General features: G+C 46.5%; 1 protein-coding gene across 2 annotated transcripts; it reads right to left on the bottom strand.

Annotated features, from left to right (window-relative positions):
• Positions 1-52,458: 52,458 nt before the first annotated feature.
• On the bottom strand, positions 52,459-100,780 carry LOC140398221 (zinc finger and BTB domain-containing protein 44-like). 2 transcript variants are annotated; one of them, XM_072486619.1, is made up of 6 exons: positions 100,661-100,780; positions 97,641-98,700; positions 96,538-96,622; positions 93,532-93,695; positions 88,513-88,813; positions 52,459-56,354 (listed from the first exon to the last, which is right to left on the bottom strand). In XM_072486619.1, exons 2-6 carry the CDS (start codon positions 98,653-98,655, stop codon positions 56,048-56,050), a joined length of 1,872 nt encoding a protein of 623 aa, XP_072342720.1. In that variant the 5' UTR covers positions 98,656-98,700; positions 100,661-100,780; the 3' UTR covers positions 52,459-56,047. The 2 variants fall into 2 exon arrangements, with proteins under 2 accessions (XP_072342720.1, XP_072342721.1); XM_072486620.1 differs by lacking the exon at positions 100,661-100,780 and adding an exon at positions 100,384-100,617.
• Positions 100,781-144,179: the final 43,399 nt, after the last annotated feature.

Raw genomic sequence — 144,179 nt, 5'->3', positions numbered from 1 at the left:
CTACTCCCCTAGCCCTCGTCCCGTAGCATGAGTGGTATGTCTGTTCCACCCAGCCTTTCCTTACCAGCCATCAGTCCTTCTCCCTCAGGTGCGTCTCTTGTAGGTAGATTATGTCTGCTTTCAGGCTTCTTAGGTGGGTGAAGACTCTGGATCTATTGACCGGGCTGTTGAGTCCCCTTACGTTCCAGGTAACAATCCTGGTGGGGTTTTTTTGACCACCCGGTCCTGCGGGGTCACCCATACTTACCTGGTGGATGCGCCCCTGCCCTCCGGGGTTTCCTTCCTTAGGGGGCCGTACAAAATGGCCGTGGTCACCGCTCTCACCATGAGGTCGCGCCCCAGGGCTCCGGGGTTTCCTTTTGTCCAGGGGGCACCCACCATGGCCGCCAGCTGTGTGTACGCCACGAGGCTGCGCTCCTGCACTCCAGGGTCTTCCTTCGTCCTGAAGCCCTCCCGAGTGGCTGTTTGTGGCACCGTAGAGGCATGGACTATTTTCTAAACGGTGACAAAATTCATAATGCTGAAGTGCAAAGGGACTTGGGAGTCCTAGTCCAGGATTCTCTAAAGGTAAACTTGCAGGTTGAGTCCGTAATTAAGAAAGCAAATGCAATGTTGTCATTTATCTCAAGAGGCTTGGAATATAAAAGCAGGGATGTACTTCTGAAGCTTTATAAAGCGTTAGTTAGGCCCCATTTAGAATACTGTGAGCGATTTTGGGCCCCACACCTCAGGAAGGACAGACTGGCACTGGAGCGGGTCCAGCGGAGATTCACACGGATGATCCCAGGAATGGTAGGCCTAACATACGATGAACGTCTGAGGATCCTGGGATTATATACATTGGAGTTTAGGAGGTTGAGGGGAGATCTCATAGAAACTTACAAGATAATGAATGGCTTAGATAGGGTGGACGTAGGGAAGTTGTTTCCATTAGCAGGGGAGACTAGGACCCGGGGGCACAGCCTTAGAATAAAAGGGAGTCACTTTAGAACAGAGATGAGGAGAAATTTCTTCAGCCAGAGAGTGGTGGGTCTGTGGAATTCATTGCCACAGATGGCGGTGGAGGCTGGGATGTTGAGTGTCTTTAAGACAGAAGTTGATAAATTCTTGATTTCTCGAGGAATTAAGGGCTATGGAGAGAGAGCGGGTAAATGGAGCTGAAATCAGCCATGATTGAATGGTGGAGTGGACTCGATGGGCCGAATGGCCTTATTTCGGTCCTATGTCTTATGGTCTTGGTTCCTCGCCCTGCTCCATGCCTGCCGAGGCCTGTGTTCGTGCTGCTTATCTACCTCACCCTTCCCTTTGCTTCTCTTTTGTTCTGCGCTCTCGCCCCGACTCCTCTCCCCCCCCTTAGTCCTTGTTCCTCTGTCCCCCCCCCCCACTGTGTTCTTCCCCCCCTTCTGCCCTGCCCACCCCTTCTCTTTGTGCTAGGCGCTCCCTCTCCCCTGAGAAGCGTGCCGTGGCCCTCCTTTCTTCCTGCCCTCCCGTGTTAGCCCTCCTCGCTAGCACGGTGGTCCCCCTCCCAGCTCTTGCCCTGTTCTGGTCCTGTTTTACCTTCCTTTTGCTAGCCCTTGTCTCGCCCTCCTGTCCGCCTTTTTCACCCTCATTCACCTTGCTTCGCTCCCCCCCAGTGCATTGAGAGGTGGAACGAGCCCGGGAACGAGTTAGCACAGTCCCGCACAGTGCACCAAACACGTGTGTGCAGTTCGTGATCTTATTGTCTCTGTTTGCGGTCTGCCCGCTGCTCTTTGTTCCGATTCTTCCTTTCTTTTCCATCCCCGTCGCTTTCATGATGGCCATTGTAGCTGTCCCTCCCCCAGTTTGTTTGCTCTAACAAACTCCTCCGCTGCCGCTGGGGTGTTAAAAAACAGCTCCTTCCCCTCAAATGTTACCCAGAGTTTGGCCGGGAATAACATCCCAAATTTCACATTACTTTTGTAGAGTGCTGATTTGGCCCTGTTGAATTCAGCCCTTCTTTTGGCCAGGTGCGCCCCAATGTCCTGGTACACCCTTATGGTCTTCCCTTCCCACGTGCTCGCTTTCGTCTGCCGGGCCCACTTTAGGATTTCTTCCCTGTCTTGGAACCTGTGCAGCTTCACGATAATCGCTCTGGGCTGCTCCCCGGCTTTGGGCCTGGGTCGGAGCGACCTGTGCGCCCTGTCGATTTTTGGGGGGTTTGGAACTTCTCCCTTCCCACTAGCTTGCCCAGCATTTGGGTGGCGTAGCCTGTTGGATCTCTGCCCTCCATCCCCTCTGGCAGACCCACTATTTTAACATTCTGACGTCTGTACCTATTTTCCTGGTCCTCCACTTTCCCTCTTAGGCTCCCCTGGGTCGTTACCAACCTTTTCACCTCAGTTTCCTGAGTTACCATCCTGTCGCTCTGGTCCGAGGCGGCCCTCTCCAACTGCTGAATAGTTTTCTCCTGCACCTCCACCTTCCTTTCCAGGCCGTTGATGGTTTGCTGCATTTTTTCTGTTGTCTCCGCCAGCATCTCCTTCATCATTGTGTGGAGCTCCGTCCTGAGTGCCTCCCTCATGGCGTTTATCTCCGTTTTTATCTCCTCCTTTATGGCGTTTATTTCCGTTTTCAGCACGCTTCTCCATTCCTCCCCCTGTGTGGGGGGGGGGGGGGGGATGGTCGCCGCATCCTGTTCCTGCTCAGCTGCTCGGCTCGCCAGCTTTTCCGCTTCCTGATTAGCCTGAACCTCCGCCTCGCCCCAGGGGGTCATCTGCCTGCGTGGCCGCAGCTCCTACTTTTTTCCTTCGCTGCTGATCCTTCTTACATTTCGCCGTCCCCTCAATTTATTATTTGGAGGCGTATTTCCGTCTGTGCCTTCCTTTTAAAATCGATTTTTTTTTCTAAAAAGGGATTCATTTTTTTTTTGGAAAGTTTTTCTTTTTAAAAAAAAAATTTGCAGGAGAGGAACAAGGAAGGTTGAATTTAAAAATTCTTATTTTGTCCTTGTGATCCTCTCCGTGCTCCCACTTTCAGGCCGTTTCTGAGCGATCCCCACTCCTCCTCCACGTGCAGCTCACCGGGATCAGTCTCTCTTTTTTTTCCCCTCTCCCTCTCCAGCTCCGTGGATCGGAGCTTTGACGCCTGGGCAAGGCCGAATTTGCAAGGCCTAAGGAATTTTTTTTTTTTTGAAAATTCCCCGGGAAAAACCCCCCAAAAAAGCCGTGATTTCGTGGCTGTGCGGGAGCGTCTTTGCTGCGGCCACTCCGTTCGCGATCCGAGATAGGTTTTTTGACCTAGATAATCTGTGCCAGAGCCTGGTACTCCATGAGCTCCTCTGACCCTACTTCACCTCACCGCATCCACAACCCAAAGATGTGCAGGGAAGGTGGATTGGCTATGCTAAATTGCCCCTTAATTGGAAAAGAAAATCCATCAAAAAAATGTCAGCCAGTGTATTCAATTTAATGCCATCAAAAGTGAAATAAAGTGAGGGAAAGGAGATAGGAAGAGAAAGTTAAAAAATGTATATTTTTAAAACCTTCAATAATCAAAGGTTAAAGGAAGAAGACATTGTTTTTGCAAAAGCTTTTAAAAAATAAATTTAGAGTACCCAATTCTTTTTTTTTCAATTAAGGGACAATTTAGCGTGGCGAATCGACCTACGCTGCACATCTTTGGGTTGTGGGGGTGAGACCCACGCAAACACAAGGAGAATGTGCCAACTCTACACAGACTGTGACCCGGGGCTGGGATAAAACCTGGGTCCTCAATGCTGTAGGCAGCAGTGCTAACCACTGCGCCACCGTGCCACTCGTGTTAGTAAAAGTTAATTTTCAGTGCCAGAGAAGTTGTTCCAAATTATTAAGGTTCAGAAAAATCCATTACCATCAAATAAATTCCATTTACTTAAGTGCAGTAATTCCACGGGTGGGGTTTTCAGACCCCACCCACCGGGACTGTTGGTTCCCGCAGAAACTCACTGGACCTTTAACTGGTCCACCGAGTCTCCCTTGGTGGGTCCCGTTCGGAAAATCCTGGCTCATGTGTCTCAATGTCAGGTGCCTTGGGGAGATACCACTGCAGCAAAGCTTCTGACACTCACAGAATACCTTTCAGTCATTGTCTTAGATTCCATCACCATCCCTGAGGGTGTCCTGCCCTACAGGACAAGCCCACCAGAGATAGTTAGTGGCACATTGGTGTACAGTCAAAAGGAACAGCCCTGAGAGAAATATTATTGATACCTACCACCCTTCCCATTTTAAACAGGAAAATCATTCCTTTGTCATCTTCCACCCATTGTAGTCAGCAAGATAATCAATCTGCAGGTCTTTCCAAAAGCAACTCTGTTTGAAGCAAGAAAATCAAACCTTGAGCATCAGATCACCATTGATGAGAAAAAAGACCGAAGCACTGGCCCTCTTCAACTGAGCAGTAACCTAGTCCTGGGATCTTGCCTTCTCCACTGAATAAGAAAATCATGCCACTATTTCTTCCTCTCTGCCGTCAACTCGTCCCTTTCGTCCACCTCCCATTTTCACACTTCTCTTCTGTATTGCACCTCTCTCTCTCTCACTGTCTGGGTACTATTAGTCCCGCTGATCTCTAACTCTTAGCCTGAATAACAAATTTAGTCTCAAGAATTGGCAATTGGGCGTTAGATGTTGGTTTAAAATGAATGATATACACCAGCCACCCTTTATACATCAGCACAAAAGGACCTGGGAGTCCTTGTTCACAATTCTCTTAAGGTTAACGTGCAGGTTCAGTCAGCAGTTAGGAATGCAAATCCAATGTTAGCATTCATGTCGAGAGGGCTGGAATACGAGACCAGGGATGTACTTCTGAGGTTATGTAGGCTCTGGTCAGACCCTATTTAGAATATTGTGAGCAGTTTGGGTCCCGTATCTAAGGAAGGATATGCTGTCCTTGGAAAAGGTCCAGAGGAGGGTCACAAGAATGATCCCTGGAATGAAGAGCTTGTCATATGAGGAACAGTTGAGGACTCTGAGTCTGTACTCGTTGGAGTTTAGAAGGATGAGGGAGGATCTTATTGATGCTTGCAGGATACTGTGAGGCCTTGATAGAGTGGATGTGGAGAGGATGTTTCCACTTGTAGGAAAAACTAGAAGCAGAGGACACAATCTCAGACTAAAGGAACAATCCTTTAAAACAGAGATGAGGAGGAATTTCTTCAGCCAGAGGGTGGTGAATCTGTGGAACTCTTTGCCGCAGAAGGCTGTGGAGGCCAAATCACTGAGTGTCTTTTAGACAGAAATAAGGGGGTCAGGGGTTATGGGGAGAAGTCAGGAGACTGGGGATGAGAAAAATATCAGCCATGATTGAATGGCGGAGCAGACCCGATGGGCCGAGTGGCCTCATTCTGCTCCTGTATCTTATGGTCCTCCTATTTTCATTTCCATTGCCACACTCAAGGCAGAAAGTAAAATACTGACTTGATCCTTTGGAAGAACAGTAGTTCTGTACTGAAATATTAATAAATCAGTAAATAGAAATCACCACAAACCCAAAATTTGATAGGAAACTTGGAGAAGACAATGCATTGGGAAGAGTTAGTTGCACTTCTCAGAAAAATTCCAATGGCAAAGCGATTCATCGATTCAGGTAGCGAATCCTCTACACAGACAAAGATTTGTGATCTACAATGAATGAGACGTCTTTGGAATTCTGCTGCAAGTAGTTATTTTTAGAATTTTCCTGTAAAGAAACACTGTGAGAAAATCTACAAAAGGCCACATATTTGTGAATATGAAATGAAACTAGTAGAAGTACAATAACATATATAGTCCACATTAATTAATGGCGTAATTACTTGTTCCAGTACATTAATGTGTTTAGCCACGTGTGCATTGCCTTGTGTATTATTGGAAAATGCTCATTTGAAATGAGCTGTTGAGAAGTTTCAGCTCATTTGGAAAGTTTGGATCAAAATAACCATTGGTGTAATCACAAGGAAAGTTTTTCGGGTTGTTACTATCTGGAAAAGTTGATGGCAATACATGAAGAAGCAGAAAAAAGGAAATCATGCCTAAATGATGTGATGGAACTGGTAGGAGCTGATACTATCCAACAAAAATTGACACCAAGCCAAAGAAGGATATATTCGAATGAATGGCTAAAAACTTGGTCGCACAGGCAGGTATTGGTGAGCTTGTTGAAAGAGGAAATAGGTGGTTCAGCAGCAGATACATTGAAGTAGGGGCAGAGACTCGTAACATGTGAGAGGTGGAAGTACAGAGTTATTGTGTTGCAGAGGATGTAGGGTCAGAATGCCAGCACAGTGTTAAGTAGGATTCCAAGGTTGCAAACAGCTGAGTTCAGCTCAAGATAGTGGCCAGGCAGGGGGACATGAAACCAATGACAAAGTAACGCAATCTGTGACAAGGGTCAAAAGCCTTTGAGATTTCCTGCTTTTAATTTGAGAAAAATTTAACTGACAATCTGACATCAAGGTGTGCATGTTGTCGACAATTAGTAACATGCAGATGCAAAATAGGAGAGCGGAAAAGATGGGTTATTGAGGAACTCCAAAGGTAATGGTGCAGGAGCATTGCTGCAGATTCACTGGCGGTGATTGTACAGGTTAAGAGTGGAACCAGGATCCACTCTTGGTTCCTTTCTTGTACAGAAGTGATATGAAGTACGTCTTGCCTTTTCTATGGTGGTTGAAAGATTATAAAGCAGCTCTAACAATATAACAAAATCTACTTCTATTGAAATGTTTCTTAATTATCACCTTCATGGAGATACCAGTCCATAACAATTAACTGTTAACAGCCCAGCAACAACTCTGACTTTGAACCTTGATCAATATCAATTGTGTCTAAAAATCATATTAAAAGTTCCAATGGTAGTCATTGTGACTCATTATCCTTTACAGTAGTATTTGATTTATTTTTCCCCGTTTCTAGTTTTACATTACTATGTTTGTGCAGATGGAAAATGACTAGGTCAACAAGTCTGTTGTTTTTCTCCAACATCGCATTGTACCAGATGTTAAATTTGTTACAACACTCAAGGCAGGCTACCCAGTGCCAAGAAGACAACTCATTTTTTTTCTAGGCTGTATTGCCATTATGCGGTTTATACGATTATGATGTTTTGGGCAGTGTCTTTAATTTTAAGTTAAAATTAAAGGAGTTGTGCGTCCTGTTCGGAGGTTTACCTGACTGTAGTTTGATTGCTAGAGATCAAAAGAAGGCTTAGATTGTTTTATGGGCAAGAAGATGTAAGGTATTTATGCTCAGAGACAGAAGGCAGCAGTCTGAGTTCACAATGGGTAGACTCCGAATCACCCAATGCTCCAGAAAGACGTTGTAAACAGACGTTGGGCTGTAAACAGTTGTGCTGTAAACTCTCTATTTACTTATAAGATGAGAGGGAATTGGGGTCATCTGGATGCAATGTGAAAGCGTTTCAGATTTCCATGGGAAAGAGGGCAGAAGAAGCCATGTTTGAGATCAGGTTACAGGCTTCCCTTGAAATCATTAAATATCGGACAGATGAAAGTTCTGTGTGACCAGGCAGAGAGAAGAGGCTGTTTTGCTTTGCTGGTTACAGAAGTGGGATGGTCTACTGTTGAAGACACATATCTTGTTGTCCCAGGAGATTTGTCCTGGAATGACGAGCGGGAAGAATCATCGAGTAAGGCTTTACTGCTGGTGGTGGGTTCAGGAAACTCTCTGAAAACTGAGGACAACTCCTGGAGACTCTCGCTCAAAGTTACCATCAGGCGAAATGAGGATATTTGCACCCACTGGAAGTTGGGAGCAGTTGTCAACTGTTTTCTCTCATGACTATAATTCCGTGGAGAATGCGATATATGATCAGCATAAAAGGGGAATGTTGGTCTCTTGTAGTTTAATGCACAGGTCTCTTACAAAAAAAAATTGATTAGCCAAAAGTACTTTTAAGTCAATTGTTACAGTGGGAGTTTCAAAACATGAAGTCTTGTGTCATTCTTTAAGCTGGGAATCCAAATCTATTTTTAAATGTTATAGGTCTCTACGGCGATCTTAACAATTGATAGGTATAATGTTTGTTAATTGCTGATTGAACAATGTGAGTAAAAAATCTAATTGGGGTTCCTATGATACACTAATGCCATTTGCTCGTGATAAGGCAACAACATGTAAATCACTAGTTGCTCAAAAGTGTTGTGCTGTGAAATTTTTTTTATTGTACGAACTTTTCACTTTGAGTAAAATGACCTGAAGACAGGCAGCTAAGACTTCAGTCCACGGGGTTATCTTGTTACATTTGACGATCAACACAATATCACATTTGTGCAATGCTCTTTGTATTTCAGAGATTAAAACAGAATTAACAATCAAAATGGAGCCTTTATTAATAAGGTGCTAGAGCGGTTTCTTCATGTTAACAAATCAAATGATAAGTAGCAAAACTAATTTGCTGTGAACTGCCGTTCCGTTTCCGGTACTGAATAGAGGAGATCATTGCTCAAAAGAGCAAGAAGCTCATGCTTCTTGTACACAGTAAGCATAAGCCACTCATGATAGTACCTCATATAATTGTGAAACAGGCTGCATGCAAATTCCTGTTTCCTCTGAAATGGTAAGTTTATTCAGTAATAATTAATAATTCCCATAATCTAACTGTACTCTGTAACACAATTATAAGAAATTGTTGATGACTGTTACTGCAGCCCACTGGTATAACAAAATAAATGCAACACTAATAAATAAAAAAAACAGAAAATTCTTTGTTAAAAAATTAGCATCTGGACTTCCGGGTGCGGCTATGCAGAGCTAGGTCGCATATTCGGCAGCTCCTGCTTGGAACGGACTTTTGGGCTCTTTTACAGGGCCCCCACGGCATTTGTTTGACATTTCCCGGTGTGGGAAGAAGGCGGCAATATTCCCCCGACAGTGTCCCCCAGGAAGGGTATGTCTCTTGGTTGCCAGACACACGCAGAAACAGTGAAAGATTTGGCTGCAACTACAGGATAAACAGGGCCTCTTCCAGCATGCAGGCGGGGGAAGGGCAAGCTTAAAGCTGCAAGCTGACCTGAGGGCCTGTATCAAAGGTGAATTCTAGCAGCAGAGGGAACAACTGTGAAAAGACCTCATCAAGGCCACTGAAGGGACTTCCGGTTGCGGTGATGCCTAGCTAGCCGCACGCTTCGGCGGCTCCAGCTCCGACGGACCTTCGGGCTCTTTTAAGAGCCTCAACGGGGAATTTTTCGACGACGCAACCCGGTGTGGGGCGTGTGAGAAGGGAGTCCCCCCCAAACGAAGGAGGAAAAAACCGGCGGCGGCGGCTGCAGCGCGAGGAATCGTCGACCAAAGGGTCAGAAAGAGAGAAGTACAAGATGGCGGCGGAGAAAGCGCAGGCGACATGGGGGCCTGAGCATGAAATTGTGAGACGGTGCGTGGAGCTGCTGAAGAGGGAGGTGCTGACCCCGTTGCTACAGGCAATTGAGGGGCTCAAGGAGACATTAAAGACCCAGGAGACAGAGCTCCGTGTGGTGGAGCAGAAGGTGACAGATATTGAGGACGAGATCCTGGGCCTGGCGGTTAAGACACAGACGCACGAGGCACTTCATAAAAAGTGTACTGAAAGGATCGAAGCCCTAGAAAATGGAGCGCGAAGGAAGAACCTTCGGATACTGGGTCTCCCTGAGGGTGTGGAAGGAGTGGACTGTGGAGCGTACGCAAGTACGATGCTGAGCTCACTGATGGGTGCTGAGGCCCCTACAGGCCCCTTGGAGGTGGAGTGGGCAAATCGGATTCCGGCGAGAAGACCAAAAGCGGGAGAACCACCCAGGGCGATAATCGTGCGATTTTACCGCCTTAAGGATAGAGAAGAGGTCCTGAGATGGGCTAAAAAGGTGCGGAGTAGCAGATGGGAGAATGCAGTGGTACGGGTATACCAGGATTGGAGTGCGGAGGTGGCGAGAAGGAGGGCGAGCTTCAACCGAGCCAAAGAGGTGTTGCATAAAAGGAAGGTGAAGTTCGGGATGCTGCAGCCGGCAAGACTATGGGTCACGTATCAGGAGAGACACCATTATTTCGAGACGGCGGAGGAAGCATGGACCTTCATCAAAGAAGAGAAATTGGATCGGAACTGAGGGACTGATGCTGCAGGAAATGTTATTGTTAATGTTACGGTGGAAGTTAATTGAGAAGTAAACAGGGAAGGGGGGAGACATTGGGGAAATGTGGGCGCCGGTGAGGGGGGAAAGACGGGACATAGTTGGAGAATGGGGAAGGGGAGGGGGAGGGGAAAGGGAGCTGCGCCATAAGAGGCGGGTCAGGTAAAGGGATGTTCCCGCACCAGAAAGAATAAGGCGGGAAGACAGGCGCAAGGCGGATGGGAGTTCCCCACATGGGGAGGTCGAGGAGTGAGCAGGAGTAGCCGGGGTCAGTTGAAGTCAGCTGACTTACGGAAGTAATATGGGGGGAGCAATCAAGCTAGAAAGAGATCTAGCGGGGAGGGGAGGAGGGAGGGAGAAGGGGGGGGGGGACAACTGGGTTGCTGCTGCGGAAATCCAAAAGGAAATGGCTAAAGAGTGGGTGGGCGGGGATGGTGTGCGACGCTGGGGGAGCGAGCGGGAGCGCGGAGGCGGGATATGGGACTGGCCTAGAGAAGGTAATGGCTAGTCGACACGGGAAGGGGGCAGGTAGCCCCCTAGTGAGGCTGATCACGTGGAACGTGAGAGGCCTGAACGGACCGATAAAAAGGGCCCGAGTGCTCGCGCATTTGAAAGGACTAAGGGCAGACGTGGTTATGCTCCAAGAGACGCACCTAAAGGTGGCGGACCAAGTTAGGCTAAGGAAAGGATGGGTGGGACAGGTGTTCCACTCAGGACTGGACGCAAAGAATAGAGGGGTGGCCATTTTGGTGGGGAAACAGGTTGCATTTGAAGCAAAGAACATCGTAGTAGATAGCGGAGGTAGATATGTAATGGTGAGTGGCAGGCTGGAGGGAATGGAGGTCGTGTTGGTTAACGTGTATGCCCCAAACTGGGACGATGCGGGATTTATGAGACGGATGCTGGGGCGTATACCGGACCTGGAGGTAGGAAACTTGATTTTAGGAGGGGACTTTAATACGGTGCTGGACCCGGGGCTAGATAGATCCAGCTCAAGGACCGGAAGAAGGCCGGCAGCGGCCAAGGTACTTCAGGGGTTTATGGACCAAATGGGGGGAGTGGATCCATGGCGATTTCTTAGACCTAGGGCTAGGGAGTATTCCTTCTTCTCCCATGTCCATAAAGTGTACTCCCGGATAGATTTTTTTGTTTTGGGAAGGTCGTTGATCTCTAGGGTGGAAGAAGCTGAGTACTCAGCCATAGCGGTTTCGGATCATGCCCCACATTGGGTGGACCTGGAATTAGGAGAGGAAAGGGAGCAGAGAACACTCTGGCGATTAGATGTGGGACTGATGGCGGATGAGGGAGTGTGTGCAAGAGTGCGGGGGTGTATTGAGAGATACCTGGAGGTCAATGACGACGGCGAGGTCCCTGTGGGAGTGGTATGGGAAGCACTAAAAGCGGTGGTCAGAGGAGAGCTGATCTCCATTGGGGCCCACAAAAGGAAAACAGAGGCCAAGGAAAGGGAAAGATTACTGGGGGAGATTTTAAGGGTGGATAGGGAATTTGCAGAGACCCCGGAGGAGGAATTGTACAGGGAGAGGAGACGACTCCAGACGGAATTTGACCTTCTGACCACCAGAAAGGCGGAGGTACTGTGGAGGAAGGCACAGGGGAGGAGGTATGAATATGGGGAAAAGGCGAGTCGCCTGTTGGCTCATCAATTGCGAAAGAGGGCAGCAGCGAGGGAAATAGGAGGAATTAGAGACGAAAGGGGAGACACGGTGCGAAGGGCAGGAAAGATAAATGAGGTGTTCAAGACCTTCTATGAGGAACTGTATAGGTCTCAACCCCCAGAGGGAGAGGAGGGGATGCGGCAGTTCCTGGACCAATTGAGGTTCCCGAAAGTGGAGGAGCGGGGGGTGGTAGGCCTGGGGGCACCGATTGGGGTGGACGAGGTTATTAAGGGACTGGGAAGCATGCAAGCAGGGAAGGCCCCAGGACCAGACGGGTTCCCGGTGGAGTATTACAGAAAATATGTGGACTTGTTGGCCCCGTTGATGGTGAGGACGTTCAATGAGGCCAGGAAAGGGGGGACTCTACCCCCGACGATGTGGGAGGCGACGATATCGTTAATTTTGAAGAGGGATAAAGATCCGTTGCAGTGCGGGTCTTATAGACCCATTTCATTGTTGAACGTGGACGCCAAATTGTTGGCAAAGGTACTGGCATCGAGGATAGAGGACTGTGTCCCGGGGGTGGTGCACGAAGACCAGACAGGGTTCGTAAAAGGGAGACAACTGAATGTTAACGTGCGACGACTATTAGGGGTGATAATGATGCCCCCAGTGGAGGGGGAGGCAGAGATAGTGGCGGCAATGGACGCAGAGAAGGCATTTGATAGGGTGGAGTGGGAGTATTTATGGGAAGTGTTAAGGAGGTTTGGGTTTGGGAACGGGTTTATTAGCTGGGTTAGACTTCTTTATGGGGCTCCAACGGCAAGCGTAGTTACAGGTCGACATAGATCGGAGTATTTCCGACTATATAGGGGAACAAGACAGGGATGCCCGCTGTCTCCATTGTTGTTCGCGTTGGCAATTGAACCTCTGGCCATGGCGTTGAGAGACTCCAGGAAATGGAGAGGGGTGATTAGAGGGGGAGAAGAACACCGAGTCTCGTTATATGCGGATGACCTATTGTTATACGTGTCGGACCCAGCGGGGGGAATGATAGAGGTTATGCGAATTTTGAGGGGGTTCGGGGATTTCTCGGGGTATAGGCTAAACATGGGAAAGAGTGAATTATTTGTGATACATCCAGGGGACCAGAGTAGAGAGATAGAAGGCTTGCCTCTAAGGAAAGTGGAAAGAAACTTCCGATACCTGGGGATTCAGATCGCTAGGAGCTGGGGAACCTTGCACAGACTTAATCTGACACGGTTGGTAGAACAAATGGAGGAGGACTTCAAGAGGTGGGACATGCAGCCTCTATCGCTGGCGGGCAGGGTGCAAGCAATTAAGATGATGGTCCTCCCGAGGTTCTTATTTGTATTTCAATGTCTCCCTATACTAATCACTAAGACCTTTTTTAATAAAATAGACAGGAGCATCACGAGCTTCGTGTGGGCAGGGAAAGTTCCGAGAGTAAGGAGGGGGTTCCTTCAGCGTAGTAGGGACAGAGGAGGATTGGCACTACCGAACTTGGGCGATTACTATTGGGCCGCCAATGTGGCAATGATACGTAAATGGATGATGGAGGGTGAGGGAGCGGCGTGGGAAAGACTGGAGAGAAAGTCCTGTAAAGGGACGAGTTTAGAGGCGCTGGTGACGGCGCCGCTACCGATCTCACCTAAAAAGTTTACCACGAACCCGGTGGTGGCGGCAACATTGAATATCTGGGGACAGTGGAGGCGACAGAGAGGGGTGCGGGGAGCCCTGGTGGGGTCCCCAATCAGGAACAACCATAGGTTCGCCCCAGGAAGAATGGATGGAGGATTTCAGAGCTGGTTCCAGTTGGGAATTAGGAGGGTGGGAGATTTATTTATAGATGGGACTTTTGCGAGCTTGGGAGCATTGGAGGAAAAGTATAAGTTGCCCCGGGGAAATTTCTTGAGATATATGCAGGTGAGGGCATTTACTAGACAACAGGTGAGGGAATTTCCATTGCTCCCGACACAGGGGATACAGGACAGGGTGCTTTCAGGGGTGTGGGTCGGAGAGGGCAAGGTGTCAGAGATTTACCGAGAGATGAGGGAAGAGGGGGAGGAGTCGGTGGGCGAACTAAAAGGAAAGTGGGAAGAAGAACTAGGGGAGGAGATAGAGGAGGGTATGTGGGCTGATGCCCTAAGCAGGGTAAATTCCTCTTCCTCATGCGCCAGGCTTAGCCTGATTCAATTTAAGGTGCTACATAGAGCACACATAACGGGAGCAAGATTGAGCAGGTTCTTTGGAGTGGAGGACAAATGTGGGAGGTGTGGCGGGAGCCCGGCAAACCACACACATATGTTTTGGGCATGCCCGGCACTGGAAGGGTATTGGAAGGGAGTGACGGGAGTGATTTCGCGGGTGGTGAAGGCCCGGGTCAAACCAGGCTGGGGGTTAGCTCTATTTGGAGTTGCGGAAGAGCCGGGAGTGCAGGAGGCGAAAGAGGCCGACGTTGTGGCCTTTGCGTCCCTAGTAGCCCGGCGCAGGATCCTACTCATGTGGAAGGAGGCGAAACCCCCCGGACTGGAGGCCTGGGTAAATGATATGGCGGGGTTCATTAAACTGGAGCAGATAAAGTTTGCCCTGAGAGGATCGGCTCAAGGGTTCACCAGGCGGTGGCAGCCATTTCTCGACTACCTAGGGGAACGTTAGAGGGAAGACAGATGACCAGCAGCAGCAACCCAGGGGGAGGGGGGGGGGGGGTGGGGTTTAGTTTAGGTCAAAGATAAAGGGGTTTTGTTACTTGTGTATTGTTTAAAATTTCTGTATTGTTATTGTTGCGTTTGCTTTGTAAGAGGGGAAAAATTGTTGTTTGGGAAAAAATTTTCAATAAAACATTTATAAAAAAAAAAAAAAAAAAAAAAAAAAAAAAAAAAATTAGCATCTATGGAGAAAAATACTGAGCCATCATTTCTGGTCTATGGCCTGTTTAGTTTTTCCAGCATTTTCTGTTTTTATATCCGATTTCCAGCATGTGCAATATTCTGCTGTTGAGACACACTGGGCTGTATTCTCCATTTCCACGGCTAAGTGCCGGCACCAGGGGAGCATTTGTGGTCTTTTACAAACGAAAAATTGGCATACAACCGTCACCGATTCCAGCAATGGTGAGGGGCTAGCACTGGCGCCGACTGAAACACCCGCCTCCCGTACCGAAAACGGCCGGGTCCCGGGCCTCGCATGCGCATGGCTGACAACATGCAGCGGTCGTGCCGTAGAACATGGGACTTGCCGTGCGCGGACCCACCCGCCATCCGCGACTGCATTCCTGGCCATCCCCAACCAGTCTCCCCAGCCCTCGCAGAAGCCCCCCCGGCAAGCGGCACGGGTCCCAGCCGAGTGTGGCAGTGCTGAAGAGTCCGTAGCCAGCACGCCGGGTCCACGAACGCTGGGACCACACATGCCTGCACTGTTGGGAACTCGGCCTATTGGGGCGAAGCATCGTGGGTGGGCCTGCCGATGAGGCGCCAACGGCATTGCGACTGCGCGCAGAGCGCATCACGATGATGCAATTTCTGAGGGGACGGAGCATTGCGGACCGGCACTGGTCCCGATTTCGGCATCGAAGCCCATTCTCCTTCCAATCGCCGAACACAATTTTGCCGTCGGGCTACGGAGAATCCCGCCCACTAACTTTGGGTTTTGAAAGTATTGCTGGATGGGTTGTCCTTGGTTATAGGGGATAATAAACAGCTCAACAATTGTGATCATTAGAGATATGAAACATCTCTACTGAATGAATAACTCATGATCAATAAATAATCAGTTTAAGAATAGAATATTATGGTTCGATTATGGTCATAATATGTTCTATTTAAACACTTTACCTTTTTCCTCCCGTCAATTACCTAATGCAATGTGTAATTTTGAGCTACTTTTAATGCTAAGAAAATCAGAGGTAATACCAGCAAAAAATGATATTTGTTTCAAAATGGTTCTTCTGAGATTCTGTTATAAAGCGGAGATTAGCTAATACCAAAGTCAAATTGTGGCATGGTGACTTTCGACAGCAACACTGATGTATCGTTGCACTAGCCTTGTTTCTGCTACAACAATCCTGACTGAGGTGATGAAAGTTAACATTAAATTATAACTTCTACAAATCAAAGACCCGAGTTTAAAGAAGTGACTGTGTGAGAAAACACCATCTGTAATAGACGTTGGTGGTGGTTTAGGACTGGTATTCCATCAGAACTTTTTGGATTGAAACAAATAACTGTGAAGCAGCTGCAACAGCTCTTTTGTTCCTAGTACAAATAGAGGTCTGGCTTATGTTCTAGCAACTTTCGTGGCGTTCTTTAGGCCAGGGTTGCCATGTGGTGAACGCACATCTTAATTTCTGACATTGGAGTATTAACTCAAGCAAGCTCACTGGTCCTGGACTGGAAAGTATACCATCAAGGGATTATATTCAGAACATTATTATTTTTAATGGGATTCAGCCATTTAGATTATTGGCACCTAAAGATCCCTTTGCACAGAACATTGTTAACTCTTACCTGACTATGAAATGTCTACTTTTCGTCGGTTATTGACGTTGCCATCATACTACATTAAAACCATGTGTGCCCAAGCCACATTGTAAATACATGAACCAGTTTACAACGCTGCTACATTCAGATTATGTTTTCTCCCTTCTGTTTTAAATTTAAAAGTTATTTTTAAGCCAGCTGCACCGACTGCGTTTAACCACCTCATCATGTAGTGGCTGCAGAACTGGTGGAAAACCGACTTTTGATAAACTGGAACTGCTTGATGTGAAAGATTACCCTGTACCAAAATATAACACGAGGATGGGTCCCTGAAGATGGTTGCTGCTTCAAATTAATGGTAGTAATCTTTATTGTCACAAGTAGGCTTAGATTAACACTGCAATGAAGTTACTGTGAAAAGCCACTGGTCGCCACATAATAATAATAATAACCTTTTATTGTCACAAGTATGAAGTTACTGTGAAAAGTCGCCACATTCCGGCGCCTGTTCGGGTAAGCTGGTGTCGGAATTGAACCCGCACTGCTGGCCTTCTTCTGCATCACAAACCAATTGTCTAGCCCACTGAGCTAAGCCAGCCCTTCTGGCGCCTGTTTGGGTACACGGAGGGAGAATGCAAAATGTCCAAATTACCTAACAGCATGGCTTTTGGGACTTGCGGGAGGAAACCGGAGCACCCGGAGGAAACCCTCGCAGACACAGGGAGAACGTGTCGACTCCGCACAGACAGTGACCCAAGCCGGAATCGAAACTGGGACCCTGGCACTGTGAAGCAACACATTATAAAACTACATCAGGATTGTTGATGGTTACACAGCTCGTTCAAGTAAATTGGAGTTTTTTGACCATCAACAAGTTAGTCAAGATTGAGGATTTCTCTCCAAATTTATGTTCCATTGAAATGGACTGGAAACTGTAGCGGGTTCCTTCTCGCTTTACTCCACTACTGGGCCAATATCTGGGGTTTGTATATGTGTGTGTGTCTCTCTCCAGCTGGCACTGAAACTTCAGAGACCAGGGGATGCCGCACTGGGACACCTCCGCGGGAGAGAGCACTGAATCAAGCCTGCCGTTTATTCCTAACCGGAAGCCTGAGGCTTATATCGCAGATATCCAGACCCCCACCAATGCCCAGGTAATTCTCTCTCTTGCCGGTGGTAAAACACCCACCCGGTTCCTACTTCGCTGGAGTAGCTTTCCCAAGAGAGAGAATAGGACACTGCTGTTTATTACCTAACCAGCAGCCTGTCCTGAGTGAACGGGTTCGAATCGTTCCAAGATTACCCTAGGTTCTCGACCCCGGAATTAGGGTGAGGAGCGTTTAAATGTGACTTGGTCAGAGATCGCTGGTGAGAGATCGAAGAATTGAAACGGACTCCAATTACAAACAAATCGAGGTTTATTGAAAAACCCAGGTCAAAATCACCAAAACAGAAGAAAATACAATAAAACCCTTAAACTCTACCAAAACTATGTCTATCAAGAAATTGCTATGACGGACACAACGTAAAAGCTTACTGTTTCTTAGCAATGTTTCAAAACAATTAATAAACAAGTCAAACCCCCTTTCCCCAGATTCTCAACACCTATGAATCTCTCGGGAAACTTCGCAAGCTGCTTGAGGTACTCACAGTTTAAAAGGTCCGATTTCTCAGCAGACTGTGGACACAAAAACGGCAGGAGCATAAAATCAGGAGCATTTAGAGCTGAACTGTTAGCTCAACTGCACTTGAGTTACCTAGCTGAACTGCTGATCTTGAGTCCCTGGAACCACTTGATTGAACTCCCCCCTGGCTGTCCTGGCCCCTTACTTTATAATATGATTTCAAAGCTCCCGCAGTCTCCGCCCACTCTCCAACAGGCAAAGTTCCTATGACAAAAGCCACTATCTCTTTATCTGCAAGATAAAAGGACTTCTTAACAGTCGTTCCTTGTTTCTCCGGAGATTCTGAACTTACTTCCCCATCAGGGTAATGGGTATCTCCTTACCCTGAGATAAGGCCATTAGCACCTGTATTGAAGTCCAGTTTCTGTGCTCTGACCTCCTGCTGGTTGAGTCTGGTGACATCATTCACTCCATTGTTCTGTTGGTTGAACTAATCAGTGGCTGTCTGGCACCTTGCAGTTTGTCAATTCAAAGGCTGGGGTTTCTGACACACACACACCCACCCACCGGCATGCTGAGCCTACTGGGAGATTTGGTCAGGTTTTGCAGCCAAACATGGCCAACTTTCACAGTTCCTTGATTTCAATCCTCTCCCAGCTCAGAGAAAAGCCTGGGTTGCCCGAAAAACTTACAAAACACATCTTTTTAACATGTGATTTCAAAGTTAGTGTTAAGTGTTCTGGACAGAATTTCCTGAATGCTGAAAGTATATATTTTTTTTATCCCAACAGGATCCTATCCATAAGCTAGCCTGATTGAGATGGCCTCCAGTCGGGCAGAGGAGGTTAGCTTGGAGGACAACAAGGAGGAAGAACTTCCACTCCTCCAGGCCCAGAAATTGGGGTGGAAAGACAGTTATCTCTTTTTTGCAGCAGTCCTTACCTCCCTTTATCCATCAGGTTAAATGTAAAATTAAGCTAATAAGTTCAATAAAATTGATAAATTGTCTCTTGGGAGGGGTTAATTTGTCTCATCCACCCCCACTAATAACAGAAGTGGGTGAGTTCAAGATATGCTAAGTTTGGGTTTATGGTTTTTAATATATATACCCCATCTAACCCAAATCTACCCTTTATAGGAGTTAAAATCCTCAATATTATATATAAACTGGTCTTAAGTGGAGCAGGGTATGCAACACCAGGATTTGATACAGTAATGCTTGATCACATTAAAGTTTTAATTAAATATAGTCTTCTGGTTTGAACTTGTATAATGAGGCAAGCTACATGTCCTATTTATGCAGAGGTAGGTTATTGGCTAGCAGGAAAAAGTGTGTATCTAATTCATATTTGCACGATTTATTCAGGTCACGAGCTTGACTAATTGTCTACTTCACTCAGCTCTCCAGAATACTCCACTAATTTTCTGCAAACATCATGTTTTAATAGGTCTCTCAGCCAGTTTAAATTTCTGTATACATTGGCACTGCAAAAATAAATATATCTTGAGACAACAGCTCTTTTAAAGAGTGCGTTACCAGGCTGAACCACTCCAAAATAACTCATGTCCCAAGTACAATGAGTGATGTGTACTTGCCCCTATGTTGGTTTTCTACATTTGCCAATAGATGCTAAGAGTGATAAAGTGTTCCATTCTGCGATGATCACAATAAATACAAGACTCCATTTGCTTATCATTTGTTCGGCTCAAGTGAAGTCACTACCCTTTACAATTAATCCTGGAAAGTCATGTTGCAGTTATCATATATGGAAAAAAAAGCAATCTTATTTTTAAATAACAATCTTATGTTGAAACACGTAGATGGAAGAAAATTACTGCGGATGCTGGAATCTGAAACAAAAACAGAATATACTGGATAATCTCAGCAGGTCCGACAGCATCTGCAAAGAGAGAAGCGAGGCTAACGTTTTGAGTCTGAATGAGTCTTTGTTGAAACACATTTTCTGAGCTGAGAAGCAATAGAAGTTATTTTCTAAAATATCACTTTATACAAGTCCAGCATAGTTTTGCATTTCTTGACATGATTACAACAACTTGCATTGAGAGAACACCAGTGGATGTTCCTACTAGTTCAGCACTTTCCCTTTAATGCAGGGAAAGAAAGTTAATGTGTTCAACATTTCTAATCTATTTGTTTTATTTCAGCAACTGTTTGTACAAAGTTGGGTTGATTGATAAAGGTTGGTGTATGTGTGTGCTAGAGAATAAAGAAACCCATTCCCAACCCATTCTACAAGGTGGTTCACTATCCATCTGCTTCAGACTTCGCTGTAACACTAATCCTTTTGTCGTTCCATGGGATTCCATAGGGTATACAGCACATCAGACCATTTGCTCCAACTAGTCCATGTCAAAGAACAAAGAAAATTACAGGACAGGAACAGGCCCTTTGGCCCTCCCAGCCTGCGCCGATCCAGGTCCTTTATCTAAACCTGTCGCCTATTTTCCAAGGATCTACTTCCCTCTGTTCCCCGCCCGTTCATATATCTGTCTAGATGCATCTTGAATGATGCTATCGTGCCCGCCTCTACCACCTCCGCTGGCAAAGCGTTCCAGGCACCCACCACCCTCTGCGTAAAAACCTTTCCACGCACATCTCCCTTAAACTTTCCCCCTCTCACCTTGAAATTGTGACCCCTTGTAATTGACACCCCCACTCTTGGAAAAAGCTTGTTGCTATCCACCCTGTCCATACCTCTCAATTTTGTAGACATCAATCAGGTCCCCCCTCAACCTCCGTCTTTCCAACGAAAACAATCCTAATCTACTCAACCTTTCTTCATAGCTCGCACCCTCCATACCAGGCAACATCCTGGTGAACCTCCTCTGCACCCTCTCTAAAGCATCCACATCCTTCTGGTAATGTGGTGACCAGAACTGCACGAAGTATTCAAAATGTGGCCTAACCAAAGTCCTATACAACTGTAACATGGCCTGCCGACTCTTGTACTCAATACCCCGACCGATGAAGGCAAGCTTGCTGTATGCCTTCCTGACCACTCTATCGACCTGCGTTGCCACCTTCAGGGTACAATGGAACTGAACTCCTAGATCTCTCTGTGCATCAATTTTCCCCAGGACTCTCCCATTGACCGTATAGTCCGCTCTTGAAGTAATCTTCCAAAATGCATCACCTCGCATTTGCCTGGATTGAACTCCATCTGCCATTTCTCTGCCCAACTCTCCAATTTACCTATATTTTGCTGTATTCTCTTGACAGTCCACCTCGCTATCTGCAACTCCACCAATCTTAGTATTATCTGCAAACTTGCGAATCAGACCACCTATACCTTCCTCCAGATCATTTATGTATATCACAAACAACAGTGGTTCGAGCACGGATCCCTGTGGAACACCACTCGTCACCTTTCTCCATTTTGAGACACTCCCTTCCACCACTACTCTCTGTCTCCTGTTGCCCAGCCAGTTCTTTATCCATCTAGCTAGTACATCCTGAACCCCATACGACTTCACCTTTTCCATCAACCTGCCATGGGAAACTTTATCAAACGTCTTACTGAAGTCCATGTATATGACATCTACAGCCCTTCCCTCATCAATTAACTTTGTCACTTCCTCAAATAATTCTATTAGGTTTGTAAGATATGACCTTCCCTGCACAAAACCATGCTGCCTATCACTGATAAGTCTATTTTCTTCCAAATGTGAATTGATCCTATCCCTCAGTATCTTCTCCAACAGTTTGCCTACCACTGACGTCAAGCTCACTGGTCTATAATTCCCTGGATTATACCTGCTACCCTTCTTAAACAAAGGGGCAACATTAGCAATTCACCAGTCCTCTGGGACCTCACCCGTGCTCAAGGATGCTGCAAAGATATCTGTTAAGGCCCCAGCTATTTCGTCCCTCGCTTCCCTCAGTAACCTGGGATAGATCCCATCCGGACCTGGGGACTTGTCCACCTTAATGCCTTTTAGAATACCCAAAACTTCCCCCTTCCTTATGCCGATTTGACCTAGAGTATTTAAACATCCATCCCTATCCTCAACATCCGTCATGTCCCTCTCCTTAGTCAATACCAATGCAAAGTACTCATTAAGAATCTCACCCATTTCCTCTGACTCCACGCATAAATTCCCTCTTTTGTCTTTGAGTGGGCCAATCCTTTCTCTAGTTACCCTCTTGCTCCTTATATACGAATAAAAGACGTTGGGATTTTCCTTAACCCTGTTAGCCAAAGATATTTTAGCCCTCTTTATTGCGCGTTTGAGATTTGTCCTACTTTCCCGATATTCCTCCAAAACTTCATCAGTTTTAAGTCGCCTAGATCTTATGTATGCTTCCTTTTTCATTTTTGCTAGTCTCACAATTCCACCCGTCATCCATAGTTCCCTAATCTTGCCATTTCTATCCCTCATTTTCACAGGGACATGTCTGTCCTGCACTCTAATCAACATTTCCTTAAAAGACTCCCACATTTCAAATGTGGATTTACCCTGAAACAGCTGCTCCCAATCCACATTCCCTAGCTCCTGCCGAATTTTGTTATACTTGGCCTTTCCCCAATTTATCACCCTTCCTTTAGGACCACTCTCGTCTTTGTCCGAGTATTCTAAAACGTACGGAATTGTGATTGCTATTCCCAAAGTAATCACCGACTGAAACTTCAACCACCTGGCCGGGATCATTCCCCAATACTTGGTCCAGTATGACCCCTTCCCGAGTTGGACTATTTACATACTGCTCTAAAAAACTCTCCTGGATGCTCCTTACAAATTCTGCTCCATCTCCGCCTCCAACACTACGAGTCCCATTCAATGTTGGAGAAGTTAAAATCTCCCATCACGACCACCCTATTGCTCCTACATTTTTCAATAATCTGTCTACATATTTGTACCTCTACTTCACGCTCGCTTTTGGGAGGGCTGTAGTAAAGTCCCAACAATGTTACTGCACCCTTCCTATTTCTTAGCTCTACCCATATTGCCTCAGTGCTTGAATCCTCCATCGTGCCCTCCTTAATCACAGCTGTGATATCATCTCTGACCAGTAATGCAACTACTCCACCCCTTTTACCTCCCTCTCTATCCCTCCTGAAGCATCTATACCCTGGAATATTTAGTTGCCAGTCTTGCCCTTCCCTCAACCAAGTCTCAGTAATACCAATAACATCATATTCCCAGGTACTAATCCAAGCCCTACGTTCATCTGCCTTACCTGCTAAACTTCTCGCATTGAAACAAATGCATCTCAGACCACCTGTCCCTTTGCGTTCATCATTTCTTCCCTGTCTACTCTTCCCCTTCGTCACATTGAGTTTATTATCTAGTACCTTACTGGCTTTAGTTGCTGCCTCTTTACTGACCTCTAACCTCCTAATCTGGTTCCCATCTCCCTGCCACATTAGTTTAAAACCTCCCCAACAGTGTTAGCAAAAGCACCCCCTGGGACATTGGTTCCAGTCCTGCCCAGGTGTAGACCATCCGATTTGTAATGGTCCCACCACCCCCAGAACCGGTTCCAATTTCCCAAAAATCTGAACCCCCTCCTTCCTGCACCATCTCTCAAGCCACGTATTCATTCTGACTATTCTTGAATTTCTACTCTGACTGTCTCGTGGCACTGGTAGCAATCCTGAGATTACTACCTTTGAGGTCCTACTTTTTAACTTATCTCCTAACTCCCTAAATTCTGATTGTAGGACCTCATCCCGTTTTTTACCTATATCGTTGGTGCCTATATGCACCATGACAACTGGCTGTTCACCCTCCCCCTTCAGTATGTCCTGCAACCGATCTGAGACATCCCTGACCCGTGCACCCGGGAGGCAACATACCATTCGGGAGTCTCGTTTTTGACCACAGAAACATAGAACATAGAACATAGAACAATACAGCGCAGTACAGGCCCTTCGGCCCACGATGTTGCACCGAAACAAGAGCCATCTAATCTACGTCTGTCTACTCCCCTTACGATTGAATCCACTATAGCCCTGCCAGTCTTTTTCCTGCCCTTCTGTGCAGCAGAGCCAGCCACGGTGCCATGAGCCTGGCTACGACTGCCTTCCCCTGGTGAGTCATCTCCCCCAACAGTATCCAAAACGGTATACCCGTTTTGGAGGGAAATGACCGCAGGGGACACCCGCACTGCCTTCCTGCTCTTTCTCTGCCTTTTTGTCACCCATTCCCTGTCTCCCTCACCAACCCTAATCTGCGGTGTGACCAACTCACTGAACGTGCTAGCCACAACCTCCTCAGCATCGTGGATGCTCCAAAGTGAGTCCATCCGCAGCTCCAGAGCCGTCATGCGGTCTAACAGGAGCTGCAGCTGGACACACGTCCCGCACATGAAGGAGTCAGGGGCATCGGCCGCGTCCCTGAACTCCCACTTTGAGCACGAGGAGCATAACGCGGGTGTGGGATCTCCTGGCATTTTTACACTTTACCTTAACTGATTACAAATATAATATCAAATAATGAATAAGCGAAAGGAATAAAGATTTTACTTACCAATCACAATACTTACCAACATACGAAGACTTAAATTTCTCCCAGCTACTGCTAATTGGAGCACTTTCCTTACCAGCCAATCAGGTCACTGCTTTGCTGTGATGTCACTCTTTAATGTTTTTAAAGTTTTTAAAGAGATAAACTTACCTTCCCGACAGACCCCTGGCCACTGCTCCCGCCGCCCTCCTCGCGCTCTTTCACTGTGTCCCCGCCGCTCTCCTCGCGCTTTTTCACTGTGTCCCCGCCGCTCTCCTCACGCTCTTTCACTGAGTCTCTGCTGCTCTCCTCGTACTCTTTCACTGTGGCCCCGCCGCTCTCCTCGCGCTTTTTCACTGTGTCCCCGCTGCTCTCCTCACGCACTTTCACTGTGTCCCCGCCGCTCTCCTCGCGCTCTTTCACTGTGTCCCCGCTGCTCTCCTCACGCACTTTCACTGTGTCCCCGCCGCTCTCCTCGCGCTTTTTCACTGTGTCCCCGCTGCTCTCCTCACGCACTTTCACTGTGTCCCCGCCGCTCTCCTCGCACTCTTTCACTGTGTCCTCGCTGCTCTCCTCACGCACTTTCACTGTGTCCCCGCCGCTCTCCTCGCGCTCTTTCACTGTGTCCCCGCCGCACTCCTCACGCTCTTTCACTGTGCCCCCGCCGCACTCCTCGCGCTCTTTCACTGAGTCACTGCTGCTCTCCTCGTACTCTTTCACTGTGTCCCCGCCGCTCTCCTCGCGCTTTTTCACTGTGTCCCCGCCGCTCTCCTCGCGCTCTTTCACTGTGTCCCCGCCGCTTTCCTCGCGCTCTTTCACTGTGTCCCCGCCGCTCTCCTCACGCTTTCACTGTGTCCCCGCCGCTCTCCTCACGCTCTTTCACTGTGTCCCTGCCGCTCTCCTCGCGCTCTTTCACTGTGTCCCCGCCGCTCTCCTCACGCTTTCACTGTGTCCCCGCCGCTCTCCTCGCGCTCTTTCACTGTGTCCCCGCCGCTCTCCTCACGCTCTTTCACTGTGTCCCTGCCGCTCTCCTCGCGCTCTTTCACTGTGTCCCCGCCGCTCTCCTCACGCTTTCACTGTGTCCCCGCCGCTCTCCTCGCGCTCTTTCACTGTGTCCCCGCCGCTCTCCTCACGCTCTTTCACTATGTCCCCGCCGCTCTCCTCACGCTTTCACTGTGTCCCCGCTGCTCTCCTCACACTCTTTCACTGTGCCCCGTCGCTCTCCGCGCGCTCTTTCACTGTGTCCCCGCCGCTCTCCTCGCGCTCTTTCACTGTGTCCCCGCCGCTCTCCTCACGCTTTCACTGTGTCCTCGCGCTCTTTCACTGTGTCCCCGCCGCTCTCCTCACGCTTTCACTGTGTCCCCGCCGCTCTCCTCGCGCTCTTTCACTGTGACCCGCCGCTCTCCTCGCACTCTTTCACTGTGTCCCCGCCGATCTCCTCACGCTTTCACTGTGTCCCCGCCGCTCTCCTCGCGCTCTTTCACTGTGTCCCCGCCGCTCTCCTCGCGCTCTTTCACTGTGTCCCCGCCGCTCTCCTCCCGCTCTTTTACTGTGTCCCCGCCGCTCTCCTCACGCTATTTCACTGTGTCCGCGCCACTCTCCTCGCACTTTCACTGTGTCCCCGCCGCTCTCCTCGCGCTCTTTCACTGTGTCCCCGCCGCTCTCCTCGCGCTCTTTCACTGTGTCCCCGCCGCTCTCCTCACGCTTTCACTGTGTCCCCGCCGCTGTCCTCGCGCTCTTTCACTGTGTCCCCGCCACTCCTCACGCTCTTATACTGTGTCCCTGCCGCTCTCCTCACGCTTTCACTGTGTCCCCGCCGCTCTCCTCACGCTTTAACTGTGCCCCGCCACTCTCCTCGCGCTCTTTCACTGTGTCCCCGCCGCTCTCCTCGCGCTCTTTTATTCTGTGTCCCCGCCGCCCTCCTCGTGTTCTTTCACTGTGTCCCGCCGCTCTCCTCGCGCTTTCACTGTGTCCCCGCCGCTCTCCTCGCACTCTTTCACTGTGTCCCCACCGCTCTCCTCACGCTCTTTCACTGTGTCCCCACCGCTCTCCTCGCGCTTTCACTGTGTCCCCGCCGCTCTCCTCACGCTCTTTCACTGAGTCTCTGCCGCTCTCCTCGCGCTCTTTCACTGTGTCCCCGCCGCTCTCCTCGCGCTCTTTCACTGAGTCTCTGCCGCTCTCCTCGCGCTCTTTCACTGTGTCCCCGCCGCTCTCCTCACGCTTTCACTGTGTCCCCGCCGCTGTCCTCGCGCTCTTTCACTGTGTCCCCGCCACTCCTCACGCTCTTATACTGTGTTCCTGCCGCTCTCCTCACGCTTTCACTGTGTCCCCGCCGCTCTCCTCACGCTTTAACTGTGCCCCGCCACTCTCCTCGCGCTCTTTCACTGTGTCCCCGCCGCTCTCCTCGCGCTCTTTCACTGTGTCCCCACCGCTCTCCTCACGCTTTCACTGTGTCCCCGCCGCTGTCCTCGCGCTCTTTCACTGTGTCCCCGCCACTCCTCACGCTCTTATACTGTGTCCCTGCTGCTCTCCTCACGCTTTCACTGTGTCCCCGCCGCTCTCCTCACGCTTTAACTGTGCCCCGCCACTCTCCTCGCGCTTTCACTGTGTCCCCGCCGCTCTCCTCGCACTCTTTCACTGTGTCCCCACCGCTCTCCTCACGCTCTTTCACTGTGTCCCCACCGCTCTCCTCGCGCTTTCACTGTGTCCCCGCCGCTCTCCTCACGCTCTTTCACTGAGTCTCTGCCGCTCTCCTCGCGCTCTTTCACTGTGTCCCCGCCGCTCTCCTCGCGCTCTTTCACTGAGTCTCTGCCGCTCTCCTCGCGCTCTTTCACTGTGTCCCCGCCGCTCTCCTCACGCTTTCACTGTGTCCCCGCCGCTGTCCTCGCGCTCTTTCACTGTGTCCCCGCCACTCCTCACGCTCTTATACTGTGTCCCTGCCGCTCTCCTCACGCTTTCACTGTGTCCCCGCCGCTCTCCTCACGCTTTAACTGTGCCCCGCCACTCTCCTCGCGCTCTTTCACTGTGTCCCCGCCGCTCTCCTCGCGCTCTTTTATTCTGTGTCCCCGCCGCCCTCCTCGTGTTCTTTCACTGTGTCCCGCCGCTCTCCTCGCGCTTTCACTGTGTCCCCGCCGCTCTCCTCGCACTCTTTCACTGTGTCCCCACCGCTCTCCTCACGCTCTTTCACTGTGTCCCCACCGCTCTCCTCGCGCTTTCACTGTGTCCCCGCCGCTCTCCTCACGCTCTTTCACTGAGTCTCTGCCGCTCTCCTCGCGCTCTTTCACTGTGTCCCCGCCGCTCTCCTCGCGCTCTTTCACTGAGTCTCTGCCACTCTCCTCGCGCTCTTTCACTGTGTCCCCGCCACTCTCCTCGTGCTCTTTCACTGTGTCCCCGCCGCTCTCAAGCTCTTTCACTGAGTCCCCGCCGCTCTCCTCGCTCTCTTTCAGAGTATCTGCCACTCTCCTCGTGCTCTTTCACTGTGACCCCACCACTCTCCTCGCGCTCTTTCACTGTGTCCCCGCCGCTCTCCTCGCGCTCTTTCACTGAGTCTCTGCCGCTTTCCTCGCAACCTTTAACTGTGTCCCCGCCGCTCTCCTCACGCTCTTTCACTAAGTCTCTGCTGCTCTCCTCGCACTCTTTCACTGTTTCCCCGCCGCTCTCCTCGCGCTTTTTCACTGTGTCCCCGCCGCTCTCCTCGCGCTCTTTCACTGTGTCCCCGCCGCTCTCCTCGCGCTCTTTCACTGTATCCCCGCCGCTCTCCTCGCGCTCTTTCACTGTGTCCCCGCCGCTCTCCTCACGCTCTTTCACTGTGTCCCCGCCGCTCTCCTCGCGCTCTATCACTGTGTCCCCGCCCCTCTCCTCGCGCTCTTTCACTGTGTCCCCGCCGCACTCCTCGCGCTCTTTCACTGTGTCCCCGCCGCTCTCCTCGCGCTCTTTCACTGAGTCCCCGCCGCTCTCCTCGCACTCTTTCACTGTGTCCTCGCCGCTCTCCTCACGCACTTTCACTGTGTCCCCGCCGCTCTCCTCGCGCTCTTTCACTGTGTCCCCGCCGCACTCCTCACGCTCTTTCACTGTGTCCCAGTCGCACTCCTCAGGCTCTTTCACTGTGTCCCCGCCGCTCTCCTCGCGCTCTTTCACTGAGTCGCTGCCGCTCTTCTCGCACTCTTTCACTGTGTCCCTGCCGCTCTCCTCGCGCTTTTTCACTGTGTCCACGCCGCTCTCCTCACGCTCTTTCACTGAGTCTCTGCTGCTCTCCTCGCACTCTTTCACTGTGTCCCCGCCGCTCTCCACGCGCTTTTTCACTGTGTCCCCGCCGCTCTCCTCGCGCTCTTTCACTGTGTCCCCGCCGCTCTCCTCGCGCTCTTTCACTGTGTCCCCGCCGCTCTCCTCACGCGTTCACTGTGTCCCCGCCGCTCTCCTCGCGCTCTTTCACTGTGTCCGCGCCGCTCTCCTCACGCTCTTTCACTGAGTCTCTGCTGCTCTCCTCGCACTCTTTCACTGTGTCCCCGCCGCTCTCCACGCACTTTTTCACTGTGTCCCCGCCGCTCTCCTCGCGCTCTTTCACTGTGTCCCCGCCGCTCTCCTCGCGCTCTTTCACTGTGTCCCCGCCGCTCTCCTCACGCTCTTTCACTGTGTCCCCGCCGCTCTCCTCACGCTTTCACTGTGTCCCCGCCGCTCTCCTCGCGCTCTTTCACTGTGTCCGCGCCGCTCTCCTCACGCTTTCACTGTGTCCCCGCCGCTTCCACTGTGTCCCCGCCGCTCTCCTCACGCTCTTTCACTTTGTCCCTGCTGCTCTCCTCACGCTCTTTCACTGTATCCCCGCCGCACGCCTCGCGCTCTTTCACTGTGCCCCGCCGCTCTCCTCGCGCTCTTTCACTGAGTCCCCGCCGCTCTCCTCGCACTCTTTCACTGTGTCCCCGCCGCTCTCCTCGCGCTCTTTCATGTCAACACCTATACTCAGCTCAAGCCTCCTCTCATTCTCATCAAAATTTACCACTGTAACCATCTATTGTTTTTACCCTCCTATGCGTGTCTAGTTCCCCCTTTAATGCATCTATACCTTATGCTTCAACAACTCCCCTTTGTACAGAATTCCACATTCTGACCACTCTTTGTATGAATGAGTTTCTCCTGAATTCCCTACTGGATTTATTGGTCATTATTTCACAACCCTCTCTTACCTTTACATGGTCCATCTCCAAAACTTCTGATCCCTTCCTTAACCGCTTTGTCTGTCTCCATTTTCGGTGATCGATCGACTACCAATAAAGCTCACTGACTTCCCCAGCTACCTCGACTACAGCTCCGCACAGCCTGCTTCCTGCAAGGACTCCAACCCATTCTCCCAGTTTCTCCGTGTCCAGCACAACAGTTCTGGTGACACCACTTTTGAAAACTGACACTTCGGAGATGTCTGGTTTTTCCCTTAGCTGACGCCCCCCAACCCCCCCCCCCCCCAATGTGGTTTGAAGCACACTCAACTGGGTTCGACCCATTTCCCTCACCTCTGCCCTCACTTCTTCTCCTCCCTCCCAGAACCATTTACTCACTTTCCACCCCACCAGCCTCCACAAAGGATCCTCTGCTATTTCCACCAACTCCAGAATGAACCCACTGCAAAGCACATCTTCCCACTCACTCCGTCAGCATTCTGCAGGAACCACTCCCTCTATGACACCCTGGTCCACACGTCCATCACCCCAACTCCTCATCCCCTTCCCACAGCACCTTCCCTTGCCATCACAGAAGGTGCAACACGTGTCCGTTTACCACCTCCTTCCTCAGCATTTCACTTGCCAATCCTTCGATTTGGTCTGCTGTATTCGCTGCTCCCAATGCGGTCTCCTCTGCATTGTGGCGACTAAACGCAGGCTGGCTGACCCAGTGTGCAGGACACCTTTGTTCAGTCCATAAGCATAACCCCAAACTTCCTGTTACTCACTATTTCAACTCAACATCTTTCTCTGATGCCCAAATGACTATCGCAGTCCTGCTGCGAAGCTCCAGTGAAACCCAATGCAAAGTAGGGGAACGGTATCTTGTCTTCTGATTAGCCCTCAGGAATCAACATTGAGTTCAGCAACTTTAGATTGTGACTTCTATCCTCCATCTTGACCCTTTGACTTTTATGTATCCAAAACACTTCTTCTCCCAATGCGAAACTACACCTATCAGCTGCAATAACCTATACTTAACTTCAGGGCGACCGGCACTGTGCAAATGGATAAGGCCTTTATCTGTATTTCACTTGGGTGGTTCGAAGAAAGTGGCTCTGTCTCTGCTGGGCTCATCCGTCAGGTAGCGATCGTTGGTCTTGAACTTGGCTGGCTGTTCCTGTTGCAATTGGGTGACACAGACCGGATCCAAAAGAGACAGAACACATGGTTGTGTCCATTTTTATCCCTCTGGGATTTCGCGCTCTTTGGGGCGGTCCTTAACCTTGGACCCAATAGTTCGACAGGGCTCTGATCACGGACTTCGATTTCGGCCAATAAACGGGTGTGTGCCTTGGTAGCTGGGCGGGTCCTTAGCGGTCATTGACCCTGGCAGTTGTGCTTTCTGTGTAAAGGGAGTGGTGCCGATCAGTCTGTGGCTGTACCGGTTGCTTGATTGGAGTTCTATTGTCCTGGGAAAATGGGCCATTAAAATGCAAATGAACGGGGGTTTCGATCAGGTCTGGTTACCTGTGTTTTAGATACACATAGGCTCTGTATCTGTCTGAGTCCTGGGTTGGCCATAATTCCCATGGTCCTTTGCAGGTGGCTATTCTAGATGGCTACATTCCGTCCTTTTGATCCTGAACGCGAAGTGTGGTGGATCACACTATTGATCCCTGTTCATCCTTGGTGGACCGGTCACCTTGGTCAAGGCAAGGTTCTACTCTACTCCATCTTATGGTTTGGGACATTTACCTAATATTTCATTAATACATTCATAAATTAATTAATCTCTGGTAGTTACTATAATTTAGGGCACTATCAAACATTTAATTTCTCCGCAAGTTGATCTCTAGCTAACGCTATCTAAGCTACTCTCATGCTGCTGGTGAATATCAAAGAACTTATATTCAGTACAAAATTTAAAACAGCAGCATCACATTTCTACTTAATCCTAATAAAGTGAAAGAGGTGCATAGTTTATTTTTAGCAGCGATTGTTACATGAGATCATTTTGCTGAATTCCAAAGAAGGGGGCTCGGACTGTATATATCGGGGAGCGGGAGGCCTTTGCTCGCCATTTAGTGAGTGTCGGAGTGTCTGAATGACACTGCAGATTATTGCAATGACTAGAAGGGCCTCTACTATGTATGAAAGGGGGTTCCATTTGGCAATGTTTTCGCACCAGGTGGGGGTTTTGATGTCTGTCTTTATGTGTGGTGGCCTGTTGTGTGGTAGTGTTCGGGGCTGGTGTAGTGTTTGTTACAAAAGTGCGTTGCGCGCGCAGTTGCAGAAGTCCAGCGATGATCCAAACGCATGTCAGCAGTCCTTGCTTCATCCAGTGTCTTCTGTTTTCCGGGTGATCCTGGGGGCGCAAGCATAGTATCTGTTATTATCTTTGGTTAATATCTCGTTTTATTAGTCTTTCTCTCCTTACTCCAATTACCCATTATTATTTTCACCATGTGTGATTCTCTCTTTTTTTTTTTGAAGTACCATTTTGGAGAGACAAGAAATGCAAATTTTTAAAGTGCAGAGACTCTCGCAGCTTGTGGTCGATGCGGGGAGTGGTGTAGCCACCTAAAATGGCTGATTCCCTATTAATTTGGCCAAAACCCGATATAAAATGGCTAACCGAAAAGGCTGATGGGAAAAGCAGCCAACAGGACACAAACGGACAGCTGCAGACAGAATAGCGTATTCAGCTCTGGGGAAGTCGGCCCAGATCGATACCTACGACTATTAGCAGCACATCAACACAGACATCTGCAGTTTAATCGGCTATTCCTGGGAACAATTGCAACATATTAGCAATTGAATGCCGGGCCAGACCTCTCGGCGCCTGCAGTGGCCGAAACAAAGACAGGTGAACGACCACCCCCCGATCGAGGAATCGCCCCATTATTGGAGCATATCGAACCCAGTGATTGGGAACAAGTCCAATCATTTGGGACTCAGGGTTAAGGGCCGCCCCGAGAGGCGGGAAGCCCCTGGGCTCTATAAATTGAGGGGCCAAGTTCAGATCTCGCTCTCTCTCTCTCCCTTCTTCTCCTGCTCGCAACCTTCGCAAGAACATCAACCAGAAACTGTAAGTTTGACTCCAGCGATCGCTACCCGATAGAGACTCCTAGCCATCGACCCGTATCAGCCTTTTGAATCCCGCAGGCCAGACCCAATTCGATAAGCCATTCGTTTCCCTGACCTGGTGGGCCATCCCTAAAAGTTAAGTATTGGCCAGTAGTGGTAGGTAGTGATATAGAAAGTAGGATTATTGTGTAAGTATTTATTGCTGTACATAATAAATGACCGTTGATTTCAATCTTACTAAGCGGTGTGCTGTCTTATTAATCATAACTCGAGCTTGAACCACGTGGCGGTATCAGAAAGATACCTGGCGACTCGTGAGCAAAGGTGACATAATCAGAGCTAATAAAACTAAGGCTAATAAGAGCAACAGTGGTCGGACAATTTATTCAAACAGTCTTTTCTTTACTTGCAACCAGTGGTGGTTGAGGCTTATCTTAACCAGCCGAATTTCAGGGCGGCCAGTGTTATAGAGTTTCGTTCCAGAGCTCAGAAGTAGTTTGCATGTAGCAGCGTGTATAGCAGCCAATTGTGTCATATGTGTAAATAGCAGGTGGGAAGCGACCAGGGGGTCACGGGAGGTAAAGGAAAGAAGGGGTGAGCGTACGGAACGTGGCAAAATACATTCTTTATACCACAACCAAAGAGAGAGTAGAGAAGGTGAAACTAAGGCCTGCCAAAGACAATGCAGAGTGTAGAGAACCATTCCAGAGCGTATGAGGTGAAGGGAACATGAGGTGCGTGTGGGCCCCTGCGGGAGAAGAATGGGTGGAATCCCTTGGTAGGGCGGGGGTTAGTGCCGTTACTCCACGACCCACGCTTAACTGACCGGATGAATTGGTCCTCAGGTAGGTCGGGGATCAGTGCCGTTACTCCCTACCTGGGTGACCTGGGAGACCTGAGTGAACAGGAAGAGTTTGTACTCGTGGGGAAACCTGTCATAAAGACTGGGAGAACAGTGATCTGTTTTCCAACAAACGTGTGCCTTCAACTGACATAGGGCATCATACCCTCGAATCAGAAGAGTAATTTTGTGTCAGACGGCATGAATTAAAGCCATGTAGTAGAAAAAAAGGGGAAAGGCGGGCAGGCTCCATCAGAACTTTGGACACCTTAATACTTAGGCACGTGTCTCTTTCTCATCATCAGGACACCACAAGGTTCTGTACCATAGAGTGTTGTAAAAGCATTACCGAAACGAGAGTCAGTATCTGAATCATCACCATCTCCCAGTTGCCAGAATTGTGTCTGCCGTTTCTGTGCCATGGCCGCATGGGCCGTCAGATGGTCTGAATCGTCGTGCCTTGCTAGTCTGCAAGAGTTGTCGCGGTGCCAAAGAGCGGCTTTTTTGTTGTGAGGCATAGGGGCGGTGGGAGTGGAGGGCAAGTTAATGTGATCAGGCGGTGGATGTGGCGGTGGCTGGGGGAGGGCATATAGGGGGTCTAAGATGTCTAAGTCGTGGTTGCGGGGGCTGGGGTGACTGGTGGAAGAGAGATCGCGCCAGTGTTCAGGGATAGTAATCAAATCCGGGAGGCTCTCGCTGTCGTCGGAGTCAAGTGCAAGGACAAAGTCTGTACCTGTGGGCGGAGACAATTTCGGGTCTGTGGACGTCGACAAGCGATAAATGCCAGCATGGCTGGGGGATGGTTGGCGTTGGGGTCGGACTAGGTTGTCGATGGGCGGGGCGTGATCCTCTCCTATTGGCAGAGAGATATGGTGGGAGTGACTACATTGGGATCCGTAGACTTTGATTTGGTTGATGTGGAACCAACCAGTTTTACCGTTGGGGTACGTTATCTTGTACACGGAGGGGCTCACTTTGTCCGAAATGGAGTAGGGTCCTGCAAATTTGGGGGAGAGGAAAGAACTGGGGTTGTAAAGTGAAACCATTACTTGCCGACCGACTGTGTACTCTACGAGGTGGACGCTTTTGTCAAAGCAGGCTTTACTCTGCTTCCTTCTAGCTCCTAGTCGGACAGCTGCAGTGAGTTTTGGCGCTTCAATGTTATCTGTAACCTGTTGGACTGCTTTTTCTTGGGTGAGGGCGGTTACTGTAGGGCTTGCCAGATCGAGGCCTAATAAATATTCAATATCCTTCATGGGTCGTCCGGTCATGAGAGTGTGGGGGGTGAAACCTGTGGAACTGGAAACGGTGTTCCGAATAAACATGAGAGCAAATGGGAGGACTGTGTCCCACGTGGCACTGTTCTGTTGCACCATCTTCCTAATGGTCGCTTTTAATGTTTGATTCATTCTCTCGACAATGCCACTGGATTGGGGGTGATATGCTATATGGAATTTCTGCCTGATCCCAAAAATTGTTAAAACATTTTGCATGACTCTGCTGGTGAAGTGGGAACCTTGGTCTGACTCAATGCGGGGGGAAACCCCAGCGTGTGAATATCTATTGGGTCAAAATCTTAGCGGTAGCCTTTGCTGTGTTTGTCCGTGACGGAAATGCTTCTATCCATTTAGTAAAGGTGTCGATTACAACCAGCACGTACTTGAAAGCATTTTTGCAAGGGGGAAGGGGGCCAATGTAATCAATTTGCACATTTGTCCAAGGGCCATTCACAGGTCGGGTGTGGCGTAATTGTCCTTTCTTTGAGTAATGTTCGGGATTGTTCTGTGCACAGATAAGGCAATTCTCGACATAATGGGTTACGTCGCTTTTTAAATCAGGCCATCAACACAAAGGTCTTAAATGGGCAATGGTATTGTCTATTCCCTGATGTCCGTGTCAGTCATGAAATTGGTAAATGAGCTGGTTTCTGTCCTGGGTGGGGACCACATAAATTCCATTTTTAAAAACTATGCGTCCTGTACAGTCAATGCGTCCTTCCATTTATCATAGGTGCCGTCTAAAACCTATTTGAGGGTGTCGTCTGCTTTTTGGGCTTGAGATAGATCCTCAATATTGGTCTGGGAAACCTGGACTGAGTGTATCGGTTTCGCTTTCGGGTGGCTGCCAGAAGTGACCATAGCATGATCCTGCTTTAGCTAAGGTGTCTGCCTTTACATTACCGGGTGGGGAGGAGTGATGATGGCTTCTTACTTTAATGATACCATATGTGCGATCTGAGGCTGTCTTGAGAATGTGCTTGAACAATGGGGCAGAGGGTAGGGGTTTTCCATCGGCTGAAACAAAACCTCGAGATTCCCACAGGGGCAAGAATTCTGTTAAACTGTTGCACACACACAGGTTGTCCGAGTGTATGTCTGCGGGGGTTGGAAAAGAGTCAGGGTGCTGAATTACATAGGTTGTGGCTGCGTGTTCTGCTGCTTGTGAACCTAGTTGGCTGGGCAATTTTGAAGAGATCTCTTCTAGTGGGCGTCCCTTTGCGTCTCCCATGCAAATTCCACAACCAGAATTTTAACTCCATTTTCGATTGTGGAAGAACCGTCTACATTAATTTTTTAAGTATCCCCTGTGGTTTGGGAATTCTGTGTCTTACTGCCTGCTCAGGGGTGTAGTGACTTTGGGATAAAGGGTCCTGTGTGGTGTTGGGCTGCTATGATCTGGCATTCATGTGGGGTGCCTGCATATTGGAGATTATCGGCCAGAAATGTGTGGGTTTTGGTGTGTTTTACCGTAATGTCCCTGCCTTGTAATAGTAGTGTCCAGCGAGCTGCTCTGATTTGGCCGACTGAACCGTCCCTTAATTTACCGTCTGGTAATAGTTGCGTGGGGGTGTGCTCGGTCAAGATCGTGACTGGGTTGAGGCATGTGATGTACACAAAGTACTGTACTGCTCAAAAGACTGTAAGCAAGTGCCGTTCACAGGCTGACAATCCTGGCTCTACGGGGTCCAATACACTTGAGGCATAGGCTACGGGTCCTAAGTGATCGTGTCGTTCTAGCAGGAGTACTGCTGATAGGGTTCAGTCAGTGGTTGCTACTTCTATGGCATAGGGCAAGTCTGGGTCTGGAACTTGTAAAGCTGGGGCTGTGCCAAGGGAGCGTTTTAAATCATCAATGGCGTCTGTGTGCTGCGGAAGCCATTCCCATGGGGCGTTCTTTTTAAGGAGCTCTGAGAGTGGGGCTGCTTTGGTGGCAAAAACATCTATGTAATTTCTGCAATATCCTACCAAACCTAGGAATGACCGGAGTGCAGTGACATTTTGGGTCAGGGGCAATTTAACGATGGACTCGATCCGTTTTTGCCCAATTTCTCTCTTCCCATGGGTGATGATGGTGCCTAAATAAAGAACCTTTTCCTTTAAAATCTGGGCCTTTTTGGGGTTTACCTTACATCCGATTGATCGCAGTAGGCCCAGTAATTCAGATAAGAGCTGTACGTGTTCCTCTTTTGTGTCCGTTTGCAAGAGCAGATCGTCTACATATTGTACTGGGCATTCGGATCGGGAAAATTTAGAAAGTCCGTTGGCCATTTGTCAGTGGAAAATAGAGGGGGAGTTATGGAATCCTTGTGGGAGGCATGTCCACGTGTACTGCTGCCCTTGAAAAATAAATGTGAATTTATACTGGCAGGCCCTGTCTAACGGGATGGACCAAAAGCCATTGCTGATGTCCAGCACTGTGAAATACTTTGCCTGTACTCCCTGTTTGTGCATGGTCGCGGGACTCATGGCAACAATGAGGGCTGCTAAAGGGGTTATTATGTTCTAGGTAGTCGATCGTTAGTCGCCATGAACTGCCGGGCTTATTTACGGGCCAAATTGGGGCATTATTTATGGAAGCTACGAGTTGAACAACTCCTTAGTCTAGCAAACTGTTAATAACCTTAGAAATCTCACCCTCGGCTTGCGGTGGGAAACCGTATTGCTTTTGCGGCTTTGGATCGGGACCTGAAACCTTTACTGTACCTGGGATCTTCCCACAGTTGTGTTTGTGTTGTGCAAACAAAGCTTTGTATTTTATGAGGTCCTCTCTAATTGTCTGGTCTGCACTAATTGTTTGCGGATTAAACCAATAGTCCCCTACTGAGCAAGTCCTGTTTTCATAATCCCCTACTGTGAATGTAGCAGGAGCCCTAGCTGTTTTAGCCATTCGCCAGACATATTTGTTTCCTGCGTCAAACAAAAGGTTATGGGAGTTCATAAAGTCAATGCATAAAATGTGCTCTGCGGTTTGGGATAAGTCAACTAAAATGACGGGGTGTTTGGTGCTAATAGACCATAGCACATTACAGCGCAGTACAGGCCCTTCGGCCCTCGATGTTGCGCCGATCTGTGAAACCACTCTAAAGCTCATCTACACTATTCCCTTATCGTCCATATGTCTATCCAATGACCATTTGAATACCCTTAGTGTTGTCGAGTCCACTACTGTTGCAGGCAGGGCATTCCACGCCCTTACTACTCTCTGAGTAAAGAACCTACCTCTGACATCTGTCCTATATCTATCTCCCCTCAATTTAAAGCTATGTCCCCTCATGCCAGACATCACCATCCGAGGAAAAAGGCTCTCACTGTCCACCCTATCCAATCCTCTGATCATCTTAAGTCACCTCTTAACCCTCTCTAACGAAAACAGCCTCAAGTCCCTCAGCCTTTCCTCATAAGATCTTCCCTCCATACCAGGCAACATTCTGGTAAATCTCCTCTGCACCCTTTCCAATGCTTCCACATCCTTCCTATAATGCGGCGACCAGAATTGCACACAATACTCCAAGTGCGGCCGCACCAGAGTTTTGTACAGCTGCAACATGACCTCATGACTCCGAAACGCAATCTCTCTACCAATAAAAGCTAACACACCATACGCCTTCTTAACAACCCTCTCAACCTGTGTGGCAACTTTCAGGGATCTATGTACATGGACACCGAGATCTCTCTGCTCAACCACACGGCCAAGAATCTTACCATTAGCCCAGTACTCTGTCTTCCTGTTATTCCTTCCAAAATGAATCACCTCACACTTTCCTGCATTAAATGTTCCCTATCTGAATGGGTACGGGAGCTGTGATATATCCTTGTTGCATGTGGCCTGCAAATCCACTCAGGGTGATGGTGTCTGTGGTGGGCCATTTATCCTGTTGAAACATGGTGGAGGAATTTAAAGTGATGCGGGATCTCCTGTGTCCCAAAGGAAATTGACTGTATGTCCCCGGACTGTGCCTGTAACTACTGGTCTGCCTGATTTGTCCCAGCGTGTGTCACAGACCCAAGTTGGGGAGTCCGAACACCATCAATCTGTGGAGTTAAACGCTCAGTCGACTGAACGGGCGCTAACATTATGCATGGGACTAACATTATTCCTAGGTGCGGGGTTTGGTGGTTGGTATCGTTGATGGTTCGGGGGGTTTGTCGGCAATCACGGGCGTAATGTCCTATGTGGCCACAATTGCGGCAATCTCGTGGTGCCTGTACTCTGGGGTGCTGTCCCTCGTGTCTACCCTTGTTTATCCATGCTGGGTCCTGGCTAGCCCTAACTGGGTGCATGTTTGCTTCTATATCGTCCTGATCTGACTGTCGGAGTAGGGTTTGTTCCTATGCTCTAGAAAGTGGTTTCAGTACCCATACCTCTGTGTGTGTAGTCTGCGGGGTCATAGTTTACACAAGCCTTTTGACCTGCCTCTGTGGCATACGAGACTAAGGTGAGGGACCATTTAGTGGTGTTCTCATTTAGGTGAGCGCGGTTCAAATCCCCAAATACTGCCTTAAAATGTATCCAGAGGCGACCGGCAAAGGCAGTCGGACGTTCTCCCTTCTTTTGCCTGCAGTGATTTAAACCCTCGACTGGATCTCCTTTGTTATACCCGATGGCATCTAATGTGGCTGTTTTCATTTCCTGTAGGTTGCTCCTGCTACATTTTGGGGTTCTGGCAAAGCTGACCTGACGGACTGGCTGAGGCTCATAGCTTTACTTTCTCCCTCTCATCTAGGCCGTACATAACGTTTTGTTGGCGCACGTCCTCAAAGAAGCTGTGCGGGTCTGCGGTGGGCTGGAATGGACTAATTTTTGTGCAAGCTTCTCTTAATTGGGTTATGAATAGTGAGGTGGTGTAAACGAGATCAGGCTCCTCCTGGTCCGATGACTTGCGTTGTGTGGTAACCGGATTCATGGGGGTCGAATTGTGAGTGGGGGTGTGTGCTGCCTGTGCAGTTGGTGCTGCGCGTGCTTTTCTTTTGGGGGCAGGGTCTCGATTTTGATTTCCCGTGTCCTCGACGTATCTTTGGGCGCTTTCATTTAACTCTTGCCAATCGGGAGTATCTTCCTCGTCTAAATCCTGCCCGAAAGTGTACCTGAAGCCATTCTGTACTGAGAGTAGCAACTGTAACGTTTCTATTTTCTGTCGGCATTTAGCATGGTCAATGGTACTCTTCCTTAGTGGAGTTGTGGAGCGCTCTCAAAGATGCTTTTAAATCTGCGCATTTGCTAGTTAGCTGGGCAACCTGTTGTTCTCTTTCCACTCTTACCAGGACTGCACACTGTATATCTTGGTAGGCTTTATCGTACTGGGTCTGGAAGCTACTAAGGTGAACTAGACAAGATTGATGTGCGCGTTTTACATCGGCCATTCCTTTATCCTTAGCTGCTAACTGTTCCCGGAGTTGCTCAATTATCTTCTCGCTTTCGTTACTGTTTCCCTCATTCTTTTCTTCCTTCTCAATTAACTGCCTACGGAGCGTCTTCACGACCTCCTCTTTGCCTCGCAACTGTGCCAAACAGGACACTATTGCCATTGGCATTCTACACTTTTCTTGTGGACCTCGCTTAGGTTCTCCCACCAAGTCTGTCCTATCTTTCCTGGACCTGACTCATCATTAGCGCAAACATTCGACCAAAGGGGCCATCCTTTCCCCTTTAAGTATTTCATACATAGATACATAGAATTTACAGTGCAGAAGGAGGCCATTCGGCCCATCGAGTCTGCACCGGCTCTTGGAAAGAGCACCCTACCCAAGTCCACACCTCCACCCCATCCCCATAACCCAGAAACCCCACCCAGCACTAAGGGCAATTTTGGACACTAAGGGCAATTTAGCATAGCCAATCCACCTAACCTGCACATCTTTGGACTGTGGGAGGAAACCGGAGCACCCGGAGGAAACCCACGCAGACACGGGGAGAACGTGCAAACTCCGCACAGACAGTGACCCAGCGGGGAATCGAACCTGGGACCCTGGAGCTGTGAAGCAATTGTGCTAACCACCATGCTACCGTGCTTTCCTTAACTCTTCCTCCCATATGGGGCATTGCTCTGCTCTGTTGGTTGCTGCGACCTCAGGTTCCTGTGGATTCATCAATCTTTCCATTGCTTTAGTGGCCATTACTTCTCTTATCGCTTTCTCTACTTTTAATTTCGGACAGGGGAATAAGGCGGCGATTTGAACAGCGGGTATGGCTTAAGCTATTTTCCGGCTCACAATCCCTCGATAGTTGAACACAATTCTAATGAGTTTACCTTACTCTTCCTGTTAGGTACGCATGCGGGTTAGTATACACTTCCGAAATTCGGTTATTTGGTCGATATGGTACTTGCACTTGTGGTTCACTCTCTTTCTCGCAATTCGATTCAAAGTTTCTGGGTTCTCTTGGAGTGACAAAGTCACTTCTAATCAAGCACCACCACCAATGTTGCTCTGTTTCGGTCCCAACAGCGTCGCCAATATTGTGGGTATTTCTATTTATCTTAGTGAACCACAAGCCTTCCCTTATATCGATCAAATGACCACACAACCAGTTAGTTAGTTCAAATGATGGTTTATTTACATCCACAAGAGTTATCTCAACATGCAAACACAATATCTACCAAGAGTTAAACTACACCTATCAGCTACAATAACCTATACTTAACTTCAAGGCGACCGACACTGTGTAAATGGATAAGGCCTTTATCTGTATTTCACTTGGCTGGTTCGAAGAAAGTGGCTCTGTCTCTGCTGGGCTCAGCCGTCAGGTAGCGATCGTTGGTCTTGAACTTAGCTGGCTGTTCCTGCTGCAATTGGGCTGGCACAGACCGGATGCAAAAGAGACAGAACACATGGTTGTGTCCTCTTTTATCCCTCTGGGATTTCGCGCACTTTGGGGCGGTCCTTAACCTTGGACCCAATAGTTCGACAGGGCTCTGATCACGGTCTTCGATTTCGGCCAATAAACGGGCGGGTGCCTTGGTGGCTGGGCGAGTCCTTAGCGGTCATTGACCTTGGCTGTTGTGCTTTCTGAGTAAGGGGAGTGGCGCCGATCAGTCTGTGGCTGTACTGGTTGGCCATAATTCCCATGGTCCTGTGCAGGTGGCCATCTTAGAGCACATACTTAACTTTATGCCACCACTGCCACCAACACCAACGCTTTCTTTGTCTTGTAACCTACATACTTTGGTTCCAATCTCCCACCAATCAAAGATCTTCTACTTACCCTCTTATACAGTGCATCACATTTCTCTCTCTCTTTAACTCGAAATGTCATACAGGTGCAAAATATTAACTCTGTTTCCCTCTCCACAGATGCTGCCAGGCTTGCTGAGGTTTTCCAGCATCTTCTATTTTGTTGCAGATATCAGACATTCTGGTCAGTAGAGCATTCCGAGTGATACAGTGCTGAATAATATGTAACCAGAGATTCTTTTGGTCCTCTACCTCACCTGGACTTGCGCCTTCTAAACACTAAGTCACCTCCCCATTCTTTTCACCAAAGTGTATTACCTCACATTTATCCTAGTTGAACTTCATCTGCTACTTGTTTTCTCATTCTGCAAGGTTGTTGATGTCCTCCTGTACTTTGTCTTGCTCAGTATTGACTATCCGCATCTCCTCAAAAACATTTGGTGTCATCCGCAACGTTTGGAATCAAAATCACAATTAAGTCCAAATCATCAATGCAAATGTAGCAATGATTTGTCACAGTGGTTAGCACTGCTGCCTCACAGCTCAAGTGATCCGGGTTCAATTCGGCCTTGGGTGGTGTGGAGTTTGCATGTACTCACCGTCTCTGCGTGGGTTTCCTCCAGGTGGTCCAGTTGCCTCCCACAGTCCAAAGTGTGCAGGCCAGGTGGATTGATCAAGCTAAATTGCCCTTAATGTCCAAAGATGTGTGGGTTAGATGGGGTTTCTGATATTCGATGCATGATTATTTTGGGATACTCAAGATTTTTTTTCCACACAGAAATTCGTTGCAGATTAGTAATCCAGAAACAGTTCGGGTATTAAGTCCTCAGTACCTTGAATGTATTTTTCACAAAATGGAATGTGTCATTATACAAATAAATAAACTATTATGACCGGCAGCTATTTCTTTTCTTGACATGCTTGCGCAACCTAGCACATACTGCAACATCTCCATTACAGCCAGATTTAATATATAAACATATCTTGCTGCATTGCAGAAATATTCTGGCAAACCCTGGCAGGTCTGAGTTTACATAATGGATTTATTTTTAAAAAACTGCCGGGGAAATGTCAATGTTGATAATCATTGTGAAGACAAAAAAATAAAGCACGGAACGTTTAGCAGAGTGAAAGAATAATATCTGATCATCAGGTTACACGAACAGGTATTCTTTTCAAGACTTCCGGTGGCGGCTATGAAGGAGTAAGTTGCACATTTGGTGGCTCCAGCTCTGGTTGGACTTTTGGACCTTTTCTCCCGATTTTTTAACGGACTTGAATTGTAAAATGTTAGTGGCAATTCTCTACTGAATTCCCACTTCGGTGCATGGAGAAAAGGACTAGAAGTGTTCGTAAGGGCAGAAACAAAAAGACAGAGAAGACTTGGGCTGTAGTTGTAACAGGAGACAGCATGGCGGAGGAGTGAACCTCTGGCTTGTCGACCCAGCAGTCTATGGAGCAGCTGATGCAAGTCATTCAGTGAGGGCTTTGCTACGCAGAAACGGGACTGCTTGGACCCGATAAAAGAGTTGATTGAGTGGTTGGAGCTCAGATTGGACACCCGGGATCGGGCGATCCAGTAGGTGGAGAAGGCGCTGGCTGAGGAGGAGGATCATCAGATTGCGGTGGAGCTGGAGGTGGGGATGCTGAGGGACTAGCGGAAGAAGCTTCTGGAGAAGGTGAAGGACCTAGAGAATAGGTCCCGCTGGCAGAACCTAAGAGTTGTCGGGTGCCTGGAGTGGTCCGAAGGAACGGACGCTGGGGCATATGTCGCAGGCATGTTTGAGAAGCTGCTGAGGGATGGGGCATTTGCCCGGCCCTTGGAGGTGGATAGGGCTCACAGAGCACTCGCGAAGAAGCCGCGAATGGGAGACCCCCCCCCCCCGAGGGCAATGGTGGTGAAATTCCACAGGTTCTCGGATAAGTAGCGTATTCTACAGTGGGCCAAGCAGACATGGAGCTGTAAATGGGACAATAGCATCCTGCGAGTTTACCAAGACCTGAGTGTGGAGGTGGCCAGGAGGAGGGCAGGCTTCAACCAGATCAGGTCGATCCTTTTCAAGAAAAAGGTGAAGTTTGGGCTGTTATACCCAGCCCGTCTCTGGGTCACGCATGAGGATCAGCATTTTTACTTTGAGTCGCCTGAGGACGTGTTGGACTTTGCAAGAAAGGGATGGCGAAAGACTGAGAACTTTTGAACTTGGCTGCAATGTTCATGTTTTTGTTTTTTCTGTTTTTGTTTCTCTGTTTTTGTAAAACGTTTCTCGTTTTGAGTTTTATGGAAGGTGTTTCTGGTGCCGTTTGCATTGATTTGGAACCAGCAGTAGAGCTGAGTAAGTTAAGGTTTTCATTTGCACTGTTGGGGGATGGAGGTGTGCTGGTTTTGATCTTGGTGTTTTTCTGTTGGGCAATTGTGTGGGGATTGTTTGATGTTGGAGTTTGTTTGTATGAGCGGGGGAGGGGGGGGGATAGGTGGGAGACTATCTGGCGCCGGGGATGGGGGATACCAAGCTAGCTGGGTGAGCTAGCTCTCGGAAGCGCAGTGGGGGGGGGGGGTTGCATATGTTTGGTTTAGGAAAGGGATTGGGTTGCAGGGTGTTGTTGCTAGGGAAGGGGGGGGGGGGGGGTGAATGCTCTGCTGTCGAGGAAGTGACTTGGGCTGAGGGACAGAGAGGAGGTCGGGTGCTGCCTGGGAGTGGACCGGGGGAGGCGCGGATCACAGGCTGGAAGCGGGCCTAAAAAAGGGGATGGCTGATCGGCGCGGGGGGGTGCAATGATCCCCAACTAGGCTGATCATCTGGAATGTTCGAGTGTTAAATGGGCCGGTCAAAAGGGCACGTGTGTTCGCGCATCTTAGGGGATTTAAGGTGGACGTGGTAATGTTGTAGGAGACGCACCTTAAGGTAACGGACCAGGTTAGACTGAGGAAAGGCTGGGTCAGCCAGGTGTTTCACTCGGGACTAGATTCAAAGACTAGAGGGGTTGCGATCCTGGTCAATAAGCGGGTGGTGTTTGAGGCTGGTAGAATAGTCTCAGGCGTGGGAGGTAGGTACATTAAGGTCAGTGGGAAACTGGAGGGGGTGCAGGTGGTATTAGTAAATGTGAATGCACCAAATTGGGATGATGTGGAGTTTATAAAGAGGATGCTGGGAAAGATACCGGACCTGGACTTGCACAGGTTGGTCATGGGAGGGGACTTCAATACAGTTATGGATCCTGGCTTAGACCGGTCAAGCTCGAAAATGGGCAGTGTGCCTGCACTGGCAAAGGAACTAAGAGGGTTCATGGAGCTGATGGGTGGGGTGGATCCATGGAGGTTTGGGCAGCCGAGGGTGAAGGAGTTCTCCTTCTACTCACACCTGCATAAAGTGTACTCCCGGATTGATTTCTTTATTTTGAGCAGGGCCTTTATGGCTGGGGTAGTGGACATGGGTTATTCGGCGATTACAATATCAAACCATGCACCACACTGGGTTGACCTGCAGGTTAGCAAAGACGTTAACCAGCGCCCGCACTGGAGGCTGTATGTGGGACTTTTGGCAGATGAAGGGTGGCTGAGGAAATGCATTCTGAGCTACCTGCAGGTCAATGACACGGGGGAAACTTCCGCAGCGGTGGTTTGGGAAGCACTGAAGGCAGTGGTGAGGGGGGGAGCTGATCTCGATCTGGGCTCATAAGGAGAAGGTTGACAGGGCAGAGACGGACCGACTGCTAAAGGAGATCGATAGGAGGTATGCGGAGATTCCAGAGGCAGGGCTTCTGAGGGAACGGCAGAGGTTGCAGGCAGAGTTTAGCTTGCTGACCACAGGGAAGGCGGTGGAGCAGCTGAGAAAGGCGAGGGGAGCGATTTATGAACATGGAGAGGCCAGCAGAATGCTTGCACAGCAGCTTAGGAAGAGGGAGGCAGCTAGGGAGATAGGGAAAGTAAAGGACGGTGAGGGGAACCTGGTTGGTGTTTTGATAGGGGTGAATAAGGCGTTTCGGGATTTCTACAGCAGGCTGTACAGGTCGGCACCCCCTATGGGGCCAGAGGGGATGAGGTGCTTCTTGGAGGGGCTGAATTTCCCAACAGTGGACGGGGAGCGGGTAGAAGGGCTGGGGGCCCCAATTGGGCTGGAAGAGATAGTGAAGGGCTTGAAGGCCATGCAGGCGGGTAAGGCCCCCGGTCCGGACGGGTACCCAGTGGAGTTTTATAAAAAGTTCTCGGGGATACTGGGGCCAGTGTTGTTGAGGATGTTCAATGAGGCAAGGGAAAGAGGGGTGCTGTCCCCGACGATGTCACAAGCAACGATTCCCTGATTCTTAAGCGGGACAAGAACCCGGAGCTGTGTGGGTCCCACAAGCCGATCTCCCTGCTGAATGTGGATGCCACGTTGCTGGCCAAAATCTTGTCCTCCAGGATTGAAGATTGTGTTCCGGTCGTTATTGGGGAGGACCAGACGTGGTTTGTTAAGGGTAGGCAGCTGGTTGCCAATGGAAGAAGGCTGCTAAATGGGATCATGATGCCCCCAGAAGGTAGGGAGGTGGAGGTAGTGATCACAAAAGACTTTTGATCGGGTAGAATGGGACTGTCTGTGGGAGGTACTGGGATGGATCGGATTCTGGAGGGGCTTCATTGACTGGGTCAGGTTACTGTATCAGGCTCCTGTGGCAAGTGTACGGCCGAACAGGAGAACTTCAGACTATTTTAAACTACACTGGGGGACGGGACAGGGATGCCCCCTCTCCCCACTATTGTTTGCGCTAGCTATAGAGCCGTTGGCAATTCCTCTGAGAGCTTCAAGGGGCTTGACGGGACTGGTCCGGGGAGGGGGAGGGCAGTGTGGAGCACAGGGTTTCGCTCTATGCAGATGATTTGCTTCTGTACGTTTCGGCCCCAGTAGAGGAGATGGAAGAAATCATGAAGATTTTAGGGGAATTCGGCTGGTTTTCAGGGTATAAGCTAAATGTGGAAAAGAGTGAGATGTTTGTGGTTCAGGCGAGGGGACAGGATGGGCAACTGGGAGAGCTGCCGTTTAGGTCAGTAGGGGGTAGTTTTAGGTACCTGGGTATCAAAGTAGCGCGGGAATGGGACCGGCTGCATAAATTGAATCTGGCCCAGCTAGTGGATCAAATGAAAGGACGATTTTCGGAGATGGGATGCGCTTCTGTTGTCTCTGGCCAGGAGGGTGCAAACGGTGACAATGACAGTCCTCCAGAGATTCCTATTTGTATTTCAATGTCTTCCCATCTTTATTCCGCTGTCCTTTTTTAAGCGGCTCAACAGAGTGATCACGGGCTTCGTCTAGGCGGGCAAGACCCCGCGGGTAAGGAAGGTAATGCTTGAGCGGAGTCGGGGAGAGGGCGGGCTGGTGCTGCGAAAATTTAGCAACTATTACTGGGCGGCGAATATAGCCATGATCAGGAAGTGGGTGGTGGGGGAGGGGTCGGCATGGGTGCATATGGAGGCGGCTTCTTGTAAGGGCACCAGTCTGGGGGCGTTGGTAACTGCACCTCTGCTGCTCCCGCCGGCGAGGTACTCCACCTGCCCCATGGTGGTGGCGGCCTGAGAGTTTGGGGCCAGTGGAGGCGGCATGTGGGAGCATCGGTCTGGGCCCCAATTTGTGATAATCACCGATTTGCCCCGGGGAGGATGGATGGGGGGGGGTTCCGGTTATAGCGGAGATTGAGAGGATGGGATATGTGTTCATAGAGGGGAGCTTTCCAAGTATGAGGGCGGTGGAGGAAAAGGTTGGGCTGGCGAGGGGAAACAAATTAAGGTATCTGCAGGTGCGGGACTTCCTTCGTAAACAGGTGTCAATCTTCCCACTCCTACCACTGAGGGGGATTCAGGACAGGGTAATTTCCAGAGGGTGGGTGGGGGAGGGGAGCGTCTCGGACATCTATAAGGAGCTTATGGGGTCGGAGGAGACGCAGACTGCGGAGCTGAAGCGCAAGTGGGAGGAGGAGCTGGGAGGTGAGATAGAGGATGGTCTCTGGGCAGATGCGTCGAGTATAGTCAACGCGTCCGCAACATGTGCCAGGCTCATCCTGACACAATTTAAGGTTGTTCACCGGGCTCACATGACAGTGCCCTGGATGAGCAGATTCTTTGGGGTGGAGGACAGGTGCACAAAATGCGCGGGAGGACCAGCGAACCATGGCCACATATTTTGGACATGTCCAAAGCTTAGGGGATTTTGGCAGGGGCTTGCAGATGTCATGTCCAAGGTTTTAAAACAAGGGTGGCACTGAGCCCAGAGGTTGCGATTTTCAGGGTGTCAGACGACCCGGGAATCCAGGAGGAGAAAGAGGCAGATGTTCTGGCCTTTGCTTCCCTGATAGCCCGGAGATGGATACTATCAGCATGGAGGGACTCAAAGCCCCCGAAGTCGGATACCTGGCTATCAGGCATGGATAGCTTTCTCTGTATGGAGAAAATTAAGTTCGCCTTGAGAGGTTCAGTTAGGGTTCACCCGGAGGTGGCAACCATTCGTCGACTTCTTTGCGGAAAATTAATCATCAGCAGATGGGGGTGGGGTAGTAGTTTAGAGTAGGGGGGTAATAAGGGTGTACAAAAGGTAAATGACTTTGGCACTATGGCTTCATGTATATTGTCTATTTTGTTGTTGTTACCAAACCAAAAATACCTCAATAAAATGTTTATTAAAAAAAAAGGTATTATTTTCAAATACATCAGCGTGCAACATAGTGTACAACCCGGAGTCATCAATCGCTGCACTGAATCAGGCACAGGGCAAGTTAATAGCAATGAAATGTCCTTTCATGTTTCACATAAGGCAAACACTCCATCAGGTTGCACAGGAGAGGTGGAGAAGAAGAAACGGGAGTGCAGAGGGATATTGATTGCATTGATCTCACATTACTAGGTGAGATCATCTCTCAGAACAATGAGATGGAACTTGGGACCTTGCGGACCTGAATTGTTCAGCCTTTAACATCAGCTTAGCTGTTGGGAGACATTGTCATTATTTTGCTTATTGAAACTAGTATTTATCAAATGCAAATATGTATGTACTAAAGTTTCTGGTTGTTTGTTGCTTTAAAATACTCAGTTTGTTCTGGTGCAAGGTTGCTGCAGTATATGTATTACTGAGTCAACTTGTTTAAATGCAGTCATCATTTCATGATAATAACAATCTTTATTAGTGTCACATGTAGACTTACATTAACACTGCAGTGAAGTTACTGTGAAAATCCCCTAGTTGCCACACTCCAGTGCCCGTTTGGGTACACCGAGGAAGAATTCAGAATGTCCAATTCACCTAACAAGCATGTCTTTCGGGACTTGTGGGAGGAAACCGGAGCATTCAGAGGAAACTCACGCAGACACGGGGAGAACGACCCAAGCCAGGAAGCAAACCTGGGTCCCTGGCGCTGTGAATAGGTGTCGCTATGCGTTATTTGTTCCCAGAAGGCTATATGCATGCAGGGACCAAGTGCTGGAGGTATGCAGAGTACACATATTGGGATGTCTGTAATGTTGACAAATCATTTATGAACTGCATAAATTGTGTCCCCTCTGTTGCCAGATGGCTCCTATAAAAATAGTCTTTCACACATTGAATGCTCTGCGCTCTGGCTGGAAGTGTGGTCGAGGCAGGTTCAATCGAGGCATTCAAGATGCTTATTTGAATAGAAAGAATATACAGGGGTATGGGGAAAAGACAGGAGAATGGCACTAAGGCAAAATGCTTGTTTGGAGCTGATGCAGACACAATGGGCCAAATGCCCTCACTCTGCGCCGTAATATTTCTGTGATATACAGGTTGAATTGATTTTGATAACAGTAATGCAGAATATCATATGTTAATTATGTTGTTACGATACTCAGAACATTGTTTAGTTAAGTACTTTGAGCACGTATAAATACGGGATTGCTGGGACACTATGTTACATAGAATTACATAGAATTTACAGTGCAGAAGGAGGCCATTCGGCCCATCGAGTCTGCACCAGCTCTTGGAAAGAGCACCCTACCCAAGTCCACACCTCCACCCTATCCCCATAACCCAGTAACCCCACCCAGCACTAAGGGCAATTTAGGACACTAAGGACAATTTAGCATGGCCAATCCACCTAACCTGCACATCTTTGGACTGTGGGAGGAAACCGGAGCACCCGGAGAAAACCCACGCAAACATGGGGAGAACGTGCAGACTCCGCACAGACAGTGACCCAGTGGGGAATCGAACCCGGGACCCTGGAGCTGTGAAGCAATTGTGCTAACCACCATGCTACCGTGCTGCCTGTTGTATGGGAAGAGAACGGGAAGACTGCAACACTCCTCGTAAAGAAAAGCTGTTTTGGTTTAGACTTGAGCAACCTGTTTGGATCCTATTAACAAATGATGATGGATTAAGAACAAAAGGGACTGATGCCAAGAAAATTAACAATTCTGCTACCTGCACCTAAGTGAGGAACATGTCAGACTTCTCCACTTCACCAAGAATGTTGTCACTGAATTCTGCCACTGCAGCTGCCACAACTGTAGCCTCAGGGCAGTGTGAGGGTGGCACTGCCAACAGCTGTAATGGTGACTGCCTTCATAAAGTCTGGCATTGCATCTTGAGAATAGGTGACATCTCTCCGCCTCTAGCACTAAAGCCTTCAAAGTGCAGCAGTAGCAAATTCTGGGAGCCTGCTGTCTTCCATGTTGTGGCATTTGTGTCTTTCTCACATCAAACATCACATTTAGAAGGACTTCCAATACCCACTTCAGCCAAAAACAGATCTCTTTTAAAAGATGAAGGCTAGCTTTAAGTGGTACAAGTTAGCTTGAACTCTCGCTAGCTGTTCACAATTCCTCACATCAAATGTTCAAGCATGCAGCAACTCTGTGTGCTTAGTACGGAGTGAAACTACAATTATTTAAATGTGCAGGAAGAACATGTGTGTGCTGTTGCATCAGACGCAGCTTAATCACACAGTGATTCTATGCCTGTCTTTGTTATTAAATTACCCAGAAAAGATATCTTGTCCCATACAAATCTTGGCAAAGTATAATTTAGCCAATGTATTGCTGGAATTGCCATTGTCATGAACAATCTCTGCTTTCAACTGATTAAGCCTCACCATAATGAAAAACACTGCTTTACGAATATCACTTGAGGCCATCCTTAAGGAACTGAGCTTAGTCATGGTCAACTTGTCCATCTTAGGCCATGCCAAATGCTTAACGCTCTAGGGTAGGAAGAACCCTATTTTCTCATTCTGCTCATTTACAACAAATTCTAATGGACATAATGGAATTATTTCAAAACATGGATCAGTAACTCACAAATAGAAAGAAGCAACTATGCACAAGTAGCTGACTAATACTTCCAATTTTCTATACCAGGAAAATAATTTGCTGTGCCCATTTACCAATCATAAATGAAAGAATCTGTAATATTTTCACTGACAAGTAGAATTGATAATAAAATGATTGATAATAAAAGGACTGATTTAAGGTAACTGGCAAAAGAACTAGCAGATGAGGAGTATTCCACCACCGTTGGCAGGCTGGAAGTTTAAATATTTCAATCAAAGGCACACCATGTTCACAACCAACCTTGAATTTATAGCCACATAAAGCAGAATTATGTTTCTTTTTGTTAGCAATATCAATTAATTATATTTACAAGTACATCAAGTTCTTTACTGTTACACAGGTTCCCAAAACTCAAAGGAAAGGCGGGAGTTGGGGGATGCAGATGAGCAGGAGAGAGGGGGTAGAACCAAGTGAACTTGCATCAAATTATGAGGTGTCAAACGGTTCTGTGGGGGCATCTAAAGGTTTCAACTGAACCTTATTGAATGGTTCTGGAAAATTACAACTTTCACTCAACATAGATTAAAAAGAGAAACATTTCAGATTGATGACCTTTAAACATTCACTCTCCAGATGCTGCCTAGCCTGCTGTGTTTTCAGCAGTTTTTGCCATTGTTTCAGATTTCCAGCATCTCCAGTATTTTGCTTTGGTATAGATTAAAAATGCTTTGTGTATTTTATTGCAGGAGATCCCAAGTAGGTTGATGCCTCTGTCTGTCCTCCATCCATAAGACCCTTTGGTTTTGTGTTTAAAATACTTTCAAACATTTTGATTTCTAATTAAAATGTGAATGTAATTGTCTCTTTCACAGTGAGGTTTAGCAAGCATTCAATGATAGGCATAATAAGGAAGCAGTGATAAAGAATATTATTTCCCCAATTCAGGTTCGCAGAGGTATAAACAGGTAATCTGGAATGGTGTTAAATAACTTATAGTATAGATAATCATTGAAAATAGAAACAAAAGTACACCATAATGAATAGGATCCTTACGTGCCTGCAAGTCAATTTAATTGAAGTGGATTTTAAAAAACAGAACAGATTTAAAGTGAATGCAATGAGAAAAAAAATTGCAACATAGCCCTTTCATTTGATCAATTATGAGAAACTAATAAAAGTGAGATAAATATTAAAAGCAATTGAACATTCAGTGCACAAGGTAAGACACTTTAAGATGCTACAAGTTTGACCTTTAGTTCATTTGGGTTAGTTGCGAAAAACAATTTCAATGACTCCGGATTTTCTGTAGCTACAGTTTAAATATTAATGTAATAAACTCAAGTACTTTTAAAAAAATATTGGACTCTGGAAAGAAGACATTTTATATTGGACAAAAACATGCACACCACAGTATGCAGTATATAACGGTAAAGAGTTTTATTTATAATTTCCACACAGATTATCAACTGCAGTATTATTTTATCAAACTTTATACAATGCTACTTGCCTCTTGTGACCATATGAGCATGAAAATAGAATATGTGAACTTTTCCCTATGTACACTCACACACACACACACACACACACACACACGTGCACGCACGCACGCAAACACACATATACACCCACCCCACAACAGGATGAATATAGTAAAACCATAGCCAGGGCAGAAAGTTCTTTACATTTACAATTCAAATGCATTGGAACCGGCCTTTCTCATTTTCAATGTTGGCTAAGTTTTAAAATACTAGCCTGCCATGGGGCCAAGCTGGTGAAAACCAGGTTTTCAAACCAAAAAATATCCAATTTACTGACACTATCAAAAATTCCATCTGAATCCTTTTGCTCAACAGGTTAGCATTATTTCCAAGTCATTAGACTATACAGTATGTACAAGTAGGTGACCACAACAGGGACACTGTAGGCTCAGCTTTATTAATGTCCTTGAAATAGTTTATGGCAGTGATGGGAATATGAGTTTAAGATCACCAAAATGTAGAGTGACAAAGTGCTGGGCTTTCCAAGAATGCAAAGTATATAAACACAATTTAAAAATGCACATTTGAAGTACAGGACAAAGGAACTGCTTCAGCATTTACTACTATAGATACACATAAAATGTTTAATTTCAACCATGCCCACGTAAACAAACTGGACAATTACTGTAGTATCTTGACTGTACCTACAACTTTCTTTAAAGTTTTGAATAGTGGTCAACCTGTACAGTTGATTTAACCATTCATCCACCCTGGTAGAATAAACCTTTCAGTAATGGGAAACAATTAAATACATGATACATTAACAAATGTAACAAGATACGCAACTTTTAGTTTCTTAAGTATCCATTGTTGCTAATGTTTTCCTCTTTAGGTGTCCGTTTCCCTTATGTCTACTCGTAAATAATTTTTTTAATGTAAATGCTGCTGTTATTTAGATACAATGAAAATATTTCACAGCAAGGAAACGGTTTACCTTTTCTCATTTTTACCTTTTCTCATTTTTGCACACTGTTCAGAAATTGATTAATTGGGATATTGGGCAAAATTATCCTGTTGTCTAATGGCTGCGTGGCTCAGTTAGAATTGCAAAGAGGATATAGCTTAACTGCAGAAAGATGGACTGAAAAGCCAATATAAACTGTGATATGTAGAATTATTCATATTTTCAAATTAAGATATTTTGAGCTGCTACAATGCTGGTTACTCAGGTTTTACAAAGGAAAAATCACTGCAGTATGGGCCAACCTCTAGAATTAATGTACATATATTTCAAAGCTTAACAACACAAGATGAAGTTTTGATTCACGTGGCAAATGGACCAAAATTAAACCTAAGCAGCAAGGTAGTGCTATTTGGAATTATTTAAACCATTTTTGGTTTTGATATTTAAGAATACCAGAGATGTTTACCAAAAACATCTCTGCAACTAATTAATGAGTTTTTGGGGGGCGACGTTGAGCAGTTTGACAGTCATATAAACCACTACATTCCCAGAATGCAAGTTAACATGAGAGTGGGATACAGAATCCTTATCACTACATAACTAACCTGCTAAAATTGGATAGTCTAAACATCTTGACACTAAAGATGTTGAAACACCCAATTCTATGCGTGGATCAGTGTTACATTTATCCCCTTTACATACAAAATTAAATGGTAAGAGGCTTTTCCATTTATGCTTCCAGCATACTTCCAGCTTTTATATCTTTACAAGGTATTCTGGCTACTCAGACAAGAATCTTTCAGTATTGCTGGTAAGGTTAATATATAACGGAATATATTTATTTAAATAAAGCCCAAACCATCAATGTTATCTGTGCTTTTCTCTCAGGAGTGATACTTCCTAAATATTTTGAATACCAAGACTACAGAAGTTACTAAAAATTAAAAAAATAATAAAACATACATGCCTTAATCAATCACAGCATGCCTTCAGATTGTCAAAATATTACATGATCCTATGCACATATTAACAAATGAATCAACAATTGTAATTAACACCTTCAAAAAGGTGAACACTTCACAAAACAGCAAATTGTGTAGATTGTTTAAAAAAAATCTTTAACAGCTGTAGAAATCCAAGTCTGAACATTTAAGCTTAAAACCAGTTATCTGTTAGCACAAAAAACTTCTATTTTAGAAAGGTTTGCAATAAACCACTGATTCAACAACAGCCAAGGCAAACAAGCTCCCTGAAAATACTCTTCACTAACGTGCCACCAACTGTGGTGTCAATGTTAACGCACATCCACAAGTACAAGAGACTAAAAAGTAGCTAAACACTTTTGAAGGGAATATGCATTCACCATTACTTCAGATTAATATTAAAATATGCACTGGAAAACATCTGAATATTTCCAGTTTTAAATCACGTAGATGTAAAAAGGTCACACTTTGGTGGCACCAGGTCAGAGCCAAATATTTAATGGCTCTGAAACCAACTCCTGATGGAACCCTTAAGGTTCTTCACCTAGTTGGCCAGGACACTAATTATACATTAGTTTTACACTGAACATACATTAATTTATAACTGTGCTATGCTGAACATAATCTTTTTGTTCCTGAACTGGAAAAACAGCAATTGGAACACTAATCTCTTCAGCCAGGAATGTAATGGTCAAATGGCTCTAGAAAAGCCAGATGCCTGACTGAAAGGTACTCGTGGCTTTCAACAAATCTTCCCTTCCCCTACTCCATTCACCAAGTGGTACTTTGAGCAAGTGACCAAAAACCATCTGATTGTACAGAAGGAAATATGGCACAATTTGGAGTGAACAAAAAGTAGCAGCTATTCAGGAATAGATATCCAGACTAGCATGTATATTCACAATGCCAATTTAGAATTCTTATTGATAAAAAAGATTTGTATTATCGTACAAATGTATTTTTTGCTGGAAAAGAAAATCCACTTTCTGATGGATATTTTGAAATGTCATACCCTGTGAACATCATTTAGTTGTATTAGAATATTCAACATATCGGCCATAAAATTGGTTCAGGCAGATAACATTTATGTAATATTTAAGCATTTGATACGTTTCCAGTGACTTGATGCAGATAAAATCAGAGATGAGTTTTTCTTGTCCACCAATGCAGCATTTCAAACTTTGATCCTAATATACATCCCCAGATACCAATGACAGGGGAAGTACTATTGGCAGCTTTAAGAAGTAAATATTTTTAGAAGGTACTGTTTATTGTATAATGTTCAAAAGCTGTACCCTAATTTCTTCCAATGTCTAGGCCTGCTGTGTGAATTCAGAAATGTGTGGTTAAATGTGCTTGTAAGTAAGTGAAGGCCCACTGACATGTCTGAAACCTTTGATGATCAAATAATGCAACTTGACCCATTTGAAATCATTGTTCGGAGTCTGGAAGAAAAGCTCCAAGAATCATTTGACCCAGTTCCAGGCACTTTCTCCAAAAGAACTGAAATGTAACTACCAGGGATAAATTAACTGTAAAGGATATGAGGTTCTTCCTCTGGAGAACCTCTCTTATGTAGCTCTTCTCTTGCACCAAGGATTCCATTTACATCTGAGCCATTGGTCTTCTGCTCTTCCATTATTTCGTCGTCCTTGTTCATAAGTCCAGCCAAGTGCCCAAGCGGAAATGCAGTGTCACAGTTCTGTGTGGAGGACACCTGTGAAATAACTGGCATTTGTACGGCTGAGTTGTTATCAAAGCCATTGTCTCCGATATCATACTGACCAAGGGCTTCCTCTTGCTCCTGTTTCAGGTAGTCCGGCACGATGAAATCACTGGAAAACAAGTAATATTAACATTTTATCCCAGATGTCAAAGTACAATTCAATCCTAACCTTTTTTTTAAACCTCAAAATCTTACAATTGGTGTATTCGGGTCAGAATTTATAAAACTACAGGTTAAGAACAGCCAATATGCAAATCACTGTTGTTAATCCATGGGAACAGAAACACACATCACGAATGAAAAATTAAGACTTTTGAAATAAACTTAATAGCGGATTGCACTTAATGCACAACACCAACATCAGAACAACTGGTTAATGCTTCACATCTAGTTCACCAATTCTGTGCAAGACTGAATGAGTAGGAACTGCTGTGGAACACTGCATGGTACAAATAGGTGGCATTATTTCTTTCTCCTTAGCATCCCGAGACAATTTCCTGATAATGGTTTAATAATAGACAGATGTACAAAAAGTTTTAACTATTAATGGTGAGGAACTTATTTTATTCTACTTTTGACACATTTTTTAAAATTTAGAATGCCCAATTTATTTTTCCCCATTTAAGGGGAAATTTAACATGGCCACTTCACCTGAGACCCACGCAAACACGGGGAGAAAGTGCATACTCCACACGGACAGTGACCTGGGGCCGGAATCGAACCCGGGTCTTCAGCGCTGAGGCAGCAGTGCTAACCACTGAGCCACCGTGCTGCCCACATTTGACACATTTTAATTACTCAAGTTGGAATCCCAAAATTTGATCAAATGTTCCATATGATTTTTGGGTGCAGTAATGCTGTAACTGGACTAATTACCCAGATAATGGGAGTCAGCAGTTGGAGAACGTTTCCAGATGCAGATAAAATCAGAGATGTCCACCAATGCAGCATTTCAAACTCTGATCATAATATGTCCCCAATGCCATTGACAGGGAAAATACTATTGTCAGCTGCACATAAATAAAACATAAAACGTTTTTAGAAGGTACTGTTTGCTCCATGGTGTTCAAAAGTTGTACTATAGTCTCTTCCAATGCTTATGCTTGCTATGCGAATTCAGTCTGTACATTTAAAAAAACTGGTAGCAGTAAAAGTGACAATGCAACTATTGGATTATCTTTAAAAACTATTCTCATTAATTTTAGTGATAAAAATGGACAGCCCATACAAAGACTAGCTGTTTGTGACTCCAGTCTCAAATCAACATAAGACTGACTCTTCGCTGTCCCCTGAAGTGGTCTAGCAAGCTATATGGTTGTATCAAAACAGCAATCAGTGGTTCAAGAAGGTAGCCCACACAGGCAACTAGAGATGAGCAATAAGCACAAGAAATTAATAAATAATTGTTAAAATCTAGAAAGTGACAGGTCTGCACAAGGCTTCGGCACAGCCAAAACCTTTGGGCCTGGATTCTCCGATCCCACCACTAAGATCCGTAATCCATATTGGGAGGATAATCCCACATCGGCCCATAAACGAGACTCGTCCCAAAAACGAGACTCGTCCCAATAACAGGCTCGTCCCAATAACAAGCTCGTCCCAATAACAAGCTCGTCCCAATAACAAGCTCGTCCTAATAACAAGCTCGTCCCAATAACAGACTCGTCCCCAGTTCCACCCCACCCGCCATCGCAGGATTCCCGTCCTGCGCCAGTGGGAACATGCAAACAGTTCTTTTGTATTCATTTCAATGCGATTAACTGGTTGGAAGCCCAAATTTCCACTCCCCATTATGCTCCACCCCGCCCAGTCAGGAATCCCGCGGGCATGATTTCGGTGCAAGTATTTACAAATGCGGTCTTCCCATTGTTGCTGTAAAAGATTAGCAACACACCCCTGAGGTGTTACATACAGACTCCGGACCTGTTGGTTGCTTCCAGTATCCTGGAAATGCTCCGAGATCTCCTGATCATTTAGATATCTATATATCCCACCCATCCGAAAACCCTCAAATATCCGCAGTATAATCAAGGGGTTAGGCATGGCCATGTTTAATCCCTGGACCACTAATCCCTTGACCACAGTGTTGGGACTCCTCATTGCACTCCTTAGATGCACAGCGCCACAGCAGATGAAGCAGGGGATTAACAGAGCTAACCCTACACAAAGGTACATGCACCAGCGGCTGCTGGAATCCTCCCTGGCACACAGCCCCTCAGAGGAACAGCCTCACTAACAAGACAACCAGCCAACCCATTCCTAAGGATCAGCCGATTTCTTCAGGCCCTGCATGTCAAACACGTTCCATTGGTATCACACGACACAAGTGTATGGATTCCTGACCGGCCCAGGAAACCTGAACAGTTCCTTATCACAACCTCTGTTAAACCCAGGCTGCACATCACATTGCAGCCAGGCTCCCAGCAAAGGCACACATCCTGCAGTGACCCCCATCTGTATGACATGCCCACGCATCAAACTTGAAGCAAAGCAGGAACGTCTCCACCAAATAAGCAGCTGCCACTGTTCTGCGGGAGGCCAAAGGCTCATTGAAGCCACCCAAAAGAAAAGGGGTCACAGGGCCCATCATTAACACCTGCTATGGCAGCCACTGGTACCTCATTTGGCAGGGACCGGTGGTGAGGATAGAGGCTTCCCACATTACAGGCCAGAAGCAAGTCACTGATGGGGACAGGACTGCAGTGTCAAATACATGATCTAGAATGGGCCGGTGGGGAAATGGTGAGGGTAGCTGTGCAGTCAAACTCAGGGTGACCATTTGGATGGTAAATGGAAGCATCACCTTGCTGACAGTCTCTCAACCCAATTATTTTTTTTCCCCAATTAAGGGGCAATTTAGCATGACTAATCCACCTAACCTGCACATCTTTTTGGGTTGTGGGGGTGAAACCCACGCAGACACAGGGAGAACGTGCAAAGTCCACACGGACAGTGACCCAGGGCCGGGATTCGAACCCGGGTCCTCAGCGCCGTAGTCCCAGTGCTAATCATTGCGCCACCGTGCTGCCCAACCGGTCAGACCTAAGTGCCAGCCATCCACCAGGCGGCGGAGGACTATGCATCAACGTGCCATATGATAGCAGACCTGGCACCGTGAGGGCTGGAGGACACCTGATGGCCATCAGGTAGACAGCTGCCCTCAGCTTCTAAGCCTCTAGCTCACTCCAGGGCTTGAGCAGGGATATGTGTGGGATTTCACAAACAGCCGCACACAGGTGCAAAGATAGGAGGGTGCCCTGTGCGCTCGGGAAGCTGCCTCCATTCACATTAACTCTATCAGGCCCACCAAGATGCCCAGGGGTTGGGTTTTCTGTCATTGTTGGCATGTTCCAGGTCCAGGGGATTATTGATGGCACAACCAACCAACAAGAGGAAAAAAAAACATACTTGACCTCATCCTCACCAACCTGCCTGCTGCAGATGCATCTGTCTATGACAGTATTGGTAGAAGTGACCGTCCTTGTGGGACGAAGTCCCGTCTTCACATCGAGGATACCCTCCATTGTGTTGTGTGGCACTACCACATGCTAAATGGGGTGGACTTTGAACAGATCTAGCAACTCAAGACTGGGCGTTCATGAAGCACTATGGGCCATCATCATCAGCAGAATTGTATTCAACCAGGCGGCATGTGGCGCAGTGGTTAGTACTGGGACTGAGGCGCTGAGGATCCGGGTTTGAATCCCGGCCTGGGTCACTGTCCATGTGGAGTTTGCACAGTCTCCCCATGTCTGCGTGGGTTTCACCCCCACAACCCAAAAGATGTGCAGGTTATGTGGATTGGCCACACTAAATTGCCCCTTAATTGGGGAAAAAATAATTGGGCACTCTAAATTAAAAAAGAATTGTATTCAACCACAATCTGCAACCTCACGGCCCGGCATATCCCCCATACTACCATTACCACCAAGCCAGGGTATCAAACACGGTACAATGAACAGTGCAGGAGAGTATGTCAGGAGCAACACCAGACATACCGAAAAACGAAGTGTCAACGGTGGCGAAGCTACAATACAGGTGTGCCAAACAGCATAAGCAGCAAGTAATAGACAGAGCTAAGCAATTCCACAACCAACGCATCTGCAGTCCTGCAACATCTAGCCGTAAATGGCGGTGGACTATTAAACAACTCACTGGAAGAGCAGGCTCCATAAACATCCCCATCCTCAATGGAGGGGCCCAGCACATATGTGCAAAAGACGAGGCTGAGGCATTCGCAACAATCTTCAGCCAGAAGTGCCAAGTGGACGATCCATCTCGGTCTCCTCCAGAAGTCCCCAACATCACGGAGTGTATACAGGATGGCTTTCTTGACCAATATGTGGAGGAATCAACTAGAAAGCAGGCCATCTTAGATTGGGTACTGTGTAATGAGAAGGGAATCACTGCCAATCTGGCTGCACGACATCCCTTGGGGATGAGCGACAATAACATGATAGAATTTTTTATCAAGATGGAGAGTGAAGTAGTTGATTCGGAGACTAGGGTGCTGAATCTTAATAAAGGGAACTATGAAGATATGGGGCGAAATTCTCCCGAAACGGCACGATGTCCGCCGACTGGCGCCCAAAACGGCACCAATCAGACGGGCATCGCGTCGCCCCAAAGGTGCGGAATGCTCCGCATCTTTGGGGGCCGAGCCCCAACATTGAAGGGCTAGGCCGACGCCGGAGGAATTTCCGCCCCGCCAGCTGGCGGAAACGGCCTTTGTTGCCCCGCCAGCTGGCGCGGAAATGACATCCCCGGGTGGCGCATGCGCGGGAGCGTCAGCAGCCGCTGACAGTTTCCCACGCATGCGCAGTGGACGGAGTCTCTTCCGCCTCCGCCATGGTGGAGACCGTGGCGGAGGCGGAAGGGAAAGAGTGCCCCCACGGCACAGGCCCGCCCGCGGATCGGTGGGCCCCGATCGCGGGCCAGGCCACCGTGGGGGCACCCCCCGGGGCCAGATCACCCCCCGCCCCCCCCAGGACCCCGGAGCCCGCCCACGCCGCCTTGTCCCGCCGTTCAAAAGGTGGTTTAATCCACGCCGGCGGGACAGGCAATTTATCGGCGGGACTTCGGCTCATCCGGGCCGGAGAATCGAGCAGGAGGGCCCGCCAACCGGCGCGGCCCGATTCCCGCCCCCGCCGAATATCCGGTGCCGGAGACTTCGGCAACCGGCGGGGGCGGGATTCACGGCAGCCCCCAGCGATTCTCCAACCCAGCGGGGGGTCGGAGAATGACGCCCCAGAGGCGTGAGTTGGCCTTGATAGATTGGGGAGAGTTACTTAAAGGGATGACAGTGGATAGACAATGGCAAACATTCAAGGAACGCATGGGAGAACTGCAGCAACTGTTCATTCCTGTCTGGCAGAAAAGCAAAGGGGGTAAGAGGGTCAATCCATGACTTACAAAGGAAATTAGAAATAGCATCCGATCCAAGGAAGAAGCATACAAATTGGCCAAGAAAAATAATAGGTCTGAGGATTGGGAGCAGTTTAGAATTCATCAAGGAAGGACAAAGGGATTGATTAAGAAGGGGAAAGTGCAGTACAAAAGGAAGCTTGCAGGGAACATGAAGACTGACACTAAGAGTGTCTATAGATATGTGAAGAGAAAGAGATTGGTAAAGACAAATGTAGGCCCCCTACGGACAGAAACATAGGAATGCATAATAAGGGACAAAGAAATGGCTGAGCAATTGAATACATACTTTGGTTCTGTCTTCACAAAAGAGGACAAAATCAGATAAAAGAAATGCTGGAGAATGAAAGGTTTAGTGAGAGGGAAGAACTGAGGGAGATCAACATTAGTAGAGAAATGGTGCTAGGAAAATTGATGGGATTGAAGAGGGATAAATCCCCAGGGCCTGTGAATCTGTATGCCAGAGTGCTTAAGGAGGTGGCTCTGGAAATAGTGGACGCATGGTGGTCATCTTCTGGGATTCTATAGACTCTGGAACTGTCCCTGCAAATTGGCGGGTAGCTACATCACTCCGATATTTAAAAAGGGAGGTAAAGAGAAAGCAGGGAATTATAGACCAGTAAGCCTAACATCAGTAGTGGGGAAAATGTTTGAATCCATTATCAAGGACTTTATAGCAGAACATTTAGAAAGCAGTGGCAGGATCAGTCAGAGTCAGCATGGATTTATGAAGGGAAAATCATGCTTGACAAATCTGTTGGAATTCTTTGAAGATGTCACTAGTACAGTTGACAAGGGGAGCCAGTCGATGTGGTATATTTGGACTTTCAGAAGGCGTTTGACAAAGTCCCGCATATGAGATTATTGTACAAAATTAAAGCACATGGGATTGGGGGAAATGTATTGAGGTTGATAGAAAACTGGTTGGCAGAGAAGAAACAAAGAGTAGGGATTAATGGGTCCTTTCCAAATTGGCAGGCAGTAACCAGTGGGGTACCACAGGGATCGGTGCTGGGACCCCAGCTATTCACAATATATATTAATGATTTGGATGAGGGGACAAAATGTGTAACAGCTCAAAGTTTGCAGATGATACCAAGTTAAGCGGGAGGGTGAATTGTGACAAGGATGCAGGGATCCTACAGCATGATCTGGACAGGTTGGGCGAGTGGGCAAATGAATGGCAGATGCAATATAATTTGGATAAATGTGAGGTTATTCACTTTGGAAGCAAAAACAGGAAGGCAGATTACTATCTGAATGGTTGTAAATTGAGAGAGGGGAGTGTGCAGATGGACCTGGGTGTCTTTGTGCACCAATTGCTGAAGGTAAACATGCAGGTGCAGCAGGCGGTAAAGAAGGCTAATGGAATGCTGGCCTTCATTGTGAGAGGTTTAGAGTAACGAAGCAGGGATGTGTTGCTGCAATTATACAGGGCCTTAGTGAGGCCACACCTAGAGTAGTGTGTGCAGTTTTGGTCTCCTTCTCTGAGGAAGGATGTTCTTGCTCTCGAGGGAGTGCAGCGAAGGTTTACCAGACTGATTCCAGGGATGGCAGGACTATCATACGAGGAGAAATTGACTAGGTTGGGATTGTTCTCACTGGAGTTCAGAAGAATGAGGGGGGAATCTCATAGAGACTTATAAAATGTTAATGGAACTGGACAGGGTAGATGCAGGGAAGATGTTACCAATGATTGGTGTGTCCAGAACCAGGGGTCACAGCGTGAGGATTCAGGGTAAACCATTTCAGACAGATATAAGGAAACATTTTGTCACACAAAGAATGATGAGCCTGTGAAATTCATTAACACAGAAAGTGGTTGATGCTAAAATTTTGAATATATTCAAGAGGCGACTAGATATAGCAGTTGGGAGAATGGGATCAAAGTCTATACGCTATTGAGTTGGATGATCAGCCATGATCGTGATGAATGGCGGAGCAGGCTCGAAGGGCCAAAAGGCTTCCTCCTGCTCCTATCTTCTATGTATGTATGTATCACAGATGCAGTCTTCAGCCAACACTATTCACTCCACGTGATATCAAGAAACGGCTGAAGGCACTGGATACTGCAAAGGCTATGGGTCCTGATAATATTCCAGCAATAGTACTTGTGCTCCAGAACTTGCCAAACCCCTAGCCAAGCTGTTCCAGTGCACTTACAACACTGGCATCTAAACGGCAATGTAGAATATCGCCCAGGTGTATCCTGTACACAAGAAACAGTGCAAATCTAACCCATCCAATTACCGTCCTATCAGTCTACTCTCCATCATCAGCAAAGTGATGGAAGGAGTCATCAACAGTGCTATCAAGCATCACTTACTCAGCAATAACCTGCTCACGGGCACTCAATTTGGGTTCCGCGAGGGTCACTCAGCTCCTGACCTCATTACAGCCTTGGTTCAAACATGGACAAAAGTGCTGAATGCCAGAGGTGTGGTGAGAGAGAGGGTCTAACCATCGCCCCTTGACATTCAATGGCATTACTATCGCTGAATCCCCCACTATCAACATCTTGGGGGTTACCATTGATCAGAAACTGAACTAGACTAGCCATATTAATACTGTGGCTACCAGGCAGGTCAAAGGCTAGGAATCCTACGGCGAGTAACTCACCTCCTGATCCCCCAAAGCCTGTCTACCATTTACAAGGCAAAAGTCAGGAGTAATGGAATACCCTCCACTTGCCTGGATGAGTGCAGCTCCAACAACACTCAAGAAGCTCGACACCATCAAGGACAAAGCAGCCCCGCTTGATTGCTCCTCCTTCCACAAACATTCAAACCCTCCACCACAAATGAACAGTGGCAACCTTGTGTTCCATCTACACGATGCACTGCAGTAACTCACCAAGGTTCCTTAGACAGCACCTTCCAAACTCACAACCATTACCAACTAGAATGACAAGAGCAGCAGATACCTGGGAACCCATCACCTGGAGGTTCCCCTCCAAGTCACTCACCACCCTTACTTGGAAATATATTGCCGTTCCTTCGCTGTCGCTGGGACAAAATCCTGTAACTCCCTCCCAACAGCACAGTGGGTGTACCTACACCTGAAGGACTGCAGCGGTTCAAGAAGGCAACTCACCACCATCTTCTGAAGAGCAACTAGGGATGGACAATAAATGCTGGCCTAACCAGCGACACCCACAATTTTGTTAAAAAAAATGCATGTAGCCTTCCGAGGACCGGCTCAACAGGGGGTACCCTTCATTAACAGGAAGCGGTTCCACTCCCTGAACGTGGAGTTGGTGTGCGACCACCAGCTGCTCATCATGCATGTCTGTGCACGATATCCAGGTATCGTGCATGGTGCACACATGCTGGTGCACTGAAGTGTTCCCTCGGGTGAGGGGTTGACTAGTAGGCAACAAGGCCTAGCCGCCAAGGTCATGGCTGCTGATGATGCCTGTGCAAAGATCCAAGACCGAGGCAGAGAAACATTATAACAACGTTAACTCAGTAACCAGGAGCGTCTTTGAGCAGTTCATCAGACTGTTGAAGCATTGTTCCCGCTGCCTGGACGCTCTAATGTGCTCTCCAATACAGCCCCCAGAGGATCGCAAGTATTGTGGTAACTTGCTGCACCCCGCAGCCAACATTGCGCAGCAGTGGGCCAACATGCTGGACGAAGAGGAAGGCAGGCCTCATCGGACGAGGTGGTGTCCAGAATGAGACAGAAAAGGACCCGCAGCTTGCTTGTCAGGCCACGGAACGAGTTCTGCAGTGCCGGTGAACTGGGGAGAACCTGATCAACTCCCGATTTGCCAACTAGGAACCAAAGTACTGGCAATTCCATCACCAAACCCACCACCTGCTTGCATTTAGTCCCGGTCTTATAGCGTCTCCCCCTTCCCCATAGCCTTTCAACCCAATTGTCCTTCGACATTTACCCCTTCCCACGACCACAGCTCCCACGCACCCTCCGAGGGTCATCTCAGCATCACAACAGTGTGATGGGCTTGGCTCGCATTATCAGCTGGTCTCATCTGTGGGATGGAGGATGATGACGACTAACTGTGAGATCACCTCTGGTGCTCATCATTGACTGACAAAGTCTGACTCATGTCTTTGAGCTAACATACCACTGCCCTCCCAGATGATCCCTAGTTTTATTATGGGGACTCCTTCTCCTGGGTCGCGACACTTTGGGGGCGGGCAGGGCAAGATGGAGCTAGCTTTGGGCTCAGACTGGGGATGCTGTCACAATAGGCAGTTCCACACTGCAGCTTTCGTAGCCTGTCACTTCTCGCTGAGTGTCGATGCCTGTGGGACTACTCATAGGTCCAAAATGCCCTGAACCCCCTCTTCAACCCCCTCAAACATCACAGCCCAAGACCCAGCCCTAGGGTTTTGCTGTATTTGCTAAGTTTGGCCCCTTGCTCCGGACTGTAACCAATCAGTTTGTCGATGTGCCATTTGTCAATGCACTCTGTCGATTATTCTTTTTGTATCTACTATGTACGTACTGTGTATGTTCCCTTGGCCGCAGAAAAATACTTTTCACTGTTCCTCGGTACAGGTGACAATAAATCAAATCAAATCAAATCAGGGACAACAGTGGGAAGCAGATCGGACTGATGGTGGAAGTGTTTAATTGTGCGTCTTTACAGAGTTGGTGCCTCCCCGCCTCCCCCACCCCCTCCCACTACCACCAACTCACTATGTTTAACCACACCTGTGCCAACTTAAAGGCCATCTATCTTTCTGGTCTCCCGTGGCCTCCCACTCCTTCTAGGTGTTCCCCCAGATTTGTTATCAGGAATGTAGGTTTCCCGTTGCTTCTCTCGCCCTCTGAAACCCTTGGCGGCTGTCCTTTGGAGGGCCTCGGCCTGGAAGGGCCCGGCATTCCTTCGGGTATCACAGGTGATGGTGTCACCATGTTCTGCTCATTGCCCATCAGATGCACCAGTGTCAGTTGGATGGGATTCAGAAGGGCTGCAGTGTTCCAGAGCCTCCCTTGTGGGAAGCCCCAGGATGGGCCCCATCATTTCCTCCTCCCTTGGGGTGCTCACTGGCCCCTGGGTTACTCCATGGGATGGAGGGACAGCTGTAGTGAACTCCAGAGGCCTCAACATCGTATGGCGCTGCCAGTCTTGGAGGCCCGGCCTCATCTGAGCCATGCCATTGATTCCCTCTGCCATGATGCTCTGTGACTGGGACATGTCCCTCAACAGGTGAGCCATGTCCCCCACTGCCTCGGCCATGTCCCATGTGATTGGCTACTGTCAGACAGCGCCTGGCTCATGTTCTCGATGCTCACAGCCATGAAACATTGTGAGTGGGCCAAGCTCTGGAGTCACGGCAATTTTCATCTGTGCCTGGACAGGTCAGCCTGTGGCTGAGTCCTCCTGCCCTGTGCCTCAGCCATGGGCAACAGTGTGATCCAAGTCTTGGACATCCTGACACTTGGCTCTGACTTCTTGCCCGAGGACTTCCAACCCAGACACCAGCCCACTATCCTTTCAATGTTGGCCTGGGTGCCATGCATTATTGGCAACATTCCCTGCACCTGAAGGCAACTGGATTCCTCCAGTTGTACTTGCAGGCACTGGAATGTACCTGACACTCCCTCCTCTAAATTCTGGCACTGAATCTGCACCTGCACCAATAATGGGATCATCCTTTCTAGAGGCGCAGCATCTATTTTGGGGGTGGCTATTCGATGTTCACGGTGTCAGGCAGTCCTCCGACCGGCCACTCCCTTGTGAGTCCCTGCCTCTACCTGATGTGGTGCTCACCAGAGGATGAACCAGGAGCCTGACCACTAACATTCCACACTGGGGTGATAGTTTCAGAGCTGGTGAAAGCAGTGCCGAGAAGTCAGTGTCTTCCCCGGAGGTCTACTCTGGGGTGTTCTGAAGGTCTGGAGGAAGGCTGAAGGTCTGGAGGGAAGGCTGAAACTCTGCACAGCCTGGCCTCATCTGATGATGATCCTGGAAGACAAAGGACATGGGGTCAGCTGTTGGGAGGTACATGGCTTTGCGAGATGAAAGATTCACTTGGACATCTGCATAAAGTTGCATTTCACTCTCACTTCTTTGGTGCATGCTGAACGCCATGTCATCCATAGTCCGTGCTTCGGCCTTCCCCGAGTTCCATGGCTCTTCCCTCAAAGGGGTGCGAACCCATATGACGAGGATGCTGCCCCCGTCTTCTGACAGACCCTTCAATCATGGCCAGTTTTATCCTTGGGGATACAAAGGACACAGTGAGATGCTTGCACAGCAGTTTTAGTTTGGGGGGGGGGAAGAGAATGTTTCCAGCTGGTGGCATATATGGGCAAGGCGTCTGGCCAAAGAGAGCAGGTCAGTTGTTGGGGGTTCCTGGAGAGGGATTCTGAGGGACATGCTGGTAGGTGGAGCTACTGGCATACAAGGGTTTGGGGGCAGATGTCAGGAGTCAAGGAAGATAGCTATGCCAGGATCACACAGATGGTTACTCACCCGAGCTGCACGAAGGAGGACGTAGATCTTCTTCCTGCATTGCATGCCGGTCCTTTTGGTGAAGCTGCCAGGACTCACTGCACCTGCCTCATCCCAGGCTTGATTCATTACAGCTGGCTGGTGTCTCCACTCCACCCTGGAAAAGAGGATGCCCCTCTTCTCAATGCCGTCCAATATCCTGTGGATGTCCTCATTAAGGAAGTGTGGTACAGGTCTTTTAGCAGCCATCTTCTTGGCTGGAATGAGAGTCTGGGGTGAGTGGAGCTCCAGGTTATCAGAATCTCAAATGGGAATTCCGACCGCAGCAAATCACAAGCCTGGAGAGTTGGGACTTGGCGGGATGCACGTTGGCAGCATGCTGGCCCATTTGCACACATAGAATTGCACCTCCACGACGCTCCTCGTGGCTGCACAAAAATATTCCAATTCTCCGCTGGTGCAAGAACTTAGGACTCTGGAATGGAGAATCTCGCCCATGGTATGAAATTCTAGTTGCCATAGTTCAAAAAACGATACTCAGGTTTTGGAGGCAGTGCATTAAAAAAAAAGGTGTCTAGCTGAGACAGCCGAGTAAAGAAGAAGTTGAAAAGACTGATTCTAAACAAGAGGCTCAGAAATGTCATTCAAATATTTATTCGAATAAACTGAATCCAGATGATGGCTCGGGTTTTGCGATCAATGGCACCAGCCATTACTCTTTTATACCAGGTTTTTCCAAACATTCCACATGAGGGGGCACATTTGCCCTTTTCTCTCACTCAAGGGGCTGACGAACAAATTTCAGAAAGATAAAGTTTGGTGCAAGAATATATGTGAATTTCAAAAAAGGTTACGGTACGAGGAAACAACTTGCTGAGTGAAAATAAAGCCATGTCAAAGAAATAAATTGCTCATTTAAAAAGAGTAAATCAGGGTTTGAGTGGATAAATTTGTGTGTCAGGTTCGTTCCCAATTTCCGGGTGCATACTTACCCTCACCCACTGTGTGAGTGTAAGTGGTTGTATATGTTGGTGTATGGGGTCAGGATGAGTATGGTGTATGGGGTCAGACACACTCACACTGTCTCAGACACACACAATCTCACACACATGCACTGACAGTGCCTCTTCACCGCAGTTCCCACCAGCCCCTCTCCCCCGTCGATCCTGGAGCTAGACTCTTCTTCCTCACCCGGCAGCCAGTCTCTCCCAGCCACACCCAGCCCAGTAGCTAGTCTCTCTCTCCCATCCCTGCCATGTAGCGTCTCTCGCTCTCTCCACACCCACCTCCCTAAAGTCTTCTGTCTTTTCAGCACACAGACCACCACGAATATTCACTGCTCCTCCGATCATACCGTTTCTCTCCCACGTTTGCTGCTGATAGGCGTCCAACAGCTCCGAACAGCAGGAGAACAGCCTGTGATTGGAGGAGTAGCTCCTTGCAGAATCTTCAAATTCAGTTACTCGCCTTACCGGCATTTTGAACAGTGGCTCCACAGACTAGGTTAGAGAGGCATGGCGCGCTGTATCTGACCTGCAGGCCGAGGTTTGGGCAAGCCTGTTCTATACAGGCCTATCTGTGGAGTTTTGTACCGATTAGAAATCTGTGTGAAGCAACAATCTCGCTCCATGACCACATTGAGGAGCCGCTACTAAGACGCATAAAGTTTGAACCAGCAAGTGTAAATTTGGATATTTATTCAATGCCAAATCATACATAGAACCCAGAATAAGAGCGAAAAAGCAAGGTTTAAAAGTTACACTTTAATTCTCCAACAACAAATAAAATCTGAAGGAAGAAGGCTCCACGCTTGAAGAATTTAATTCTGAATGCCAGAGAGTATTTTATTTTTACTTTACTGAAGTTTGCTCACACTGGAATAAACAAGTCCAACTTTTTGGCAAGTTTAGTGGGTATTTATTACCAAACTTCAGCAATCTCAAGCCAAAAGTGTTTAAATGTTGAGTCCCTCAGCAAGATACCGGTGCAGTGAAGCTTCTGAAGGAGCAAGGCAAATCAGATAACAACTTTGATTTCTGCATTTAACTATGCATGTGTAGTTGCAGGAGGCTGTTGTCCAATTTATTTGATAATATTGAGTGTTGATAGACTCACTGCTATTGCTAGTACAAAATCCCGATGATCATGTTTCAAAATAATATCATAAAATCATCAAGGCTATGAACAGAGAATATGCAGTAAGTAAGCACTTAATTAGAAACCTTTACCTCACTGTACACTTTACTGTAACTGCCAGACCATTAAGCTTTCTGCAGATTAGTCTGCAATCTATATGGCTAACCACCATCATTATCTTAATTCAAAGCCAAAGGTTCTACTTTGAAATGTGTCACATACACTTTTCTATACATCATTTAATTCCAAGTTTGGGATCTGTGTCTCTGTGCTTGAGAGTACTTCTAACTGAGACTTGAACAACCTAGTCTTATGCTTACCTTGCTCACAGATCCTCAGCAGAGGGACCACTATGGAAAGGACACACTGGATTGCTAACAAGCTAGTGAAACAACCATGGTCAACAGTCAGCGATATGAACTTTAAGTACTGTTTCTTCACAGCTAAGAATAAATACCATACCAATATATCTGATTACATATATATTTCTGAATGTATACTTTATTGCAAGCACAGCGAGTACTGGTGTAGGAAGGAAATCCATTCAGGTTGGCAATCATCAGGCACCACAATGCAAACACCTGCCACATCAACAGATAAAACAAAGCTCAACATTGCCACACTACTTTAACTGTATAGAATAGTAAACCATTGTACTGGAATTGATTTCAGACTATCTTTAATATAGTCATCTATTCATTATATATCAGTACTGCCAAAAGTTCTCTTACGAAATGGAAGAAATACCATTTTAGTTTGAACGTGGTTGAAATTCTATTTTTGGTAGTTAGAAAGCTGTCAAAAAAAATTCTACATCAGCAATTAAGTTAATGTGGTGTCAGTGAATACACGGTGCTGGAGAAGAAATTGGTTAAAAGACAGTTAGAGTAGCCATGTATGGAAATTTTTCAGTCAAGAAAGAGATTTTGCAGGATACTATAATGGGTATTGATTTGAACATGCAATGGTGACTTGAACATGGGAGCAATGAGCAAAATCTCTACATTTAACAATGATGCTCATTTTCTTAAGACTTCTTACATGCAACCTTCAAGTTAAACTTTCTTTGCACCATAACTCGTTGCAAGCATGAGTGGATAACAGTGGATAACAATGGCAATAGGGAATCTGGAAACTCACTGAACAGGCGTCAGTCCAAAAGTACCTCCTAAACAAATGAGATTTCAACAATTAAGAGAAACAGATTTCAGAAGCTATTTGATAAGGTGTCATACTGGAGCATGTTATAAAAGATTAGAGGCCACAGGATTGGGACCAATATATTAGTATGGACAGAGGGTCGGTTCAGGCAGTGTTCTTCAAACTTTTTTTCCGGGGACCCATTTTTACCAACCGGCCAACCTTTGGGACCCAACCCGGCCGACCTTCGCGACCCACGCCAGCCGACCTGAGCGGCCCACCATTTTCTCTTACCTGGTTTGCTGCTGATAAAAATGGAGGAAATGGTTTTGGGCCCCTTTGGCCCTCGTATACGCTCCTCCAATGGAACCTGCTGGATGAAGGTGAAGCCTTCCGGTGTCGGAAAGTATGGAGTCTCCATCTGTCCAAAGTTCTGCATTTTTTTCCTGTAAAATTTTATCAAACAAAACCCCCCCCCCGAGCTTGTAAAAAAAAATATGAAAATAAATGAAAAAAAAAAATTAAATGAATAAAATGAATTTTAAAAAACCCTGAACTTGTAAAACAAAAAGCTGCGACCGTTTAAAAAAATAGCGGCCGCACTGCGAATGCGCGCCCGATCATGGGCGCGCATGCGCAATGCGGCTGAATTCTTTTTTACATGTTCGCGCCCATTTTAAAGGCCGCTTGCAGCCGGCGTTATTAAAAGCCAGCTGCTGCGCGAGGATGTGCGCGATCGGGTGCGCCACGAAGGACGGCTCTGCAACCCTCCCGACACCCGCCCGCGACCCACCTGCGGGTCACGCCCCCGAGTTTGAAGAACACTGGGTTAAGGGAAAGGAGAAACAAACACATTATTTTTGGGATGGCAGGATGTAACTAGTGAAGCTCCGCAAGGATCTATGTTTGGGCATCAGCTATTTACAATCTATATCAATGACTTAGATGAGGGGACCGAGTGAAATCTGTTGATGACGCATAGATAGGTGACAAAGTAAGCTGTAAGGAGAACACAAAGAGGGTGAAAAAGGACACTGATCAGATAAGTGATTAGCAAGAAGGTAGCACCAGGAGTACAATTAAAGTGTGAAATTAGCCAGCTTGGCAATAGAATGGAAAGGCAGATTATTTTTCTATAAAGAGACACGAGTAAGTTTTGGTATTCAGGTGGCTGTGGGTACATAAATCATTTAGTTAATGTGCAGGTACGGCAAACAATTAGAAAGGCAAATGGTATGTTAGACCTTATTGCAAAGGGCTCATGCATAAAATAAGTTTTACTGCAATTATAGATGGCTTTGGGGTGCATTGAGGGGGAGAACTGAAAAGATAAAAACAGGGTAGTACAATAGAGCACACAGCATCATGGGTGAGGACTCAAAAGTGACTCAGCCAATTAAAGTCAAAGAGGGCTGTCACAGGGCAGCAGATGGATGACTGGATGGTGTATATTACAGATTTATTTTTGTTCCTTAAGTAAGGGAGATGTATCAAACGCATAGCTAAAGACCTGTAACTTTATTAAGTTAGCAACTTAGAACAACTTAGAAACTTGGAAAGCTCAATTCATCTACAGAACTAAAATAATCAACTGAACATTTATTTTAATTAATTAAATAAGTAAACAGTTTAGATAGCTAGGGTAGGGTAGGTGGTGCCTCATAGCTGCAGCATGACTGGTTCTGGACAGCATTGTGGTCCTGGGCAACCACATTGGCAAGAAGGATCTACAGCTTGAGGCACTTTAGCTCAGATTTGTTGAGTTGAAATTTGAGCTGAAGACACTCCAGGGCATCAGGGAGGGATAGTGTTACCTGGAGACTTTGCTCCAAGAAGCAATCACACCCCTTGAGTAAAGTAATAGCTAGAGGTGATGAGGGACAAGAGAGTATTACCGTAGATCAGGCAAGTGCGTGGATCCAGGACTCGCTGATAGAGAAGCTTCTACAGTCTTCGTTCAACAAGCCCAAGATACTTGCTGCCCGTGGGGATGAGAGAAACGATGTATAATGGATGGGCAAGCTAAAAATGGCACCATGGTACAGGAGGTATTCAAATAACAATGCTAAAAATAAATGTAGCAATGATAGAGCATAATATTATTAGGGGAATAGATACAGCTCTCTGCAGTCTGCAGCTGAGACAGGTTGTTACAAAGGTTGCATTGCTCGTCAAAGTTTGGGACATCTCCTCACAGGGGAAGAGTTTAAGAATGGAAGGGAGAGGATCCAGTTATTGTGGTCCACATAGGAACATATTACATAGGGAGAACTAAGAATGATGTTTGGCAGATGAAGTTTCAGGAACGGAGTTCTAAATTAATAGCGGACCTCAATGCTAATAATTTCTGGATTACTGCCCGAGCCATATCCAAATTAGCATGGGGTTCAGCAGATTAGAGAATTAAGCATGTTGCTCAGAGTGTGGTGTGAGAAAAAGGGGTTTGGATTCACGAAACACTGGCACCAGCACTGGAGAATTAGGAAGCATTTCCGTTTGGCTGGGCGCCACTTAAATCAGGCTGGGATCAGCGTCATAGTGAATGGCATAACTTTTTGCAGTGGATAGTATTTTAAATTGAAGAAGGTAGGGAAGGGGTCAAGTGAAGAAAAAGTTAGAAATTGAAAGAGAAAAAGTCAAGGCAATAGAGACTTGGATAAAGTCACGCAGTGCAGAACAGGAAGGCACAGGGTGCTTAACAACGATAGGGCATCAGTGAGTAAGATTTATTAAAGTAGAAAATGCCCAATTTAAATAAGATAAGCCCAATTATGTCTTTTACGATTTGACTACATTTTGCTGAGCTATTATTAGCTAGGGGGGAGGGGGATAATTCTTTAAAATTCTGATAAAGGACAGAAGGTGGGTAAGTAACATTTTGCTATTAAATGGCATGAATCCAAAGATCTGAGACACCGCTCCACAGATCATGCCAGTCCAAATCCTCAGGTGGAATAATTTTTTGGCATCTTGAAAGCATCAAATGCGGCGAAGAACTTTTCTCTGTATTTGGGCTGACAAGAGTACATGCATAGAGCTTAACGGACTAAAAATAAATTGTTACAGTTCAGTTGCACCCAACATTCATTCATTTTTCCAAAGTAATACAAGAGGAGATGATGCCATAATGGTATTTTCACTGGACTCGAAATCCAGAGACCATGGGGAATGTTCTGGAGACCTGAGTAGATGATTTAATTTGAATTCAATAAAAAAATTCTGGAATTAGAAGTCTGATGGTTCATTAATGCCCTTTAGGAAGGAAATCAGCTGGTCAGGCCTACACATGACTCCACATCCCAGCAATGTGGTTGACTCTTAACTGCCCTCTGAAATGACCTGGCATGCCATCAGTTCAAGGTCAATTTGGGATTGATATTAAATGCTAACCTTGCCAGCAACATCCGCATCGCATGAACAAATTAAAAAAAGCAGGAGCCATGGGTGTGCCTGTATCTGAAGTGAAGTGAAGCATAATATACCTTTTGGCAGCGTGAATATAGCATACAGCAGGATTAACCTTTATTTGTTACACAATGGAGATTTGTATAGGATGCCCATGGTAGTCACCTGATTAAAAACGTTGACAGCTATCAGGCTGAACTATAAAGTGGTTGTAAAATATAAACTTAGACAGAAAGAAAACCAAAACAACTGACAAAAAGTAGTCTGAAAGTTTAATTTCATTTTTGCTTTAAACCTTCTTGTGAAATCAAAGTAGAATTGTTTCGGAACTCCTCAGATTTCTTTAGCTCAGATATGTTTGATTATGACATGGGTGTCTAGAGCCATGGAACTTTGTCTTGCAGTATGCAGTTAAACTGATGAAACTAGAAACTAAAAATATGGCTCAAATCCATGTTCGATATATCCTAACCCGAGGGCCCCAGGGATACAGAACTATCAAAGACACAATGATAGATGATGGTCATATTTCTTATTAATAACTACTGCTAACTAACATCTGCATTGCCCAGGACATACGTCACCTTATGCAATATCCTCCTGATCAGCTTTTGTAAAACAAAGCTCCTATTTGATCCTCAGCCCTGAGAGATTATGACATTGGCTACATGTCACATTTCTGAAACGTTGGGGTGTGGAAAAAAAAAAATCACCATTTCCCGTCAAAGGTTTCAGAATTTGGTTAGCTATAGTTTAAAAATTACCAGAACATTTAAAGTTGAACAGCATTGCTCTTGCAACTTAACAGAATTCTACAAGGAAAAGGGAAACAGCAACTTTAGCTTTAATTTTAAAATTCAGATTTAATTAACTAGCCACAAATTTAATAAATATACAAACTTCCATTTATATAAGGCTAACCACAACTTCGAGATATCCCAAAACAAGTTATTTTATAGCATAGTCACTGCTGAAGAAAAATAAGGCAATCAATTTGCACACAAGACACACAAACAGCACCTATTGGAGACCAGAAAAGACCACTGGAAGAATAATGTAATCGCACCAACCAATGCCATCTTTCTTCACTCGAATAGAAATCAACATCTAGGATGAAAGGGCATGCTAATCTTCACTCAATATAAAAAAATGGATGAATACACAAATTCAAAGTGAGATGGGGCATATGACCGAGCAAATAGCCTTTGGAGAACTTTTACATGACATAAAGCTGAATCACATCTCTCAGAGATCCTTAACTTTCTTTGAAAGATGGAGGGAGAATCATTCGACAAGTGTCAACAACGATTTTGCCACTAACCATGCACAATGCTACTTTGCATTTAAAAAAATGGATTTTTCTTATTATTATGCCACAGTGAATAGATAAATGGCACATTGTACAAACAAAATATTGCTTTGCATGGAATGGCATACATATTTATGTTCCTGCTGGATTCAAATGATGCTAGTTGCTTATGTGACAGAATCATCCAAGTGTTTTCAGACATATTTAAAAAACAGCTAAAAAACAGACTGCATCATAAAATTTATGATTATCGACATCATTTTGGAACCTTAGTTAAACAGATCAATTTTCACTTGTTCTTCACATCTGCAGTTGGCAAAAAATAACCACTGGTGTTTACATCATTAAATCGATGTTGGAGTTCTCCTCAGTCAACTTTATTGAAGATTTTGGCTAGAGATGCAATAAAGATTTTCATGTCCTTATCTTCAGTATTATTGTAAAGCCACATTATTCCAAAATTATATTTCAAGTTAATGAAAACAAAAACAAGAAAAAAGATAACCTACACTTAAGCATTCCAAAAATTCACTCAATCTTTAAAAGGCTAGTTAATGTGGTACCATCCACAGAAATCACTGCAAAAATCCAAAATAAAACCTGTAACTAAGATTTTCCAAACAAAATGGTTCTTGATTCTACTCTCCAGATGTTGGGCACAATAATAATGAAGTATGAACAGAGCAGAAAAATGGAAGAAGATCACATCAGGAAGCTCCTGTAATTTTTAAACTGAAGTGAACTTGGGAAAGACGGAGTTACTTACCTTGTCCATTACTAGATCTACAGTTTTAAAACACCCATATAAACCTAAAGATTTAAAAACACTGTACCCTCTAAATTTTTTATGGAGTGCATGGCTGATTGAAGTGCCGCAACCCCCTTACATTTCTTGGTGCCACCACTCACACATCGTAACTCAAAAGGGTTGAATTGTACACACCTGCACAGGAATATCCAGGTTGCTGCACAGATGTATAGTTTAAAGAGAACATTGCTTATTAAGTTTTTTTTAAACCCACTGAAAAATCGAATAGCATGTTACTTACACGATTACAGGAATGCACTCACTAACGTTTGCAGTGGTGAGAAAGGGTATCAATTCAATCATAAAAACTAAAAAACACATACAAATGATAGGATGAAGAGCCTGAATGAGTATGGCTCCAACAGCACTCAAGAAGCTCAACACCACCCAGGACAAAGCAGCCCCTGTTTGATCAGCACCTCATCCACCAACTTAAAAATTCACTCCCTCCACCAGAGACACAGTGTACCATGCACAAGATGCACTGCAGCAACTTTTTGAGTTTCTTCAACAGCACTTTCGAAACCCGCAACCTCTGCCACCAAGAAAGACAAGGGCAGCATATGCATGGGAATGCTCTGTAAATTCCCCTCCAAATCACACACCATCCTATCTTTGAATTATAGCACCATTCCTTCACTGTTGTTGGGTCATAATCCTGGAAATCCCTCCCCAACAGTATTGTGCGTGGAGCTGCACCAGATGAACTGCAGCAGTTTAAGGCAGCGGTTCACCACCACCTTCTCAAGGTCAAGAATGGCCTTGCCAGCGATGAGCACATTCCAATAAACAGTTTTTTAAATTCTGAATTTTAAAGGCAGTTATCTGCAACAAAAAATACTTTGAAAGGTTCAAACATATTGCAATCCATTGCATGATGGGAATAATACAATGCTTTAAAAAATATGGCACGTGCTTTAACATGCCATTTCACAAATTTAAGACTTAGAATAATACAACATATGAGTTGACCACTCTTTCCATTGTACTTGTGCTAGCCTCCTTTGTAAAACAATCCAATTAGTCCCAATCCACTGCTCTTTCCCTGTAGCCCTCAACTTTTAATTCATGTATTTATCCAATTCCCTTTTGAAAGTTATTACTGATTCTACTTCCACTATCCTTCCATAATTAACTTAAAATGTTTCAGTCTGTACATTGCCTCTGGTTCTTTTGCCAATCACCTTTGTTGCCATGGTTCTTTTGCCAATTATCTTAAATGTGAGTCTCTGACTACCAACCATTCTGCCACTAGAAACAGTTTCTTACTCATAAACGCTCATGATTTTGAACATGTCTATTCAATCTTCTTTTAACCTTCTCTGCTCCAAGAGGAACCCCAGCTTATTCAGTCTATCCACATAACTGAAGTTCCTCATCCCTGGTATCATTCTAGTAAATTGCTTCTCTGTTGTCATCCTTCCTGTGTGGTCTGCAGAATTGGTCACAATACTCCAGCTGAGGCATACTCTACATTTCATAATCGGTTTAGCATAACTTTAGCTTTTGTACTCTATACCTATAATTAAAATGCCAAGAGTGCATAATCCTTTTTAATAGCCATCTCAACTTGTCCTGTCACCTTTGACAATAATTACGTCCTCGGCTCTCTGCTCCTGTACCCCTTTCAAAACAATTTTGGCTACTAGACAGATGCTTCTCGCTGCACCTCAATCTTTAGCTGCAACTTTTTGCCTTAATGCTTTGCCTAAAATTTATTAACCGAATCCTGAATGGATGCCATGATGGTTTATTTTAGCAGAATTATTGAAAAGCCCATCCGACTGCTCCGTAAAAGAAAAATGGATATCTTTGAGAACCGTATTCAAATTCAGCACACATTCCTAATCGGTGCAGGGCCACACTTGAACTGCTCAACATTACGCTATAATAAGAATCTAAATTGGATTGGATTTGTTTGTTGTCACGTGCACGTAGGTACAGTGCAACGTATTGTTCTGCGCACAGTTCAGACAGATTATTCCGTACATGAAAAGAAAATACATAGGGCAAATTTAAAATACACAATGTAAATACATAGTCACAGACATCGGGTGAAACATACAGGAGTACAGTACTACTCAGTAGAGAAGATGTGTGAATCAGTCCATAAGAGGGTCGTTTAAGAGCCTGGTTAACAGCGGGGAAGAAGCTGTTTTTGAATCTGGTAGAGCATGTTCTGACTTTTATATCTCCTGCCCGATGGAAGAAGTTGGTGTAGCCATCTGGGATGGCCACTTACAACCAGGAACAGATAAACTCGCAAAGCCTAGCGGGTAGAATGGACAAAGCAAGATTCAGGCAGGCTCAGAGCCCGAAATGTATATTTGTAAGCAAGGGGTCCAGACGGTATTGAAACTCCGACCAATTAGCATTTTGATGGGCCAATTAACATTTGATGGCCCATCTTCACCAAGACAAAGGACTGGCACTCGAGCAACCGGTACAGTCCCAGACATTTCGGCGCCACTCCCTGTTCAAGGGAAGCGTAAACAACGGGGTCAGTGACTGACTGGGACACGTCCAGCCATCCAGACCCCCGCCCATTTATTGGTTAGGAATCGAACAGAGTGATCAGGGATCACCCAATTAGTGGAGTCCAAACTGAAGTACCGCCCGAAATAGCGTGAAAACCCCCAAGTCTAAGAAAAGAGTCCGCCATATGTTCGTCCTCTCTTGGACCTGGCACCCCAGCCACGACCATTTCCAAGTGCAGCACCACCAGAAGCAGGTCCAAGTTAAACGCCCGCTACCAGACGGATGAGCCTAGCTGAGCAGCAGTTACTTCTCCAGACTCGATAGATCCAGAAGCAAACAACGGCCACTGTTTCTCTGACCTAAGCCAGGTACGTGAAGTTAAGTACAGGTTGTCTTAGTCGATAGGTGTAGTTAACTAATAGTGTTTATGTTGCATGACTAATTGTGTGTAAATAAAATACCCTTGATCTTGAACTAACTGACTGTTGTTTACCTCTTTGATCGATAGCCGGTTCCTTGTGGTGGTATCATTTGATACCTGGCGACTCTGAGCATTAGAATATAGATATGAAAGAGGGGCAAACCCACTGATTGCCGTAGTTGGAGCAGAGCCACACAGGAAAAGAAAGGCAACAGTTATTGGCGACATCTGACGGGACTCAACCCAGAGGTGACTGTGTCACTCCGAGTGAACCTACAAAAGCGTTTGAATTAGAAATTCAAATTGGCAAAGTAAAAGAAACCACAAGTGAAACCAGTATCGATCAAACCTCCAAAATTCGGAAGTGTGTAATTTGCATGCGTACTAACAAAGGGATATAGGTAACCTCGATAGATTTTGTTGCGTGAAACTTTTGGGAGTTAAACCGGAAAATAGCTCGAGCCGTACCCGTGTTTGCACCACCGCTTTACTCCCCCTTGTTCCAAATTTCTGGTCGAGACAGAAGAAATTGTAGGTATGGCCATGAAGGCAATGGAACGCCTGATGCATCCACAAGAGCCCGAGGTCGCAGCGACCAACAGATCAGAACAGTGTCCCGTATGGGAAGAAGAGCTTAGGAGATACCTTAAAGGGGAAAGGATGGCCCCTATGGTCGGAATTCTGCGCAAATAAAGAAACAGGTCCTGGCAGCATAGAACAGACTTGGTGGGACAGCCTGACCGAGATCCACAAGGAAAGTTTGAGTAAGGTTCATAAGCCGATGGCAATCGTATCCTATCTGGCACAATTGCGAGGAACAGAGGAGGTCGTGAGGACGCTCCGTAGACAGCTTGAGGAGAAGGAGAGAAGTAGAGAGGGAGACATTAGTGAAAGCGAGAGATTAAATGTGCAGCTCCGAGAGCAGCTAGCGCCGAAGGACAAGGAGATGGATGATGTCCAGAGGGCACATCAATCTTGTCTCGCCCACCTCACCAGCTTCCCGTTCAGTATAAGGGCTACCAGGACAAGCAACGTGCAGTACTGGTAAGCGAAGAAACAGAGAACCAGGTAGAACAATTGAGGAAACAATGCGATGATTTGAAAGCAGCCCTCCGAGCACTCTACAGTTCCACCATGGAACAGAGGCAGAGTTCGGTGGATCATGCCAAGTGCAGGCAGCAAATTGCAAAATTGCAATCCCTGCTAGCTGTTCAAAATGGGTTCAGACATACTTTTGGCCCTCAGCTAGATAAGGAAGACGGCCTCGATTGGCAGGAACTCAGTGAAACGGCCCAACGGTACGCGAGTGAGACCAAAAATCAGAATAGAGCCCCCCCGGGCCCCGAAAAGAAAAACACCCGCACCACCGACTGCACAGGCAGCACCCAACCCAATGAACCCCATTACTAGGCAGCGCAGAGTCACCACAGAAGACCAACCCGATTTTGTGGATACAACCCCATTAACCATCACCCAGTTAAGAGATGCCCGCGATAAGATTGAGACTTTCCACCCCACATCAGACCCACACCACTTTTTCGAACTAATGAAGTAACAGACCCTCATGTACGGTTTAGACGAGAAGGAAGAGGTAAATTTATGTGCCTTGACCCGTCAATTAGTTCAGCCCTTCCCGACCCACAAAATGTAGGAAGAGGGAGCCTCCAAGAGATGAAAATAGCCATTTTAGACGCCATTGGCTACAATAGAGGAGATCCGGCAGAAGGACTCAACCGGTGCCGACAGAAAAAGGGAGAGTATCCAACAGCGTTTGCTGAACGCCTCTGGATCCATTTTACCGCAGTATTTGGTGAATTAGCCTGCGCCCGTTTACCAGCAGAATGGACCTGTGCCCCAGTATCCCATGCCACAGAGTCAGGACAGAAGGCATGTGCCAGTTACGACCCCTCAAACCCGGCACACAGTGAAGTGTGGGTTCTGAAACGCTTATCGAGAGCTTGGGAACAGTTTGTACAGAGAAAGACAGAGCAGGAGAGAGGAGACACCACAATGAATCCAGTAAGGGCTCACCAAGATCCCGCATGGGTCAATGAAGGCAGAGGTACAGCATAGCACCCTAAAGCACAGGAATGTTATAACTGCGGACAGAAAGGATATTATGCATGAGAATGTCAAGCCCTCTGCGAAGCAGCAAAGGAATCAGCACCCAAACGCCCCCGCCCCCCAGAAACAATGGCAGACCCATGCACAGTGTTAGCGTTCGAGCAGACAATTTGCCCACGAACGGCGCCGATTGCCGGCGTTCGGGCTCCCCAGCTTGGGCCTGCGATACCCTTTGGGATAAGTCCAGAAGACCGGTAGTTGCAGGCACAGTCCGGGGACACCCCGTAGAGTTCCTTTGGGACACAGGAGTCTCGAAACACATTAAACTCCTCCACCATGTACCAGAGAGAGATACGGCCCACCACGGACCACCATTAGCTTGACAGGTCACCTCCAGCAAGGACACATCACAGCCCCTGTGGACATACAGCTTGGCAATATTGAAACAAAACACTCGGTCTTTACTTTAGTAGATTTACCCCAGGCAGCAGAACACATCCTAGGCATAGATTTCATGAGTGCACACAACCTTTCGTTCGACCCAGTTCATGGATGTATATGGAAAATATAGAGCCCCCGCCACGCTCACATTAGGAGATTATGCCCATAGAATTAGCTCAGTAGGAGAGTACTGGTTTGATCCACAAACCACTACCACAGATAAAACGGTTAGGGCGGTCTTGAAAAGACAGAAGGCATCGTTTGCCCAGCACAAGCACGACTGCGGCAAAATCCCAGGAGTGGTTAACATTACAGGTCCCAATCCTAAGCCCCAGAAACAATACGGCTTCCCCCAGCAAGCCAAGGGAGAGATAGCTAAGATAATCCAAAGTTTATTAAACCAAGGAGTGATTCAACCCGTAGCATCGACGAACAATGTCCCAATTTGGCCAGTAAGAAAACCAGATGGTTCATGGTGACGGACCATCGATTACAGGGAATTGAACAAAGTGACCCCACTAGCAGCCCCCACCGTTGCCACGAGTCCCAAGACCATGTTAAAACAGGGACTCCAGTCGAAATTATTCACGGTATTGGATATTAGCAATGGCTTTTGGTCCATACCACTGGACAAAGCATGCCAGTATAAATTTGCGTTCACTTTCCAGGGACAGCAGTACACGTGGACGTGCCTTCCACAAAGCTTCCACAACTCCCCCTCCAGCTTTCACAATTGGCGAACGGCTTATCTAAATTTTCCCGCCCTGAATGCCTTGCTCAGTATGTGGACGACTTGCTCCTACAGACTGGCACCAAGGAAGAACACATTTCACTTATTTCTGAATTATGAGAACTACTCACGACAATTGGATGCAAAATTAACCCCAAGAAAGCCCAAATCCTCCAGTCCTTGATGGAAAAAGGATCACAGGATGTGGTATTTATGTAGCGGATGCGCAGGGACACGCTTTGAAAGAGATAGCTTTAAAGTTGCCTGGACACTTAGGTTCGCAGGCAGCCGTGTTAGCAGCCATTGCTTGCCTTGTCCAGCACCCAGATTCGTTCCCGACCCCAGCAGACATATTCAGACAGTTTGTACGTCTGCAACAGCCTGACAGAATTCCTACCCTTGTGGGAATCTAGAGGATTTATTTCCGCCGACGGAAAACCTCTACCCTCAGCGCTATTACTCAATCACATCCTCCAGAAAGCTAAATGCAGGAAATATGGCATAATTAAAGTACGAAGTCACCATCGTTCCTCCCCACCCGATAACGTGAAAGCTGACGCCATAGCGAAGGCAGGCTCACGACATGGACAACCCCCAGAGAGTGCCCCAATACACGTAGTTCAGGTCTCACTGACCAACATCCAGGACTTAGCCCAGGCACAGAAGGAAGACGAGACATTGAAGGACATTTTAAAAGGAAACTTACCAGCTCCCTACGAAAAGTTTAAAAGTTCTTTAACAATCCATGAGGGAATCATTTTAAAAGATGGCATTGATGTAGTCCCCACCCAGGACAGGAATGAAATAGTTTGTAAATTCCATGACGGACATGGACACCAAGGGATTGAATCCACCCTTGCCCACCTCAGACCTCTCTGCTGGTGGCCTGATTTGAAAACCGACGTATCCCATTACGTCGAAAATTGCTTTATTTGTGCACAGAACAACCCAAATAGATAGGCGAAAAAAGCCCAGCTACGACACACCCGCCCTGTAAATGGCCCGTGGATAAACTTAGTTAGATTATATTGGTCCCCTCCCCCCCTGCAGAAATGGATGCAAATATGTGTTGGTGATAATCGACACGTTTACAAAATGGGTCGAAGCTTTCCCCTCGAGAACAAATACAGCCAAGGCCACGGCAAATATCCTAACCGATGGTCAATGGAGCACCTAGTCACAGCCCCCTGAGCATCCATACCTCCACTACAAGGCCACTTGCAAGCGAGATATGAAGATGGCAGATATTGACACTGACAATGGCAAGACAGTCCCTGTCAGCTATGATCTCTGGAAGCTGACTGCTTGAAAGGGCATTGAAAGAGGCGAGCAGAAACAAAAAGCTCAGGGAAGAGGGCCCACAGCAAACCAAGGCCAGCAAATTGTGCATCTTCTCAGCCCACTGTATTCCTTGTTGACAAATGTGACGAGACTGGAAGGCTGCCAGCAAAAAACAGTTTCTGTAACCTTCAACCATTTAATAGATATAAAATTTAGCAACAGAAGCCTGTTAAATGCAACTGTTTCATTCAAATTCATCAATACATCATTGAAATCGCTTCCTGATCTTCACCAAGATTATTTTCGTATTTATAGTCAAGAAAATTGCAGCAATCACTATAACATGATCTCCAACAGCTTTTGATAAAAGTTCCACACAAAAGGCTAGTATTAATCAGTCTCAACGCAAATCATGGGAATGGATAAAAAATTGGTTGAATGGCAAGAAACAAACAGTTATGCAAGAGGAGGGGAATCGGTGGTAAGGGTAGAGGCTGGTGAAACCCGACCCGTATCATAGGGACAAATAATGGGACCAACAGTAATTTAAATCTGGGATTCAGAACTGAGTGCAAATTGGTTACATTTGCCGATGATGCCAAACTAGACGGGGCAGTAGGATGGGACTCAAATGTTTTGGCAGAATAAATTTATTGTGGAAATGTGAAATATAAAGTACTGGCATCAGACGGGGAAAAAAATCAGAAACATACACACGAATAAACGGTATCAAAATAGCTGAAGATGGAAGGTAAAAGAAGCCTGTACATTAGTAGAATTAATACTGAAAAAGTCCCCACAAACAATTTACAAAAGCAAGAGAATGTTAAACCATATTGTCAAAACAATAGTAAAATAGGTTGCTGGTATGTTACTTTTGAACAACACCTTGAATAGTGTCCATGTTCTCATAAAAGGCACAAGGAGAAAATCAAGGGCTGGAAACAATGATTTGAGAGACATTATGTAGATCCTTAATGTCAAATATACCTTACTTATGTGAAAAGATGGGAGATAATTGGGTTTTACAACCTTGATGGAAATACCCAAGAAGTATTTTTAGAACTATAAATGTAGTAAAGTGCACGAGAAAGATATGTGCAGAAAATTACTTGAAGCTAAACTTAGTGGTACATAAGGGGTCATAAGTTCAAGCCAGAAAATGCAAATGTATAATATCAATAGGTTTTATATATAAAACGATCAAAATATGGAATGTGCTTAAGATAGAAAAGTGGTGATGAAAACATTAGAATCATTTCATAAAAAAAGTAGGAACACATGAATTAAGAAAAAAGTTCAGCTAGTTCACTTTCTACCGTCCTGATAAATAACATGACACCAAAATAGTATTGTTGACTCAACATGATTCACAAGAAGCTCAGATGTGACTCAAAGGAAACACTGGTGGTGGACAGTCACTTTTCCCACCAATGCATGCCCCTTTTACCTCGTTAAATGTCCCAAAACACTTGTAAACTGTTCCCAAAGGCTATTTTATTTTCTATAGATTAACCATTCATTTAATTAAATATTGTTTCTGCAGGTTTGCTTTGAATTTATCCCTCTTACATTGCAGTCTGTGTTCTTTGCACCTAATACTCTGTAAGGATCTGCCATGGCTTATGGTATCCACTCCCGCTGGAATCCTAAAAACAGCAATTAGATTACCTGTTTTCTTTTTCTAATCCAGTGAGAACAAGCCCAATAATCATTCTTTATAATCCAATGCTGAGACTATTCTGGTTGCTCTCCTCTGTATCTTTTCAACAAGTGCATATCTTTTTTTGCGCCAGCCAGAACTGTACACAATATTCCAAGGGCAGTGGTGTTGACTTCTGTAGTGGTAGAATTACCTCAACATTTTGGCACAAATGCTTATCTTTTAATAGGTCCCAACATCCGATTTGCTTTAATCACTACCAGCTTGGTTTGGTTTGTTGCCTCAGATCTTTCCTTTTCCATGAACTTTATTTTCAATTTAAGTAGTAATTAATCCCTTCTTTATATTGAATTTCATCTGCTCAAATCTGCGCTATTTCCATGGATGTTCAAATCATCCAGCAGCTTGTACTATTCAGTTTTAAAGTCCACAAACGTTTATAAGTTTTTCATTAGCGCAAATTAGGCCACTATGCTGGTGACTCCTGGCTCCAGATTATCTATAAAGATGGTAAATATCCCCCACTAGAGACATGATTGAAGGCTGCTGACGTTACACAACTACTCTGTGGATTCTACTAATTCCATACAATGTTTTTTTAAATCCCCGCTGATTAACACCTTGTACTTCCAGTACCTTTCCAGATAACTGCATCAAAGGCTTTGCGGCTCACAATGCCATCTTCTCTACATCTATGGGAGACCAAACACGGATTGAGGAACCACTTTGTGGAACACCTCCGTTCAGTCTGCAAGCATGACCCCATGAGTGGCACAATGGTTAGGGCTGCTGCCTCACAGCACCAGAGGCCCAGGTTAGATTCCAGCCTTGAGTGACTGTGCGGAGTTTGCATGTTTTCCCAGTGGTTGCGAGGGTTTCCTCTGGATGCTCCGGTTACCTCGCACGGTCCAAAGATGTGCACTTAGGTAGGTTGGTAATGATCAATGTGCGGGGTTCTGGGGATAGGATGTGGGAGTGGACCTGGGTAGAATGCTCTTTCGGGGGGGCCAGTGCAGACTCAATGGGCTGAATGGCCTCCTTCCGCACAGTAGGGATTCTACGATTCCAGTCGTTTGCTGTTTTAATTCGCCGTCTTGCTCTCGTACTCATATTCCAGTTGTCGGCATGCTATAGTGTTCCAGTGAAGCTCAATGCCAGCTCGAAGAACAGTGTGAGGCAGCAGCCCTAACCATTGTACCACTCACAGGGTCATGCATACGGATGAACGGAGGTGTTCCACAAAGTGGTAACTCAATTCGTGTTTGGTCTCTCCAAGGTTGAGGAGATTTTGTTCTGTATGCCAGACAGGCCAGTACCAGTTGTCTTCTCATGCCCTGTGTTTTGACAAAAACGGTTTTGAACCTTTTCACTCCACAGATCGGCTGCTGGTCATTTCAAATTCATAGGAATTTCATCCATATGGCAACCTGTGTCTTTGCTTTTCATGATGCATCCCTTGAAACTGGTAAATTTAGCTTCAAGGTCTTTTGGCAGTCTGAGCAATCTTGGTCATCTGCTGCCACACCAGAAATTATTGTTCCATAAAGCAGCTACACCAACTAGCAGTTGCTCTGAAATCTTTGCTGATTTGGCCCACTGAAGTGCATACACACGTGTTGCATTTCTGGTGATGATGTAACCACTCTGATGATTTTGAGGAGCAATTACAATGCATTTTCCTCGAGATCAGGACAGTGGTCTAACCCTGTTCTCATGGCTCATTTGGTCTTGGGCAGATTCCTCCCTCCATTCTCACACCAGTTTCTCACCAACACCAAATTTCCTTATTGCAGCCTATCTATTTAAAGAGTTCGCAAATGTTATGACTTTTAGCTTGAAACAAACTTCATACTTCATCAGTTTTGTTGTCTTCGCCATTTGCTACACAGGGTCTGCTCATTTGCACCTTCTTGATCTCTTGTGCGAAATTATAAGCTAAGTAAAACATGCATTTGTGGAGCAGGAAATTGAGGCTGACTATAACATGTTGTGATTGAAGGGGCGTGGGGTCAACTTATATGCCAAGTATACGCAAAAACACAATGTTTGTGGGTGGAAAAATGAGTCATCTTATATGCCACGATCTATGATACATATACTGCACAGCGTAGATACTAACCCAAGTCAATGCTAATGCTCCAAACAAGCCTCCTCCCAATCCTCTTCCCTGAGCCTTCATAGCATGCTTTTCAATAAGCGATTTTCATTTCATTTGATTCCTTCCTCCTGCCTGCATTTCTCTAGCTCCCCTTAAATACATCGACGTCATTCACCTCAGTTACTCTGCAATCTCATGGTAAAGGAGTTTCTCCTGAATTCTCCATTGGATTTATTAGTGACCCTCACATTTATGGACTCTTGTTCTTCCACAAAAGTCAAAACATCTTCATTACATCTATCTTGCTAACTCATTTCATAATCTTAAAGACCAATGCTTAATAAATATTGTGACTGTTTTGTTAACTACAGACAATTTTTCCACAAACAGCCACATTATTCCTTTCTAAGCATAAGTTTTCAACTGTGTTATACCTTACCTGCCCTGGAAGTAGGACGCTAGCTCAGATGCTTCATGGTTGAGGCTTCTCAGGTGTACAATTAAGTTTCCAGAATTAGTAAACATGGCGCCACATGTTTTGCACTCATAGATCCTCGGCTTTCGAATAATGTGCCTTGAAACACGCATATGGTGCTTATATTCCCCAAACGAAGTAAACGTTGCACTACATATCTGACATCGGAAACATCGTTTGCCTTCATGCTTGAGACGATGCATCTTTAAGGAGTATGCTCTTGTGAACTTTTTTCCACATCTGTCACACTGGAAGGGTTTTATACCTAGAAACAAGTAGTGTTTTCAGTGACTAATATTTAACTTAATTTAAGAAAACTACCATCATTCCCCCAATTTCTAAACTAAAGAAGTGTTGTCAGCAAATTTCACAAACAGCTCAACCTACTCGAAGAACCAGAAAAAAAACTATCATTATTGATTAATGTCCATGCCTGTTAAATGGTAGAATTTCTACAGACTGCAGTGTTAAAATCAGTGAACATCGAAAGAAAATTACACTGCCCCAATATTCAGTAAAACTTTACCTAGAATCAAACGGATAATATATTTATTGTGAACAGGAATTACTTTCCTATGATTGCTAAACGATATCCTGAAACCACAAAAATATACAGTCTGCAATTTGCATGTAAATTACAAATATTTAAAAAGTTACTTTTGTAATCTAAACGGGTTTTAACAAAACCCCAATTTGCACACTTTTTGCGCATCCAAGTCAGTCCTCTCAAACGTTAGTCAAATTCCGGACAATAAACTGGGAGGAAAAATAACAGCCCAGCTGTTGTGTTCATAATGTAATTTACTAATGTGTTAAGGATAACATGGAGTTTTAAAAAAAATTTAGTGTACCCAATTCATTTTTTCCAACTAAGGGGCAATTTAGCATGGCCAATCCACCTACCCTGCACATATTTTGGGTTGTGGGGGCGAAACCCATGCAAACACGGGGAGAATGTGCAAACTCCACACGGACAATGACCCAGAGCAGGGATCGAACCTGGGACCTCAGCGCATGAGGCCGCAGGGCTAACCCACTGCGCCACCGTGCTGCCCTAGGATAACATGGAGTTACTCTGCAATGGTTAGAAACAACTGTATGCATGACTATGTCATAACTAAGTAAGTAAATGTGTACCAAAGCCATTTTCATGTAAAGTTCATTAATCTTGTAGGTTAAGTCTGCTGTATTCATTTAATTTTGTTCTCTGTAACTCAATGTACAGTTCCAGAAAAAGGAGCAAGATCATAATCGATATTTCACCATTGATTTATGACATGTCAAAACCCATTCCACATTACTAACAAATGCCAATTATTAAGATAGTTAGAACCACCAATTCAGCATCCAATTAGCATCCTTTTTTTGCCGAAGGTTACTTCAATTTATTAGGAGAGGAAAAATTCAATTCAGTCGCAAATTATTATACAAAAGAACAGTTAATATATGATTTCACTCATACTGAAGTAGCTCTCTGCTGAAAAGGCAGAGGGAAAACAATTTTGCTATTTTCCTTGAATTAATTGAATAATGCCATACAATGACTCCATGGTAGAAGTAGCAATAAGTGCATACCTCCTCAGTCTATCTCAAATATGAGATACAGAGAGCATAATACAATATCTGCTTTTTCCTTCCAAACAAAATGAATGTGAAGAAGATAGCTAGAATTGAGATTTTAATTTGCTCCAAAAATTGCCTAATTAGAAAGATATTTAATAAATCTTACAGGTTAATTAAGTAGTACAACTGTCATGGTGATAAAAATGTTGCATAGCAGATACTGTTTTGATGTACAGATGGCTTTTTCGAAATCTACGATCAAACACTTTTTTGATTAGGAAACCATTTTTATCTTTAAGTGCTTAAAACTTCTGTGATGGTTTTGATACTTAAAAAATAAGGTGAAAAATATCAAAAGTTCTATAATCTTGCATACTGAACATTTTTGAACTTTCTAACTTCCTGGCTTTACAAGTGTCAGTATTAGCCTTCAACAGTTCAATGTTTTACGGTTACTACGCATTAATTAATTCCTGTCCCATGCACTAAACCACATAACAGCAGGCTGCCAGTCCTTAGTATTCACCCATTTTTCTGTCTCACTGTGGGAATATTACTTAGCCTCTGGCAGTCAACTCTCCCTGGTGCCAAAGTTCAAATTAGGAACTTGGTAATGTCAGTAGGTTGTCAATGCCCATCACGTTCTGAGACAACATAATTTAATACTCCAGCCTGAACTTCAAATGCCAGAAACACTGGAGTTAGATGTACTCGGTGAAACAATGCTTTGCCTACTGATTGTAAAGATAATATTTATACCAAATGGCAACAAGTTAAGCATTAAATATTGGAAGGTAATATTTACAAAACCTTAGACAACGCAGTATAATACTCCATCTAATAAACTCACAACCGTATTCCTCTGTATTTTTAATTTTACAACTAAACTATGTCACATGTTCCCAATTAATTAGGTTACAGCTCTTTACTAACAGATTAAATAAAGATTTCCAGAGCGAGTTACTTTGCCTATAAAATTGGGGAATATAATTTTTTTAAAATCTGAATCATTTTCCCCACCCACTATCACCCTACAGTAAGAGAATCAATACTTCTTAAAAGTGTAAATACAAAGTGCTGTAAGGTGTCACAGTTAACATTCAAAGCACAACTGATTATATTAATCATGAAAATTTAAAAAAACTGTCAGTTGTGTTTTACAAATGAGGAACACCACATGCTGTTCTGACTATCTTGTTTCATCTTGGCCTATGTGCCAGAACAGACCTTCCATTCTTTAAACTCTGGCTGCCTTTGCATCACACTCTGTATGTTCCACCCTCAGCAATAGAACCTTCATCCGTGACGACTTTATACTCCGGAACTCCCATCACTCTTTTGCTACTTCTCTCCGTACCTTAAAAAGCTTTCTCTCTAGCCTGCATTCAGTATTTCTCAATTCTTTTGCCTTTTTGGGGCTCAATATTAATTGCTCAAAACCAGAAAATTCTAACAATTAAACTACAGATAAAATTAAGTGTGTGGCACACCACAATTTGTTTTAGCACAAGCAATACTTCAAAGAGAACGATCTCAACATTGAAGGTACAGTAAAAAAGGGCATAATTAAATATTAATTTATGACCTCTCATATTTGAAACTATTTTAATTGAGAAAGATTACTATGTGGAAATAAAATTTCAGAGATGCACAAATGCAATGGTGAATGTTACAAAGGATATTTATTGATAGCAATTAGCCTTAATATTTAACACTTTCATGTCCTCAAAAATGAGCAGCAGACATGAGGCAGTCTCATTTTATAAAATAAACTGATCAACCTTAAAGTGATACAGTTCATTAATGCAGTTTCAGTATTATTTTCCAGTGAGCTCTGGGGTCATCAGTAGTATTTATTATTTTTCTTTCTTTTTTCATGGGACTGAGAAAACCAACATTTGTTGCCAACTCCTAACTGGCCTTGAACTGAACATTTCAGAGGGCAGTTAAGAGTCAACCACATTGCTGTGGGTCTGGAGTCATATGTAGGCCAGACTAGGTCAGGACGGCAGATTTCCTTCTCTAAAGGTCATTAGTGAACCAGGTGAGTCTTGATGACAATCAATGTTAGTTTCATGGCATCATTACTGAAACTAGAGAAAAATTACAATGACTGATAAGTGACATCTGATGCCATTTTCTATGCACATAAGAATAAAATTGCATAACTTACATTTAAAAAATGTCATTAATATTATGCAGTCTGTAGGAAGAAAAATAACGTAATTTCTATCATGCCGCATCATATTTCTAAGAAGTGTCCTAAAACGTCACATATAATGAACCGCTTTGAAAGACAGGTACAGTTGTCAGGTAGGCAAACATGTAACAGTTATTTTGTGTGCAGCACACAAATCAATGATATGAGTAGCCAGCTGTCTGTTCTTGGTTGTGTTGGCCAGCGCAAGTACCAAAGGATCTTGGTTTGTATTCAACAAGGACAGTTTCAGCACTTTACTGAAGCAACAATCTTGGTTTTGTATTCAACTATGGAATAGGGTTTAAACCCTCTTTTTAAATTATTTAATGAAATGCGAGCATCACTGGTCAAGCCAGCATTTTTGTTGCCCATCCATAAAACTACCTGACTCAAAGTTAGTTTCGAACTTTAACTTCCGAACTTTACAAGCGTCAGTATTAGCCTTCAACAGTTCGATGTTTTAAGGTTACTACCCTACACGCATTCCCCCCTCCCCTACACACCCTTATCTCCCCCATCCCACCACACACTCCCCCACGGCATTCTTCCTGCCACCCACACACACTCTTCCCAGCTCCCCCCAAACGCTCTCCCGCCCTCCTCACACACACCGTTCCCCCCTCCCCCCCCACCACACACACTCTCCCGCCCCCACACATGCTTTCCTCCCCCAGATGCAGGCCTCCGTACATGCTCTCCTCCCCCCATACACACTACCCCCCCCCACCCCTCCATTCCCTGCACCCACTCCCTCCCCCGCAGCCACTCCCTCCCTCCCCCACCCACGGCCTCCCCCCTCCTCCCCACCCACGGCCTCCCCCCTGCTCCCCCACCCACGGCCTCCCCCACCCACGGCCTCCCCCCTCCTCCCCCACCCACGGCCTCCCCCTCCTCCCCCACCCACGGCCTCCCCCCTCCTCCCTCACCCACGGCCTCCTCCCTCACCCACGGCCTCCCCCCTCACCCACGGCACCCCCCCTCACCCACGGCACCCCCCCTCCTCCCCCACCCACGGCCACCCCCCTCCCTCCCTCCTCCCCCACCAACGGCCTCCCCCCTCCCCTCCATACCCACTGCCTCCGTCTCGCCCTCCCCCACACGCCCCCTCCACCATGTGCATCCCTCCCCCACACATACGCCCTCCCCCACCCACCCCGCAAACTCACTCTCCCACCCACACAGAGAAAATAAAAAATGAAAACTTATACATCTATTCTTACCTGAGTGAATAAGCATGTGCTGCTTGAGATTCTGGATGCGAGTAAACCTAGCACCGCACGTAGGGCATTGGAAAGGTTTATCAGGACCGTTTGGACTGGGTCTCTCCGTGCCACTTGTGGAAGGGTTGATGTAAAGTTGGTAGGAGTATTGTCCACTCTCCAATCTACAAGATAAGATAACTTCAATCTTAAAGTAGAACTATCCAAAGGAGGGCTGAATAATCCATTTGATCTTATCGCAATACAAAACATCTATCTTTTAGTTCCCAACTGGTCCCTGCAGTGCAACAAAACAACAACTTTGACAATGTATCTATGCAATATGTGGCAGCTGGTGAGTCTTGTAAAAACTCTGAAAGAAGTGTTCCCAAGCATTACAAAATTGGGAATATATTTTGACACTTAGAAAGACCCTGCACATTTCTGGCACCATGTCAGAAAATGGCTATGAGATAAGGTGAAACTGAATGACATCAAACAGAAATCAAATGTTAAATACTCATGAAATATTATTTATAACTTATATATCTGGTCCAACTTCAAACCTATGATACACAGAGGTACGAGGCAGGGGAGTCCGTTATCCCCTCTTCTGTTTGCGCTCGCTACCAAACCCTTGGCTATTGTGCTCTGTGTACCAGGGGAGTGGTCAGGTATCGTATGGGGAGGCAGGGAGCATAAGAGTTTCGCTGTATGCAGATGACTCGTTATTGTATATTTCCAATCCGTTTCAATGTATGGATAGGATAATGGGCATATTGGAGGGCGACTTAGGCGCTATTTCAGATGACAAATTGAATAAAGCCAAGAGTATTCCAGGTGAATGGCATGGGGAGAAGGGCAGATCTGAATGCCCAACCATTTAAGTTAGCCAAGAGTAGGTTCAGGCATTTGGGTATTGAGGTGGCTCATGACTGGGCCACGATGTATAAACGGAATTTGGCCAGCTTGGTGAAAGTTGATCTGAAGAGATGGACAACCTCCCACTTTCATTAACAGGGCGGGTGCAGACAGTCAAGCTGAACATCCTGCCGAGATTTCTGTTTGTGTTTCAGTCCGTCCCTATATTCTTGCCAAAGGCATTCCTTTGCAAGGTGGACAGATTGATCTCTGTTTTCTTATGAGCTGGCAAGACGGTGCGAATTTGAATGGTGTTTTTACAAAGGAAGTAGTGGGTCGTGAGGCTAGTGCTCCCCAAATTTGTTGTATTACTACTGGGCAGCGAAAGAGGAGAAGGTACAGCAATGATGGTGAAGGAGGTGTCGTGTGTGGAGGTACGTTTGAGGACTCTGGCTGCTGCCCCCCTCCAGTTTGCCCTAGGTGGCATTTTGGTATTGCGTGTGCGTGTAGGGGGAGAGACAATATACAGTTACTGGATTTTGTTTGGAAGGAGGTGTTGGAGCTGGAGCCACTGGAACTAGGGGGGAGGTGATTGATGTAGTGGTCTGCGCCACTCTGATTGCCGAATTCTACCGGAGTGGAGGTGAGTGAAGCCACTGAGGGTGTCGGCATGGCTGGGCATGAAGCAGAATTCCTTAAGTTGGGAAAGGTTAAGTTCGCCCTTCAAGGCTTGATGTGTGTGTGTGTGTGTTCTGGGCGAGATGGCAATTGCTTGTTCTTGCTCGTGAACCTGTTTGAGGACTTGTTGGTGGAGGGGGGAGGGGGGCAGTGTTATGGGAAGGAAATAGGGAGCATGTCAAACTGTGTGTATTGTGAATGATTGTGTTTATGCATATTCTGGTTTGAATAAAAATACTTTCCAAAAATCTTCAACTGGTGCAAGCTTCACATTTTATATGCACTAACCAAATATGCATATGGATAAGAATTAGTCAATAACTTTATGGAATTGCCCATCTCTCCCTTCAACTTTTCATCCGATGACTTATACTTATTCACATCTTTGTGATCTCCAGATGTAATGACGAGAATTGTCTCCTGGCTGGCCTTGCTACCTCCATTTACTTCAACTCATCCAAAATTGCCTGTATGATATTTTGCACCAAGCCCTTGCTGACTACCCCCATTCTCACTGACCTACATTGGCTCACAATGCACTCGGGTCTCAAATTTAAAATCTTCACATTTCTTGCACCTTCTACATCTCCAACGTCCTCCCTAAATTCTGCATTGTTCTGACTCAATTCACTTGTCCCTATCCCCACCCTTGCCACATTTGCTTTCAACTGCACAGGGACTACACTCTGGACGTCCCTCCCTCAACCATGCGAGATTATATTTTAATGCTTCAAGCCCGTGCATAGTATTTTTTTTGAAGCAAAGAGAGGCTAATGGTGCCATTTTATTCTCCTTGATTATCTGGTTTCTCCACAGGGAATGAATCCAGAAATTTACAAAAAACTGTAAATCTAGAGGAGAACATCCTTGAAAAATTAACCTCCAATTTACTGAATAGCCTGTTAGTTAATTTACGTACTTCATTTAGAAAGTTCATTTATTTGTCTTAGTGTTAAGAGGTCAGGTTCTGAACATCCCTTGAAACAGCAGTTTTGTGAGCATTAGGAAATGGATAGCATGATGCATACATTGTGTTTTTCATCATATAAGACTTTACGGTTGTGCAACAACACATGCTAAAAAATATCTTAAAGAGTAATGCTTTGGAGTTTCAGCCAGCAAGAAGAAACATTCATGAAGAACGAGATTAAGTAATCGTATTGGCAGCTAATTTGTCACCATTCTTGTGAGGGCTGAAGTGAAGATCTGGTATAATTCATAAGAAAGTTGATTTGATTGGGGGCTTGACATCTGTAATGGAAGTAGTTGTGAACAGCCATTGACCTCTGCCACCATATGTACTGTTGGTAGCTATAAATTTCTCCCATTATTTATATTATAAAAATTGACTTTTAGACAGAGCTTTTCCACCAGTACCAACTTCATTTTTCAGCTTAGAAATCTCGAATTGCTATTGCATATCATATTACTCTGTAGTACCATATATTAATTTACTGCAAAACTTTAATGCATACAGAAACTACGTACCTATCATCATCATCTGGGTGATTGTTGGTATTGGAAGTGCCTTGGAGCGTTGGTAGCCCTTCTGTAACTCCTTCATCTACTGAACCTGTTTAAAGAGAAAGGAAAATGGCACTGAGCATTTAACAAGACAGCAACTCACAATGCAAGACTCAACTGCTGCACATGCATTCTGCAATTAAATAAATATTTTTAAACATACTGTACTTTGGATTTGCACTTCACATTGTGCTGGTTTACTAATCTCCACAGCCACATCGCAACTTAAATCAAGCGAACAATTTTAGGCTCAGCTAACCTGCAATCGCATTAGTATTAAATACTGAATCTATATTCTCCAATCGGTCTTCAAGTAAGAGAATGATGCAAAGGATGGATGTAAAAGGAAAACATGCCAAAAGTATTGAAAACATTGGCAATACGCAGATTTAACAAATATCTAATACAAATAAAGAGATGATAGAAAAGATGGAATTCAAGTGAAAGTGATTAATATCTTACTTTTAAGGACTACTTTTTTTGGTAAAATTCTAAACATGATTTAATGAAATACTGCTTACTTATATTTTTTAAGTTGTAAAATATTTCAGAATTTCTACAGAAAATACTTAAAACTTTCAACTAGCAGCATTCCTGTTCCCTCAACAATCATTACTTAAAATGTAGACAGAATGACTGAACAGCAACTGTAGATCCATAAACACCTGCAGCATGACCCAATTTCTCAAGGCAACTCATAGCATTGTGACAAAAACAAAGTGCTCACTTGTCCCACCAACTGGCTTGAAGGAAGCCAAGATCAGCTTGTAGTAGAGAAATGGTAAAAAAATAAAATCTTCAAATTCTGAAATCAAAGATGATTATTCAAGATAAAAAATATTTTTGTTCCTTACTACCCAAATACAACTAAATATCATTACTTGATTATTAAACTTTCTGGAATACAAATCAACATCCTAGTTACGTGAACCATGGCAAAGATACAGCATTGAATATTATAAGAAGTTTGATTTCATGGAGATTTTGCATTACCTGATCATAGTGCTTTGTTAAACCTAGTATTAGTACATATATGTATCAATAGTTAAATGTTTTGTCATACGTACCAATAGAGGAAGACTGGGGGCTGATCAATAAATCCTCCTGAGCCTGTTCACTTCCTGGTACAGTTTGATGGTCACTAAGTGAACTCTGAGAAGCACTAACCGGCTGCGATACAACTTCATGACCTTCATCATCACTTAATCTTTCAACTTTGATCCGTACATCATCTTCTATTATAGGGGGTGATGTTGCTTTTGTGCTCTCACAGGCAGTAAATTCAGGTAATCTTCCTGTTCCCTCTGTGTTTAGGGTCTGTTCCAAGATCCTAGCGCTTTCCGTTTGTTTAGTTTTTTCAGTTTGGGTCCGACGATCGCCACCCAATGGATATGTCCACTGAAATGACACAGAAGAGTCCACACACTGCTGGGTCCTGTTGTTCTCTGAAAAGGTCACCGTAGGGTTCACAATTTGTGAACAATTGGGTTGAGAAGCAGATTCAGTGGGACTCTCTGGCGATATCATTATGAAATTCTTTCGCTTTCGACGAGACTCCCTTGGCTTACTTTTTTCAACAGAACTACATTCTGATGATACTGGCGATAAGCTGTCATCATGGGACTGAACGATGCAAGCTCCACTATTCTCCTGAGGCAGTGGAGGAACTGGTCCTGGCAGATTATTACTTGTATTCCACAGGATACTTGATTTCATGAACTCTGAACAGGTGTTTGCTACATGGAACATCTGCATATAGCTTGCAGCAGCCAATACATCAATAATGTTCTCAGTATTAATGGAAAGTGTAGCACTGTACGCATACTCCAGCAATGGTGAAAACCCACTAACAGTGACATGATTCAAATCCAAAATACACTCATCTGTGTCTGATTGATTTACAAGTTTTGCCCTGAAGAATTCACTGCAAGCAGCGAGGACCACCTTATGGGCTCTGAAGACGTTGTCCTGGACCCGAATTGTCACATCACAGAAATGTCCTTCATTACGGAGTTTGTTTAACTTTCCCAGAAGTTCTTGACCATGGACTGGAGAATTGTGTGTGAAGGTTTTTAGACCCATTATCTGTCCTCCTTGCTGTGTTCAAAATCCTTGTATCTCAAGTACCTATGGGAAAGACATTTATCTTTTATTTTGAACATTCAACTTCAATAAAGTAATAACCCCCTGCCTTATCATTGCAAACATCAGTTTAGTGGAGTAACTCCCATATGCTGGCAGAACTTACATTAAATAAGTTAATGCTGGCCAAATGAGTCAACTGTGCGTTTCTACCAAGAACTTCATTAGTGCATCATATAATAATTTTTCATGCACCTCATTCAGCACAGTTGGCACCATAATAACAAATTTTTTGAACTTAATCTGGATATAGAGGATTGGTCTACATAGAAAGGCAACAGTTCAAAATTGAGAGTTTATTGAAAATCTACTATTTTACTTTGTGACCTCATGCTATTAATTTTCAGCATCAATATTTTCCAACAAATCTAGCTCAATTTCAAGATGGCTGACTATTTAATGTTCCTTAACCATTGTAGTAGACAGTTTGCACCATCTGCTATATAGTTTCTCATTTCAATGCTTAAAACATACAACAAACCTTCAAATTCAGCACCAATTGCTGTAACCTGTGCCATTTGATAACCATCATTTCACGGCATGAATAATTCTTGTGTACTGAAGTACTTTGACAGAAGATTTCACAGAGAAACCGATTGGAAAGACCAGAAAAGCCACTTTAGAAACATTTACTGAACTAATATATTATGATGCATTTGATTTATACACATTTGTAGAACATATTCTTGTGTTTCCCGATGTCATATGCGAGAAACCCAGATATAAGTCACCTAATTTCAGTAGGATTGAATGTTAGTTAACAATGTGCGCCAAATTTCAAATATCGTGAGTTGTACAATTCTAAAATACAACCACCCATATGTAGTTGCCAGCTTAAGATTGTTTTAATAGTTGTTCAATCCATGTCAAAACAACACCGCTGACTGATATGTTTGCAAGACACAAAAGTGAATGTGACGGATTTTTTAAAAATTGTACAACTATGGTACGTACAATAATGCAGTTCTTCAGTGTAAGTCATGGTCACAATGCCATTAATCACTGGACGATGAAGCATGATTCAGTTATGATTTATCACTAACATTTAAAGAATTGTACTTGACCAACACCAAAGCTGTGAAGGGTTTGAGGGCTGGTGGATCAACAAGAGGGAGAAGTGGGACAAGAGTGGAATGATTTAAAGCATGTGCAGCTTCAAACTTCAGAACAAAGTCTACACGTTGAGTCTTCACTGAGTACACACTATCAACTTTTGCTTGGTATTTCAGGTATTTGAGGTGCTCATATGGTTCACTTGTTTGTGGAGTTAAAAGTGGAGGGCTAGAAATTTGTACAATTATATTCGGGAGACCATTGAGCTCATTTGTGGAAATAATGTTGAGGTGTATGGGTGTTTGAAAATGCAGCAATTTAGCTTGTATGGTTGAGCAGTGAATTGTAGAAGTGAAAGGCACATCAGGTACTACCCCTTTTCCTTTTGAAACAGAAACACGTTTCAATGCATTTTAAAAGTGGATGAATCATGACCTCAGGCAGCATGTGTGTGGCTCTGAGTGAGGCACTGAGCTGAGGCTGAAAGCGGCCCTTGCTCACAGTGGGGCCGCGCTGCTCCTGTTCGGCGTGTTAGACAGAGGCGGTGTGTCTGCCAGCCCAATGGGGCCATTGTTTACACGGGGCCGCGGTGTTGGACTGGGGTGTGGGACATACCTGTTGGTGCTGGTCCCCGGGCCCGGCTCTGAGAGACCTCCGCACCGCCTCGCACCAGCCAGTGGAGATTCACAGGTACAGCCCCGTCCCGGGCGAGGGGGTCAGAGAGAGAGACCCGGGCCTAGCGTCAGCGAAGGGGGGTTTGGGGGGGAGGGAGACTGAGGCCAATCCGGGGTTCGGAGTCTGAAGCGAGTCCCAGGCCCCAAAAGAGCAGGAGGCCGCCCGATCTCTCTCCTCCGTCCGCGCCGCGTTACATTCGAGGCCCGGGCTTGCTTACCGAACGGCCAATGTCGCAGCTCCCGTCTCTCCGGCCTCCCCGAGCCGCCGCCGCCCGCTCGAGCCGGGGTTTGTTTTGTTCCCAGCCTGCCCCGCGCTCGCCCTCACCGCCAACTGTCAATCAGGCTGGCCCGAGGGGGCGGGGTCACCCAGCACCAGCTGTCAATCAGGCTGGCCCGAGGGGGCGGGGTCACCCAGCACCAACTATCAATCAGGCTGGCCCGAGGGGGGCGGGATCACCCAGCACCAACTGTCAATCAGGCTGGCCCGAGGGGGGCGGGGCCACCCAGCAACAACTGTCAATCAGGCTGGCCCGAGGGGTGCGGGGGCAGCCGGCAACAAATGTCAATCAGGCTCGCCCGAGGGGGGCGGGGTCAACCATCACCAACTGTCAATCAGGCTGGCCCAAGGGGGCGGGGTCAACCATCACCAACTGTCAATCAGGCTGGCCCAAGGGGGGCGGGGCCAACATTCACCAACTGTCAATCAGGCTGGCCCAAGAGGGCGGAGTCAACCAGCACCAACTGTCAATCAGGCTGGCACAAGGGGGGGCAGGGCCACTGAGCACCAACTGTCAATCATGCTGTCATAATATACACCAGTATATTATGGTGCAGACACACACACACACACTGATGGACATGCAGTGGGACCAATCAGCATACACAACACCGCAGCCAATCACCAGTGAGAGCGCACTATAAAGACAGGGGACAGGAGAGTTCCCGCTCATTCTAGTAGCTGCCAGCTCACAGCACATAGCTCACAGCCTGCAACACAGACATTCGCCATGTGCTGAGTGCATCACCTGGTTAGGACTAGGCAAGGGTCAACAGTTAAAGCTGGTATTGAACCCACAGTTCAAGTATGTTAATATAGTTAACCTTATAATAAAATAGAGTTGCACCACTTCCAGTGTTGGTGACCTGTTTGTGATCCAGAACACCCAACACATCATGGTACAAGGAGTAGTTGCATACTAGCACTTCTGTGACCCACCTACAACTAATCAGCATTCCGGCATCCTGACGTATGGAGAACATCAAGTTCTTCTAGGGGCAAAACAGGAGCGACCTCCAGGCAGTCCTGGACAAATTCTGCAAATACTGTGAGGAAAACACACTCCAACCAGCAAGGAAAGATAAGAGAAGCGCCAGTACTCACCTCGGAGATCCCGGAGCAGAGAACGATTTTGGTCGGCGGCCATCTTTCTAAAGGGATTGCACTTGCGCAGTTGTGCCATGCCGCGCATGTGCAATCATGAAAACGGCCATCAGTAAAAGGAACCGCGATCTGCGCCTGTGCAAACGCATTCTACGTGCTACGTCAGAGGCCCCGGACCACGCCCATTTAAAGGAGAAACGTCCCAAATCAAAGAAAAAATCTTTTAAAGCTGTAAAACAACCTTCCTTCATCTGGAATGACAGCACAATGTCTCAAATTGAACCAGGAAATGAAATAAACCTCCGAAGAACCCTGCAACAAGCAGTTACCTACCCCCAAACCGAGTCCTATTCCGACTTCCCGCAGACCAGTGACACCGAGGACCCGAGGGAGCCTTTTCGAGTCGCTGTTATAACAAAGAACAGGCTGTCCCCGAATCAAAACCACCAGCCGCTGTCGGTGCACAGCATTGATCCAGACGACGAGTGGTGTGCCACCCTGACGATCAGCCGATCCCAGATACGATTCCGCCTGGACACTGGTGCTTCCGCTAATCTCTTAGCGTGCTCAGCCTTTCAGACCCTTGGGGTTAAACCAACCATTCTTCCGTCGACTGCCAACTAGTGGACTACAATGGCAACGTCATTCCTGCTACCGGTTCATGCCAACTCGAAGTGACGCAGAACTTGCGAAAAGCCATACTTCCCTTCGAGATCGTGGGCTCCTCGAAGGACTCTGTGCTAGGCGCACAGGCATGCAAATTCCTAAACCTCGTTCAACGAGCATACTCTCTCTCTCCAGAGGACACGTCTGCCTTCCAGGATGCGGACTTCAGGGCGCAACTCAATGCCATCATCGACCAGCACCGCGACGTTTTCGAAGGCATGGGCACGCTTCCATACACTTACAAAATCCTGCTCAAAGACGCCACGCCTGTGGTTCATGCACCTCACAGAGTCCCAGCACCCCTCAAGAGCCGCCTCAAGCAGCAGCTGCAGGACCTCCAGGACCAAGGAGTGATCTCCAGAGTGACGGAACCAACGAACTGGGTCAGTTCCATGGTGTGCGTAAAGAAGCCCTCCGGCGAGCTCCGGATCTGCATTGACCCAAAGGATCTGAATCGCAACATAATGAGGGAGCATTACCCTATCCCCAAGCGCGAGGAGATCACGTGCAAGATGGCTCGGGCCAACATCTTCACCAAACTTGACGCCTCGAAAAGATTCTGGCAAATTCAACTAGACAGGTCCAGCAGAAAGCTGTGTACCATTAATACCCCGTTTGGCAGATACTACTACAACAGGCTGCCGTTTGGGATTATATCGGCATCAGAAGCATTCCACCGGATCATGGAGCAAATGATGGAGGGCATTGAGGGTGTGCGCATCTATGTTGACGACATCATCATTTGGTCCACCACCTCGCAGGAGCATATCAGTCGCCTCCAGCGCGTTTTCAAACGAATACGGGACCAAGGCCTTCGCCTCAACAGAGCCAAATGTTCCTTCGGCCAGATGGAACTCAAGTTCCTAGGGGACCACATCTCCCGGTTGGGTGTGCGGCCGGATGCGGACAAGGTGGCAGCCATCACGGCCATGCAGAAGCCAGCGGATAAGAAGGCGGTCCTCTGATTTTTGGGCATGGTCAACTTCCTGGGGAAGTTCATCCCCAACCTCGCCTCCCATACCACAGCTCTCCGGAACCTGGTCAGGAAGACGACAGACTTCCAATGGCTTCCCGCCCACAAGCGCGAATGGGAGGAGCTTAAGGCCAAGCTTACCACGGCCCCGGTATTGGCATTTTTTGATCCCACGAAGGAAACAGAAATTTCAATGGATGCCAGCCAATCCGGCATTGGGGCAGTGCTCCTGCAACGCGATGAGGCCTCATCATGGGCCCCCGTTGCCTATGCGTCACGTGCCATGACCCCCACGGAACAGCACTACGCACAGATCGAAAAGGAGTGCCTGGGTCTGTTGACTGGAGTCGACAAATTTCATGATTACGTGTACGGCCTCCCCCAATTCACTATCGAGACCGACCATCGCCCGCTGGTCAACATTATACAAAAAGACCTGAATGATATGCCCCCTCGCCTCCAGCGCATTCTGCTTAAACTCCGGCGGTAAGATTTCCAGCTCCTATACACCCCAGGCAAGGACCTGATCATAGCTGACGCTCTGTCCAGGGCAGTCAACACCCCGTGTGACCCAGAGGGGTTCGTCTGCCAGGTTGACGCCCATGCGGCCTCCAATCTGCCGGCCACGGATGAACGCCTTATCCACATTCGCCGCGAGACTGCGGCTGACCCCCTACTACAGCGTGTCATGCGCCACATGACGGACGGGTGGCTCAAGGGCCACATCCCGCAGTTCTACAATCTGGCAGTAGTCGATGGTGTCCTCCTGAAGCTGGACCGCATCGTGATCCCGCACAGCATGCGCCAGTTCGTCTTGGAACAGCTACACGAGGGCCATCTTGGCGTGGAGAAGTGCCGACGGAGGGCCCGAGATGCTGTGTACTGGCCCGGCATCAATGAGGACATCGCCAACACAGTGCTCAACTGCCCCACCTGTCAGCGGTTCCAGCCGGCCCAACCACACGAGACCCTACAGCCCCATGAGTTGGTCACGTCCCGTTGGTCTAAAGTAGGCGTTGACCTGTTCCATGCGGTCGGCAGGGACTGTGTTCTGATTGTAGACTATTTTTCGAACTACCCGGAGGTCGTACGCCTGCACAACATCACATCATCGGCGGTCATCCGTGCCTGCGGGGACCTTTGCTCGTCACGGCATCCCACTCACTGTGATGTCGTACAATTGCCCCTGCTTCGCGAGCCAGGAATGGTCCAACTTTGCCAGCAGGTACAACTTTGTGCATGTGACATCCAGTCCCCTGAACCCCCAATCCAATGGCAAAGCAGAAAAGGGCGTCCACATCGTCAAACGGCTCCCCTGCAAGGCTGCCGATGCAGGATCCAACTTCGACCTCGCCTTGCTGGCCTATCATTCGGCCCCACTCTCCACGGGCCTGTCGCCAGCCCAGCTGCTCATGGGTCGCACCCTCAGGACCATGGTTCTGTCTATTCACGCCCCAGACCTCGACCACGTTCCGGTCCTTCAGCAGATGTAACAGTCTCGTGCACAACACAAGGCGGCGCATGACGCTCGGGCGACTGATCTCCCTGCTCTGGCGCCGGATGACAACGTCCGTATCCATCTTCCAGAGGGTGGCTGGTCTGCAACTCCTGTGGTTCTTCGGCAGGTGTCTCCCCGCTCGTTCCTGGTTCGTCTGCCAGATGGTTCCATTCGCCGCCGCAATCGGCATGCCCTTCATCTCGTTCCACGCTTGTTAAGTGATCCTCCACCGGTGCCACGCCCTCCTGTTGTCCCCAATCTGGACTATGTGGAGATTCCAAATACTCTGCATCCTCCTCACTCTGCTGTGGCCCGGCCCAATCCTCAGCCGGTGGCTCCTGACCCACCCTTGAGGCGGTCAACCAGAATTCATCGCCCACCTCAGAGACTTGACTTATGAGTTTTATGATGTTGGACTCTTTGATCTGTTCTGTTATCCTGTTTCATGTTCCAGTAGTTTGTATATAATGTTCATTTCGTTGTTGGTGTGACACCCTATTTCTCGGCACCAGGCACCTTCCCGTGTAAATAGATTAGTCTCATGTACATAGTCATGTAAATAACACGCACACACATAGTCAGGTACATTCTCTACACGATACTTATTGTCACGCAGGCACATATTCTTTATATAAAAGGGGGGATGTCATAATATACACCAGTATATCATGGTGCAGACACACACACACACATTGATGGACACACAGTGGGACCAATCAGCATACACAACACCGCAGCCAATCACCAGTGAGAGCACACGCACTATAAAGACAGGGGACAGGAGAGTTCCCGCTCATTCTAGTAGCAGCCAGCTCGGAGCACAAAGCTCACAGCCTGCAACACAGACATTCACCATGTGCTGAGTGCATCACCTGGTTAGGATTAGGCAAGGGTCAACAGTTAAAGCTGGTAATGCATTTACCCACTGTTCAAGTATGTTAATATAGTTAACCTTATAATAAAATAGAGTTGCACCACTTCGAGTGTTGGTGACCTGTTTGTGATCCAGAACACCCAACACATCACAGGCTGCCTTAGGGGGCGGCGTCAGCCAGCACCAACTGTCAATAATGCTGGCCCAAGGGGGCGGGGTCACCCAGCATCAACTGTCAGTCAGGTTTGCCCAAGGGGGCGGGGCTACCCAGCAACAACTTTCAATCAGGCTGGCCAGAGGGGGGCGGGATCACTCAGCACCAACTGTCAATCAGGCTGGTTCAGGGGCAGGGCCATCCAGCAACATCTGTCAATTAGTTTGGCCGCGGGGGGTGGGCCATCCAGCACAAACTGTCAATCAATCTGATTCTGGGGGCAGGGCCACCAATAACTATTGTCAATCAGGCTGTCTAAGGGGGCTGGGCCATCCAGTACCGTACATTTGGTCCATGAAGGCGAGGTCATCAAGCACCAACTGTCAATCAGGTTGGCTCAGGGGGCGTGGCCATCCAGCAACTATCAATCAGGTTGGTCAAGGGGCATGGTCAATTGGTAAGAACTGTCAATCAGGCTGGCTCATAAGACGTGGCCATCAGTAACTGTCAATCAGGCTGATTCGGGGGCGTGGCCATCCAGTGGCAACTGTCAATCAGGCTAGTTCAAGGGGCATGGTCAATTAGTAAGAACGGTCAATCAGGCTGGCTCGGGGGCGTGGCAATCCAGCAACTATCAATCAGGCTAGTTCAGGAGGCGGGGCCATCCAGTGACAACTGTCAATTCGGCTGATTCGGGGGCATGGCCATCCAGCAACATCTGTTAATCAGGCTGGCATGGGGGCGTGGCTAATTGATAACAACTGTCAATCAGGCTAGTGCAGGGGTGTGGCCAATTAGTAACAACTGTCAATCAGACTGACTGAGGGGGTGGGGTCATCCAGAAACAAATGTCAATCAAACTGGCCCTGGAGCCACAAATTGTCAATCAGACCTTGCTACGGTGTGGGTTTACCATTACCAACTGTCAATCAAAATGGGTTTGGTGCGTGGCTACCTAGTGTCCAATCCAGTACTGTCAAGTGGCTAATAAGTAACAAGTGTCAATCAAAATGGGGTAGGATGAATGGCCAATGTCTGGGAAGCAAATTACATATTTTTATATGTGTAATGCAAAATCTATATGTGTATGTATACTTTCCTCATCTCAAAACAATTACTGCTGAGTGACAGTTCAAGATTTAAAAAAGAAAGACTTGAATTCTCATCGAATCTCTACAGTGCATTCAGCCCATCGACTGCACCGGACTTGGAAAGAGTATCCTACTTAATTGACATATTATATACAGCCAATGGAGTGCAGCCACAGCTGTAATGGAGCAAACAGGGAAGCCAATTTGCCCCCAGCAAGCTCCCACAAATAGTAATATGATAATGACCAGATTCTTTTGGTGATGCTGACTGAGGGCTAATATTGACCAGGGATAACGTCCCTGCTGTTCTTCATAATAGTGTAATTGGATCTTTTGTACCTACCCAAGTAGGCAAATGGAGCCTCAGTTAACATCTCAGTCGATAGCCCAGACTGCCGCCACTGCACTATTCCCTCAGTACTGCACTTGAGTGTCAGTTTTGATTTTTGTGTACAGGCCCTGGAGTGGAACTGTGAACAAGGAATCTTATTGTGACTCAGCGGTGAGAGGGCTATCAACTGAGCCAAACATAAGTATGTGTATACTATCCTTTCTAGCAATATGACTGAACTCTGACCGGAAGCTCTGTTTCTGTCTCTGCACCGATGCTGACAGATCTGCTGAGCGATGCCTGCACATGTTTTTTTAAATCATGCCATGCTGTCTTGTTCATCCCATTTTCCTCCACCTACGTTATGGTCATAGAATCATAGAATTTACAGTGCAGAAGGAGACCATTCGGCCCATCGAGTCTGCACAGCCCTTGAAAAGGGCACCCCACTTAAGCCCGTGCCTCCACCCCATCCCTGTAACCCAGTAACCCCACCCAACCTTTTTGGACACAAAGGGCAATTTATTATGGCCAATCCACCTAACCTGCACATCTTTGGACTGTGGGAGGAAATCGGATAACCCGGAGGAAACCCACGCAGACATGGGGAGAACGCGCAGATTCTGCACAGACAGTGACCCAAGCCGTAATGAACCAGGGACCCTGGAGCTGTGAAGCAACTGTGCTGACTGTGCTACCGTGCTGCCCTTAGTCTCACATTTCAATTGACTCCAGCATCTCACACCTAACTGGCCATTTTCCCTCAGTACATAACTTGTTACAAGTTTCAAAAGAAAATTACATTTTTAAATAATGCAAGTAGTTTTGCTACAATATCTACATTATTAAGCCTTGCATTTAGCAAACTTTTGCCGTCTACTTACTTTGAGTATCGTGCTTGTTACTAATGTTTTATGTCAACAAGTTGACATTGTAAATGTTAATGTAAACATTGAACAGGAAAATTCCAATGTTAAAAATCCTGAGATGAGACAGTAAACCACAGCTTTAAATGTACCTTCAGATGGATGTAAAATGTGGCATGGCACAATTCGAAGAACAGCTGGAAAGTTCCTGGCCAATATTATTCAGCGAAGATCACAAGTAAAAGGTTATCCAGTCGATAATCTCACAGATTAGTTGCTGCATTTCTCTACATTACCAAAGTGACTACAGTTCATTGGTTCTGAAAAGGTTTGGGATCTCATGAGATGCAAGTTCCTTTTTTTGTAAAAATGTCCTCCAATGGTCACCTGTCACAAAACAACCCCCCCCCCCCCCCCTCCCCCTCCTCCCACCTCTTCCCCCAACCTTAGGTGGTGCTGTAAAAACCCAAATGCATTGTCCAGCTTTTGATTTAGATATTTCCTCATTTCAGCGTCATCCCACTTTTTTTTCTTCTTGTTCTAGTTTCCCAGTCTTACTGGGGGCAAAGTGGCACAGTGGTTAGCACTGCAGCCTCACAGCGACAGGGACCCGGCTTCAATTCCAGCCTTCGGTGAGTGTCTGTATGGAGTTTGTACATTCTCCTTGTATCTGCGTGGGTTTCCTCCCACAGTCCAAAAATGTGCAGGTTAGGTGGACTTGACCCTGTGTGTCCAAAAGGTTAGGTGGGGTTAATGGGATATGGTGGGCTTGTGGGGGTACTTTCAGAGGGTCGGTGCAGATTCAATGGGCCGAATGGCCTCCTCTTGCACTGTAATGATTCTATGATTCCACTGGTTGAGTCTCACTCCTTCTGCTTCTAATTTGCCGCCTGGTCTCTCAACCGACAAGCTTCAGTTTGCAGTTCTGTAACTGATGAGTCACACGCTGAGGAAAAATTGTGAACCTATTGTCTTGCCCAATTTTAAGAAAGAGTTCTTTGAATCAACAGGTTGAGAAAGTAGACATTGAAGATCTGTGATCTTCAGTGCATGAAAACCTTGACTCAATCTTGTACAATGTCATGGTCAAAGGGTATTATGACCAGGCTTGCAAGGTATTCACAACATACATTAATGAGTTGGATGGCATCCCAGAATTTTGTTTAGCAGGAATTAAGTCTACTGTGTGAGTTAGTTTAAATGAAATGGTTTATAGTCTACTACTTCCATTTTGTGTTTAATTGGCATAGCCCAGTAGCGAATAATTTTCCCAGAGGGCGATGCCTTAGGCAAAAAATAGGAACTTTAATACACTCAGATTTGGAACAGTTATTATGAGAAAGCTGGACTATGAAATAATAGATACATGCCAAAAATGATAAAGCACAGGAACAGGCTACAATTATCATAAACAAGGGAATTTCTTAAACTTCATTAAAAATAAACATGATTTTGTTGTCGGTTCCACTTCATAATTCAATATAGTTTCATATCCGACATTTAAAAATCTGTAAACTCATTGTCATACATTACCTGGTGATGCACGATCAATTACTATCAAAACGAGGGAGTAACATAACTGAAGGCTTTAATAGACTAGAACTGTTCCCCAGCAGCTTCGGTACAGAATGAGGGCTGCTGGGAAGGCACCGGTTCTTATACCCCGCCTGTCAGGGCGGAGCTAAATATAAAACAGCCAATGGTAAACTCCTAGGTTTAACCAATGGTCTTCAGCCTCTCGGATACTGCAATACCTGATAATACCACATTCACCCCCTGTTAAAAAAGAGTCCGGCGGGGGTAGTGGCCAGTGGTTACAATTGCAGTTAACATGGTATGATCAGATATGGAGGTACCATGATACCTCCTTACAGGGTTGTAGAGCATATTTACAATCGTGGAAGATATATACAATCAGTGTTTATTTACAGTTACAGATCGGTTATACTGAGGCAATCAGCCGGTCGGGTGGCCTGGTCATTCTCCTGGATCATCTGAGCCTTGGTGGTGACTCCGGTGGGGGTCCGGGTGTCTGCGACTCCGGGAGCGTGGCTTCGGCCTCCATGGCAGCTTCGTCACCCCTAGACGGCGCTGGTGGGGCAAAAGGGTGACAAGAGAGGGGGGCACCTGTAGGGGGCGTCGGTGGGTGGGAGGACCTAGGCAGGAGCGGCGGGAGGACTGACGCTCCTGTGAGGTGCTGTGGAGGGGGGGGGTGGCGGGGTGGGGGTGGTGGTTCGGGTGCGCGAGGGATTCCGGCGGACGCCAGGTCCCGTAGGGAGACCGTATCTTGCCGGCCGTCAGGGAACGTCACGTAGGCGTACTGGGGGTTAGCGTGCAGCAGGTGAACCCTCTTGACCAACGGGTCCGACTTGTGTGCCCGCACGTGTTTTCGGAGCAGGATGGGTCCGGGTGTTGCTAGCCAAGTCGGGGGCGAGGTCCAGGAGGAGGACTTCCTGGGGAAAACAAGGAGACGTTCGTGAGGTGTCTGGTTGGTAGTTGTACAGAGCAGTGACTGGATGGCGTGGAGGGCCTCCGGGAGGACTTCTTGCCAGTGGGAGACTGGGAGGGCCCTGGACCGTAGGGCCAGTAGGACGGACTTCCAGACCGTTCCTTTCTCCCTCTCTACCTGCCCATTTCCCCGGGGGTTGTAACTGGTCGTCCTGCTTGAGGCGATGCCCCTGTTGAGCAGGAATTGACGCAGTTTGTCGCTCATAAAGGAGGACCCCCTATCACTGTGTATGTAAGCGGGGAAACCGAACAGTGTAAAGATACCCTGGAGGGCCTTGATGACGGTGGTTGCGGTCATGTCTGGGCAGGGGATGGCGAATGGGAACCGGGAGTACTCGTCAATCATGTTCAGGAAATACGTGTTGCGGTCGGTGGAGGGGAGGGGGCCTTTGAAGTCCATGCTGAGGCGTTCAAAGGGAGGGGAAGCTTTTATCAGCTTCTATCTGGCAGGTAGAAGTGCGGTTTGCACTCCGCGCAGATTTTGCAGTCCCTGGTGGCTGTCCTGACCTCCTCAATGGAGTAGTGCAGGTTGCGGGTCTTAATGAAGTAGAAAAAGCGAGTGACCCCCGGGTGGCAGAGGTCCTCGTGGAGGGCTCGGAGGCGGTCCACTTGTGCGGTGGCACATGTGCCGCGGGACAGGGCATCAGGAGGCTCGTTTAGCTTCCCGATACGATACAAGATCTCGTAGTTGTAGGTGGAGAGTTCTATCCTCCACCGCAAGATCTTGACGTTTTTTATCTTGCCCCGCTGTGCATTATCAAACATGAACGCCACCAACCGTTGGTGAGTGAGGAGAGTGAATTTCCTGCCGGCCAGGTAATGCCGCCAATGTCGCACAGTTTCTACTATAGCTTGTGCCTCTTTTTTGTCCGAGGAATGGTGAATTTCGGAAGCATGGGGGGTACGGGAGAAGAAGGCCACGGGTCTGCCTGCTTGGTTGAGGGTGGCGGCCAGAGCTAAGTCGGACGCGTCGCTCTCGACCTGGAACGGGAGGGACTCGTCGATGGCGCGCATCGTGGCCTTTGCAATGTCTGCTTTGATACGGCTGAAGGCCTGGCGGGCCTCCATCGACAGGGGAAAGGTTGTGGACTGGATTAGGGGACTGTGTAGTTAGGGACCCACTGGGCGTAATAACTGAAAAAGCCGAGGCAGAGCTTCAGGGCCATGGAGCAGTGGTGGAGGGGGAACTCCATGAGGGGGCGCATGCGTTCAGGGTCGCGGCCTCTAACTCCATTTCGCACTACGTAGCCGAGAATGGCTAGACGATCGGTGCTAATTACTTATTTATCCTTATTATACGTTAAGTTAAGGATTTTAGCGGTCTGGAGAAATTTTAGGAGGTTAGTGTCGTGGTCCTGCTGGTCATGGCCGCAGATGGTGACGTTATCAAGATACGGAAACGTTGCGCACAAGCCGTACAGGCCAACCATTTGGTCCATCTCGCGTTGGAAGACCGAGACCCCGTTAGTGACACCAAAGGGAACCCTTAACAAATGATAGAGCCGCCCATCTGCTTCGAAGGCAGTGTATTTGCGGTCACTAATACGGAGGGGTAGGCGGACTTGAGATCCACCGTGGAGAAGGCCTTATATTGCGCGATCCTGTTTACCAGGTCAGATATGCGGGAGAGAGGGTACACGTCCAGCTGCGTAAGCCTGTTGATGTTCTGACTGTAGTCAATGACCATCCTATGTTTCTCCTCGGTCTTTACCACCACTACTTGAGCTCTCCAGGGACTGTTGCTAGCTTCAATGACCCCTTCCCTCAGTAGCCTTTGGACCTCTAACCTAATAAAGGTCCGGTCCTGGGCACTGTACCGTCTGCTCCTGGTGGCAACGGGTTTGCAATCCAGGGTGAGGGTCGCAAACAGGGAAGGCGGGTCGACCTTAAGGGTCGCGAGGCCGCAGACAGTAAGGGGGGGTATAGGGCCGCCAAATTTGAAGGTCAGGCTTTGCAAGTTACATTGAAAATCCAACCCCAGGAGTGTAGCCGCGCAGAGGTGCGGCAGGACATAAAGGCGGAAATTGTTGAATTTCCTGCCTTGGACCATGAGGTTTGCTAGGCAGAACCCCTTTATCTCCACTGAGTGTGAACCGGAGGCCAGGGAGATTCTTTGGTTTACAGGGTGGGTAACAAGTGAACAGCGCCTTACCATGTCGGGGTGTATCAAGCTCTCCGTGCTCCCAGAGTCGATCAGGCAGGACGTCTCGTGGCCGTTGATGAAGACCATCGTCGTTGCCGTTGAGAGTGTCTGAGGTCGATTTTGGTCCAGAGTCACCGAGGACAGATGAAGTAGTTGCGAGTTTTGGTTGGGTAGCGTGTAGTCGGCCGTGCTGGGGTCCTGGGGCCCCATCCAAGATGGCGTCTCCCATGGGTCGCACATGGTGGTCAGGGTTGGACAAAATGACGGCGCCCATCCGTCCAGTGTGGTGTCCGAGGAATAAGATGGCCACGTCTGTGGGCCGCACATGGCCCTAGGATAGGGGGGTGGCGGTGAATGCTGGCCGCCTGGGGCCCGAAGAGAAGATTGCTGCGGCGGTCCAGAATCGCCACTGGAGACCGCGGCCACCGCTCATGCCTGGCAGACCCGCACAAAATAGCCCTTCTTGCCGCACCTTTTGCAGGTGGAGGTGCAGGCCGGGCATCCTGGATTAGGAGTTCCGTGTGCTCGCTCCTCGAAACTTGCGGGCAGCCACAGTTTCTGCCCAGCACCAGTAGCTCGCGGTAGAATTCCTCCAACGATTCCCCGGGGCTTTGCCGTCTTGTTGCAAGCAGGTGACGTGCGTAGACCTGATTTACAGGGTGGATATAATGTCCTTTTAACAGTTTGATCACTGCATCGAAGTCCTCCGCCTCCTCAATGAGGGTATAGATCCCAGGGCTTACCCTTGAGTGCAGGAGATGCAGTTTCTGCTCCCCCGAGGGTGTGCCTCCGGCCATCTCAAGGTAGCCTTTGAAGCACGCCAGCCAGTGCTTGAAAATCGCCGCCGAGTTCTCCGCGTGGGGGCTGAGTTGCAGACACTACGGCTTGATTCGTAGATCCATCCTTTCAGCTTAAGTAGTAGTCTATTAAATTGATGCACGATCAATTACTATTAAAATGAGGTAGTAACATAACTGAAGGCTTTAATAGACTAGAATTGTTCCCCAGCAGCTTCGGTACAGAATGAGGGCTGCTGGGACGGTACCGGTTCTTATACCCTGCCTGTCAGGGCGGAGCTACATACAAAACAGCCAATGGTAAACTCCTAGGTTTAACCAATGGTCTTCAGCCTCTCGGGTACTGCAATACCTGATAATACCACACCTGGCACCTTCATACTTGCTCGCTGATTCTATAGTATAGTATGAAAGTATGAATGTTAAATAGATTAAAGTGGGGGTCACGTAATGTGACTGCAGGAGTGGCTGCTTTTCACAAGCTCTGTTCATCTTTTAGTCTGTCTTTTTATCCTTGTGCACATTTCTTTATTGCCTTTTCTTGGTGTATATGGTTTATACTATGTCCCGAGAATTGTGAGTCAGTGTTTCTGCGTGATGGGGCTGAGTTAGAATGTTAAAATCCTCGCCAATTTGTGGCTGCTGGAAGGAGTTGGGGTGGGTCCTGTCTTTAGTGGCACAGTTGCTTTTGAGCAAGCTCCCGCCCTGGCGGTGTGGGGTGCATTGACGGATGATGGATATCAACAAAGGTGCAGTTCTGGCTGAAGATCTTGGCTCTGAGGTACAGGTTGCCCCCTCCCCCGGGTTGTTGATCACCTGGGTTCTGGTGAGATGGCATGGTGGAAGCAATGGTGTCTCGTGCTTTGATTCTTGGAACCCTTGAGAGATCCTGAAGAGTGTTTGTTGATCCTGATCCTGTCTCACCCATGACCTTGGCTTTCCTGGTGCACCTGTGAAGGTGTCTTTATCCTGAGCTTTGCATTTATGCATCTCGGTTGTTATCCTGGACTTTGCTCATTGTTGAACATGCTGTTGTCTGCTTGATGTTGTCAATTGTTTCCATTTATAGGGAAGGAAATAATGTTGGTGCGTTGACCTGTACCACTGAGTATCCTGATGTAACAAGTTTACATCATGTTAAGCTGAATGTTGAATGTGGGATTTGTCCACAGTCTTTGTTTTAAATGTATTTAGGTCTTATATGTCTGACAACCCTTGTGATGGAGGGACGTGGATACTTTTTTTACTGTCTCCTCCTGTCTCGCTCAGAAGGAAGATAAGCAGAGCCGGAGATAATGGACGGAGGGTTGGAGTTGTTAGGGTAGTTTGTTCTCGCTGTGATTAAGGAAGGTCCACCCTGTTAGAGCTAACCAGTTTCAGCTTTTCTATTTTTTAAAAACTTTTTTCAGATCAGAACGTCCATGTTTTTTTTCTCTTTGATAGTGCCCAACCCCTTTTTCCTGAGTGATCCTGGTTGTCGGGGTGGGCTCCCTGATGCTGGGGGGAGGTGGGCTGGTTCTCTCTCCCAGTAGTGGGAGGGCTGCCCTGACTGCCCCCTCTTCTCTGGTATGGGGTTTCCCTCTTCCGGCTGGTATCAAGGATGTCCTTCATAACTTTGAGCCTTTTGCATTGTGGGGATCAGAGTAATTCCATCTTAGCTCTGGAGTTCTCGGGTTTTTATTCCTCTGTTATTTTTCTTTGAAGCTATGGGTATGATGTAACTCTGTGGTTGTTGACTGTACCCTGCGTTGATGCAGACGGATCTTGTTTCCGTGGAGGGTATACATTGGGGATGTTGTACCCGATTAATCCGTTCTTATTTGTTCCAATGCTTGCAATGGCATCTGCTGTGTGCTGTACCTGTTTTGCATTGATACCTATGTCCTTTTTCACTTTTGCGTTTGTTTTGATGTGATAATTGTGAAAACTTAAAAACTTCAATAAAAATATATTTTTAAAAAGATTAAAGCATGAGGCGTTCATTCTATGATTGTTCCTGAGTTCTTTAAGTTTAGATGATAGAGCCCCTGTGATTAAAATGCCAATGACCTACTTGTGAACAGCAATACTTTATCCATTAAAATCTCTGGACATTGTACATAATATGTCGGGTTATTTCATGTTTATAATTAAATAAATAACTTTATCTCCTAGCCATTATGGAAATGTTCTTCATGTATAATATTCCTACTGAAGAGACAAAATACAGCATGATGTAGAGACCTTGCCAATTCCCATATATATTGAAATTCACAATTCTGCACAATATAATTTGCACGATACATGTTCTCATTTTAGTACTGTTGGAGTAATATGTCACAGAAAAAGAGTCAATTGCTCATGTTTTAAAGTTGATGACTCAGTGCTTTATAAAAAATTTCCACTTCATCCGTCGGAGGACACGTAAGAAATGGATGGGTTAGGTGGGGTTACTGGGTTACAGGGATAGGGTAAGGTGTGAGCTTAGCTAGGTTGCTCTTTCCAAGGACCGGTGCAGACTCGATGGGCCAAATGGCCTCCTTCTGCACTGTAAATTCTATGATTCTATAAATCTTTGAGCGAGAAATAAGCTCCCCTTACTTTTCCCCACCTCAACCCCTGGATGATCAGGGTGAAGAAATTATGTCATTGCACGTTACAAGTGAAACAAGTAACTAAATGGGCCCAACGTTCTTCCTTTTCTGTTCTTGATAATGGACTCGAGTCAAAGACTAGTTATACAGAATGGAATTTTATCTTGTCGGAACATCACATCACTAGCCAAAAGTTTCCGACCCAGAAGATTAAATCATTCCATCTGTAAGAATATATCATTGCTTACAGCCACAATTAGGTAGCAATCCAGATCTCAAGCCAAAAGGAAAAACAACACTTTTGATAACAGATCTGAAAGAACATTTGTGCAAATACATTAAGCATTCATTGGTGAATAGTATTGACAGTAGCTTCCAGTACAGTGGGTCAAAATGTTACTTCAGTCCAGTCAGGAAAAGGGTATCACCTGGTCAAAATCAGTTGATTTTGTAACGTCAAATTTGTCAACGACTCTACTTTAAGAAGAATTTATTACCCCCATGTAGGAGAATAATTTCCATGATACAACTATATTTACCAGCATTACCAGTCCTCTGTCTTTCCAATTTGTCAGCCGGACAGTGTAATGTATTCAGACATCTTTTTTATTGTTTCATGGGAGGTGGGCATCGCTGGCAAGGCCAACATTTGTTGCCCATCCCTTACCACCCTTGAACTGAGTGACACACTCGACCATTTCACTGGGCAGTTAAGAGTCAACTACATTGCTGCAGGTCTGGAGTCATATGTAGGTAAGGACAGCAGATTTCCTTCCCGAAAGAACATCAATGATCCAGATGGGATCCACTTTGGTAGCAAAAATAGGAAGGCAGATTATTATTTGAATGGGTGTAAGTTCAGAGAGTTGGATACACAGCGAGACCTTGGTGTCCTCGTACATAAGTCGCTGAAAGTAAGCGTGCAGGTACAGCAGGCAGTAAAGAAGGCAAATGGTATGATGGCCTTCACAGCGAGAGGATTTGAGTATAGGAATAGGGATCTTTTACTACAATTGTATAGGGCATTGGTGAGGCCACGCCTGGAGTATTGTGTGCAGTTTTGGTGTCCTTATATGAAGAAGCATGTTCTTGCTATGGAGGGAGTACATCAAAGGGTTAACCAGGCTGATTTCTGGGATGGGGATGTCATAATATACACTAGTATATCATGGTGCAGACACACACTGATGGACACACAGTGGGACCAATCAACACAGACAACACCGCAGCCAATCACCAGTGAGAGCACACACACTATAAAGACAGGGGCATCAGAGTTCCCGCTCATTCGAGTAGCAGCTAGCTAGGAGGACAGAGCTCACAGCCTGTAACACAGACATTCACCATGTGCTGAGTGCATCGACTGGTTAGAACAAGGCAAAGGTCTTTAGGTAAAGCTAGTATCATATTAACCCACAGTCTGAGTATGTTTAAACGGTTAATGATTCAATAAAATAGTGTTGCACTATTTCAAGTGTTGGTGACCTGTATGTGATCCAGAACATCCAACACATCAGGGGGGACTGTCATATGAGAAGAGACTAAGTCAGTTAGCATTATATTCATTGGAGTTTAGAAGAGTGAAGTGGGTTCTTATAGAAACATATATAAAATTCTAACAGGATTAGACTGGATAGAGTCAGAGAGACTGTTCCCGATGGTGGGGGAGTCCAGAACTAGGGTCATAGCAAAGTTTGAGGATAAAGGGTAAACCTTTTAGGACTGAGGTGAGGAGAAATTTCTTCACCCAGAGAGTGGTGAACTTTGGAATTCACCACCACAAAAAGTTGTTGAGGAAAAAACATTGTATAATTTCAAGAAGGAATTATATATAGCTCTTGGGGATAAAGGGATCAAGGGATATCGGGGGGAAGGCGGGATCTGGATATTGAACTTGATGATCAGCCATGATCATAATGAATGGCGGAGGTGGCTCAAAGGGCCGAATAGCCTCGTACTGCTACTATTTTCTATAAATGGTTCTATGAATGTTTACAACAATCAATAATAGTTTCATGGTCACCATTGCTGAGACTACCTTTAAATTCCAGATTTTATTAAATGAATTTAAATTCCACCTGCTTCCATGGTGAGATTTTCACCCATAGCGCCAAACCTTTGTTTATCAATTAATATTTATTGATTTATGCCGTTATCTAGGTAAAGTGAGTGGAAATATTTGCACAAAGTATAAGCTAGCAGCGCATGGGTGAAGATGAGTAACATACTTGAATTATTTTAAACAGAATACCACTTGACTGCTTTAGTCACCACAGATTCCACCTTGGACTTCACCTTCTTAATAATCAAGATTATACAACAGAACCTGGGGCTGCATTTATGCACTACAGGGGGCAGCACGGTAGCATTGTGGATAGCACAATTGCTTCACAGCTCCAGGGTCCCAGGTTCAATTCCGGCTTGGGTCACTGTCTGTGTGGAGTCTGCACATCCTCCCCGTGTGTGCGTGGGTTTCCTCCGAGGTGTTCCGGTTTCCTCCCACAGTCCAAAGATGTGCAGGTTAGATGGATTGGCCATGCTAAATTGCCCTTAGTGTCCAAAATTGCCCTTAGTGTTGGGTGGGGTTACTGGGTTATGTGGATAGGGTGGAGGTGTTGACCTTGGGTAGGGTGCTCTTTCCAAAAGCCGGTGCAGACTCGATGGGCCGAATGGCCTCCTTCTGCACTGTAAATTCTCTGATAATCTTCTTTGATTGCAGCAGTTTTATTTTTATCGTCGAATTATATCATTGTATACCATTGGACCTTTGCATTTTTGATCTTCAGTTTAATTTCCATGTTCTTTTGCTGTCGGGGTAAAAATAGTCACAAACTCCGTGCATTATCACACTTACAGCGATAAAGGTCGTAAAACAATCATTATATGAATCATAAAGCGTATCTAAACACAAGATATATAACTAAAAATACTTTTATACCCTGACCTCTACATCATTGAAATACTAGAAATGTTTATCTTTTCTGGATGCATGTGCTCCATTGGCTGAGGAAGAGGCATCAGTGTTCCATTGTACACAGAAAGCTAATCCCCTGCCTATTGAAAATGAAATGAAATGAAAATCGCTTATTGTCACAAGTAGGCTTCAAATGAAGTTACTGTGAAAAGCCCCTAGTCGCCACATTCCGGCGCCTGTTCGGGGAGGCTGTTACGGGAATCGTAACAGCCTCAACTGCTGTTGGGGTATCGTCTCGTGTGAGCTGGAATTTTGTCACATGGAGCATCAGGTGGCTGCTGCATCTGGTGTTGCTGGTACTGCTCTTCTTCTTCTTCTTCTATGACTACCACTGAGCTCCGAGATTGCGTGACTGAGTGGTTCCCATGCTGCTAAGAAGGCTGACAGCTAGGAAATCAAAATCAGAAGTTTTAAAAAATCTATGGTAGCAGAAATAGCCTACAAAGTATTGGAAATGACCTTCTAAGCAGAGCAAACACATTCTCAGATCCTGCAACAGAAAGCCTTTCACTTAGGTAAAGAATCAGTACTTAAAGACTTCCCAGCCTGTCAGCCCTATCAATCTCTTTGGTCATCCCCCCGCATTCAACCTGATCCAGTGCCAGCTACAGGCAGAATCCAGAGTTAAAAACACACTCTATTACCTTTTACCACACGGTAATTGCAAACCCACCTGCCCCAAGTTCTAATCTGGAAAGCCATTTGATGAAGGATAGTATTGGAGTCAATTTTTACTCAGTCTTACATTCATTTATGTGTCGATGGAAACATTACAAGAATTTACCTCTGAATTCAACTCCACCACAGTTTCAATAAGTGCCTTTTTGGTATTTTATTATTTATCAACTGAACAGAAGAACAGAAATTAACTGAAATTATCCTGGTAGGAGCACAGCTCAAAAATAACAAAAGAGAAATGGAAACTTAAAAGCATCAAATCAAAATGTGAAAACAAGGGTCGATAAAGCAATCCAACCCCTGCGGTGCCTACCGAGCATGGAAGGCCTCGAGTGTGCCCGTAGAGTAAAAGCAATTAAATGTCAATCTAGTTTGAAATTCACATGGGGAAAGTCTACATGGAATGCGATCAACACTAATTATATGGTCAGAATGTTATATACCATGTGCCCTACCCAGAAGTGCATGAACTTGTGGGAAAAGACAGTGGGCACGTGTCTTGATATCATCAGGCACTCACGCAATAATTCGGTCAGCAGACGCGCATAAGTGTTGGAAGTGCGCCTGCTGTCAATCAAGCAGGCAATTTAGCCCCTTAAGGGGCAAACTGAAGGCAATTTTACATTGCCCCTCTTCGTGGTCAGACCGATTGGTCCATTATGTTTTAACTTCAAACAGGGTCCATTGCAGGATAAATTCTCCGGACTGAAATAAATTTTAAAAAGATGTCCAGGGACTGATGTTTGCATTTGATTGTGCTGCCTAGTCACTCTGCATAGTTTATCCATCGCAATTTATTTTTTACAGGTTCGCATCTCCCTGAGACAGCTCCAGAGCAGCGTCTGTCCCGCATGAGGCAGCACATTAGAAGCATCACCCCACACCCTCCTTTTTCTCAATGCCCGCCCTCTTCCCACCCTCCATGACAGCGCTGAGCCTTTCCCCAAGCATGTACCACGCAGGCTGCCCGTTGATGGGCCAGCCAATGTGAAATGTCAGTCTGGGGCCAACCGCAGCTGAAAGCGTGTTTTCCACCTGCTTCCGGGCCTGCCAAGTTTGCATGCCCAACAGGTAAAAGGTTATGGCCTGTAACCTTTTACTTAGGGTCATTCACCATGCTGACTTCTTTTCTTGAAGTAGAGAAAGATTATATACAGGTGCTGTATCTCACAGTATCATTCTCTTTGAGGTAAAAATTCTGGTGCATTTTATTTGTATGAAATTGAAGGTGATAAACAAGAGTAAATCTATCGAGGGTGGCATGTGGCGCAATAGTTCGCACTGGGATGACGGGGCTGAGGACCCGGGTTTGAATCCTGGCCCTGGGTCACTGACCGTGTGGAGTTTGCACATTCGCCCCGTGTCGGCGTGGGTTTCACCCCCACAACCCAAAGATGTGCAGGGTAGGTGGATTGGCCATGTTAAATTGCCCCTTAATTGGAAAAAATAATAATTGGGTACTCTAAATTTTTTTTATTTTTTAATGTTTTTTAGAAAAAGAGTAAATCTAGCGTGTGAATGAAGATTGATGATTGTGTTAGATTATCGGTAAGACTGGTAAGGTTGTGTATCAGACACAAAAGGATGGAAATGAATAGAGGGCTTAAGTGGATCGGGTGCAGACTCAGTGGGCTGACTGGCCTCCTTCTGCACTGTATGTTCTATGTATCTATGTAACAGAAGCGAACTGGAATTGGATGGAAATGGCTGGCAATAATGATGAAGAAGGAGGAAAGTGAGAATTGTGGTACAATCCCCACACTTAAAATGCCCACATTTAAATGGGAAGTTGCTTGCACTAGCCAAAAAGTGAGAGTCATTATCATTTGCAATTAACACCAGTTTCTAAGGTCCCAACACTAGCATCTTAAATGTCCCAATTATTTCTTACAGAAATAACAAGTTTCCAAATTCATCCTTGTGATATTTTATGAGTGCAGCACACAAGCGAAACTGATGCATCGTTTATAATTTATTTTGTAAAAATAACACTTCATGCACAATAATCGCGACAGCCAACATTTAATGCCCTGAATGGATTGATTAACTAGTTGTTTGGTGAAGGTTTTAAGACTTGTGTGTGTTTCCCCCTAACCGCCCTGCCATCTCTCTCTCCCCGCACCCCCCCCCCCCCCCCCCCCGTCATAATATACACCAGTATATCATGGTGCAGACACACACTGATGGACACACAGTGGGACCAATCAACATACACAACACCGCAGCCAATCACTAGTGAGAGCACACGTACTATAAAGACAGGGGCGTCAGAGTTCTCGCTTATTCAAGTAGCAACTAGCTAGGAGCACAGATCTCACAGCCTGCAACACAGACATTCACCTTGTGCTGAGTGCATCGACTGGTTAGGTCAAGGCAAAGGTGTTTAGTTAAAGCTAGTATTGTATTAACCCACAGTTTGAGTATGTTTAAGTAGTTAATAATTCAATAAAATAGTGTTGCACTATTTCAAGTGTTGGTGACCTGTATGTGATCCAGAACACCCAACACATCATGATACCAGGGGTGGTTGGATACTGGCACTTCTTAGACCTACCTGCAAGTGATCTGCCTTCCGCCAGCATTCCGTCATCCTGCAACATGGACAACATCAGCCCACCGCCGCTCCGCATCGCCGGCAACCTCGGGGCCAACTGGAAGATTTTCAAACAGCGCTTCCAGCTCTACCTCGAAGCCACGGACAGGGAGGGCGCCTCGGACATCAGAAAGATTGTTCTTCTCCTCTCCATGGCCGGAGACCACGCCATCCACATTTTCAACTCTCTCACCTTTGCAGATGACGAAGACAAGACAAAGTTCAAGACGGTTGTCCTCAAGATTGACACTCACTGCAGCGTAGAGGTGAATGAAAGTTTCGAACGCTACGTGTTCCAGCAGCGTTTGCAGGGTAAGGATGAACCTTTCCAATCCTTTCTAACGCACCTCGCATCCTTGCGCAATCTTGCAGCTACGGGCCCACATTCCATGATACGCAACCAGATCGTTTTCGGTGTTCAGTCGGACCCCCTACGTCAGCAGCTCCTCAAAGTAAAGCAACTCACCCTAGCGACCGCCATCGAGACCTGTGTCTTACATGAAAATGCCACAAGTTGGTATTCCCATATACAAGCAGCTGAAACAGAGCGGCAAGGTCCCCACCAGGCGGAACGGATCCAAGTGATTGAGCACCTCCAGGGCCTCAGCCTGGATGAGGGCGGCCATTTTGCGCGCTTTTCACGGACTCCCGCGCTTGTACGCACCAAACGAGGGGACGGCGACGTTGAAGAACATAATGCGCAGGCGCGCACCACGCATGACCGCACCACGCATAACCGCACCACGCAGCGGTGGTGCAGCGAACGCGCTGACGTCGCGACGTGCGACAACTGTGGCTCCGCCCATTTAAAGCGGCAATGCCCCGCAAAATCTCGACAATGCCTACGATGTGGAAGACTTGGCCACTATGCTGCCTGCTGTCGAGCAGCTCAGCCTGCCAACTCATATCGCTTCAGCCACCCTCGCAGGAATGTTCGGGCAATTCAACCCACGGTCACCGAGTCCGATTCGGACCTTCCACACAGCAGTGACACCGAGGATCCGAAGGCGCCTTTTCGAGTCGGTGTCATAACGAAAAACAGGCTGTCCCCAAAGCAAAGACACCAGCCGCTGTCGGTATACAGCATCGATCCAGACGATGAGTGGTGTGCCACCCTGACGGTCAACCAGAATTTGTCGCCCACCTCAGAGACTTAATTTGTGAACTTTGTGGACTAATGGACTCTCTGGTCTGTTCTGTTCTTCCGTTTAATCGTTCAAGTGGTTTGTATATAGAGTTCATCGCGTTATTCTTATGACACACTGTTTTTCTGCACCAGGCACCTTCCCATGCAAATAGCTTAGTTTTATGTACATAGTCCTGTAAATATTTCGCACACACGTACACTATTTATTGTCACGCAGGTACATTTTTTTAATAAAAGGGAGGATGTCATAATGTACACCAGTATATCATGGTGCAGACACACACTGATGGACACACAGTGGGGCCAATCAACATACACAACACTGCAGCCAAGTGAGAGCACATGCACTATAAAGACAGAGCGCATCAGAATTCCCGCTCATTCGAGTAGCAGCTAGCTCGGAGCACAGAGCACACAGCCTGCAACACAGACATTCACTATGTGCTGAGTGCATCGACTGGTTAGGACAGGGCAAAGATCTTTAGTTAAAGCTAGTATCGTATTAACCCACAGTTTGAGTATGTTTAAATAGTTAATCATTCAATAAAATAGTGTTGCACTATTTCAAGTGTTGGTGACCTGTATGTGATCCAGAACACCCAACACATCACCCCCCCACTCGCATCCCATCTCTGGATCATGCTGTGATGTGTGATTTGGCAATGACTTGGTTCTGAATGACAGGGTATGTTGCCCACCAGGTTCCTGATGACTGTGGCCTTGGTGAAGTTGTCTCTGTGGGGCTGGACCTCCAAGGTCAGGCAAAGTTGTCTCCGTGGGGCTAGGCCTCCGAAGTCAGGTCTAGGGTCTGGAAGTAAGAAAGTTTGTTCAGGGAGTGTGGATTCTTATGGGTGGTAGCAACATTCTTATTTAGCGTACACTGGTGATGGCACGAATGTTCCCAAAATGACAAGGGAATAAATCTTCATTTATGTAATACCTCTGATGACCCTAGGACCCTTCAAAGCACCACCAAACCACATCCAGTTAAGTACATTGGAAATGCAGTAATTGTTGTAATGCAAAGAAACAGGGCAATCAATTTCTGCACAGCAAAATCCCACAAACAGCAACAAAATAAATGACAAGATAATGGCTGCTTCATCAATGGCCTCCCTTCCATCACAAGGTCAGAAGTGGGGATATTCGCAGATGACTGCGCAACGTCCAGCACCATTTGCCACTCCTCAAATAATGAGCAGTCCGTGTCCAAATGCAGCAAGACTTGGAGTTGGGCTGACAAGTGGCAAGTTACATTTGCGCCACACAAGCACCAAGCAATGACCATCTCCTACAAGAGAGGATCGAACCATCACCCCATGACATTCAATGGCAGAACCATCACTGAATCCCCCACAATCAACATCCTGGGATTTACCATTGATCAGAAACTGAACTGCATTGTTGCTACCAGGGCAGGTCAAAGGCGAGGAATCCTACGGCGACTAACTCACCGCCTGACTCCCCAAAACCTGTCCACCATCTACAACTACAAGTCAGGGGTGTAATGCAATACTCTCCACTTGCCTGGATGAGTGCAACTCCAACAACACTCATGAAGCTTGATACCATTCAGGACAAAGTAGCCAATTTGATTGCTCCCCCTTCCACAAACATTCAAACCCTCCACCAACATTCAAACCCTCCACCTCCGATGAACAATGGCGTGTTTACCATCTGCACGATGCAATGCAGTAATTCAACAAGGTTCCTTAGACAGCAGCTTGCAAACTGATGACTGCTAGCATCTAGAAGGACAAGAGCAGCAGATACCTGGGAACCCCACCACCTGGAGGTTCTCCTCCAAGCCACTCACCACCCTGACTTGGAAATATATCGCCGTTCCTTCACTGTCACTGGGCAAAATCTTGGAACTCCATCCCTAACAGCACTGTGGGTGTGCCTACACCTCAGGGACTGCAGTGTTTCAAGAAGGCAACTCGCCACCATCTTCTAAAGGCAACTAGGGATGGGCAATAAATGCTGGCCTAACAAGCGACGCAAACATGTCGTACATTAAAGAAAAAAATGTTTTTTTTAAATTCTCTGGTCATCGGGATTCGCTTTTGCCGCTGGTAGCGCACCCCTGCCAGTGGGTTTTGCAGCGGTATGGTGTTGTTTCAATGGGAAATCCCATTGACAGGCAGCTGCCAGTTTCTCTGGCTGGGGACCAGAGAAACCCGCCAGGGTGCCAGTGCGAGGGTGGCAGGCTGGCAGTGCCAGAGTGGCAACAGCAGTGCATGGGTACCACTCTGCCAAGAGAGCAAGTACCTGGGGCCCCCGATCCCCTGGGTGACCCCTACAATTTGGGGGGGGGGGTGTAGTGGCTCAAGAGATCTGGACATCATTTAAAAATGGAATCCCAATCTTTCGCTACACTGAGGAATTCCGGGGAGTGGAGCTCCTCAGTGCAGAACATAGGGCTATGTGCGGCCTCGCTGTGCGTTCCCTACTGAGGCACCATATCTAACCCGAGTGGCGTTTGATAGCATTATCTATCTTGCCGCTACAAGCTCCGGTATACACGCGGCTAAACAAGCTCGCTATTGAAATTTGTACCCATTTAGTTAAATCGTTCTCATTGTGTTTGTTCTGTGGCAAAATTAAATGCTACTGGTCTGGTGTACTTAAAAAGCGTGAGAAGATATGTAATACCGCCTTAGAATTTAATCCTTTGTTCTTAATTCTGGGGCTCCCGGATAGAAAGATCATTGATGTGAATGGAAAAATGGCTGTATAATATTCTAACATTTGCAGCATGGAATATCCTCTTCTCCTGGATTAGCGATAAATCTCCTTCATACATAGAAGCATAGATAGAAAATAGAAGTGAAGGAGGTCATTCAGCCCTTCGAGCCTGCTCCGCCATTCATTATGATCATGGCTGATCATCAAGTTAAACACCCTGATACGGCCTTCCCCCCATATCCCTTGATCACTTTAGCCCCAAGAACTAGATATAATTCAAACATATAATTCGAGTTTAGACTTGGCATTAAATTATCATGGAATGTATCCAATGGAATTCCTAACTTGTATACTCTGATCCAAATCAGATGCATTCCCTATCTCAAATATATAGGTTCCGTGATGTTTGACCAGCTCCTACAAGGTTTTCCACAAGCTATGTAACACTGCCTTTAAATGCTGTATGCAAGGGTGTGCATCATTTTGCCATGTTTCCATGCCTTTATCCTCTTTTCCCCCATCCTCTCACATGTCCTTTCAATGGTTTTTTGTACAATTGGAGATGCCGGGCATAATGATTAAGCTGAACCAACTACATTGGTGTCCTCTTGTCTTCTTCTGTATTAATATATGGTAAAATATTAATGCTTTGGTGAATTATTTGTAAAAATGGAAAAATTCTAATAACAATATATGTTTAAACAAATTCATCCGTACTCGCCAGGCTTGCACTAAGGCATGGAATCAACAAATAGTTTCATTTATAGATTCAAACCATGCACATTCTGTGCCTATTTGCTTGATGATGTTTGGTTTTTTTCTGTTTGGTAAATGAACAGGATAAAACAGTGTGGCCAATTTTGTTGTGGAATGAAGTTCTGTCAGGTACACCACCTGCCTAATAATCTCAGAGTGAGATCCGATCAAAATTGATGGCCAAACCTTATGGAACAGGCCCGTTGCCGGTGCTAATCCTGTTATCCTGCAGTTTGCCATTTCAGGTTGCAGGGAAATCCAGCAGCTCCTTAAACAGGAGGGTGGGAGCTTTGGGATGAAAAGGAGCAGTAGACTTCAGGGGCAGGGAAATTTTAATAGCACACATGGAACCAAAAAGGTGAACGTATGGAAGTCTTTAAGACTTAAAACTGAAAAGAAAAAGCATACTCGTCCGATTTCCAGTTTTCCGGACTGTAGCTAAGAGGCAGTGGTTGTAGTGGTATTGTCACTGGACTAATAATCCAGAAACCCAGGGGAATGCTCTGGGAACCAGGGTTTAAATCCCACCATGGCAGATAGTAACATTTGAGTTTGATAAAAATCTGGAATTAAAAGTCGAATGATGACCTATTGTCAGTTACTTAAAAAAATACATCTATTTCACTAATATCCTTTAGAGAAGGAAATTTGCCATCCTGACCTGGTCATCCATGGGCGTCACTGGCTGAGTCAACATGTATTGTCCTTGAATTTGATGTGAGGGCATAAAACATCAGTTGACCATTGACTATTTTAATTAGACCCCCTGCCTCTTGCCAATGGGAATGTTGGCTGCCTAAAAGCAGTAAATTGACTTTTATTTTCCTTGATTTTATTTCACAACCACATTGTTTACAGGCATAATTCGGATAATAGCATAAGAAAAAAAATCAGTCCCCAGTGAATCATAGCATTTCTACTCCAGTAAATAAAATAATAAAGGTCTCACTTTCTCCAAACATAAATTCACTTCATGCATTGTGGAATTTGGAGCGTCAAGCCCGTTTTGTTGAAAATGAAATGAAATGAAAATCACTTATTGTCACAAGTAGGCTTCAAATGAAGTTACTGTGAAAAGCCCCTAGTCGCCACATTCCGGTGCCTGTTCGGGGAGGCTGGTACAGGAATTGAACTATGCTGTTGGCCTGCTTTAAAAGACAGCTCTTTAGCCCTGTGCTAAAGTTATTGAATAAACTCGGTTTGTTCTCACTGGAACGAAGGAGGTTGAGGGGCGACCTGATAGAGGTATACAAAATTATGAGCGGCATAGACAGAGTGGATAGTCAGAGGCTTTTCCCCAGGGTAGAGGGGTCAATTACTAGGGGCATAGGTTTAAGGTGAGAGGGGCAAGGTTTAGAGTAGATGTACGAGGCAAGTTTTTTACGCAGAGGGTAGTGGGTGCCTGGAACTCGCTACCGGAGGAGGTAGTGGAAGCAGGGACGATAGGGACATTTAAGGGGCATCTTGACAAATATATGAATAGGATGGGAATAGAAGGATACGGACCCAGGAAGTGTAGAAGATTGTAGTTGAGTCGGGCAGTATGGTCGGCACGGGCTTGGAGGGCCGAAGGGCCTGTTCCTGTGCTGTACATTTCTTTGTTCTTTGTTCTTTGTTCTAATCTAAAGCTCAGATATTCCCACAAAAATATCAAATCCCAAATCCTTTGGAATTACACAGAAACAAAAGGTAGGGAGAACTACGAGTTCTACGAGTCTCTACCACCATCATCGCCAACAAGGAAAACTTCCGTGTACCCATCAGAATTTCATTCACGCATCACCATTCTGAGATTGACTGACGTGCCAATACAGGCGCACAATGTGAGGGTTCAGCAAGTTGTTCAATGGCGATGGACACCTCTCTTCCTATCCATGTAATGGTTCCCCAAATCTTGCAAGACTGCAAAACTATACATTCTCTGTTCTCCAGCATTTTGAAATCGTTGTCCAGCGACCACATACATAAACCCTCTGGAATAACTCCCGGAATTTGGTTAATTGGCACAAACTAATTTATCCGTCCTGCTGATATTAGTCAAAATGTGTCTCTTTTACATATTGTGCATCTCAAGAACCAATTCTTCGCATTATAGTAAGGTTCTTTGCACACCATGTTAAACTCTCCTCTAAATCTGCGGAGACTGAAAAAAAAATTGCACATTTGACAAAATGTGTGGAATTCAGGTTCTACACACGAAAACGCAGTTAAATCTTTCCGACTGAGTGATGGCACCAGTCTGTCTACGGATTTTACGACCATGCATTTGTGCTGTCCTGCTGGCAATTAGACTGCCTGTAAAAACACTATCCCCACTCTTCAATGTTGGAATCAGATTAGATTTACTAAATCGGCTATGTACCACAACAATGGCTGCAGTGCCTCTTTCGTCCTTCACTTGGATGAGGTTTTTGCAAAATGTCCAATCATTGCCGTCTCCTATTTCTGATGCTTCTGCTTTTTTTCTACCTCGTACCTTAAAAATTCCCCTTAACATTTCTAGTCCCTGAATAAAGATATACATGCTGAAGTTGATTTTCTGTCTCTCTGCCTTGACCCTGTGCTGACACTGCTTTTCATCTGACTCCTTGAGTTAATGGTGTCCTATTTTCTCCTCAATTTTTTATTCAGTCTCCTTCTTGCTTCTTCCTGCTTTCTGATCTAACCACTTCTAATTGGGAAACCCAATCTGTTCCTCTTGTATTCACTCTAACCACTGCCTTTCAACTACAATTATTCTAAATTGAAGTTTTACTTGTTTTTGGTCGTTTAGTAACATTCCAATCACATCAAACATGGTAAGATATCCTTGGATAAAATTGGTTGTGCTTGTATTGTTCCTGGTGAATCACTAATTATTTGTTACTATTTTGGAACTACAACCTTTAAACAATTTTAGAAACATAAAACTACCTATCGTCTTTCTTCATATTTCTTGACTCCATCCAATCCCATTCTTTATCTCCGTAATAGATAGGAGCCTCATTAGATTTTGGATCATGAGGAAGTATTCAGACGTCTGGGGTCTGGATCATCGTTTCAATTTTCTCTTATTGCAAAAGGTCAACAGCAGCAGGAAACCCAAAGATGAAAGACCAGGACGTCATTAAATATCAAATATGAGTCCACAGTGGGGACTGATACTCTCCAAGCTATCTCCAAGCATCCATGGGTGAACCACCATGGATGGGACAAGCAATCAAATGGATGAATCACAATAAAGCCTATGGTCTCATTGATATTCCAGCTGAAGTCTTCAAAGCTGGTGGGCTTTTTCTCACATCAAGGCTCCTTTGCACTAATTTCTACAAATGTGGGAGGTAAAATATCCCCCTCCCTCCCACCTCACAGCCACCCACAAATTCAGGAATGCGACAATTCTAACTACCTTCAAGAAAGCAGATAAATCATGCTGTGGAAACTATCACGTTATTTCCCTTCTTTCCGTCGAGGGTAAAATCCTGACCCTTGAGGCATTTTCCTGAACTACCTACTTCCCGTGGGTGAGAAAATCCTCCTGGAGGCAATGTGGGTTTCGACCTTCCAGAGGAACCTCTGACATGGCCTTTGTCATCAGACAAATCCAAGAAAAGTGTTGAGAACAACATCAGATGCTCTCTTACATTGACTTGAGCAAAGCATTGAGGTGGTGGATTAAGCATCCGAAGATTTCGATGTCCAATTCCTCACAGTCCTGCAGTTGCTTGATGATGATATAACTGCAGCTGTCTTGAGTGGGAAAACTGAAACAAGCACCTTCAAAATCTGGACTGGGGTCAAGCAAGGCTATGTGATAGCCTCCTTATTATTTACAAGCTACCTGACAGTGGCTATTCACCTCATCAAAGATCAACTGCCCTTTGGTGTCAATATTCAATACCATTTTGAAGGAAAACTCTTTAAACATAATTGCCTTTGCGTCAAAACTAAATTGATCACATAGACATATATGATCTACAGTTTTTAGTTGACTGCAGTGTCATTGCCCACACTACACCAGGTTTACATGCCATCAGGGCAGTACGGTGGCACAGTGGTTTGCACTATAGCCTCACTGCGCCAGGGACCCGGGTTCAATTCTGGCCTTGGGTGACTGTCTGTGTGGAGTTTACACGTTCTCCCTGTGTCTGTGTGGTTTCCGCCGGGTGCTCCAGTTTCCTCCACAGTCCAAACATGTGCAAGTTAAGTGGATTGGCCATGCTAAATTCCCCTTAGTGTTTAAAGGCTAGGTGGGATTATAGGTGTCATAATATACACCAGTATATCATGGTGCAGATACACACACTGATGGACACAGAGCAAAACCAATCAACACACACAACACCGCAGCCAATCACCAGTGAGAGCACACTCACTATAAAGGCAGGGAGCATCAGAGTTCCTGCTCATTCGGGATGCAGCCTCCTAGAAGGACAGAGCTTACAGCTTACAGCACAGATCTTCACCATGTGCTGAGTGCATAGATTAGTTAGGACAGGCATAGGTCTTTAGTTTAATCTAACATCGTGTTAACCCACAGTGAAAGTATGTTCAACAGTTTCTAACTTAATAAAATAGTGTTGCACTATTTTAAGTGTTGGTGGCCTGTATGTGTTCCACGGATCCAGAGCACCCAACACATCATGATACCAGGAGTTGAGGGATATTAGAACTTCTTAGACCTACCTGCAAGTGATCTGCCTTCCACCAGCATACAGCCATCCTGCAAAATGGACAGCGTCCGCCCGCCGCCGCCGCTCCGCATCACCAGTAACCTAGGGGCCAACCAGAAGATATTCAAACAATGTTTCCAGCTCTACCTTGAAGCCACAGACCGGGAAGATGCCTCAGACACCAGGAAGATCGCTCTCTTCCTGTCCACGGCCGGGGAACATGCCATCTATATTTTCAATTCTCTCACCTTTGCTGATGATGAAGATAAATCAAAATTCAAGACGGTCCTCCTCAAGTTTGACACTCACTGCAACATAGAGGTGAATGAAAGTTTCGACACTATGTATTCCAACAGCGTTTGCAGGGTAAGGATGAACCTTTCCAGTCCTTTCTCACCCACCTCCGCATCCTTGCGCAGTCCTGTAATTACGGGCCCACCTCCGACTCCATGATACGCGACCAGATCATTTTCGGTGTTCAGTCGGACCCCCTCCGCTAGCAGCTTCTCACGGTAAAGAAGCTCACCCTAGCGACAGCCATCGTGACCTGCATGCTACACGAACACGCCACTAGTTGGTATTCCCACATCCAAGCGTCTGAAACGCCGCGGCAAGGTCCCCACAAGGCAGAACGGGTCCAAACAATCGAGCAACTCCAGGGCCTCAGCCTGGATGAGGGCGGCCATTTTGCGCGCTTTTCACGGCCTCCCGTGCTTGTGCGCACCGAGAGCACCACGTACGACCACACCGCGCATGCGTGGTGGCGCAGCGAACGTACTGACGCTACAACGTGCGGCAACTGTGGCTCCGCCCACTTAAAGCGGCAATGCCCTGCCAAATCCCGACGATGCCTGAGATGTGGCAAACTTGGCCACTCTGCTGCTTTATGCAGATCAGCTCAGCCTGCCAACTCATATCGCTCCAACCAGCCTCGCAGGAATGTCCGGGCCATTCAACCCACAGTCACCGAGTTCAATGCGGACCAACTACCCGTTATTGACACCGAGGACCCGAAGGCGCCTTTTCGAGTCGGTATCGTTACAAAAATCAGGGTGCCCCCGAAGCAAAGAATCCAACCTCGATCGCTATACATTATCGATCCAGACGATGAGTGGTGTGCCACCCTGATGGTCAACCGGTCCCAAATACGATTCCGCCTGGACACTGGTGCCTCCAGCAATTTCACCTCCAATCTGACCTCCAAAGCCTTCGTGTCAAACCAGCCATCCCTCCCATCAAACTGCCAGTTATTAGATTATAATGGCAATGCCATTGCTGCCAGCGGCTTGTACCAACTTGTAGTGATGCACAGGTCACGCAAAGCCATCCTTCCCTTTGAAATCGTGGGCTCCTCGAAAGCCTCCCTGCTTGGCACGCAGGCATGCAAGCTGTTGAACTAGTTCAGAGAGTTCACTCTCTCTCTCCTGCTGACGCGTCTGCCTTTCAGGACACTGACTTCAGGGCGCAGCTCGACGCCATTATCAACCAGTACCACAATGTCTTCGAGGGCATGGGCATGCTCCCGTACACCTACAAGGTTTTATTAAAACCGAATGCCACGCCTGTGGTGCAAGCACCTCTCAGGGTCCCAGCACCCCTTAAGGACCGCCTCAAGCAGCAGCTGCAGGACCTCCAGAACCAAGGAGTGATTTCCAAAGTCACGGAACTGACCGACTGGGTCAGTTCCATGGTATGTGTAAAAAGGCCTTCCGGCGAATTGAGAATTTGCATTGATCCCAAGGATCTAAATCGCAATATCATGAGGGAGCATTATCCAATTCCCAAGCGCGAAGAGCTCACATGTGAGATGGCTTGCGCCAAGCTCTTCACCAAACTCAACGCTTCAAAAGGATTCTGGCAAATCCAGCTCGATAAATCCAGCAGGAAACTTTGCACATTTAATACCCCCTTTGGCAGATATTGTTACAACAGGATGCCGTTTGGGATCATATCTGCATCAGAAGTGTTCCATAGGATTATGGAACAAATGATGGAAGGCATTGAAGGTGTTCGCGTCTATGTCAATTACATAATCATTTGGTCCACCACCCCGCAGGAACATGTTAGTCGCCTCCAGCGCGTATTCAGACGTATACATGAGCATGGCCTCTGCCTCAACAGGGCCAAATGCTCTTTTGGTCAGACGGAACTCAAGTTCCTCGGGGACCGCATCTCCCAATTGGGTGTGCAGTCGGATGCGGACAAGGTAGCTGCCATCACAGCTATGAAAACACCAGAGGACAAGACGGCGGTCCTCCGATTTCTGGGCATGGTCAATTTTTTAGGGAAATTTATCCCTAACCTCGCCTCTCATACCACGGATCTCAGGAACCTGGTCAGGAAGACGACAGACTTCCAATGGCTCCCTGCCCACGAGCTCGAATGGAGAGAACTCAAAATGAAACTGACCACGGCCCTGGTCTTAGCTTTCTTTGATCCAGCAAAGGAGACCAGAATTTCGACTGATGCCAGTCAATCCGGCATTGGGGCAGTGCTCCTTCAACGTGATGAGGCCTCATCATGGGCCCCCGTTGCATATGCGTCATGTGCGATGACCCCCCACGGAGCAGTGCTACGCGCAGATAGAAAAGGAGTGCCTGGGCCTTCTGACCGGTGTGATTAAGTTTCATGATTATGTCTATGGACTTCCTCAATTCATCATCGAGACCAACCATTGCCCGCTGGTCAATATAATACAGAAAGACTTGAACGACATGACGCCTCGCCTCCAGCGTACTCTTCTCAAGCTCCGGCTATATGACTTCCAGCTGGTATACACCCCAGGCAAAGACCTCATCATTGTTGACGCTCTCTCCAGGGCAGTCAACACTCCATGTGACCCAGCGGGATTTGTCTGCCAGGTTGACGTCCATGTGGCATTCACGGCCACCACTCTACCTGCCACGGACGAATGCCTCGTCCAAATTCGCCGCGAGACGGCGGCTGACCCCTTGCTACAGCATGTCATGCGCCACCTAACAGACGGTTTTTACTCAAGGGCTAATGCCTTCAGTTCTATAATGTCAGAGATGATCTGGCGGTAGCAGACGGGGTTCCTCCAAAACTGGACAGCATTGTCATCCCGCATAGCATGCGCCAGCTTGTCCTGGAACAAAAACACGAGGGCCACCTTGGCGTGGAAAAGTGCCGCTGACGGGTCCGAGAGGCAGTGTACTGGCACGGCATTAATGAGGACATAGCCAACACAGTGCTCAACTGCCCCACTTGCCAATGCTTCCAGCCGGCCCAACCACGTGAGACCCTGCAGCCCCATGAGTTGGTCACTTCACCATGGACCAAGGTGGGCATCGACCTATTCCACGCGCTGGGTAGAAACTATGTCCTGATCGTGGACTGCTTTTTGAATTACCTGGAGGTGATACGGTTGCACGACATCACCTCGTCTGCAGTCATTCGTGCATGTAAAGAAACCTTTGCTCGACATGGCATCCCGCTCACGGTTATGTCGGACAATGGCCCCTGCTTCGCCAGCCAGGAATGATCCAACTTTGCCAGGCGGTACAATTTTGCCCATGTGACATCCAGTCCCCTGTGCCCCCAATCCAATGGCAAAGCGGAGAAGGGAGTACATATAGTCAAATGGCTCCTATGCAAGGCTGCCGATGCTGGGTCCGATTTCTACCTTGCCTTGCTGGCCTATCACTCTGCCCCACTGTCCACTGGCCTGTCGCCAGCCCAGTTACTCATGGGTCGTACCCTGAGGACGACGGTTCCGTCCATCCATGTCCCAGACCTCGCCCACGTTCTGGTCCTTCGCCGGATGCAGCTGTCTCGTGCACATCACAAGGCGGCTCATGACTCCCGTGCAGCTGATCTCCCTGCTCTGGCCCCAGATGACAACGTCCGCGGTCATCTTCCGGATGGTGGCTGGTCTGCAACTGCTGTTCTCCTTCGGCAGGTGGCCCCCCCATTCGTTCCTGGTTCATCGACCGGATGGCTCTATTCTGCGCCGCAATCGATGTGTCCTTCGTCTCGTTCCACGCTCGCCACGTGATCCTCCACTGTCGCCTCGCCCTCCTGCTGACCCTGCCACGGACTATGCAGAAATCCCTGTCACTCTGCATCCCCTTGACTCTGACGCAGTCCAACCCGCTCCTGAACCAGCGGCTCTCGACCCACCCTTGAGGCGGTCAACCAGAATTCGTCGCCCACCTCAGAGACTTAATTTATGAACTTTGCGGACTTATAGACTCTCTGAATTGTTTCGTTGCTTTGTTTGATCATTTCCCTGGTTTGTATATAGTGTAGATCTCGTTATTCTTGTTGCATACTGCTTCTCTGCACCAGGCACCTTCCCATGTAAATAGCTTAGCCCCACACGTAGTTAGGAACATTCTCACCATACATTATTTCTTGCCACACTCATACATTCTTCTATAAAAGGGGGATGTCATAATATACACCAGTATATCATGGTGCAGATATACACACAGCACGACCAATCAACACACACAACACCGCAGCCAATCACCAGTTAGAGCACACTCACTATAAAGACAGGGGGCATCAAAGTTCCCGTTCCTTCGGGATGCAGCCTCCTAGGACAGAGCTTACAGCTTACAGCACAGATCTTCACCATGTGCTGAGTGCATAGACTGGTTAGGACAGGCATAGGTCTTTAGTTTAATCTAACATCGTGTTAACCCACAGTGAAAGTATGTTCAACAGTTTCTAACTTAATAAAATAGTGTTGCACTATTTTAAGTGTTGGTGGCCTGTATGTGTTCCATGGATCCAGAGCACCCAACACATCAATGGGCATAGGGTGGGGGAGTGGGACTAGCTAGGGTGCTCTTTCAGAGGGTCAATGCAGACTTGATAACTCCTCCTCCTCAACTGTAGGGATTCTATGATTTTATCTCGCCATCTCTTCAATTCTACATAGAAGAAACCTGGCCTATCCTTGAATGTTGCCAAAATAAAATTCATACATCAACCAACACCTGGTCAGCTAAATATTTCACCACCTGTACCTGCTGAAGAAGAGACCCTTGAATATGCTCAGTGCTTCCCATACATTAACAGCCACCCCTTTCAAAAGGTCACGATTGACTATGAGAAATCTAACACTGGCTCAGCTGTGTCCACACAGCCCTCTACAAACAACAGCAGCAAATGGTTGACAACAAAGACCTCAGCAAGGCAATATAAGTCCTCGTGTACACATCTCCACACTCTCGTAATGCAGTGAGGCCCGGACTGTGCATCAGCAACACATAAACATGCGAGGGAAATTCCATCAGCAATGTCTCTGCCACATCCTCTGGATTCAAAGAGAGGGAAATTGAGCAAACTCTAGCTCCATAAGCATTCACGCAAAACCCTTGCAAAATCAACTTCGATGTGCTGGATACTATGGCTGGGAAAAACGTCTTCCCCCACCAGGTGCTATTTTCTCAACTCTCAAATGGCCAACGTTTCAGGAGAGGAGAAAGAAACCACTCTCGAGCTCTCCTTGAAGCATGGCAGCATTGATAATAATGAGTGGGAGGAGCTTGCTACCAATTGTTGAAAATGGCGACTTGTCCAACACGCTGCATCCTGTTTTAAGTCACAATGTCTCGAGTGGCAGCAGTGAAGGTAAGAAAAGGAAGCCAATCCTGAAACTCTGGATTCCACTATCTTGTGGGGCACCCTGCCCCATCTATCCAAAGATCTATGGGTTGAGAAGCAGCTGCTCAGCCACATGACCTGGCAAAACCTCACAACCCGGAGTAAATATCATGTTCAAACCAGGAGGCAGCCAGCACCAACGATGATGAAATGTCAATGTTTTAACTGAGGCTGCTGATTTTGTTTTTCTTTGCATAAACCCTTTAAGTCCAGGTAAGTGGCCAATCCATTTGATTCGATTTCAGTTTATAGCAGCTATTTGATGAGTCTGTTTTTTGATTTTTGAATGGGTGCTTTTGGAAATATTTCCCATTGGGCATGTGCATTATTATCAGTCTATTAGAACGATCCCTGACTTGCCATCTTGTAGACTGCTTTTGGGGAAGATATAAGCAATATGCCTTCTCCTAACAGAAGTAACCTAAGTGTGGTGACATTCCCCCTTGTTTGGGGGGGGGGGGTATCCGGGGTCACACGATCCATTGGGACAATCTAGGAAAGGCTATTGCTTGACAGTTGGAATTGACAGTTGAAGTTGACAGTTGGCGTCTGGGAGTCATGGAGTTCAGAAGTATTCTTATCTTTGTCCCGTATATAATTGTTTCCCCCAACTAATCTCTTGTTAGTTTATCTGCCAAGTTGGCCGTCAATAATTCCCAGTTATTACACCTGGCGACGAGGTAAATCTGAGCCCTTTCTGTCGTCTGCTACAAATTGGGAGAGCAGTCCTCACAGTGAACACCTTTTAAAAAACATTGCTGCAACAACTTGTCAGTGCCAATTTGCCATTGATTAGGAAATTGGAAAAATCTGGCCCTGAAATAGAATCGTGGTTCTAATATGTCAAGCGCCCCTGATGGTTCTTTAAGGCCAATGAAATGACAGGGGTGGAGAAGCAGAAAGTCATCCTTCTGATAGCCTGCTGGGCTCAGACTTACAATATTATTCAAAGCCTGACAACTCCAGAGGCCCCCAATTCAAAACCTTTTGAGCAGCTCATTGCATTCGTCAAGGAACACTGCAATCCAAAACCATCAGTGATTCTGCAGCAATACAAATTTAATTCAACAATGAGAAACTCAGGGGTGACAATCGCAGTGTTCATGGCATAGCTAAGGCAGTTGGCTGAGCAGCGTGAATTCGGATCAACACTCAACGATATGTTGAGAGATGGATTAGTTTGTGGTGTGAATAACCTCAATATACAAAAAATATTACAAGCAGAGACAGAACGTACCTTGACTGGAGCATTGGAAAATGCTCAGGCTACAGAAAGCGCTGAAAGCGGTGCATTGGAATTGCATAGTATGCAGGCAGGTGAGACAAACCAACTTGGGCGGGAAACCGCTGACAGTCGTGGCACCAAGGTTGAGGGCAGAAAACCGTGAGTAGAAGAGTAATAAGCAAGACAGGATGCAGGACAGAGAAAATCAGATCAGCAGACCTGGAACTTAGTAGAATGGCAATGGTACCGGGGGAGAGCACCCCAGAAAAGGTGTAAATTTAAAGTTGCAATATGTTCTGCATGTCACAGAAGAGGACAAACAAAAGCCTACCAAGGTTAAACAAAAAAAAAACTCTGACTCCAGTGCATAGCTTAGAGAATGATTCCGAAGAAGAATCTGAAGGCTACAGATTGAACAATATTAAACTAAACAGGTCAACCCCAATTGTCGTAGTGTTAATGGTGAATTGTCGACACTAAGTATGGAAGTGGATACAGGAGCCTCTACCACTGTCACAGAAGAGCAGATGTATCAATATTTGCAATTCAAAAGCACGACAACGAGCCTGTCCATATACACTGGAGAAGCCTTGAAGACTGGGAACATCCGCTGTACCGTAATGTATCAACATCAATCAACCCAGTTACTTATCATCAAAGGGCCAAGGACCAAGTCTCATGAGCCAAGACTGGCTCTGTCAAATCAAATTAAACTGGAATATTAAGGAAATTCCAAGAAGTATTTTGGAATGAACTGGGCTAGATATATGGTATCAAGGTAGAGATCTACGTTGATCCTGAGGCAACACCCAAGTTCTTCAGAGCTCACCCTATGCTTTACACAAAAATGTAGAAGCTGACCTCAAGCGGCTAGACAATTTAGGAATATTTAAGCCTGTGCATTTTCCTGAATGGGCTGCCCCCATTGTTCCAGTGGTTAAGCTGAACGGGGCCTTCAGAATAATGGAGATTTTAAAACAATAATTAATCAAGTTGCCAAATTGGATTGGTACCCAATACCTAGACTTGAAGCCCTCCATGCCAAATTAGCTGGGGGTTTGACTGACCCGAATCTCAACATGAGTCATGCCTACCAGCAGTTGAAGCTGAACGAGGCATCAAGTAAAGTCATGACAATCAACACCCACAAAGGCTTATTTCAATATACTCGGCTGCCATTCAAAATATCTTCAGTGTTTGTGATATTCCAGCGTACAATCGAAAGTTGTTGCAGGATTTGCCACGGTAGTGGTCTATTTAGACGACGTGTTAATTACAGGAGCTTCTGAGAGAGACTATTTACAAACCTTGAGGAAAGATTTTAAAAAGTAAGAATAAGGATAAAAAGAGGAAAATGTAAATTCAAAGTTCACAAAGTTGCTCATCTAGGATTCAGGATTAATACCCAGGGACTCCATCCTAACATTAAGATTAAGGTAATCACAGAATCAGAATCACAGAATCACAGAATAATAAAGTGCAGAGGACTCGGCCCATTGAGTCTGCACCAACGCATGAAAAACAACTGACCTGTCTACCTAATCCCTTTTGTCAGCACTTGACTCAGTCTTAAGAACATAAGAACATAAGAACTAGGAACAGGAGTAGGCCACCTGGCCCCTCGAGCCTGCTCCGCCATTTAATGAGATCATGGCTGATCTTTGTGGACTCAGCTCCACTCTCTGGCCCGTACACCATATCCCCGAATCCCTTTATTCTTTAGAAAGGTATCTATCTTTTTCTTAAAAACGTTTAAAGAAGGAGCCTCAACTGCTTCATTGGGCAAGGAATTCCAGAGATTCACAACCCTTTGGGTGAAGAAGTTCCTCCTACACTCCATCCTAAATCTACTTCCCCTTATTTTGAGGCTATGCCCCCTAGTTCTGCTTTCCCCGACCAGTGGAAACAACCTGCCCGCATCTATCCTATCTATTCCCTTCATAATTTTATATGTTTCAATAAGATCCCCCCCCGCATCCTTCTAAACTCCAATGAGTACAGTCCCAGTCTACTCAACCGCTCGTCATAATCTAATCCCCTCAACTCTGGGATCAACCTATTGAATCTCCTCTGCACTCCCTCCAGTGCCAATATGTCCTTTCTCAGGTAAGGAGACCAAAACTGAACACAATACTCCAGATGCGGCCTCACCAACACCCTATACAATTGCAGTCTTGAATGTTATTACTTGCCAAGTGTTCATCCAGGTACTGTTTAAAGGATAGAGGTCTACAAGATTATGAGGAACATGGATATAGTGGATGGCAGGCACTCTTTCCTAGGGTGGAGGAGTCAGTCACCAGGGGGCATAGGTTTAAGGTTCATGGGGCAAAGTTTAGAGGAGACATGCAAGGCAGTTTTTTTACGCAGAGGGTGGTGAGTGCCAGGGGAGGTTGTGGAAGCAGATACATTAACAGCGTCCAAAAGACATCTTGACAAACACATGGATAGGATGGGTATAGAGGGATACGGCACAAGGAAGTGTTGAGGGTTTTGGCATAGGTTGATATCATATCCGGTACAGGCTTGGAGGGCCGAAAGGCCTGTTCCTGTGCTGTATTGTTCTTTGTTATTTGTTCTTTGTTGATGTGAGGCAAGCTGCCTCTACCACCCTCCTGGGCAGTGCATTCCAGATCGATAAATTAGTCCGTGAGTTGTGGAGTTTAGAAGCGTTTTTATCTCTGCCTGTATATAATTGTTTCCTCCAAAAAATCACTTGTTGTTTTACCTGCTGAGTTGGCCATCTTTACTTTGCACTTACTGCACTAAGCAATGATCAATCAGATGAAGTTCTGATGAAGGGTCATTGACCTAAAACATTCTGGACGGGATTCTCCATTTCTGAGACTAAGTGTTGACACGGACGCAGAATTCGTGGACTTTCATGACAGCAAAACTGGCGCCGGACCTGAATCGATTCAGCGATGCTCCGCCTCCGATGGGCGATTTCCCGACAGGGGAGTTCACTTGTGCTTTTAAAAATCATGAAACTGGCGTAGTGACTGCTGAGGGAAAGAGAGAGGCAGTACAGAAACTGTCCAAGATCGCCATAGTTTGCTGACAGGTGTGCGGCTGACCAGAAGGCTTCAACCAAGGCCAGGGGGAGTAGCGGGGGTTGGCCAGGAGATGGGCTGTGCGGTCATGGTAGACAGATATGGAACACCATTGCCGCAGCCGGAAAGGTAGCCATGCAGCTGTGCACGTCGCTGACAGCCCATAGAGATCTTAGGGCCATATGTCATATAGATATATCCCCAGGCCACCCCACTAGGTGCCCTTGGCCTCAGCCGACCCATCAGCTGCATGGACGCGCTCCAGCACAACCAGTACCACCTTGTTGGCTGGAATGAGTGTGTGTGGGGAGTGTGATGTGTATATGCGACGACAACTTGTCAGCCTCCCGAGTGTCAATCACGGACACGGAGAATCCCGCAGTGTCTTTCGTTGGAATCGACTGAGAGGAATTTAATTTAATTTCTGACATTATACATCTTCATGAGTTTAAAGAAAGAATTCTGCTGCTTATCTTTGTTTAGTTACACTATAATATTATCTTGGTATGGTATCCATCTGGCACAACGCAAGCAACATTTTCTAACTTATTCCACCTTGGATTATACTTTTCCCTGATTTATAATTATTACCCGCATCCCACATTTTGCATTTTGATTCCCTTAACTGCACAGTACAGCGCAGAATTCTCTCACAAAAAGAGTCAGTATGTATCCTGTTTCAACTACTCTGCCAATGGAGTTCTTTAACCAGCTGTTGAGAACAGTGAGAATGAGCCTGGATTGATTCACTCTCAAATTTCTCTTACATTGTATGACAGATATCTTCCATTGAGCATTGTCAGAATATTGTGGAGTTTCCAAAGGATTAAGTAAACATGAAATGATTGCATCACATCTATTTCCACAATTTTGAAATGAATTCCAAGGTTACAGTTATTGAAAGACTGAGAGAAGATTGGACTGTTCTATTCTGGGACTATTGTTTAGCTCCACACCATTTAGAGGGAAAAGTCTGACAGTAAGGATGTGTAGGTGAATGCTGCAGTGGATTAGGTGATTTTTAACCTCTGTATAGGTGTCTCAGGTCTCGGGTTGGTATTTTAAAAAAAAATCTAGAGTACCCAATTCATTTTTTCCAATTAAGGAGCAATTTAGCGTGGCCAATCCACCGAGTCTGCACATCTTTTGGGTTGTGGGAGCGAAACCCACGCAACATGGGGACAAAGTGCAAACTCCACACAGGCAGTGACCCAGAGCCGGGATCAAACCTGGGACTTAGGCGCCGTGAGGCAGCAATGCTATTCATTGCGCCACCGTGCTGCCCAAGCCTTGGGTTGTTATAGCGTTCAGGAAAGGTCTCTTAGAGTTTAGAAGACACAAGATTGGTGAAGGGGTGAATTTGACTACCGTCCAGGATGGGCATTAAGTCAGGGGAGCAGCTATGCCACGTGATCAACGCCCAGTGTCAGGATGCCTGAGCCATTTGGCTGTTGCCTGTGAGATGCTACAGCTTCTCCTATTCCCACATAAATGTCCTGCTTCCCAACTCCACCTCACCCCACCGACAAATAAAATGTTGGGCCCTTACCGAAATGGCTTCCAACGTGTGGTACACCACTGTAATGTATAATACGTGTATTGTGGTAATGGCCACTGTGTAGCGCACAAAGACTCACGAGAGACGAATAGAGATGAAGTCGATGAGTCTTTATTAAGCGTGACTTGTTCCCCGCAGTTCAGCAACAGACTGGCCTGTGGGGGAGAACTCCTGGTTCTTATACTCCGCCTTCAGGGCGGAGTTAGAGGTCAACAGCCAACCAGGACCCGGGATCTGTCAGCCAATGACATCACGGCTTCACAGTCCCACATGACCCCTAATGCATACTACCACATTCACCCCTTGTTAAAAATGAACCCGGTGGGGTGGTCCTTCGCATGGTGGTAGGGGTTTACAAGGCTGGTCCTGGGAGGAAAAACTTTTGCATGTCATCACAGTATGTACAGGGGTTTTTTTTTTTTGTTATGAACTTCAGAGGGAAAAAGGGAAAAAAATTCTCGTTAAAGTCCACAACATTCTAGTGTTACACCGATGCCACAAGTCGGTCGGGCGGTCTGGTCGTCCTTGTCGATCTCCTCAGCCCCGGTGGTGGTGGTGCTTGTTCCAGTGTTGTCGTCTCCGGGAGCTTTACGGTTTCTGCTTCAGCTTCACTTCTGGTCGGACCTGGGAGGAGGACCGATCCTCCCGGGAAGGGGGCGGTCGCGGGGTGCGCCGGTGGCAGGGAGGGGGTGATTGGTGTCGGGGGGGTGTGCGTGTTGCCGGCGGGCGCCAGGTCTCGCAGGGAGACCGTGTCCTGTCGGCCGTCGGGGTACGCCACGTAGGCGTACTGCGGGTTCGCGTGGGGGAGGTGAACCCTCTCGACCAACGGGTCCGAATTGTGCACCCGCACATGTTTCCGGAGCAAGATGGGTCCTGGGGCCGCCAGCCAGGTCGGCAGCGACGTTCCAGAGGAGGACTTCCTGG

This window comes from Scyliorhinus torazame, chromosome 21 (genome assembly GCF_047496885.1).
Source record: "Scyliorhinus torazame isolate Kashiwa2021f chromosome 21, sScyTor2.1, whole genome shotgun sequence".
Taxonomy (NCBI): domain Eukaryota; kingdom Metazoa; phylum Chordata; class Chondrichthyes; order Carcharhiniformes; family Scyliorhinidae; genus Scyliorhinus; species Scyliorhinus torazame.
This window is presented reverse-complemented; position numbering and strand designations above follow the sequence as displayed.

Coding starts and splice junctions, on each gene's coding strand:
- LOC140398221 (XM_072486619.1), bottom strand. CDS start 98,655: ATGGGTCTAAAAACCTTCACACACAATTCTCCAGTCCATGGTCAAGAA. Junction 93,696..96,537: donor CACCCAGATGATGATGATAG/GTACGTAGTTTC, acceptor CTTATCTTGTAG/ATTGGAGAGTGGACAATACT. Junction 56,355..88,512: donor GCGTCCTACTTCCAGGGCAG/GTAAGGTATAAC, acceptor CTTGTTTTCCAG/TGATTTCATCGTGCCGGACT.